This window comes from Myotis myotis, unplaced genomic scaffold, assembly GCF_014108235.1.
Source record: "Myotis myotis isolate mMyoMyo1 unplaced genomic scaffold, mMyoMyo1.p scaffold_m19_p_3, whole genome shotgun sequence".
In the NCBI taxonomy this organism is placed as follows: Eukaryota; Metazoa; Chordata; class Mammalia; order Chiroptera; family Vespertilionidae; genus Myotis; species Myotis myotis.
Genome location: NW_023416335.1, coordinates 148,709,979 through 148,854,157, shown reverse-complemented (window position 1 = coordinate 148,854,157; position 144,179 = coordinate 148,709,979). Strand labels below are relative to the sequence as shown.

The 144,179-nt window shown below is 43.2% G+C and overlaps 2 protein-coding genes and 1 pseudogene across 2 annotated transcripts in view; 1 reads left to right on the top strand and 2 right to left on the bottom strand.

Moving 5' to 3' along the window:
• LOC118650622 (EKC/KEOPS complex subunit LAGE3-like) overlaps nt 1-8,457 on the bottom strand; it is a 21,972-nt gene extending 13,515 nt beyond the window's left edge. The window contains exon 1 of the mRNA XM_036298978.1: nt 8,433-8,457. Coding sequence (XP_036154871.1) covers nt 8,433-8,457 — 25 coding nt within the window. The remainder of the gene's footprint in view (nt 1-8,432) is intronic.
• A 21,688-nt stretch (nt 8,458-30,145) lies between these two features.
• Nucleotides 30,146-31,270, bottom strand: LOC118650621 (annotated as a pseudogene).
• Nucleotides 31,271-31,420: 150 nt separating this feature from the next.
• Nucleotides 31,421-136,612, top strand: LOC118650620 (60S ribosomal protein L24-like). Its single transcript, XM_036298977.1, has 2 exons — nt 31,421-31,499; nt 136,137-136,612. The coding sequence occupies exons 1-2, from the start codon at nt 31,421-31,423 to the stop codon at nt 136,610-136,612; spliced, it is 555 nt and encodes a 184-aa protein (XP_036154870.1).
• Nucleotides 136,613-144,179: the final 7,567 nt, after the last annotated feature.

The window sequence follows — 144,179 nt, the reverse complement described above, 5'->3', positions numbered from 1 at the left end:
CTTTAGCTTCGTCTTCCCAGTAACAGGGCAGAGAATGGAAATCTGGTTAGTGTGACAGGTTTATGCAATCATCTGTCAGGTCAGAGCTGCATGGTCATTTTAGAAACTGAAGAAATTATCATCCTAGTTGTTTATTTGACCAGTGCTGTCTGCCAGCACTGTGCTAGCCAGTGGCCATACAACAGGTGATATGAAAAATATTTAACCACCTGTGATGGCAAGGCGCTGACCCAAACCGACAACATCTATAAACAGCTGGTACAGCCACCCTGGTACAAATGCACTGGATACCAGCCCGGAGCACAATAGTCAACAACTGTCTGAGGTCTCATGAAGCTGGCAGCTGGCCAAAGAAATGTGATGTGCACCCGTGTAATTTAAAATTTTCTAATAGGCACATGAAAGAGGAAAAAGAAAGTGGTGAAATTAATTTTAATAATATATTTTATTTACCCCAGTGCATCTAAACTGTTATTTCAACATGTAAGCAACATATGAATTATTTATGCAGTATATTACATTCTTTTTAAATACTCAGTTTTCAAAATCTAGTATGTATTTTTCCTATTAGTCATAGAAGAAATGGGCTTAGGAAACAAGCTATAGAGGCAAAGAAAGGGACCTTAGAGCTTAGACGTGAGGAAGGTAAAGGTGACTTGCCTGGGAGGGCAGGGATGGGGAAGGTGAAGGGAAAGGCGGGGGGCATGTTCCTGAGAGGGAGAGCACCTCAAAATCTGGTATGTAATTTAATCATTTATAGCACATCTGAATCCAGACCAGTCAGATTTTAAGTGCTCAGTAGGCACATGTGGTATTGGCTGCCATATTGAGCAGAACAGGCCTGGAAGGTGGGTGGAGAACAGAGGTCTAGCTCTCACTTTCTTAGAAGGAGACCTAAAGAAGAGTAAATGTCTTTTGAGGGTGAGGGTACAAAGATGCACTTGAGGGAGCATGCAGTGGGAGTGATATGTTAAAATCTTAAATGATTATGTTTTTTTACCCCTCTTTCCCCCAGCTTAAAATTATGTTTTCCTGCAGCCTTCCTGTCAGTATGACTCCCAGGAAAGTGATGAGAATAAATAATACTTTGGGGAGAAGGAAATAATGTGGGGCAAGTCCTTGCCAAAAAGGACAAAGGAGTAAAAGAAAATTCTTCTGATTTGAGAAAGAGAGAGATAGGCAGGAGGGAGGGGGAGATAGGAAGGCGGAGAATAAGATGCCAGTGTCCTTGCTTCGTCCTACTGCCTTAGGATTGGACCACGATGAGGAGGGAGCTGTGGGGACATCTGTGCAAGTGTTAAGAAACGTCGTGAAATTAGTGATCCACTCTCATGAGCATAGCATAGGGGAGGCTGCAAGCTTTCAGACATCCTGTATTTAAATTGGCACAATATCCAAAAAAGGAGAAGGGACAATAAATTGGAATGGGTGTGGGTATAATGGGGGAGAGAGAGAGAGAGAGAGAGAGAGAGAGAGAGAGAGAGAGAGAGAGAGAGAGAGAACAAGCAGGTGCTTTGAGGCTGTGGAGAACCACAGCCTAAAGGAGATCCCAGAGTCACTGTGTACCCTGGGAAAGGGGCCTGGAGATGCTCAAAGGCCAGAGACCCAACAGAGGCTTGGGATCAGAAAAAATAAGTGCAGAATTTGAGGACCTGCTAATCGGAGGCAAATGGTTGGAATCACAGACTGTACAGATGTCAGCTCAACGCCCAGTAAGGCCAGAAGGGACACAAGGGACCTCAAAGGACATTGTGGAGGATTAGACAAGACCACCCATTCTCCCGGCATCAGCAACAACTGAGAGAACATGCAAATAGCCAATGTTAAAGTGCGTTTGCATTGGTCAAGGCCCAGTCAAGGAAAAAGAACCATGACAGGTAGAGGGTATTTATTATTGTCACTGGTTAGAGAAGTGTTGGAAGAATTAAAAAGGGGGGAAGGTGAGATAGCCCTGAAATTAAAAAAGGCCGGAAGCCACCACCTCTCCTAGGCTTCACTAGGCCTTCAACCCAACTGCTCAGTACTTCTCTTAGCACTGGTGGGCACTCGGCAAGGAAAAGAGATTGGAGATATTTGAGAGCAGGGGTCCTCAAACTTTTTAAACAGGGGGCCAGTTCACTGTCCCTCAGACCGTTGGAGGGCCGGACTATAGTTTAAAAAAAAACTATGAACAAATTCCTATGCACACTGCACATATCTTATTTTGAAGTAAAAAAACAAAAGGGGAACAAATACAATATTTGTATTTGCATGTGGCCCGCGGGCCGTAGTTTGAGGACCCCTGTTTGAGAGTAAAGGAGTTTGATAAAAAGAAGAGAGAGTGAATGTAAGGTTTGGCCTAATTAAGTCAGGTGTGGCAATAGCAGCCAGTGGCAACCCCTTGGGAACAGCCGCCAAGCAGGTGTGGCCTTGGAGCTGCCTCAGCTTGCTTAGTCCTGGGGTGGCCCTGGCCCCCTGAGGTGCCGCTTCACCCCAGGAGCTGGGGACGCGGGCTCAGAGCTCTCCCTGTGTCAAGTGTGAAGGAGAACCAGCTGTGTTTATTCGCATGTCTAGGAGATCCAGCTCCCTGGGAGGCCATTCTTGCCATCAAACTGTGTGGGCGGGCTGGTATCAGGATTTCTGGAGGTGCTGTTGATGCTGCCAATTGCCATTCCTCCAAAACACTTTTCCCAGAGGGTATCAATGAGCCCTAATTGAGGCAGCGTGGGAGTGACGAGGCTTTGAGGAAAAGTTCTCACTGAGCTTCAAAGGAGTTAGTGCTTATTCTCGAGGAGTGATATTTCAAGAAGACCTGGTTCTGTTTTCCCCTGTTATCCCACCTAACTTCTTCTGAAGGGAAAATGAGTCTGAGTGAAGGTCTCTGGTACTTTTTGGAGAAATTTTCCATCATTTTATTTTCTGCTTTGCACTCTAAGAATTAAAAGAGAAAATCATTGACAAGAGAAAAGGAAGCAACAGTTTTTTTTTCAATCTTTAATTTCTTTATTGATTAAGGTATTACATATGTGGGAAGCAACAGTTTTATGCACGGCAATGTCACTGAAAAGGGACCAGCACTGAAGCGGGTCTGCCCTCGCACAGCCTGGAATGTGTGGGTTCTTGACTTTGTGCAAGAAAGATTTCATGATACAAGCCCAGGTGATTTTGAAAGTATGTGCACAAAAGCTGGGAACAGTGAAACTAAGGAAGGGCTTACAATGGAAGAGGCAAGATCATAGCAACAGGAGTGAGCCTAGGGTGAAGCTGCCTTGGCCCCTTAGAAAGAAAGTCACAGAGGCAGAGAAGTGAGCCAGCTGGGCTGCGTGGACTCAGCAAACAAGTTACAGAGGCAAAAGTGGGTGCCCCTGGAGACAGGTTCAGAGGGTTAGCCAAGGACAAGTTGCCGCTGCTCCTGGTTGCAAGTCTCCTGCAAACCCTTAGACCTTAGAAGAAAGAAAGCGAAGACAGGCATCTGAGGAGAGAAGGGTTGAGAGAAGGCACAGGCATGCTTACAGGAGAGCATGCACAGGTTCCTTTGTCTTCAGGGCTTTTATCTATTTTCTAAAAGGTGGGAATTTTAGGGCAGGTCTCAGGGAGGGATCTCCATAGAAAATTCATCAGCTTTCCAGGGATATCCCTTAATATGCTGATGCATCAAAACGAGCATAAAGGGTCAGAGTCATTCTCTGGTCAGTTTCACCTTCAAGGAATGTTACCCAAGAGGGACTGGGACTGAGGCAGGCTTGCCACTGCATGGCCTGGAATGTGTAAATCATTTGCTTCTTAGTCTTCTTGGTTAGGGAAGATAAGATCTTGCCATTTATTACCTGGGTGGAAATTGTTTGGCCATTTAACTATCTGTCTCAGTTTCCCCACTCTACTTGCCAAGGAATTTTCCTAGCTCTTATTATGCTGCCTCAAAAATAGAAATTCTTACAGCATTGATGTGAAAATACCATCTCCTAAACTGTAAAAGCTGAGGTCAACGTTTTATTTTAGGGAAAAATTGTAAGTAATTACTCAGAAATCATTCAGTCAATAGATTACCTAGGCCTTTTTATTTCATCCTTTCTCTGGTTATACTTTTCCTTTCCTCATTAAGATCTCTGCCAGTGTTGGAGCCATAATAATGAACTTGAGGGTGTGTGTGTATGCGGGCGGGGGGGGGGGGGAGGAGGGGCATGTATCGTGTCATGTTCTAGTATCTGTAAGACTGGTTGGCCTTCTTGCTTATTAGCATCTTTGATAAAATACTTGAGGTAAGATAGGTTGGAAAAGATGTCAAAAGGTACAATCCAGGAATTATTTGTGGATTTCACCATTCTGGGCCTATTCTCCGTCATCCATAAGCATCTCTTGTATCTATGATACAAACAATTCTCAGTTTCTATGAGTTAAATTACTGTTGCAGTTGGTAATCTAATAATTTCTTTCCTGAAGAAAAAATATTACTTTATCACAAAAAAGCTATTAAAGCTATTTAAAATGTTCTGTGAGATAAAACTCTGATTTTGGTTCTTCTAACTGACATTTCTAAGAGTTAAGAGTGATGGTGATGGGGGAATAAAAGGTATAGCCAAGAGGCTTCCAGAAGAAAAGTCCCCTAGAGCAGTGGTCAGCAAACTCATTAGTCAACAGAGCCAAATATCAACAGTACAACGATTGAAATTTCTTTTGAGAGCCAAATTTTTTAAACTTAAACTATATAGGTAGGTACATTGTTATTAACTTAATTAGGGTACTCCTAAGCTGCTGGCCTTTGCTAAAAATGTCCTCAATCTGATTGAGGTACGTTCCCTGAGGTCGACCCCTTCCAACTCTCCCATCCACACTCGTCTTGCATACTTGTTTTGTCTATCTTTTGTCACCTGCGCGATTGGCGGACGCGACTAGCACTAACCACTGCACATGAGACTGCTGACTGCCTGGCTCACTCAACTCGTGCATGAACCGAGCGCCTCCCCCGCGCTGCGTATCCTGCGGCCCCGCCTGCGCTGCCTCTCCTGTAGCCCAACCAACCGACACTCCCCACTTCTTCCAACGCCACTTCTTCAAAACAGACTTGCCCAGGCTGAAAACTGACTTCTGCGCATGGGCCACGAAGTTTCAATCGCACTGTAGTGCGTGCCCGCACGTGCTATTTTGTGGAAGAGCCACACTCAAGGGGCCAAAGAACCACATGTGGCTCACGAGCCGCGGTTTGCCGACCACGGTCCTAGAGTGTAGCAATCTTCTTCCCACGACGGAAGCCACACTGCGGAGTGGCCGCTTCGCCTGTTGTGCCGAAAGGCCTATCTGAGCAGCCTGTGACTTATAACAAGTTAAGGGGTGTGGGTGCTAAGTCTGTGATCGACCAAAGATGCCTCTCCCGCACAAAAGTTTTTTTCTGTTTGATTTGCTGCCTGAACATCTGCCAACTTTTTCTTCTTTTGAATCACACACTAGGCGTCCTTTTAAAAGGCACATATCTCTGAGTGTGTCAGACAGTCACTGCTAAATAAGAATTGATTTAACCAGATTGCTTTCCAGAGTCTAAGGCTTCTTGGAGATTAGAATACACATCAATGAAGGACAATATTTCTGGATCCTCTGTGGCATGCAGGAAAGCGTCCCAAGCTATGTGAAAGCAGCAGGAACAGCAAGGAAGGCGCTTGGCTTATTGGAAATTTTGCCCAGAACTTAGCCTGTTACCGATTTATCTTTTACTTCTGAAAAGGATATATCGCTGATTTGCAGAACCAGTAAAAACTTCACTGGGACTCTTATTTTATAGAAATTAAATGAATATTTATTAAATCACCATCATGGGCTGAAGATTGAGTAAGATGATGTTGGCATTTAACGAGCACCTGTTTATGAGTATTGCATACACTGTTTTCCTCATTAACCCCTTTTACAGGCGATGAACCTAAGCCCAGAGAAGTTAGCCAGATAGTGGCAGAGCTGGAATTCAAAACTAGTTCTGCACGTTGTCCATGAGCCTTGAACTTTCAGATACCGCATTCTAAATGTTTACTTGGACTCTGTCTAGAAGAGAACCAACATCGTGGCATACTGGGTTCTTTTTCTGGGAGTGGGTTTGGCCACAGGAACACATGTATGTCTATTTTTTGTTAAATATACTATCCAACAGCTTTTCACAAACCTTAAACCAATTTCCGCTCCCACCAGCAGTGTATGAGCATGTCAATTGCTCCACATCCTTGCAAGTATATGGTATTGTCAGTCTTCTCATTTCTATAGAGATAGAATTGACATATAACATTACATTAGCTTCACATGAAAACATAATGATTCAATACTTGTATGTATTATGAAATGATCACTATAATAAGCCTAGTTAACATCCATCACCATACATAGCTATATTTTTTAAAAATATATATTTTATTGATTTTTTACAGAGAGGAAGGGAGAGGGATAGAGAGTTAGAAACATCGATGAGAGAGAAACATCGATCAGCTGCCTCCTGCACACCCCCTACTGAGGATGTGCCCGTATCCAAGGTACATGCCCTTGACCGGAATCGAACCTGGGATCCTTCTGTCTGCAGGCCGATGCTCTATCCACTGAGCCAAACTGGTTAGGGCCATAGCTATACTTTCATTTCTGGGATCATCTTTCAGAGAATGCAAAACTTTAAAAAAAAACACTGAATCATTTCATGAAGGGGAAATATGCAAGGAGATCTGATGCCAGTTCTCATGTGTCTTCCTAGAGTAAAATTATCTTCTATAATAAGGTCAGGAAAAGTTTTTTGATGCAAATAACATGAACATGGGAGATGAGAAATTGCAGAAACATAGCCGATATACGTACATGTTGCTATTTAAAAATACTGAGTGACATTTTGTTAAAATATTTTTTTACAAGCAAATCTATACTAATAAAATACAAAGATGCTAATTGACTGTACCTTCGCTATGCCCATCAGCCAATCAGAAGACTATACAAATTAACCCAACAAAGATGGGCGTTAAATTTGCATACTGGAGGCAGGGCGGGACAACGCCATCCGCTGCCTGCCTTGCTGCCATCCGGCCCTCCCACGTGCAACCTGGGGTGGCCGGGTGGGACAGCAGTTATCCGCCGGCCTGCCCGGCCGCCATTCAGGCTTGCCGTGTGCGACCTGCCTCAGCGGGTTTCGCTCCCTTCTCTGTTTCACTCCAGCCGCAGGAAGCCCTATTCTTGCAGGAATCTTCCTGCAATGGGCCTCTAGTATATTTAATGAAGCTGTGATTCCATTAATTGGAATAGGAAGAACCAATATTTCAGAGCAAACCTGATAGAAGACTAACACATTCATGTAATTGAAGTAATTTTTTACTTTTGCCACGATAATTTTAGTGTACCAGTACACACAATAGGAATAGCCGCATTCCCTGCTAATCGGAGTGTGTAATCCTGAAAGGTGCATAGATCATGTAAATTAGAAATAAAGCTGATGATGTTGCGGTAATGGCCTTTGGTTCACTACTTTGGAATAAGATCATTGAGCCTGGGGAACAGAACCCTGAGCCCGGCTGGCTTCTGGCTCGGCTCTGCTAGCCCACAGCGGTAATTCACCCTCCAAGAACAGGGCAACTCTGCAGCAGGCAGGACAAGCGTGGCCCAGCCCAAGGCAAGACGGGGAGGGAGGGAGATGAAGGAGGGAGGTAGTGGTCATGCTGCGGAGTCCTTCTGCGTTCCCTTTTAGAGCTACACTCCCACCTCCTGGTGTTCTCTCTCACCAGTTGCCTATGTGGCCAAAGTCCTCAAGCAATCCGTGAGTTTGCAGATCACTGTCCCTTGGGGCGCCCCAGGCAGAACCTACTGCTAAACCCTCCCTCCTCTCTGCTGTTCCACCAAACGCTCTCACTCAGGCCTGCGGCTTCCCTGTGGTGAGGAGGAAAGACTGGACTGTGTCTAGAGCCACAGAGGAAGGGTAAGGAGTTTGTTGATATACTCAAAACACCCAGCCTGGGGAAGGGGAAGTGTGAGTAGGCAGAGATCCAGCTGTGCTTCACCCACTATGCCCTGCCCTTTGCTATATTTTAAATTAAATTTATTGGGGTGACATTGGTTAATAAAATTGCATAGGTTTCAAGTATACAATTCTATGAAATATCATCTGTATTTTGCATTGTGTGCCCACCACCCAAAGTCAAATCTTCCTCTATCACCATAGGTTTCACCCTCTCTACCCTTCCTAACCCCTGACCTCTTCCTGCCCTTTTCACTGCCTAGAGGCGCCATTGCTCCCACTGTGTGTGCTGTGGGGACTGGTTAGCTCAGAGGGGTCCTTTATGTAGTTCATCCGCCCAGAGGAAGTCTCCCTTTCTGCTCTGCGCAAAGGAGGGGTGGTGGCGCCACCTGCGTCATTACTGCAGTGGTGTAGACCTGTAAAGCTTTTGTTTCAAAGTTCCCTTATACACCTTCTCTCACTTGGAAATGACACAAGCTCAGTGACTTACAATGGATCAGACCATTTATGTCCATATTGCGGATGAGGAGGGTGACGTTCAGATGAAGCGACTAAACACTGAGCAACTCCAGCCAGGGCCTGTGGACAAGTCTTGGTATGGCCATTTGCTTTCCTTTCTCTTGGGTTAGTACCTAGGAATGGAATGGCTGGGTCATGGTATGCATGTTTAATTTAAATTTTATTAAACTACTAGAGGCCCAGTGCACAAAAATTTGTGCACTCGAGGGGGAGGGGGGCCCCTCAGCCCGGCCTGTGCCCTCTCCCAGTCTGGGACCCCTTGGGAGATACGACCTGCTGGCTTAGGCCTGCTCCCGGGTGGCAGAGGGCAGGCCCAATCCCTAGGTGCAGCCCCTGGTTGGGCTCAGAGCAGGGCCGATTGGGGAGTTGGGGCGCCGCCCCCTGTCATGCACAGAGCAGGGCAGATTGGGAGGTTGCGATGCCACCCTCAGTCACGCTCAGGGTAGGGCCGATTTGGGGGTTGGGGCACCGCCCCCTGTCACACTCAAGGCAGGGTGGATGGGGAGGTTGCGGCGCCACCCCCTGTCATGCACAGAGCAGGGCCAATCAGGGGGTTGGGGCTCTGCCCCCTGTCACGCACAGAGCAGGGCCCATCAGGGGGGTTGGGGCTCCGTACCCTGTCACGCACAGAGCAGGGTCAATCAGGGGGTTGGAGAGCCCCCCCCTGTCATGCACAGAGCAGGGCTGATCAGGGGTTTGAGGAGCTCCCCCTGTCACTCACAGAGTAGGGCTGATAGGGGAGTTGGGGCACCACCCCCTGTCACACTCAGGGCAGGGCGGATCAGGGGGTTGGGGCACCACCTTCTATCACCCACAGAGCAGGGCCGATCAGGGGGTTGGGGCGCCGCCACTGTCACACTCAGGGCAGGGCCGATGGGGAGGTTATGGCTCTACCCCAACACACACAGAGCAGGGCTGATCAGGTGGTTGGGCGCTGCCACTCTCACACTCAGGGCAGGGCCGATGGGGAGGTTATGGCTCTACCCTGTCACACACAGAGCAGAGCCCGTGGGGGGTGGGGGGGTTGGGGAGCCACACCCTGTCACACATAGAGCCGCAGGGCTGATCAGGGGGTTGGGGCACCTTCCCCTGTCACGAACAGAGCAGGGCGGATAGGGAGGTTTTGGCCCCGCCCCCTGTCACACACAGAGCCGCAGGGCGATCAGGGGGTTTGGGCGCTGCCCCCTGTCACGCTGATCCCAGTGCTGGGAAGACTCTCAGCTACACTGATCCCGGTGCTGGGAGGCCTCACGGCTCCGCTGATCCTGGTGCTGGGAGGCATATTACCCTTTTACTATATAGGATAGAGGCCTGGTGCATGGGTGGGGCTGGCTGGTTTGCCCTGAAGGGTGTCCTGGATCAGGGTGGGTGTCCCCACTGGGGTGCCTGGCCAGCCTGGGTGAGGGGATGATGGCTGTTTGCAGCTGGTCACACACCCCTCAGGGTGGGGGTCCTCACTGGACTGCCTGGCCAGTCTGAGTGAGGGGCTGAGGGAGGTTTTCAGACCGACTGAAGCTCCCAACTGCTCCTTTTTTTCTTTCTTTTTTTTTTTCCTGGGCCAGCTTTAGCTCTGGCTCCAGCTCTGAGGCCTCCGCTCCTGAAAGCAGGTATCTGGTTTGTTTGGGTTCTATAATTGAAACTCTGTATCATCTCCAGCTCTGAGATCCTGGGCTCGCTGAAAGCAGGTTTCTGGGGTTTTGTTTAGCTTCTATATTTGTTACTATGTTTCTTAAACTGCAAGCTCAGAGGCCAGCAAGGCAGGTGGGGAATGTTGGAGTCCTCAGTCACTGAAGCAAGCAAGCCTCATGTTAGTTTCAAGCTGCCTGGCTGCTGGCCGCCATCTTGGCTGGCAGTTAATTTGCATATCTTACTGATTAGCCAATGGGAAGGGTAGTGGTCGTACGCCAATTACCATGTTTCTCTTTTATTAGATAGAATTTTCCAAAGTGGTTGTACTATTTCATATTCCCACTGGCAGTGCATTCAGTTGATCCATTTCCTTGTCAATACTTAGTATGATCAATTAAAAATTTTTTTAACCATTCTAGTGGTTGTGTACTTGCATCTCATTGTGTTGTATTTTTTCTTTATCCTTACTCGAAGATATGCTTACTGATTTTTTTTTTTTAGAGAGAGAGGAAGGCAGAGAAAAAGAGAGGGAGGGAGAGAGAGAGAGACAGACAGGGAGAGAGAGAGAAACATTGATCACTTGCTTCTTGAATGCACTCTGACCTGGGATCAAATCCACAGCCTAGGTATGTGCCCTGACTGGTAATCAAACCTGCAACTCTTTGGTGCATGGCACGATACTCCAGCCAACTGAGCCACCCAGCCAGGGCTCATTGTGGTTTTATTGTCCATTTCCCTGACAATTAATGATGTTGAATATTTTTTCATGTGTTAATTTATCACCTACATATCTTCTATGATGAATTGTTTGTTTAAATCTTTTGCCCATTTTAAAAATTGGGTTATTTTCTTATTTTTGGTATTAAGAGTGTTTTGTATATTCTAGATACACATCCTTTGTCAGGTGTATGTTTTACAAACATTTTCTTCTTGTCTGTGGCTTCCTTTTTGGAAAGATGTTTTGAAGATGAAAAATAAAAATAATATGCCATGCACTGCACCTAGTAGAGTGCCTGGCATCATGATTATTATTATTAAAAATGTTCTTTGAAAAAAATTTTTTTTAAAAATATATTTTATTGATTTTTTACAGAGAGGAAGGGAGAGAGACAGAGAGTCAGAAACATCGATGAGAGAGAAACATCGATCAGCTGCCTCCTGCACACCCCCCCACTGGGGATGTGCCCACAACCCAGGTACATGCCCCTGACTGGAATCAAACCCGGGACCCCTCAGTCCGCAGGCCGACGCTCCATCCACTGAGCCAAACCGGTTTCAGCTGAAAAAAAATTTTTGTTTGAAGATGGTGTTCACTCTTTTTTTTCTTTCTTTGTGTGTGTGTGTGTATTACCAATGATAATAGAATCTGAAAACAATGCAAAGTCCAAAGTCTTGGGACTCTCAAATCACCATCGCATTCATTTTGCTTGTGCTGTATTTCCTGTTGGAGAATCAGAGCTAGCATTGAGCCTGGCCCCTGTCCTCAAAGAAATGGATAAGACAGTATAAATGGAACAGCAGTGAGATAGTCAGGCCAGCACTGCAAGGTTAGGAAAGTGTTATTCATGCACAAAATAGACAGCCTGATATGTGCCAGATGCTGTGCTATATGCTGGGGATAAAAGTGCAGATTATGTTTAAAAGGGGTTGAGAGTGGGAATTGAGAACAGACATTAAAATAAACAGCCATAAAATCTTTTACTGCATGTTACCTTCTAACCACTTCTATATGTTCCACCGTTCAATCTTGATTTTTTGGGGGTAGTATATCTCTAAAATGAAGTGCCAATTCTTATTGTATTCTAAAACTACATGTATTTTAGATAGTTCTAGCTTTTTGAATGAATGAGGAATTTATTGCACGCAACACCCTTGATTTCTTTCCCTAAAATTACCTTTTGTCTTTTATTATGTATCCTCTTTTCTTGGGAGAACACAAGTTGGATTTAGGCCTGTGATACTGAACAAGAGGCATAGCAATTGGAGATAAAGATATAGAATGCCAATTGTTTGCCTCAATGATTTTATAATAGCAGTGGCAGAATATTAATTTTGGCTTCTGTATTAGGTAATGCTAGGCACCATAATAAAAATACCCCCAAATGCACAGGCTCCTTTTTTTTTAGAGCCTGTTTCCTTATTACAATCTATATCTATATCTATATCTATATCTATATCTATATCTATATCTATATCTATATCTATATCTATATCTATATCTATATCTATATCTATATCTATATCTATCTATCTATCTATCTATCTATCTATCTATCTATCTATATGCCTAAGTGACCATTAAGACTGAAAGACTGGAATGAGTGGTCGACCAGTCGCTATGATGTGCACTGACCACTAGGGGGCAGATGCTTAATGCAGGAGCTGCCCCCTGATGGTCAGTGTGCTCCCACAGCCAACCTCCCCTGGTCCCTCCCCCCAGCCGACTGGTCCCCCCATAGGCTGTAATCACCGGTCAGGCCAAGGGACGCCACCCATGCAGGAATTTGTGCACCAGGCTTCTAGTATGATAATAACAATGAAACATTATTGTATCTTTGCCCTAGGACTCCTGTACAAAAATGATGTGTTTTGACACATATTACAAACTAAAGTACCAAACAACTGTCAGTAACAGCAGCAGGTACAACAGGGATGACAGTTACTACGACTCTTGTCAAATGGCAACAAATCACCCTTCTTCATCTCTGAGCCCAGGGATGTTGCCAGAATACAAAGGTGAGAAAGGAAATCTGATGATCGCATTCCTGTTTTTGATACAGCAGTGGTTCACCTCTTAAAGGAGTCTGACTGAGAAGATTAATGGTTCGGTTCAGGGAAAGCGTGGGGTAATGAAAAAAATTCTCTATTCATTGGACTCACTTTGTTTATGAAGGTGCCCTTGGGAACACTGTACTGGATGCTTGAAAATTTATTATCTCCTTTGTATTTATTCCTAGATAGTACTTAGGCTTATGGTTGTTTATATTTCTTCAGTGGCCTCTGAATAGATTTGTGTTTTTATCATCTGTGCCACTTCATAATTGCAACCACAAGCAATTTGTAAAAGAGTTTGCTGAGTGATCATCTAAGGTCTACAGCAATGGCTGTCATGCTTGGGGGCATAGGCTCACTGAGGGAACATGATAAAATTTCAGATTCTAGGGCCCACCATTAGATCTGGAATGGGGCTATTAATCCGGTATAGTTATTAAGCATTTCTGCTTGATTAGCCTTTTAATTACATACTTGTGGCCTCATGCACAAAATTCGTGCACAGGGGTTGGGGGTTTGTCCCTCAGCCCAGCCTGCACCCTCTCCAATCTGGGACCCCTCGGGGGATGTCTGACCAGCAGTCAGTCATCCCTCTCGCAATCCAGGACCGCTGGCTCCTAACCGCTCACCTGCCTGTCTGCTTGATCGCCCCTAACCAATCTGCCTGCTGGCCTGTTTGCCCCCAACTACCCCCCCTCCCCCGTTGGCCTGCTCGTCCCCAACTGGACCACCTGCTGGCCTGCTTGCCCCAAACTGCACCCCCCCGGCCTGATCACCCCCAACTGCCCTCCCCTCTTGGGCTGATCGCCCCTTACTGCCTCTGCCTCAGCCCCGCCACCATGGCTTTGTCCGGAAGGACATCCAGAAGGTCTCCCAGTTTAATTAGTATATTACCCTTAATTAGTATAGATAGAGGCTTGGTGCACACGTGGGGGCTGGCTGGTCTGCCCTGAAGGGGGGCCCAGATCAGGGTGGGGTTCCCTTGGGGGGCGGGGCTGGCCTGGGCGAGGGGCTTGGGGTGGTTTGCAGGCTGGCCACACCCCCATCGGGGTGGGGGTCCCCACTGGGGTCATGGCCAGCCTGAGCGAGGGGCTGAAGGCCATTTCCAGGTTGGCCATGCCCCCATGCGGTGAGGGTCCCTGCTGGGGTGTGTGGCCAGCCTGGGTGAGGGGCTGAGGACCGTTTTCAGACTGGCTACACCCTCTTCAGGTTGGGAGTCCCTGCTGGGGGGCATGGCTGCCCTGGGTGAGGGGCTGAGGGCCATTTGGGGGCAGTTTGCAGGCCGGCCAAGCCCCTGGCTTTGTCCAGAAGGTCTCCCAGTCTAATTAGCATATTACCCTTTTATTAGTATAGATCCTTGTATTCATTGTTAGTGGCTAAGCTAGAGATTTCAATATGCATTTCTGACTAATTATAAAACACCTTCCTTAGATTTTATCCAAACAGCTTACAATAGTTAACTTCACTTACTACCTCCTGCCCTTTGTAAGACATTATTATTGCTATTTTAACGCAATGAATATGATTTTTTAAAATATGTTTTTATTGATTTTTAGGGAGAGGAAGGGAGGGAGATAGAGAGATAGAAACATTGATGAAAGAGAAATATTGATCGGCTGCCTCCTGCATGCCCCCTACTGGGGATCAAACCTGCAGCCCAGGCATGTGGCCTGACTGGGAATCAAACCGTGACCTCTTGATTCATGGGTCAATGTTCAACCACTGATCTACACTGGCCGGGCAGTGAATATGATTTTATCTTTACTTCTTACTGCTCCCCATTACTTTATGTAGCACTAGCTTCTATTTGGGGTTGTTTCCCTATACCTTGTAGAACTTCCTTTAAGAGATCTAATAGTGTCAGGCTGCTGGTGACAAATTCTCTGAGCTTTTACTTACCTGGAAACAGCTTTATTTCACTCTAAATTTTTGAAGGATATGTTTACTGAGTATAGTATTTTAGATGGGCAGTTTTTATTTTAGCTATGTCTCCTTTCCCAACCACAACACATTAATGATGTTATTTCATTGTCTTTTGGTTTCCAATTTCCTTTGAAAATTCAGCTGTCAATATAATTGCTGCCTGCTTCCTTGGATGCTTTTTAAGATTTTTTTCCCCCTTGCTTTTATTTGGATTTCTAAACTTTAATCAAGATGGTCTTCTTTGGCCTGGCCCGTGTGGCTCAGCATTTGAGCATTGACTCAGGGAACAAGAGGTCGCCAGTTTGATTCCCAGTCAGGGCACATGCCTGGGTTGTGAGCTCAATCCCTAGTAAGAGGTATGCAGGGTGCAGGAGGCAGCTAATCAATGTTTCTATCTTTCTATCCCTCTCTCTTCCTCTCTCTAAAAAATCAATAAAAACATATTACACACACACACACACACACACACACACACACACACACACACACACAGTCTTTGTTTTTACCTTGCCTGCTGTTTACCTTTACCTGAATCTGTAGTTTAATGCCTTTGATCAGTTTTAGAAAATACAGAACTATTATCTCATCAGGCATTTTTTCTGCCCTAATTTATCTCTCCTCCTCTTGGAACTCCAAATACACACATAAACCGTTGACTGTTTTATATGTGTTTTTTTACACTCTATTCTGTTCTTGTCATTCTTTCTTTTCTCTCTGTGCTTTTGTTTGGATATAACATATTGACTTGTCTTTCAGTTCACCAATTTTGTATTCTGCTGTTTCCAGGCCTCTGATAATTACATCCAATTAGTTTTAAAGTTTAGATATTATGTATTTTTATTCTAAAATGTCCACTTCATTTTTGTAAAGAATTTTTTCTCTGTTAAATTTCCCCATGTTTTCATATATTTTGCCTATACTTTCCCATATTTTATTTAACATTTTAAACTTAGTTCATCTGAAGTATTTATCTACTTATTACAACATTTATAAACTCTAATTTCATAACATAATTTTTTTGTTATTACGATGGGAAGTCTGTAACCTGCTACATCCTACCTTACATTTCATAGTGCTAAAGCTGTTGGCTGAAGGCACACAATTTCAATCTCACCATAGTTTGTATCAGATAAAGAGCAATATATTTGCTTACAATATATATTTTGTTATTAATCTTCCACCGAGATTTGGGATTTAAATATGTTACTAGGTAATATATAAGAAGAGGAAGGAATGCTTCAAAACTCATTTGGTATCATTACCCTAATACCAAAATCATAAAAAGACACTATAAAAAAAGATAACTATAAGACAATATCCTGGATGAACATAGATACCAAAAAAAAAAAAATATGTAAGAAACTCATAAAGCATAACACCAAAAAACCCTACAAACAATTCAATTAAAGTATGGACAGAGGACCTGAATAGACATTTCTCAAAAGAGGACATCCAGATGACCAATAGATATGTGAGAAGATGCTTAACATCACTAATTATCAGAGAAATGCAAATCAAAACCACAATGATGTATTACCGCACATCTGTCAGAATGGCTATTATGAAAAAGACAGCAAATGACAAGTGTTGGTGAGAATATGGAGAAGAGGGAATCTTGTGCACTGTAAATTGGTGCAGCCACTATGGAAAACAATATGGAGATTTCTCAAAAAATTAAAAATAGAGTTTTAATATGACCCAGCAATTCTAATTCTGAGTATTTATTCAAAGAATACAAAAATACTAATTTAAAAAACATATGTACTCCTATGTTTATTGCAGCATTCTTTACAATAGCCAAGATATGAAGGCAACCTAGGTGTCCATTGATGGATGAATGGATAAAGTAGTATTTCATATATACAGGGTTGGCCAAAAGTAGGATTACAGTATGAGTACATAAAACAGAGTTTATTCTTGTATTATTATTTACTAACTAGAGGCCTGATACATGAATTTGTGCACACTGAAAGGAAATTAATTAGAAGAAATATTTTAATATCGCTATTTGCCCTTTCTCTATAATAGAAGTGTCAACCAAACTCATGACTGACAATGACAGATCAAAACACACGCATGATTGGTGCCAATGAGAGCTTTATATATATATATAACCTTGTTTAATTAGATCTGCTTTCTAATTTAGCTAAACTTTTTTCAGCCCAGTGAAGCATCCCAACTTCTCTTTCAGGTAATTGTCAGCAATACAGCCATAAATATCAACACGAAGCAGATTATTATTGTAGATCACGCAGGGAGAACAGAGGGTAAAATATTTAACTGCAGCAGTATTTGACTATATTCTGTGCAGTGAGAAAACCTGAAGTCATTTTCAGGGTCCACCATTTCTTACTTCTTTTCAGATGGGTCAAGTTTCTAAGCTTTCTAAATCTCTGTTTTCTGGCTAAAGAAAAGAAAATAGGATTCCATAGAGTCTCCTATCTACCTACTCCAGGACTTCTGTGAGGATCAAATGAGATGAGGCATGGGAAAACGTTTCACAGACATTTGGTTGAAGTGTAAAATGTTTGCACCTGGCTATAAAGCAAGTCGTGCTCCTGGGCTGAAGAAACTCCAAAGAGGCTAGTCGCTAGGGAGAGGAAGCTGGGCGTTGCTATGTGACGTCATTACCTGGAACCCACAACCACCGTTTCTGGGCTGGGCTGGGCTGTGGGCTGCATTTTATGCCATGGGGTCTCGGCAGCGTTGGCTGTAATTTGATGGACGGGACCTGTGTCCCACTTGGGGGAAGCTGAATGTTGCTTTGTGGGCACCAGGACTATGGTGCCATTTCTCTGTAAATGGCCAGTGTGCATCATGGCAGCTCCTGCATTGAGCGTCTGGCCCCTGGTGGTCAGTGTGTGTCATAGCAACTGGTCAGACAAACACAGCATATTAGCCTTTTGTACATATACTAGAGGCCCGATGAACAAAATTTGTGCTGGGGGGCGGTTGTCCCTCAGCCTGGCCTATTCCCTCTCACAGTCTGAGGTCCTTCTCGCAATCCGGGATCCCTTGTTACTGCTCACCTGCTCACTCCTAACCATCTGCCTGCTCGCCCCTTACAGCTTGGCTCGTAGCTCCTTAGCACTGCTGAGGAGGCAGGAGAGACTCCTGCCACCGTTGCTGCGCTCACCAGCTGTGAGCCCGGCTTCTGGATGAGTGCCACTCCCCCTGGGAGTGCACTGACCACCAAGGGGAAGCTCTTGCGTTGAGCGTCTGCACCCTTGTGGTCAGTTCACATCATAGTGACTGGTCATTCTGGTCATTCCAGTCATTCTGCTGTAATGGTCACTGGACTTTTATATATATAGACTAGAGGCCCAGTGCACAAAAATTTGTGCACTCGGGGGGTCCCTCAGCCTGGCCTATGCCCTCTTGCAGTGTGGGACTCCTGGGAGGATGTCCACCCCAGTGGGGACCCTCACCCCATGGAGGTTTGGCCAACCTGGGTGAGGGGCTGATGGCTGTTTTCAGGCTGGCCATACCCCCTTTAGGGTGGGGGGGTCCCCACTGGGGTTCCTGGCCAGTCTGGGTGAGGGGCTGAGGGCCAAGTTTTCAGGCTGGCCAAACACACTGGTGACATAAGCTCCCAGCCTCTCCTTTTTTTCCCCCTTTTTTTTAATTCTGGGATTTATTTACCTTCTATAATTGAAACTTTGTTGCCTTTAGCGGAGGCCTGTGGAAAGCTTGGCTTCCTCCATTGCCAGGGGCAACCCACTCCTGCTTGCTCCAGCTCTGTGGCCACAGCTGGCTGAAAGCAGGTATCTGGGGTTTGTTTACCTTCTATAATTGAAATTTTGTTGCTTTCAGTGGAGCTCAGAGCCAGGCGGGAAGCTTGGCTTCCTCCATCACTGGGGCAACCAAGCCTCCTGCTCACTCCAGTTCCATGTCTGCCGGCCACCATCTTGGTTGGGTTAATTTGCATATAGTCGCTCTGATTGACTGGTGGGCATGGCTTAAGGCATAGCGAAAGTATGGTCAGTTTGCATGTTTGTCTTTTATTAGTATAGGGTAGATTATTGCATTATTTAACCTTATGAACAACTGTAAACTTACTTTTGGCCAACCTTTATATATACACACAATAGACTATTACTCAGCCATAAAAAAGAATGAAATCTTACTCTGTGTGACAACAGGGATGGATCTAGAGGTTATTAGACTAAGTGAAATAAATGAGACAAAGAAAAATACCTATGATTTCACTTAATTTGTGGGGTCTAAAAAAAACAAAGCAGATGAACAAAACATAACATAAACAGACTCCTAGATTCTGAAAACAGGGTGGAAGGATGAGTGAAAAAGAAACAAAAATAAAGGAAAAAAAGACAGTACAATTTTGGCCATAAAAATGTATATACAGTTAAATAAAGCTGTATCCAATTCCAAAGGTATGATTTTTATGAGTGTTTTTATTTAAAAAAAAACAAGTTTGAGAAGTTACTCTATAGTAACTCGCTATTAGATTTTAAATTCAATTAGAAAAAGAAAGAAGGAAAGAAAAAGATCAACCTGAAAAATTAATCTGTTGATTTAATTTCTTTAATTAAAACTTTTTAAATCCATCTTTTACAAATTTATTGAGGTATAACTTACATTTACAAAATCGCACCATTTTATGCTCATATTTGACAAATGTGTACCATTCTTACAGTGAAAATATGGAACAATTCCTCAAATGTTCCCACCTTTTGCTATTACTCTTTTACAGACCTTCTCCAGCAACTGTGACTTAATTTCCTTCTTTTCTTACACAAGTTGCTGGTTCTCCTTTTTTAAAAAAATATATTTTTGTTGATTTCAGAGAGGAAGAGAGAGAGATAGAAACATCCATGAGGAGAGAGAATCATTGATCAGCTGCCTCCTGCACACCCCAGACTGGGGACCAAACCCACAACCGGGGCATGTGCTCTGACCAGGAGTTGAACTGTGACTTCCTGGTTCATAGGTCGATGCTCAACCACTGAGCTATGCCGGCGGGGCATTACTGTTTTTTGACTTAAGCATTTATACCGACCACCATTACTGCTTCTGAATATCCCCTTTCACTTTTACTTAACCCTCAAAGACTTTCCTGATTGAGTCCTCTGATCTGTTCCCTTGTTTTTGCCAGGAGCCCTATAAATTCATATGAGTGTACATAAAACTGTTTTAACTTGGGCACGTTGATATGTTTGCTCTGTGAAGCTGTTCTCTGGTTCATGTTTCTAGCCCTGCCCTGACTGACCTTCTTGGAGCCAGAGGCACTCCATTTCTTTGGAAACCCCCCAGAGTGCCCTTTACTGTATTTTGTTTAATAAGTGCTATTAATAGAAACCATTTGCAGAATGTAAATGAACTTCATTTTCCAAAGTCCTAGACTTACCCCAGGCAACCTATGTGGGTCTTATTTTGTGCTGAGTTCTGGGCATACACTGGCAGCTCACAGTGGCATTAGCTCATTCAACCTTTCAACATAATTTCATACCTGACTAGAATGAGATTGTCTTTTACAAAAGCATTGACCCATAGCAGTGGCAGCATCTGTCTATTAGTGTGTTGAACACTAAATTGGAATTTTAATGCTAATAATTAACTAGAATAATATCTCACTTGGACAGGAGCCATTTAATTCCCCTCCTGTGAGCTAAATATTATTTGAGTAGCTATCAAGGCCATGACGGTAAAAGAAAAATTTTGTTATTACAATAATTCAAGAAAGGTAAAAGAAGACATTCGGTTTTTATAAAAATGTTTCTTAAAAATAATGATCCTTCTGAAATAGTGTTAATGCAAAATGATCTTGCTACTGAAACACTACCCCCACTTCAAGCTGTGTTTAAGTGTTCACCACCCAAATTATTAGCAGTTTGTACTGCTAATACAGACTTGGGTGGGCTTTTACTAGGATTCAAGGAAAATCTAGAGAAACAAAATTTATACGTTTTATTTAAGCACAGTACTAGTAACTTTCTCTGATAACATTCTTTAGGAATGCTTGATATGTCTCCTCTGATTTCCCCTTCAGGTCAGGAGTAATCATAAATAAAGAGCCAAGCAAGTATGGAAATGCTGAAAAGAAAGAGAAGAAAGAAAGAGAGAATAAAGACCTGTGTAATTCTTTTTATTTCCTTTAAATAATTTTTATTTCTTGAAGTATTATAAAAAGTATTACATATGTCTCCTTTTTACCCCCCCCCCCCCGACATTCCCCCGGCCTCCCCTACCCCCTAGTGTCTTGTGTCCATTGGTTATTCTTATATGCATGCATATAAGTCCTTCGGTTGATCTCTTAAACCCCCCCACCCCCCAAGCCCTCCCCAGGCTTCCCACTGTAGTTTGACAGTCTGTTCAATGCTGCTCTGCCTCTGCATCTACCCCTGTTCATCAGTCTATACTGGTCCCCATTATCCGTTTCAACCTCACCAGGGCCGTCCCAACCTCACTGGGGCCGTCCCGACCTCACCGGGGCCGTTTCAACCTCACCGGGGCCGTCCCGACCTCACCGGGGCCGTCCCGACCTCACAGGGGCTGTCCCAACCTCACTGGGGCCATCTAGGCCTCACCGGGGCTGTCTCGGCCTCACTGGGGCTGTCCCAACCTCACCAGGGCCATTCCAACCTCACCGGAGCCGTTTTGGCCTCAGCCGGGGCCATCCTGACCTCACCGGGGCCGTTTCAACCTCACCAGAGCCGTCCTGACCTCACCAAGGCCATCTTATTTTTTTTTAAAGAAGGGGATTTAGCATGCAGAATTTCTTATGTTCATTTGACCAGAGCCTTTAAAAAAATGTTTTTATTGATTTTAGAGAGAGGGAAAGGAAGTGGGATAGAGAGATAGAAACATTGATGAGAGAGAAACATCAATCTGCTGCCTCCTGCACACCCCCTGCTGAGGATTGAGCCCACAATCCAGGCATGTGCCCTGACTAGGCCTCTTATTTCCTGAGTCAATGCTTAAATGCTGAGCCACATTGGCCGGGGAAGGTGTGTGTAATTTTTGACAAATATAATCAACTGATGGATAACCAAGAGTTGGTAGAGGTCAGGGTAGGACATGAAGCAGGACAACGATTTAAGAACATACTAATAAAGGGGGATATATAAATGGTGATGAAATGAGACTTGACTGGGTGGTGAACACACAATACAATATACAGATAATGTATCATACAATTGTACTTCTGAAACCTATATAATTTTATTAACCAATGTTCAAAACAATAAAAAAATGAAAAAAAAAGAACATAAAACTAGGGGCTTTCCCATGTGATATTTAATTCCTTTTATCTATCTATCTATCTACCTATCTATCTAATCTCATCATTATTTTGGAGATAAGAAATCAAGACTCAGTTTAGTAGCTGACTAGATCAAGGTCACCAACAACCAGAGCCAAAACCCATATTTTCTGACTCAAAGGTTCATGTAACTATAGCCCATACTTATGTTTACCTTCTTATTGTCACAGAATGGGGGCAAAGAAGCAAATATTGCTTCCTTTTTACTGCACTGCATTTTTGCCAACATACGTGGTAGATTATATCTACCCACTGAGATTCGGTAACCTTCCTTGTTTGATATTTCCATTTGTTTGACAAGTTTAGTTACGTGAAATGCCTCCTGGCTGATTCCAACAGAATGCCTTGGTCCTCTGAGAACAGGTGCCCTTTCTCCATTCAGTGGGCAGTGGCGGGAGCGGTCACCTGGCAGTGATCCCTGGCAGCCTGCCTCGTTGTGGCTACTGTTGGTTTTTAGGAGGCTGCCTTCCAGGGTAAGCACCCAGACTACAGGGCTCAACCCTGACTCCAGATGGACAGCGGTGGACTTTGTAGGTGACAGAAACCCGATTAATAAACTGAACATATGAAAACGGTTGCTAAGCTCTGGAAACGGGACCGGGTGGCGATGACAGAGACAAATGTGTTTTGTTTGGCCTCTGTGTGTTGGCTTTGCCCTGTACTAACAGCTTCCCTCTCACATTGCCACCGACTCTCTTTTATTTTTCAAGCAGTGTTATTTGAATTCATACAGTGAGAGATAGTTTTACAGGTGCGGGCATGTCAGGAATACAAAGTGGTAGAGGTGGAATGTATCTGGCCAATGAGATTTACTTTTTTGAAACAGATTATGTAAAGCAACTTATTTGGTAACCATTTCATTTTGATGATATAAACCTGTGGGTAAATATGAAATTAGAAGGTTCTGACAAAGATATGTTGCATATGTCCCATGAAGGCACGTGTCAGTCCTATTTAATACAATTGACCCTTAAACAACATAGGATTGAACTGTGTGGGGGTCCATTTATCACGAATTTTTTCCAATAAATACTGTAAATGTATATTCTCTTTCTTATGATTTTTCTTTTTTAAAAAATAATTTTATTGATTTTTTAGAGAGAGGAAGGGAGAGGGATAGAGAGTTAGAAACATCGATGAGAGAGAAGCATCGATCAGCTGCCTCCTGCACACCCCCTACTGGGGATGTGCCTGCAACCAAGGTACATGCCCTTGACTAGAATCGAACCTGGGACCCTTCAGTTCCCAGGCCGACGCTCTCTATCCAGTGAGCCAAACCAGCTAGGGCTGATTTTTCTTAATAACATTTTCTTTCTCCAGCTTACTTTATTGTGAGAATAGGGTAAATAATATATATAACATACACATATGTGTTAATCCACTGTTTATGTTACTGGTAAGGCCATCAGTCAGCTATTAGTATCTTAAGTTTTTGGGAAGTCAAAAGTTATACATGGATTAAAAAAAATTAATCAATTAATCTATTTTTAAATTACATTTATTGGGGTGACACTGGTTAACAAAATTATACAGGTTTCAAGGGCACAATTCTACAACACATCATCTGTATACAGTATTGTGTGCTCATCTCCCCAAGTGAAATCTCCTTCCATCACCATTTATCCCCCATACTCTTCTCCACCTCCTTCTGCCCTCCCTTCCCTCCCACAATCACCACACTGTTGTTTATGTCCATGAATTCTTTCTCTTTTTTTGTTTCTTTTTTGCTCAATCCCATCACTTCCTCCCCAAGGCCCTCCCCTCTGCCCCCACCCCTAGCCGTCAGCCTGCTCTCTATCTATGAGTCTGTCTCTATTTTGCTTGTTAGTTCATTTTGTTTATATGTGAATTTTTGACGGCATAGGGGTCAGTGCCCCTAACTCCTGCTCCTGTGTTGTTCAAGGGCAAACTGTAGTTGTAATAATAATAACCGTGAACATTTGTGGGTGCTCACCATATGTAAGGCACTGTGGTACACGTATTGTATGATTTTCTTATGATGCCATCTTTATAAGATAGATATTATTATACTCATTTAAAGGTAAAGACCCTGAAAGTTGGAGAGATTAAGTAATGCAAAGCCACAAAATGGCAGAGCTAGGACTGAAAGCTAGGTCTCTCCAACTTGGAAACCCATGCCCTCAGGCACCACATTATTTGCCTGCCCTTTCATAGTAGAAGGAGAGTGTAAGCCAAGGGCACCCCATGCCTGTGAGTTGTTTATTTTCATGTCCCGGGGCATTAGCAGAACCAGAAATGGACTCCAGATTTTAGAGTCTTGGTCCAGTGAAAGCTGATTGGCTGATTTTCTTCTTTGAAATCCATTTTGCTTTCCCCTGTTTCAGAGTAAGATATGAAGGAAAACATATACCATTAGAAATTATTATTTTAAACTCTACACAAAATGTAAACTGTACATTTGGTTACTTGATAGTCCACTCTGGTGACCAGAAATGCAGAATGTGGAAACCTGGGGCCACGCCCACGTCAGAACCATTTTGCCAGATGTCAACACCATGTCAACAGAGAGAGGGTAGCTCAGAGCCAAGAAGTCTACCAAAGGTGACTGATTTGATCACAGAGAGAAGTCTCAGTGGGAAGGCAGGCTCTGTTCAGTTCCAGAGCACGCCCATTTGTCTTCCTAGCAACCTTTCCTTCCCTCTCTCCTGGCTGCTCTGGGCGTGCAGGCCTGTGGCTTGCAAAGGCATCCGATGTTAGCATGAGTTTCAAGAAACCAAATCCTGTTAAATGGTGCTCCCATCAGGCAGCTCTTTCAAACTGCACTTAGAAACTGTGGTTGAGAGACATTTAAACAATTTTTTTTTTGTCATGACACTTGTTATAAATGGTTCCCAGGCTCTAAACAAAATGGTTGAAGAAAATAAACCATGGCTTCCTTAAGATCTACCATAACTATTTGTTGGCATTTCTGCCAGAATTCGCTCAATTTGCACTGCAAGGTTTTATAAAAAGTGATATTGTATCCATTCCTAGGACTTTTATAAGGCATTTGAAACTTTGCAACATTCCCCTTAGATACCTAAAGGTCACTTCTGAAATTGGGGTTCTTTCCTATAAAAGCTAGGCTTAATCTAGATTCAAAGGCATTTGACAGAATTTTAAAAAGTTTCTTTGCCGCTCCAGGCTGACTGGCTTTATGTTCAACGCACACTCATTTCCGCGGCACAGTGACTTCCCTGTACTCTAATAGTGTTCCTGAACTCTAATTGTGTGTAAATGACAGAGAAACTTCACACAAGGAGATGTGAAATCTGACTCTCATCCTATAATGAATATGGATTTCAATTTTAGAGTAAATATAGAATTTATGGATTCATCTCTACTAGTACATCTGAGTGAATACGACTGAAAATGTGAGGGATAGAATCAAAGATACCAAACAGGGCAGAGAATTTGAGAAACATGAGTTTCTCATTGGAAATGAGTACATTTGTCTTCCTATTGCTGCTGTAGCAAATTACCACTGTTATAGTGTCTTAAATTGACATTCATTAATTTTCTCCCAGTTTTGTAGGTTGGAATCTGGTATACTCATGTTAGGGTTGCACAGGCTAAAACTGAGGTGTCAGTAGGGCTGCATTCTTCTTTTTTAAAAAAATATTTTATTGATTTTTTTACAGAGAGGAAGGGAGAGGGATAGAGAGTTAGAAACATTGATCAGCTGCCTCCTGCATGCCCCCTACTGGGGATGTGCCCGCGACCAAGGTACGTGCCCTTGACCGAAATTGAACCTGGGACCCTTTAGTCCGCAGGTCAACGCTCTATCCACTGAGCCAAACCGGTTAAGTTGAGAAGTGCTTCTTACCGAGATACAATCCATCTCCAGTTTATAGATGGGAAAACTAAGGTTGAATAATTTTTAGTGTCATAGTCACATGCTAATAAATGGTGGAGCTGGCATTTAAACCCTAGTCTCAGTCTACACTGTGAGCACTGGGGCTCCAAGGTACGCTATCTCTGACTGAGGCCTGGACCCACCAGCAGTGCCCAGAAGTCATTTCTGAAAGCACTGAGGAAGCTGGGAAGAGACTTCCCACAGGGGTACCCTGGCCATTCTGACCCAAAGGACAAGTTCACCTGGAAGCCCATAGAGCAGGGTTATTCAGGTCTCTAACCATTCATTATAATAGCACCTCCCTCATTAAATAAGAACAGTAGTCAGATAAGTTCAAGACAAAAAATTATCGTAACAGACATCAAATGTTGGCTGTGTGGTAGGCATTATGATCAGAACTTTACATATATTTAATCCCTACAATGACCTATAAAGTAGGTGTTATTGTTCCCTTATTGCAGATGAGCAAAAAATAACACCTACTCAGAGAGGTTAAGTAATTTGCCCAAGGCACAGAAAAATTGTAGGAATGAGAAATACAGTGGGGCCTTGACTTACGAGTTTAATTCGTTCCATGATGGAGCTCGTAACTCAAATTACTCGTATGTCAAATCAAAAAGTGAACGAGTGAAACACATGATGCTGGGCTGATGTGGCGTTCACTGTGACATTCACTGCGCCAACTAGCGGTGGGGTATCTGAAGCTGTCTCGTAACCCGAATTTTAGCTCGCAACTCAAAGCAAAAAATCGGCCGAGAGACGGCTCGTATCTCGAAAAACTTGTTAGTCGGGACACTCGTAAGTCAAGGCCCCACTGTACCAAGTATCCTGCAAATGTTAATATAAGACAATGGGAATCAGGTGATCATCAAAGAGCTACTAAGGAAACTAGCAGTTGCTGGCAAATGAGTCATGCCTGGGCCTGTAAGCCTTGTGAATTCAGCCATGGTGACTTTGGGAAACTAAAAGTCCCTCCGATAGGAAGATGGGGGGAGAGGGCTTACGGAAACAAGAGTCACAAAGGACCTGAGGATAGGTGCTCCATAAAAAGAATTCAACAATAGTTCACAATAAAAATATGCTCATATTTATGGAATTCATCTCTCACATTTTATGAAATATTAATGACATTTTCTCAGAAAGACATGAGAAAGAAACACCTAGAAAGAAAAAAAAAACAAGTTTGCAACTTGTTGCCACAGATATATCTTTTAAAAAATCCATTTTAAAGCTTGCCAACTGACAGATGAAATTATCATGAAAAATGAGAGTGAGGTTGACAAGGACAAAGTGTAAAAGCTGCTAACCAACACTGTTCGGCTAGCCTCCCACTCATTCTCTCTTGGTAGTTCAATCGACACATCAACAGCATTTAAAAAAATTTAAAAAACCCTCACGAACAGACTATATTAATGCTAAATTTTTTTAAAAAAATTCTCACTGGAGGATATGTTTTTATTGATAGAGAATGAGAGAGAGAGAGAGAGAGAGAGAGAGAGAGAGAGAGAGAGAGAGAGAAATACCAATGTGACAGAAACATTGATCAGTTGCCTCCCGTACACACTCTGACCAGGCATGGAACCCACAACCTAGATATGTGCCCTGACTGGGAATTGAACCTGTAACCTTTTGGTGTGCAGGACGACAGTTCAACCAACTGAGCAACCTGGCCAGGGTTAATGCTAAATTTAAATTTTCACTACAGAAAATATATTAATGATAAAGGGTTAAGTGGACTTTAAAAAACCTCCAAAAGTAATGATTTATTAGAAGGGGGAGTTGATTAGCGACCAGCCTTTGGCATATAGGTCCCTTTCAAGATCTGAGTAAGATCAGGAGAACACTGAAGATCTGTATGAAGTAGGTGTTCTGGAGATTGGCAATTTGTAGCTCTTCTCTTTGATTGTAAGGTGGCAGAACCCCCATTGTTGGAATTGGACAGGTAGAGGGGCCTCCTGCCTGTTTTAGTATTTGCCCTTCTTGCACCTCTGTTTTACCTCTACAATTTCTCCAGAATGACATGCTTCATGCTTGCCTGTGTGACACAAAAGCCCCAGCAAGTGTGAAGCAATCTCAAGGCAGTCTTTTCAACTAGAAATTTGTGGTGAAATCAGAAAAAGGAAGTCTTTGGATTCTCATTATTATACTAGAGGCCTGGTGCACGAAATTCATGCATAGGAGGGGGTCCCTCAGCCCAGCCTGCACCCTCTCGCAATCCAGGACCTTTTGGGGGATGTCCGACTGCCGGTTTAAGCCCAATCCCGCTGGCTCCTAACTGCTCACCTGCCTGCCTGATCGCCCCTAACCACTTGCCCAGCTGCCGGATTATGCCCCTAAAACTCAAGCTTCTTTTTTTTTTAATTTTTAATTTTTATATTTCTTATTTATTTTTTATTTTAAAGGCCAAGCTTCTTGAGAACATGAGGCATTTAACATTATTCCATATTCCTTACAGAGAGCTAAGCATGGTAAACACAGCAAATACTTAATACCTATGGGCTTCTATACAAACACTTTCCAATCAGAAATGTTTTAATAGGCAGTCTCCAAAAACTTGAACTGGAAAACCTAAAAGTAGAGTGCTCAGATTTCAGGCATCAGGCGCTATTAGCAGGATTTCTAGCCCAATCAAACTCTAATTCTTAGCTCTCAATGGTCTGGACAAAAAGCCCTTCACTGTCTCCAAAGTTTCTTATTTGTCACTATCTCATTTTCCTTTTTTTAAAAAATTTTTTTAGTTCAAGGTTTTATATCCACATCAGTATCAATGTACCATATAAAACCCACCTGCGAGCCTAGCTGGTTTTTGGGACAAAACCAGGGTTCTTGTCCCAAAAGAGGAGAAAATGGGTTTACAGTCAAGGAAATAAAATCAGAACCTAACATGATCAAGGAGAAGCCTTGAGCCGAGACCGGTTTGGCTCAGTGGATAGAGCGTCGGCCTGCGGACTGAAAGGTCCCGGGTTCAATTCCGGTCAAGGGCATGTGCCTGGGTTGTGGGCACTTCCCCAGTGGGGGATGTGCAGTAGGCAGCTGATCGATGTTTCTCTCTCATCGATGTTTCTAACTCTCTATCTCTCTCTCTCTTCCTCTCTGTAAAAAATCAATAAAATATATTTTAAAAAAAAAAAAAAAAAAAAAAAAGGAGAAGCCTTGAAATTGCGTCGAGTGGAGGTGCTGTGGGCAGCGGTACATCTCTTCTGGCCCAGCAGTACCTGCAGCAGCCTCGGTTCCTGGGAAGCCTGGGGTTAGATAGAGCCCAGCTCTTGAGGTTATCTAATGTAATAAAGAGGGAATATGCAAGTTGACTGTCACACCGTCACAAAGATGGTGGTGCCCATGGCCACAAGATGGCGGCGCCCAGTCCCCTCAGCCCCGCCAGAGTCCCCCAGTCCTTTCAGCTCCGCTGGGGGGGGGGGGATTGGCAGGAGAGTGGTGTGGCCAGACCCACCCTCAGCCCCCCAGTTGCCCAGGGCCGCCTGAGGCTCAGGTAACCAGGGCCAGCCGAGGCTTGTGCTGCCGGCAGTGGCAGCAGCAGAAGTGTGATGGGGTGTTGCCTTCCCCTGATCGCCAGGTTGCCTCCTGCCCTTGAGGGCTCCCAGACTGTGAGAGGGGGCAGGCCTGGCTGAGGGACCCCCGTCCAGTGCATGAGTTTTCATGCACCAGGCCTCTAGTTTTTAATAATTTTGCTTTTGGGGGAGCAGGGCTTCTGGGCAGCAGTTCCATGTGAGGGTAACTGGTGTGGGTTTCACTTTAGGGTTTGGAGGGGAAGATGGGTTTGTGGGGTGGGACCTGCCTGGCCCCAAATATCACAGCTGAGGTTCTTGGAAGTGGCCCAGTGAAGTTCCTTCCTGCTCTGTCCTCAGGTGTATGGCTTAAAAATCAGGGCACCAGGCTGGGGCTAAGCACCTCAGGGGCCTTTGTAAACATGGCAGGTACAGGCAGGGGGAGCTTGGGGGAACTGAAGGAACTGGTGGGGGAAGCCAGAGCCAGGGGAGGGCAGTGCCCATGGGGAAAGGGGGCATGGGGTGGAGGAGGTATGCACCTTTAACAGAGACTTAGAGGTACAGAGACTAAGAGAGACAGAGAGGACAGAGATGGGGATAGAAAGAGAGACAGGAAGAGAAAGACTCAGAGAAAGCAAGAGAGAGAGTGAGAAAGAGAAAGATTCACAAAGAAGAGAGACAGATAGACAGAAAGATGGGGTCCTGCTCTGTATGAGTCAGCGGGCTGTGTGTGTGTGTGGGGGGGCAGGCCCAAGGCCTGGGGCTCCCACGGGATGTGCCAGTGTGAGGGTAAGTGCATCGTTGTGTTGCATGAGGGAGGCGTGCTGGTCATGCAGCACCAGCTCCTCCAGAGACCCGTACAGGTTGTAGGGCTCCGCAGAACCCAAGCCAGTGGCCCTGTGGTAGATGACACAGTGCTGGGCATCTCCATCCACCACCACAGAGCAGGCATAGCAGCCCCGCTGGCTGCTCTCAGGGATGAAGAAGGTACATCCCGCTTGCCGTTCAGCATTTCCTCAGCCTGCGTGTGGCTGATCTTCCCCACATACCAGGTTCCTTCCTCAAGGTGGGGGAGGTCATCCTCATCCTCCATCAGTGCGTACTGGTCTTCAGTCTCATTTTTGATTCCCAGCCACTCCTTGATTTTCTTCTGCCGGGCGCCTTTCTGGGTGAGCCATAGCAGGTACTGGTCTCCGATCGTGCGCAGCTGCATGAGGTCTGGCTTCAGGCTGTTCATGTGCTTCTGGATCTCCCGGTTGTCCAAGGTCTGTGTCCACAGCTCCTGTTCCAGCTTCATGCGGCTCTTGTGGATCTCGGCGGTGCGAGACTTGGGCCGTTCTGAGTTGAGCAGGATCCTCTGCATCTGTTTTTCATTGCCCTCTTGGCCCTCACGCCGGAAGCGCTCCAGACACTCCTTGCTGCACTTCTCTTGAGTCTGGCCCTGCTCTTTGACGATCTTATGGTTTCATTGAAGGCTTTGATTGCCGTGCGCTTCATCTGCAGTTCCTGGGAGGTGCGTGTGTACTCCTCATAGACCTGGTCGTACTCGTGGCTCCTGTCCTCCGCTTCAAACCAAGGTCACAAACGAAACCTTTAATTCTGATCTTCCTCGCTGCAAGGGAACAGCAAACCTCAACAGAGATAATTTCCTGCCAGAAGTCACATTGAGGACTACAGGGCTGACTATGTACATGCGCTAGAACAGGCTCACATTCTAGCGGTAGGCGCCAAGGCGTCCTCCACAATCCCACAATCCTCTGGTGGCCCAGCCGTCCTCCACAATCCCACAATCCTCTGGTGGTCCAGGCGTCCTCCACAATCCCACAATCCTCTGGTCGCATACTTCCGGCTTTTCTAGCTCCTCCTTAGGTGGTGTTGAGTGGCAACGTCCAAGGCCTCTAGTTGGAGAGGATTTTTCTGTTCTTTGAGGTTGCCAGCTGTTTACTATTTGGAATCAGTGATGTTTCGGGAGTCCTGCCGCTTCCATGACCATGCCGGTCCCAGGCGCGCTCATGAAACCACCGCCCATTCAGTCCACAGCTGGCGCCGTCCTGGTTCGAAATGAGAAAGGCACTGTGCTGAGCCATTTCCCAGTCGGGGCTTCCTCTTCCTTCCCCAGCACACTCCACACCTACTCCGGCCGGCTGACCACCCTAACCCCGTAGACGCTTAAGACCTTCCCCTCTATTTCTTCGACTTTCCCCCATCAAACTCGCACCCTATCGCGTTGCCTAGGGGTGCCCCTAACCGCTCCCTGGGAGGTGTGTGTGTGTGTGTGTGGGGGGGGGGGGGGGCGCGGGGGGGGGGGCCAGCCTGGGCGAGGGGCCTGGTGTTCTGGTCTCTGGTCCCTAAGGTAGCTGGCTTTTTAAATATGCTGGTATAGACATCATTACATAGTAATACTAGTGGCTACAATTTATTATTGAGTGTTATGCATGTGCGAGGCAGTGTACTCGGTCCTTTAATATATTATCTCATTTCATTCTCATGTGATAGATGAGAAACCAGAAGCCTAGAGAGGTTACAGGATGGGTCCGGGCTTGTGATGTTGGTGGGGGCTGGGATCCGAAGCTGGGCCCCACCGTGTAAGATCTAAGAACCCAGGCTCAGCCCTGGCCGGGTGGCTCAGTTAATTGGAGCGTTGTCTTATGCACTGAAAGGTTGAAAGGTTGAGGGTTTGATTCCGGTCAAGGGTGAGTACCTGGGTTGCAGGTTCGATCCCCAGTTCCGGTGGGGTGCCTATAAGGGGCAACCAATCAATGTGTCTCTTTCACATGGATGTTTCTCTCTCCTCTCTCTCTCCCCCTCCCTTCCACTCTCTCCAAAAATCAATGGAAAAAATATCCTTGGGTGAGGATTAAAACAAAACAAAATAAAAACACACACAAGAAAAACAACCCAGGCTCAGGGATCAAATGACTTGGGTTTACCACTTTTGCTTGTGTAACTAGGGGCAACACCTGTAAACAAGGAGTAAAACGTGGTAGCTACCTAGTTTATTCAGTAAGTTGCATGTAACCAATATGCAAAAGCCCACGTTCTTGACCAGTTCACCAAACTCCAAATGTGAAGCAAGAGCCTGTGCTGGGAGTGCAAAAGGAGATTGTATTTTACTTTTTTCTTTTACACAAAAATTAGTTAAGTTTGAGGTTTTAATTACATTTTGGTTTTAAAAAATGAACAAACTACCACAGAATTTTCTCTTAAGAAATTGTGTTTTAAATGTACATAAGTGATATATTAATACAACCTGTTGTAAAAACAACAAAACCAAACCATGAAACAGAAATGCTTACAATAAAAAAGCCGAAGTTCCTTTTTAATCCATTCTAACTCTACCTTTCCTCTATCCCAGAGACAACCACTGAGAGTCATTTTTTGTGTGTAACATTCTAGATTGTTTTGTGGGCATTTTTATATGTAGACAAATATGCATCTGTGTCTATTTTTTAACCACAGATGGAATAATATTTGACATAATATTTTTATTTTAATGGCTGCCCTACTAAGTGAAATGCAGACTCCCAATTATGGCAATGAAGACCCTTTATTGTCTGCTTGCCTCCTCTTCCCACATCAACATCCTGACAGGTGCCCTCTCTTCAGGAAAATTACCTGTTATATTCTGAATGAGATCTGGTCACCACTATTTTTATAGATTTGCTATTAATTCCTAGCCTGGAATACCCTCTCCTAGTTTTTCCATCTTTCCAATATTACTTCTCATAAAACTACTAGAAGAAAAAGTAGGCAAAAAACTCGTTGACAGTGGTCTTAGCAATATCTGTTTGGCTATGTCTCCTTGGGCAAGGGAAACAAAAGAAAAAATAAACAAATGGGACTACATCAAATTAAAAAGTTTTTGCACAGCAAAAGAAACCATCAACCGAATGAAAAGATAGCCTACTGGATGGGAAAAGATATTCACAAATGATATATCCAATAAAGGGCTAGCATCCAAAAATATAAGGAACTCATAAACCTTAATAGCAAAAACACACTGCAATCCAATTAAAATATGGGCAGAGGACATAGACATTTCTCCAAAAACAGATGGCAAACACATATGAAAAGATGCTTAACATTATTAATCATCAGGGAAATACAAATTAAAACCACAATGAGATATAACCTCACCCATGTCAGAAAGGCTATTATGAAAAAGTCAAATATCAAGTGTTTCTGAGGATGTGAAGAAAAGGGAGTCCTCGTGAACTGTTGGTGGGATTGTAAATTGGTGCAGCCGTCATGGAAAACAATCTGGAGAATCCTCAAAAAACTAAAAATAGAGCTATCATATGACCCAGCAATTAAACTTCCTCATATTTATCCAGAGAAAATGAATACAACAATTAAAAAAGACATATGTACCCCTATGTTCATTGCAGCTTTATTTACCGAAGTTAAGATACGGAAGCACCGTAGGTGCCCATCAATTGATGAATGGATGAAGAAGATGTGGTATATATATGCAATAGAATATTACTCAGGAATAAAAATGAATGAAACCTTGCTATTTGTGACAACATGCATGGACCTAGAGGGTATTATTCTAAGTTAATTAACTCATACGGACAAGATGAATGTCATATAATTTCATGTATATGTAAAAACTAAAAAACAAAACAAATGAACAGCAACAACAAACAAAACAAAACAAAAAACAGGTTCATAGAAACAGAGATCAAATTGATGGTTGCCAGAGGGGAGGGAGCTGGGGAGGATGGGTGAAAAGGTGAAGGGGAATGTAGTCGATAATGTGATCAGCTTGCACAGTGACAGATGGTTACTAGACTTATGGGGAGATCACAGCATAAGGTATATAAATATCGAATCACTCTATTGTACACCTGAAACTAATATAATGTTGTATGCCAACTCTACTAAAATCAATTTTAAAAAACCAAGTTAGGTGGTTACAGCAAAGAAATAGTGTGGTCAGTTATAAGATTACCATTTATGATTGAGAAGAAAAATGTTCATGAATTTCAGCCACTTTGTAAATAGAAACTGGGTCATATGACAAGATCCAGGGAAGCTCAGTTGGGACAAAGCTGAGCCATGTAACCATGGAAAACAGGTGAATTATTTATAATTTTTATTTATATTAAAGTATATTTAGTTTTTGAATGCCAGGCTAATTTACCAATTATGACAAATTGATGCTGATATTGAAAATTCAAATTTATTGGATGTATCACTGTTAGACTTTAGTGACTATGTTTGACTTAAAATAGATTTACTAAGGAAAACTTTCAAGCAAGTGTGCTTATACTCAGATATTTTTACCTAATAGTCACATTTTAATATTCCTTTAAATCTCATTACAGTAATCTTGCTGGGGTGCTGCTGAATTCTTTGGACTAGAATTTAGGTTTTAAATAAGTGGGTGGTAAGCTGATCTTTGGAGCTCCTTTCTTTATGGTAAAATTTTGAACCTGTGTGATTTTTAAATCAATTCCCCTCTTAATATACCGCTGAAGCCTTTTTCCTCTTTCTATTACTGTTTGCAGATTCAGTATATATAATTTTTTCAGTAACTAATATTTTTGCCTATATTATTTGATCATTAGAGGCTTGAGCATTAATTCCTAATTTTGTGAAGCGTTCTTTGTAAACTGGTATTCAATTATAGAAATAAATTAGTTATTGATGAATATAACCTTCATAACCAGAATGGTGTAGAAACACCCATAACTTTTTCTTTCTCCTTAGCATGTTTAAAAAGCATTAGAATAAATGACCAAGAGCTCACTAAATGTTTATGACTTTGGTTTATGCATGCAGCCTAATGGGATGAAAGGCTAATCTGTCAGTTGGCTCTCACTGCATTTAATTAGCTTGGACCACTTTATACTAGACTGGAAATACCTTATTTCCTTTTCTTTTTCCCAGGACAAAGTAAAATGAACAGTAACAGGAAATGGTTAACTTAAAATCAGGGTTGGTGTAAATGGAAAGAAAAACAAGCTTATTATAGAACACAAAGAGCATCGACAGCCAGCAGCCACTCTTGAAACAGGCCATTTCGACTTTGGGCCATGTTTTCTTCCTTGTGAAAGAAATGGCTGCTCTATTGTCTCTGTGCCATTGCATCAATAACGTCCCGAGTTACACAGCTGTTACAGAGAGAGGTGTATGGGGTTTAGGCAGCAAGATTCATGGGTTCATGTTTCTATATATAGGAAATAAATTCACATGCTTAAATCTAAGTTATGCAGCATTTCATATTTTTGAAATGCTTTGTAATCATTATTAGTTGTTCATGTTACAAATTTGACAACCAACATGTTGTATGAAGTGAAGATACATGGCTATAGATTATGTGGAATAGCAGTTTTTTTAATTGTAAAATTTCAGCTTTATTGAGCTATAATCTATATATACAGTATAAAAGCCTAAGCTACCGGTTGACCATTTGACCAGTCACTATGACGTGCACTGACCACCAGGGGGTAGAAGCTCAATGCAGGAGCTGCCCCCTGGTGGTTAGTGAGCTCCCACAGTGGGGCTGCCATTCAGCTGACCATCAGGTGCCAGATGCTGGGCTCATGGCTGGTGAGAGCAGCTATGGCGGTGCGAACCTCTCCCACCTCCGTGGCAGTGCTACTGAGTGGGGGGCTGGGGGAGTGCGGCGACAGGCACAGCAGGGCCGGGATGAGTGGGAACAGTGTGGCAGCCAGCCCAGGCTTGGGCTCTTCCCTGGCCACCTGCCGCTTCACACACTACTATATCCCTTGGGGGATGTAGGACTGCCAGTTTCCGACATCCCCCGAGGGGTCCCGGAGAGTGCAGGGAGTGCAGGCCAGGCTGAGGGACCCCACCAGTGCACGAATCTGTGCACCATGCCTCTAGCTGACACACAAAATTGTAAGATATTTGAAGTGTACATTGTGGTGATTTGATATATGTTTACATTGTGAAAGGATCCTTTTCCCCCCATTCAGTTAATTAACACATCCATTACCTCACATATTTACTAAAGGTCCAGCGCACGAAATTTGTGTGAGGGTACAGTCCCTAGGCCTGGCCTGGAATCAGGACCATCTTCCCCGGCTGCCCACAGCCGGCCCCGCCCTCACCCCCCACTGCCACCTGCCCCCGGTTCCCCTTTTGCTATCAGATGATCAGTGCCTGACAGCCAGGGGAAGGGACTGAGAGGTTGACTGTTACCGCCTGTTCGCAGGCCCCGCCCCTGCCACGGGTCGCCCTCTGTGTGTGGGGTGACTAGCAACCACTTTCTACTCTCTCTGTAAGTTTGACTCTCTCTCTTTTGTGGAACAGTTTTTTTTTAATGTCTTTTTTATTGATTTCAGAGAGGGCAGGAGAGGTAAAGAGAGATAGAATCATTAATGATGAGAGAGAAACATTGATCAGCTGCCTCCTGCATGCCTCCCACTGGGGATTGAGCCTGCAACCCGGGCATGTGCCCTGACTGGGAATCAAACCATGACCTCCTGCTTCATAGGTTGATGCTCAACCACTGAGCCATGCTGGCTGAGCTCTCTCTCTCTCTTTTTAAGGATTCCACACATAAGTGATACCATGTAGTATTTGCCTTTGTCTGACTTATTTCGCTTAGTGTAATATCCTCAAGTTCTGTCCATGTTGTCACAAATGGCAGTATTTCCTTCTTTCTCATGGTTGAATAATTCCATCGTGTGTGTGTGTGTGTGTGTGTGTGTGTGTGGTGTTTGTGTGCAAAATAATACAATAATAAATAATAATACAAGAATAAACTCTGTTTCATGTACTCACTTTAGTAGGTGTACTCATGTAAACCTACTTTTGCTCCACCCTATGTGTGTGTGTGTGTGTGTGTGTGTGTGTGTGTGTGTGTATGTGTATACATGCAGGCAGTCCTCGGGTTACGTTGGACTCAATGTATGTTGTTTTGTGGTTATGTCGCCATCTCCCATTTATTTATTAAAAAAAAAGTTCTGTCATTTTGACGTATGTACATATGTGCTTTATGTTTTTTATTATTTACTAGAGGCCCGGTGCACGAAATTCATGTGTGTGGGGGGGTGTCCCTCAGCCCGGCCTACACCCTCTCCAATCTGGGACCCCTTGGGGGATGTCTGCCTGCCGGCTTAGGCCCTGTTGCAATCCAGGATCCCTTGCTTCTTACCGCTTGGCTTGCTGCTCCTTAGCGACAGCCTCCTTATCGCTCGGCTCATTGCTTCTTAATGCTCCTTACAGCTTCTGGCTGAGCAGTGCTCCTCCTGTGGGAGCACACTGATCAGCAGGGAGCAGCTCCTGAGTTGAGCGTCTGTCCATTGGTGGTCAGTACACATCACAGCGACCAGTCGTTCTGGTCATTCTGCCATAATGGTCGCTTAGGCTTTTATTATATAGATTTACCACAAGTAAAGGTCAGGAATTGTTATCTTTCTTTTAAATGTTTTTTACTGTTTCACTTAATTACTGCTGTGTATGTGCTCCATGTGAGTGATGTAGGTGCTTATGTAGGTGGGTTTTGACTTATGGCAATATGTTGTGCTGTAGGTACGGATCTCTGATGTAACCCGAGGACCTACTGTATACACACACACACACACACACACTTTAGGGACCTAGTGCATGAATTTGTGCACCTTGAAAGGAACTGTGGGCTGAGCGAGGCTGCAGTAGGCACAGGGAAGGGTCTCAGCCCATCCTCCGTGCCCCTGCCCAGCCCCTCCTACTGCGGCCCCTGGTCCCCTGTTTGCCACAGCCCCACTCCTGTTGCCGCTGCTCCCACGCACTGATGGCACCAGCCCTGTTTGCACCCGCTGAGGGTGTGGAGTGATTGGGGCTGGTGCCAGCAGTGAGTGTGAGTGGGGCTGGCGTCGTCAGCGTGTGCGAGTGCCCCGATCCCCCTTCAGGAGTAGGGGGAGGTGGAGAAGCCCTCAGGGGCAATCAGGGCTGGCAGCCACTGCTCACACCCGCTGATGGTGCCGAGCTATCGGGGCCGGCGCTGGGCACTAGCAGTGGGTGTGAGCAGTGGCCCCAGTGCCAGCAGTGGGTGCAAGTAGGGTCGGCACCAGCAGCAGGTGCGAGTGCCAGGCGGGACCATAGAGTGTGGGAGCAAAGAATTTTCTGTAACCAACAGAGGCTCGCCCCGATGACAGCGATTGGTGCCTTGCCTTGGTCTGGTACCCCCACTCACCTGCTCTACCATCCCGCTGTGGCTGATGCCCGCCATGTTCCGCGCACACCCCCTGGTGGTCAGCGCATGTCATAGCAACTGGCTGTTCGGTTGTTTGGTTGTTCTGCTGTTCAGTCTATTTGCATATTAGCCTTTTATTATATAGGATACATATATATTCGTGCACTGGGGGGTTGGGCGGTGGGGAGCCCTCAGCCTGGCCTGTGCCCTGTCCCAGTCTGGGAGCCCTCTGGGGATGTCCGACTGAGGGCTTAGGCCTGCAGTCAGACATCCTTAGTGCTGCCGCGGAGGCAGCTGTTAGCCCAGCTTCTAGCTGAGCGGTGCTCCCCCTGTGGGAGCGCACTGACCACCAGGGGGCAGCTCCTGCGTTGAGTGTCTACTCACTGGTGGTCAGTGCTCATCAGAGACACCAGTTGTTCCGCTGTTCAGTCGATTTGCATATTACCCTTTTATTATATAGGATATGCCACATCTTCTTTATTCATTCATCTGTTGATGGACACAGGTTTCTTCCATATCTTGGCTATTGTGAATAATGTGGTATTTCTGTTTTTAACACATTGTATGCGGGAAACGTATTTATACGTTTTACTTATACATTTTTACGTTGACTGGTAGTAGAGCGCGGGACACGTATTAATATGTTTTTTTATAGACTAGCGGTAGAATGCGGGTAAAGTATAAATACATAAACTAAAGTTATTGTAATTTTACTGAACGTTGCCATTTATGCAAAAAATTAGCAAAAATGGCCCGTGCCACCTGTTAGCGCGCGATAAAAACTACCCGCAAACAATGTGTTAAGAGGAGAAACCCCATGACTGTGACGTTTGATAGGAATTATATATTCATTAACTGGTATATCAAATTATGTAATAAAAATTACTTCTATCTTGGGCTGCAAAGGCTGCAGCAGATTACATGTTTTTTTTTTTTTGACCCAGATGTAAACACTTGCTTTCCAGCATTTTCTGCTTTAAAAGAGACAGCTTGATGTTGTAGACATCTGTGTTTTAATTCCAGGTTAGCAACTAGCTGCTTGTGTCAGTTTAAGAAAGAAATTTAACCACTCCTGAATTCACTTTTCTCAGCTATACAATGAGAGGTTCTGTCCAGATTAGTGGCCTGCAAACTGTCCTGAGTGAAGAGTCAGCACTTCCATGTCCGACATTGATCCCCAGGAGCTCTTGGGGGCCAGGGCAAGAACCAGGAGAGGAGCAGGCCCCAGAACAATGGGTCATGGTCTCTAAGACCTTGCCAAGACAAACTCTACTCCTATTTATTTGTTGGCCTCTTTGGAGGAAAGAAATTCCTCTGCTTAAAAAAAAGGGTTGAGCCTGGCCAGCATGCTCAGTGGTTGAGTGGTTTGATTCTTGGTCAGGGCACATGCCTGGGCTGCGGGCTCACTCCCCAGTGTGGGGTGTGCAGGAGGCAGCCAATCAGTGATTCTCTCTCATCATTGATGTTTCTATCTCTCTCTCCCTCTCCCTTCCTCTCTGAAATAAATATATTAAAAAAAAAAAGGGATGAGTGTTAGCCGGTTTGGCTCAGTGGATAGAACATCAGCCTGTGGACTGAAGGGTCGCCTGTTAGATTTCGGTCAAGAGGACATACCTTGGTTGCAGGCTTGATCTGAGGCCCTGGATGGGATGTGTGTGGGAGGCAACCAATTGATGTCTCTCTCTCACATAGATGTTTCTCTTTCTCTGTCTTTCCCCCTCCCTTACACCTTCTTTAAAAATCAATAGGAAAATATCCTCAAGTGAGGATTAACGACAACAAGAAAAGGGTCGAGAAAACTCGCTCCTAAGATGATAGCTAGGGTTCCTTCCAGTCTTTTAATTCTATACTTTAAAACAATAGAAATAACAACACAAATAATAAATGCATATAATTTAAAGGATAAATGTACTTTTTTGTCTGTATCTTGGAGTTTTATATATGACTGTGATTAATGGTGCATTCTGCAGATGGGGGCTTGCAGTTTGATAGTGAAATCAACATTCTCATGGCTAATTGCTGCATGAGATATTTATCTCTGTGAATCTAATGAAGCCAAACAGGCTATACTTGATGCGATTCACATTGAATTTGGGGCATATAAACATTCTCTCCATTAAAAATGTTCCTATCTTGAATCTGTTTCACTATATAATTTAATTGGGAACACTTGGTTTCGTTACAATTACTAATACATCATACTTCCTTAGCCTGAGAGATTTAAAAATTTTGAAATTTTCTTAGAGATATTTTAAGGCATTGTTTTAAAAAACAAAGTTTATAGAAGTGGTGAGAGTGGAGGTGAAAATGTAACAAAAGGAAATTTAAAATATACCTGTGTCCACAGAGTTGCCTGGCGGTTTTTTCAGTGTGAGTATAAAGATCACGGGGCACCAAGCAGGTTTGCAGGAGCGAGTTGGAGCATCACGTCTCTGGTTTAGAAATCTGTAGTGCTGTGACCTAGATATGGAGCAGAGGGACGCCAAAGGGGACAGGGGAGAGAGACAGGGGAGTCCTGCTGCATTTCCCTGTGGTTTCACATCCCTGCATCTGCCCCTGCCTTTTCACACTGCAGGACTCCTGGGGTCCCAAAGTCTGCTTGAACTTAGCTGCCTGGATTTCTATGGGAGGTGGCAAGGCAGCCTGTGTATTTTTGTCATCACGCCATCCCCTGTGTTCTCACTCTCCTCCAATAAACCTTGTCCCTTTAACCTATTACTACTCTGCCCCCAAGAAATCTGCCCCTAGATGGAGAAGAAATCTCAGGGTCAGGATTTTCTGTGCTTGAGCTTAGACGCGCCTCTGCAGCCAATAGTCAGAAAATGTCATTGCTGTTAAACAGGGGACAATAAATCCCCAAGCCACCCAGTAATGCAGTCTCCCTCAACATGGGGAAAGGTCAAGCTCGAGCTGTACATAAATTCTTGTCACACAGCAGCATGTCTCTCCAGGTGAGATAGCAAATCTTCACGGAGATAAATAGCCACACATACCATCATTCTCTTCCTATGGTCCTGGGCTTCCTTAGCTGATTTTCTATAGCTGATCTTGCACAAAGCTTGCACAAAGCTTAGAGTGTAAAGATCTCCCAGACATACAGCCTGGATGAAACAGGATGGGGTTGGGCTCCAGAGGGTTCTATACTCTGTATGCCATAAATAAAAGGTATAAAGTATAGGCTCTAGTACTCTTGAAGGGGAGAAATTTTGATTTACAGTCTGTCTGTATTAAAGAAAGATAGGACATAGTTGATTCTTTCTTTGGTATATAAAATTCCATGGAAACTTTGACAACAAATCGTTAGAATACTGTAAATGAAAAAAGCTCCAACACATTGCAACACATAACATTTAGTTTTCTTTATCTTAATAATCCAGAGGTTAGTACTTGGAGCCAAACACCACAAGTCTCAATTTTTTAAAAATATATTTTTTATTGATTTCAGAGAGGAAGGGAGAGGGAAAGATAGAAACATCAATGATAGGAGAGAGTCATTGATTGGCTGCCTCCTGCATGCCTCACACTGGAGTTCCAGCCTGCAACCTAGGCATGTGCCCTGACTGGTAATTAAACTGTGATGTCCTGGTTCATAGGTCGATGCCCAACCCCTGAGCCATGCCGGCTGAGCTAAAGTCTCAATTTTAATTCTTCAGACAGTTGATCAACATTTATGAAGCTACCACACTGTAAAGATACAAAGATGAATGAAGAACTCACAGCCAGGCTGTGGGGGAAAAGACTCACAAACAAATTATTAATATACTAGAGGCCTGTTGCAGGAAGATTCCTGCAAGAATAGGGCTTCCTATGGCTGGAGCGAAACAGAGAAGGGAGCGAAACTGCTGAGGCCAGCTTTGCTTCCATTTCTGCCACCTGGCTTGTTTCACCCCTGCCTCCCTCCGCCGCCCAGCTTGTTTTGCTCCCGCTTCCACCGCCCAGCTTGTTTTCGGCCATCTGGCTTGCTTCGCTCCCAGCGGGTATATGCAAATTAACTGCCATCTTTGTTGGTGGTTAATTTGCATATCATGCTGACTAGCCAATGGGAGGAGTAGCGAAGGTACGGTCAATTACCATGTTTGGCTATTATTAGATAGGACAGTACTCTAAGAGCGATAACCAAGGTTTCCCGAAAGTTCAATGGGAACTCAGAGGAGGGAGCCACTAAGTGGGAATTTTGGGAAGGCTTTCCCAAGGAAGTGTTACCTGATCACATTCTTGGAAAATGAGTAGTTGTCCTTTGGGTAGAAAAGGAAGGAGAAGTACATGCAGTTAGAGAAAAGGCTGTGTACAAAGACCCAGATATGTGAAAGAGCATGACATTTATGAGTAACTGTGAAGATTTCAATATGGTGAGAGCCTAAGGCGGATGATGGGAAAGACTAGGAGATGCTACTTGAAAGGTTGGCACGGTTCAGGTCAAGGCCAAAGACATGCATACCAAAGACAAAGTTCAGTTCATCCAGCAGATTTCTTCTTGTCTCTGAAGACAAGTGTAAGGAAGATCAGGACTCTTTCTATGCCCATGACATGCCCCTATCTTTGCAAAATAAAGTCTTGTCCCAGATAGCCCCATGAGCTGTAGTACTTCGTTCAAGTCTTCTGGCTTTGAACCCTAATCACAAAGGATTCCTCAAATGGCTGTGCATTTTAGAGGAAGCCCTTGTCTTTAACCTTCTCTGCCTTTGTCCTTTGACAGAAGTTAAGAATGACAGTTTTCAGAATATAGGGCCAGGCCCTTTGGATGGTTCAAGAGCCACTGGAAGAAAGGAAGTCATTGGGGAGGCTATTCAAACTTCCCTTTGTTTCATATTATGGCAACATTATTTTGTGTTTTGGGAGAGCAATTGATTTTCAGAATCTAAACTGAAAAAAATGTTATTGCTCAGCGTTAGGCATTTGTTTTCTAACTCTAATAAATAAATGCAAAGAGGAGAAGGTCACTAGGGAGTGGGCACTCTGAGTTATGCTGACAGAGCACTGCCACGCCAGAACCTGAGATCTCACCACTAGAAGCAGGCTCATTCCTAATTCCCTGGTTTCACACCGAAACCCGAGTTCAGATAAATTACAGTCAGCTGTCTGAACTAAAGTGTTTGCAGTGTCTCAGGAGAACTGCCAGAATTATCACTGAAAGGACACACACACATAAAGGACAATAGCTGTCTTTTTTCTTTTTAAAAAAGAGGTTCTGTTATACATAAAATGGATTGAAGAGGCTGGCATGGATTTCTCAGAATCACTTCCTCACCCCTTGGATATTTTCATCTGAATGCAGGAATGCATTCATTTAATCTATCAACAGATACAGATTGAGTTCTTTCTGTGTCATAAATGTTAGGAATATAGTATGAACAAGATTGGTCTCACACCCTATGGAATTGTAGTCTAATTGTATGTACACTAATAGAAGAGAAACATGCAAATTGGTGTTACTCCACTATGCCCACCAGCCAATCAGAGCGACCATGCAAATTAACCCAACAAATATGTCGGTTAATTTGCATACGCAGGTGCGGAGCGAAGACTGAAGGCTCCAGCCAGAGTGAAGACTGAAGACTGAAGAGGCTTGGCTTCTCCGCTGCGGCCGGACCAAAGGCCTGGGTCCTAGGTGCCGGAGGAAAACTGGTGCCCGCAGCCAGGGGAAGGAAGGCCTATTGTGCGGATCTTTGTCCAACAGGCTTCTAGTTTAACTATATAAACACAAGAGTCATAGGTTAAAGATTGGTAGATAGTAAATAAATGTGTTGTGAGAAGGAATAACTAAGTTGGTGGTGCTCAGGGAAGGTCTCTGAGGAAGTTATGTATAAGTGGATACCTGAAGGTAAGAAGAAAAAACAGGGAGGAGCATTCCAGGCAGGCAGGGTAGTACATGCAAAGGCCCTGAGGCAGGAAAGAACTTGGGTTGTTTGAGGAACAGAAAGAAGCAGAGAGAGCAAGGGCAGGAGTGTAATGAGAAGAGACTGTAGAGTAGGAGGGGTGACGTGTCAGGCATCCAAAGCCATGTTTAGTTTGCTGGTAAGACTCTCAGGACTCAGCATATAGAATCATCATGGCTATGGTTTATTACAACAAAGGAATTCAAAACAAAATTGGCAAAGAGAAATGTCACATAGGATGAAGTCTGGGGGAAACCAGGCACACACTTCTGAGAGTCCTCTCCCAGTGAAATCGCACAAGATGTGCCTGATTTGCCTGGCAGGTGTGGCTCTGTGGTTGAACATCAACCCATGAACCAAGAGGTCACTGGTTCCATTCCTGGTAAGGGAACATACCTGGGTTGTGGGCTTGAACCCTGGTAGGGGGCATGCAGAAGGCAGCCAATCGATGTTTCTCTCTCATTGATGTTTGTATCACTCTATCTCTCTTCCTTCCTTTCCCTCTAAAATAAAATAAATAAAAACATATTAAAAAAACAAAAGATGTGTGTGATTTCTCCAGTAATGAGTTGTGACCAGGGAAGCTCATTAGGGATTTAGTGCCCAGGGTTTTTATTGGGGACTGGTCATATATGCACATGTTCCATAGCATACACTAAAATTTCAGGCTCTTAGGAAGAAAATAGGTGTTCAGCCATGGCCGGTTTGACTCAATGATTAGAGTGTGGACCCATGGACCAAGAGGTTGTGGATTCAATTCCCGGTCAAGGTCACATACCTGGGTTGCAGATTTGATCCCCAGCCCTGGTTGAAGGTGTACAGGAGGCAACCAATCAATGTGTCTCTCTCACATCAATGTTTCTCTCTCTTCTCTCTCTCCCCATACCTCCCTCCCTTCCACTCTATCTAAAAGCAATGGAAAAATGTCCTTGGGTGAGGATTTAAACAAATGAAAAGTAAATAGGTGTAAATCGGTGTTTGCACAAACAGTGAATGACTAACACAGTGATCAGTTCTGGGAATGAAATCCGAGTTCCCGAGTGTCTGCCAAAGGGCAGCCTTGTAAGCAGGCCCTCTAAGAGGAGGCAGTCTCAGGCCTGCTGTGCTGCTCTTTCCAGCACAGCTAGGCTTGCTCCAGGCAAAGGCACCTGGGGAAGCTTTTATGTGCTTTCTGTAGTACCCTTGTGGCTGGCCCATGACAACCCTGCCCCAGTCCGTCAGCACACTGACTGGGATACCTGGAGAGAAGCGCAGACAGAATGGCATTGGCCAGGCTGCAGGATATCAGGAAAGCAGGTCAGGGCTTACATCTGTGTGATAGTCAGGCTTCATGTGGCCCTAGATGACACATGGGTCATCCATTGGCCCTTGAAACTTGATTAATCTTCACAAATAGAATGGGCTCTAACTCTTCTAGATGCCCGTGGGACCTTCAAGGGTAGATGACCCTCATCCCACAGTGTATCATATTACAGCTACTCTGGAGACAGTATATTGTCCATCTCCAGTATATAGCTATGCTAGTATAAAGCCTGGTTGCCTCCCCGTGGCCCCCTAGTAAAGAGGGAAAACTTTGTTTGGTGGAAAAGCTTCCAAATCTGGATAATAGAGCTGCAGAGGCTCAAACAAACAAACAACTCCCCCCCCCCCCCCACACACATATACACATACACACGCACACACAAAAAAAACCTTGACTGGCTAGAAAGGGCTGGTTTAGTTGGGGATGTTAGACTAAGGTAAGGGGATTGAGAGAGAGAAAGAAAAACTCAACCCCTTGCTAGAATTGGGATAGGAGGAAAGAGATTTGAAAGAAGCAGATGCTATAAAGAGTGGGACTATGAGGACAGGATCCCTTTGACAGTGCTATAATGTCTGGTATGTTCTCTTCTGAAATATTTCAGCACATTTATAATCAATTATTTTCAATAATAAAAGTTTTCTTTGATGTCATCTGGTGTGGAAGAACAACCTAATTCTGAAACATGAAGTGGTTTGGATTTATTGCGTTCCTGACTTTGTTGTGTTTCCATTAGCTTCTGGAGGATAGGAAAGGTAAAGCCTTTCCATATACTTTGCATGTAGTGGGTAATAATAACAACGATTTGAACTAAAGAATGAACACATGCATACATTAATTTAAAAAAAAGTATAGTAATTTTTTTTAAATGTACCCAGCAATCATGATCTACATCATGCCAGAAAAAAACAAACAAAACCCACCAAAAAATCCATAAAAGAAAAAACAAAAGTTTTTCCTGGGAGGAGCAATAAGTTATATCAGATGCCAAACAACAACCTATTTTTTGTTTAAATCCTCACCCGAGGATATATTTTTCATTAATTTCCAGAGAGAGTAGAAGGGAAGGAAGGAGGAGGGGGGAGAGAAACATTGACGTGGGAGGGACACATTGATTGGTTGCCTCTCAAACATGCCCCAATGGGGGCAGGGGAACTTGCAACTGAGGTACATGTCCTTGATCTGGAATTGAACCCATGACCCTTCAGTCTGTGGGCCGACGCTCTAATCACTGAACAACTGACCAGAGCTCAACTCACAATCTAGATGGGCAAGAGCTGTAGACAGGCTAACATTTTAAGCACAACACTGAAGCATTTCAAACAACATAGCGATGAGACTTTGAACAACTCTAAAAGGGACAGCTCTAATCCATTATCAAAACCCAGTTGGATATTTTTGAGCGAAGTAACAAAAACTTGTCTAAAGCAAAGTCAAGACAAATTGGCAAACATAAACTTTAGCAGCAGCCAAAGAAACGGTCTAAAAAAGACACTAAAAAATGATTTTAGAATGTTCACACCATTTTGTTATGAGCTGGTGTCAACATTTTATTTCACACTTGCTGCAAGCAAATCAATCTCACGGATCAATTCAAAGATGTACTTTCGGTAAGAATGTCTTCTAGGAAAAGAGACTGGCTAGACAACCTCCGTTTGATCAGATATAATAAACAGCAAGGTCTGGTTAAGTACCAGTTGACCCCTGACAGACAGGCAGCTGAGAGGGTGGGTAGAAGTTCCCAGAACAGCTTGCAAGCTCATTAAAGTTTGTCTGAAAATTGCTTCAGCATTCTTATTCAGGAATAGTAAAATTTTCCCCAAAAGGTTGTACATATCTAATGAAATGATATTGTCCCAGATCATGTTTGGGGCATTTTTTTCCTCATTAATAAAGAAAATAGTTGACTTTTCCAGTCGTATCAGTACTCACAGTCACATAGTGCATATTGATCTTTAAATATAAAGGAAGCTGTCATGTGTCCTCTGAACTGTTACAGTTGGAAAATGAATGACTTCAATAATCACGGGGGGCCATGGAACATCTCTTGTCTCAATATGCCATTATCACGTGTAAGTAAGCATATTAGGCAGATCTCTTGGTGTAAGTTACATCTTGAACTGGCTTAAAATTAACAAAACTAATTACAAGGAAGACAGGAGAATGCAGCGGGGCCTTGGAAAGGTTGCATTAGGGTGTAGAACCTGTTGGGGATCCAGCGTCTCCCTCTGGTCTGCTTGGCTTCTTTCTGTGCATCTGCAGCATTCTTTCTGGGGGAACAGCTTTTCCTGTGCCAAATCCAGTGGAAGATGCCAGCTAGCAGCTTCTGAGCTCACAAGGTCTAGCTATATCGAAGGACTAACTCTTTTTCTTGCTCCCAATTCCAGATATCTAAGGCTTCTCTGACTTGCTCAGTGTGGAACATTCCAGTTTCACTAAACTGAGACCAGGGCATTGGGTTATGTCATACAAAAATGTCTGCTGGGTGTCCTCCATATTAGATTGTGAAATTCTTGGAGGAGAAATTGTTATAAGCAAGGCTGATATATATAAAAGTATATGATATTAGGCTTGATCAAAAACAGATTATTAAATAATAAAGTTCAATATAGTAAGAAACCTATAACTACTGATCAGCTTCAGAGAACAAAAGTTTAATCTTAGCTCTAAAGGTACCACCATGGCTTCCAAAACTGGCCAATCACCAGAAACAGATGGCTTTAAAAATGGATTTCCTGGCTCGCTCTCAGGAGATTCTGATCCAGTTAAGTATAGACTCTGCATAGATCTTTTTCCTTTTGCCCGGCCAGTGTGCTCAGTGGTTTAGCATCTCTCTATGAACCAGGAGGACATGGTTGGATTTCCAGGCAGGAAACATGCCTGGGTTGCTGGCTTGATCCCCAGTAGGGGGTGTGCAGGAGGCAGCCAATCAGTGATTCTCTTTTATTATTGATGTTTCTATCTCTCCCTCTCCCTTTCCCTCTCTGAAACCAATGAAAAAAAACATTAAATTTTTTTCCTCTTGATTCTGATAATCCAGCAGATTTGGGGACCACTGATCTATTGTATACTTTGGCCTCTATATAGCAAAGAAATCTTATTTAAAGGTTTTTTAAGGAAAGACATTCATAATCTGAATTTTTTCTTCTTATTTTTTGAGACTGGAAGAATGTTTCTGAGAGTCAAAACTTTTTCTTTATAAGCAAATAAAATGTTCTGCCTACAGTTGAAGCATACAAGGCATGTTTTATCTTGTATGTATTCTATACTTATTCTTTCCTAGTTTCTATCCAAATCTTTCTAGACCTTTTACATTTATAATTCTGGAACTACAATCACTGGAGTTCCATCATAGATGCATTATTCAACTTCAACTCTATATACCTGGACATTTCTTTAAAAATGTGCTGAAATTCTGCCAGACTACTGTCCGTTTTTCCTCTTCAGGGACCGAGACCATCCCAGCAGTAACGCCAATCTTGCTGGCTAGTTCTAGCTTGGGTTTGGTCTGGAGGATGTGCTAGACTATGCTAGGACATTCTCTGGAGCAACTAAAAGAAAATGTAGTTTGAGGGGTGAATGCAATTTCAGGGAACCAAGTGCAGAATGAGAGAACCAATAGTATCAGGTATTGGATAGAGCAGGTAGGTTAGAGGCAGCAGCTGAGAAGAGAGGATGAGAGCTAGCATCATCAAAATAGGCTGAGGTATGGCCAGGCAGGATGGTCCAGCACTGGGCAAGGACTAAATAGATTTATTGGGGTGCCCTCTCACTGAGTCTGTGTGAAGTGGTGGGCAGGTTGGCCTGCATACAGGTAAGGACATGGCATTGGGACAGATGCTGGTTGTTAAAAACTCACTATTTGATTGCTCACTTTATGCTCAAACTTGATTGATTTCCTGTATCTTTACTGATTTCAGAACCAATTTTCTATTCTATAACACACTCTATTATAACTTCCCTTAGACCAGAGGTTCTCAACCTGTGGGTCGCGACCCTTTGGGGGTCAAACGACCCTTTCACAGGGGTCGCCTAAATACATCTTGCATATCAGATATTTACATTACGATTCATAGCAGTAGCAAAATTACAGTTATGAAGTAGCAACGAAAATAATTTTATGGCTGGGGGTCACCACAACATGAGGAACTGTATTAAAGGGTCGCGGCATTAGGAAGGTTGAGAACCACTGCCTTAGACCTTTCTAGTTTATTCTTTCAGTATCTTCAGTGTAGCATGTTACTCAGTCATGGTGTGTGTCATGCAATAGTGGAGAGGCTCAGTAATATTAAATGACTTGATTATAAAATGTTTTCTTTCTTTTCCAGGAAGTACAGAGGCACAAATAAATACTGGGTGTATAAATAAGAGGGGAGAGAAAATGGGACTATAAATAAAAACCTTTTTTTAACAGTATCTCTTTGGAGTACTACATTGAATTTATTTTTGATCCTCACTGAAGGATATGTCTTTATTGTTTTTTTTTTTTTTTTTTTTTTAAGAGGGAGAATGAGAGAGAGATAGATGTGAGAGAGAAACATGATCAGTTGCCTCCCATATGATCCCTAAGTGGGGATCTAACCTGCAATGTAGGGATGTGCCCTGACCGGGGATCGAATCCGCAAACTTTTGGTGAACATGATGACACTCTAACCAATCTAGCCACCTGGCCAGGGTTGCATTGAATTTTGGAGCACCATGCCTTATGGATAGTGGTATATTGGAATAGGTTTTGTAGGAAAATGATGGAGGAATTAAAAAAAATTGAAGAGACAGGGCCTATATCTAATAGGTTAAGAAATTGGAAATGGTTGACCTACAAGTTGAGCAGCCTGAGGGGTGAGGTCATATGGAAGCATAATCTGCTGGAAGATAGTGTTGAGGGTGGTCTTTGCAAAGATATGACATATCTTGAAGCATCAATTTAATCAAGTATGGGGGATATTATTTTCATGTGAGTCAGCTCTAGCAATATTATGCAGTGCAAACTTCTCACAAACTGTTAATAGAAAACATAGATTAAAAGCATTTTTATGTTTTTGTCTGAGACACTATGGTTTACTTTTCTGAGCTCTGGACAGATGTGCTTAATTTCTTCAGCCATCAGAAGGCATTCCCACAATGGATATAGACAACAGGGGGGTGAGGGCATGAATGGAGGGATAGTTGGTAATGTGGGGATAAGGACACATATGTAATAACTTAATCAATAAAAAAAAATTTAAAAAAAGCATTCTCATTTCCAATGACTATAAGGAGGATGGTGACTAATTTTCTATCGGCCTGAGAGAACTGGAACTATAGTCTGCATAGAGGATTTTAACTTAAATACAAAGATGATTTTCATTGGTGATTGTAAATAAGTCAGATCATCAAAATGAATTTAGAAACAGTGAGTGTGTACCCCTTCCCTTAAAGAAAAACTTTACATGGAGAGGAACTGATACGTTGCCCTACAAAACCTTCGGATGGGTTTCTGTCTGAGGTAGAGTCCTAGGTGGGTGTGTGCTCCGTTTTTGGATGAGCCTTCTTCGCTGAAGTGGAATTATGGCTAACAGACCTCTTCCTGAGGGTCTCAGAGGACAGGATCAAGGCAGATTTGTCCAGAATGTTGTTATATTTAGACCTATCTGGAAGCAAAGACTCCTTGAGGACTTTCATATCAAATTCTGATTCCAATTACGAAAGAATACTACAGATTTAAGTGAAAAGTAAATGTCACACTCCTTAGTCTCACCTTCCAAAAATAAGTACTCTTTTCTTACATATCCTTCCATAAATTTTGTATGCACAAATAAGGACACACACACACACACACACACACGGGCACACAATCATATTATTTACATTTCTGCAGCTTGCTTCTCTTATTTAAAATGTCTGGGACATTTACCTCACAATTTCCTACTTCCTTCTTCCTGATAGCTACAGACAGCTGCAACGTATTCCATCCCAGGGCTGTGCCATTGATGACTTAAATAATCCCATATTACAGGACATTTAGATTGCATGGCAGATGCCGCAGTTGCTTATGAGTATCCATTGCCACGTTCTTCTGATGAAAATAACTCTGATTTTGTTCAAGACAACAATGTCTTCAACTAAAACTATTAGCATCCTCAGAATCCCTTTTGGGTAGGGTGGCACGTTACATAGTTTCAACCAAATGAAATTACAGCATCCCATTGTATATTCATCCTAATTTATCCAGCCAGTCAGAGGAAGACTGCTGGGTTTGGACTTAGAGGTTGTTTTCAAATTATTGCTATTATAAATAAAGCTTCAGTCACTGTCCATTTTCTTGATTATTTTCTTAGACAAAAGAATTGACTGTGGGGTAGAATTTTGAGCAGCAGCCAGTGGGTAGAGGAGGTGTGTGGGGCGGGAACTGCCGTCTCTTTGGCTTGTGTATTCCACAGGCCTGGATTTTATTGCTAATACAAGTTGACTCCGTGGTACGTTGTGCATTGCAAACATAATTCTTATAGTTTATTATGTCTCCATTTCCTTTATGACATCTCCCAGGCTCCCTCCCTGCCTGTCCGTATCTGGCATCTTGTGGCCAGAGGTCAGCTTCCTGTTGGTGTCTTTGATAGTCTGGATGTTATTGCCACTTGCATTCCGCTGGGCTTTGCCTGATGATTTCAGCGTGACTCAGTCAGAGAAGAGGAGTGCGTGAAGTTAGTCCCTCATGGTAAGCCAGTTCGTCCAGACCTCAGGCAAAGTTATTTCTGTTGCATCTTGAGATCCATCTTGAAAATAATTGAGGTCATGCATCACAGGCAGACAAAACACAATTCAGAAATATTTCTAAGCAATTTCACTTAAAAAAAATTTTTTTTGCAATTTTACTTTATTGAAAACATAGGGTGTCCCCAAAATGTATATAATCACTTTGACTAACTATAAAGGCAGTGTTTGTTAAAATACATTTCATTTTCAAAACTGAGCTATTAGCTTTAAAGTGTGTACATTTTTTGGCGGCACCTGTATATTGCAGCATAGGTATGGGCAGGGGTGATAACGAAGATGCTTAACCATCAGAAGATGTGGATGTCACTTGTCAAAATGGGCACTGGCACTAAACAAAGGGCACGCTGCACTGGTGTGTGCCGATTGAGTGTCAGCTGGAGACAGGAAATGGAATTCTTTTTATCCCCAGGAGCTAAATTAGCAATTCCTGCCAGCTGGACTTATTTTCAATAGGTTATTATCTCTTTCAACCAGTCTGTGAGAACAAATCTTCCTAAAATCCCTCTTTAAAATATTTCCTTGATTAAATCATCAATGGGTATTTATTTTAAAGGTCCCAAAATTCTAACTTGGATGTAGTAGTGAGAACTCTTTGGGTTGCAAATGACAGATCCCAGATCAGACTATATTCAACACAAAGGGAAGCTGGAGGTTTACATTATTAGGAAGTCTAGGAGGAAAGACTTCCGGCATGTTTGGATTCAGGCTCATTGGTGTTGTTGACTAATAATGATCTCTGTTCCTCTTTGCATACTGACCTCCTCCTCTTCTTTGGCAGACAGTCTTCTTCTAAACTGGTGGACAGGGCCAGTCTCACGGATATGAAACCTCTGCACTCACAAAGGTCTCTGAGCATAGATAGTGAGCAAGTCCAGCCCGCACTAAGCTGAGCTAGACCTCAATCAGCAGAACCTCCCAGCTGCTATGAACAATAATAAATGCTTATTGTGTTTGAGTTTGGAGGTGGTTTGTTATGTAGTATTGTTATGGCAACAGATAAATTCAGGTGACATGGTTACTCTTCTAATGCTCTACCATACATTGTGAGCTTTTGAAAAGCACACACCATACAGTATTTATCTTTCTGTTCCTCATTGGTATCTGGCATAGTGCCTTGCATTTATCCCTTGGCAAATAAACATTTGTTGGGGGAAAATTTACCCTCCAGCTATTTCTTTATTACTCTGCTTTTTGTCTTAGTGAAATGTCCTAAGTGGTTTTCCTACAGTGGTGGGCTTCATCTCCATTTCATTGAGTTTCTGATCCCACCTCTGCACTGAGACTGCTCTTTTTTTTTTTTTTTAAATATGTTTTATTGATTTTCTACAGAGAGGAAGGGAGAGGGACAGAGAGTTAGAAACATCAATGAGAGAGAAACATCAATCAGCTGCCTCCTGCACGCCCCCCATTGGGGATGTGCCCGCAACCAAGGTACATGCCCTTGACCGGAATCGAACCTGGCACCCTTGAGTCCGCAGGCGGACGCTCTTTCCACTGAGCCAAACCGGTTCTGGCGAGACTGCTCTTTAATTCCTCACCAGTGCCCTCTGTGCTGGTCACATGTCTTCCCTGACCTTACCTGGCGTCTCCACAGCTTTAGGTACAGCTGGCTACTCGCACTTTCTTCTTCCGGCTTTTGTGGCGCCACACTTGCCTAGGTTTTCTCCTACGTTGCCAGCTGCTTCTTTGCAGGCTTTTTTTTGATGGCTCTTCCCTTTTCTTGTTCTAAACAATGGACTACCCCAGGGTCTTTGATCTTGAACCTCTTTTTTACTTTTCTTCTGCCCTCCTCTCCCTTTTTGACCTCCTCTATCCTCATGGCATCAAATACTGTTTTATATTGATAACCCATGGACTTCTCCAAGTCTGTCTGCTCACCTGACATCTCCATTTGGGTGTCCAAATGATATCTCAAACATAACATGACTAAACAACTTTTATTGTTTGCTGACCTCCTCTCTCTGCTCCTACTCCATAAACCCCATTTCTGTAAATGGCACTACCACAGCACCTGGTGCTCAAGACAAAAATCTATGTATTATTCTTGTTTTTTTCTATTTTCCTTACATTTACATCAATCCCACAGCAAAGCCCACCAACTTGGCTTCAAAATCTATCCTGAGTTCTTCTACTTCTCTCTAACTTCACTACCCCCCTAACCCAAGACACCATTTCTTTCCTCTAGGGCTATAACTTTTCTATATTGGTTTTTCGTTCTTGTCTCCTTATAATCCATTCTTCCAATGGCAATCAGAACACAATATTAGGAATGTAGGTCAGATTATGGTTGTTATTCTCCTGACTTTAAACACCTCCCTTGTCTGACTTCCTGTAACACTTAGAATAAAATCAGAAGTTCTTATGCCTTCTTGAGAAGCCCTCATCACATGACCCTTACTTCCTTCTCTGTGTTCATCTCTTAGCATCTTCACATCACCCACAAAGCTTTAGCCACACTAAGCCTCTTTCTGCTTCCTGTAATTTGTTTCTACTGTAGGTCCTTTGCATCACATTTTTCTCTGTCTGGAATGTGTTTGTTCTTCCTTGATCTTTGCATGTGTGTTTCTTATCATTCAGATCAACTTTAATTCATCTTCTCAGAGGCCTTTCTTAGACCACCCAATCTAATTTACTACCGAGTCACTCTCTGAGGTCATCATCTTTGCCTCACTTTTTATCACCCTTTGATGATGTTTTTGACCTTGTCTATTTTTACTTTTATATTCCAGTGTCTAGGACATTTTCTCAAACATGGTGGGCTCTCCCTAAGTATTTGTTAAATGAAAATGAGAAAAAAATGTTGAATGAGTAGTGTGAGAATCTGAATATTTTTCTTTCATTAAAAATGGTATTAATGACCCAAACCTGAAAGCAGCACTCTGACAATCTTCCACATAATTCATCCTCTCGAAAACAAGCTCTAACCTTGATTATGGGTCTTTTATTCTTAATGACAATGAGTTGCTGAAAAAAAAAAAAAGAAATGGAGGAGGTATAGATTCTAATTAAGTTCTCTACTAACTTTGGATGAGTAATTGGTATTGTATAAATATAACATTCTCATAAATGAAATAATTACTGTAGTTGGCAGCCAACCAACATTCATATAATTATCAACCTCTTCTCTCTTTTTCTTTTCATCACCATTTTAGGATAGATGTGGTAGAATTATAAAAGAAGAAAAATTATCCAAGTAAATATGATATGTATTGCACTATACTAAGGACTATATATATTAGTGGTGGGCACATATCCTGCCTCCCTAGTAGCAGCTAATAGGCTAAGAAAAAACTCTGTTGTTATGAAGCATAAAGCAGTTTATGACTAAAAAAAATAAACACCTGACAAATGCCATAATTAAATAGAATTACAATAGTACCCCTTATCTGCAGGGGATATGTTCCAAGACCCCCAATGGATGCCTGAAACCATGGATATAGTACTGAATCGAAATATATGCTGTTTTTCCCCTACACATATATACCTTTTCACTTAAAGGAAGCACTTTCCTGCTTTTCTTTGGCATGTCCAAGTTGCCAGCATCGCTACTCTTGCACTTTGGGGTCTTTATTAAGTAAAATAAGGTTTATTTGGACGCAAGCACTGTGATATCTCAACAGTTGATCTGGTAAACCAGACAGCTATGGACTAATAAGCAGGAAGCATATACAGCATGGATGCGCTGGACAAAGGGATCCCACTCATGTCCTGGGCGGGATGGAGCAGGAAGGCATGACATTTAATCACGCTACTGAGGACAGCATGCAATTTCGAACTTATGAATTATTGATAGAATTTTCCATTCAATATTTTCAGACTGTAGTTGACTTCCAGTAACTAAAACTGTAGAAATTTAAACCGTGGGTCAGGGGGGACTACTGTACACTGCTATCAAGCAAAAGTGTGTGTGTGATAGTCGTTGGCATTTGCTTGAGTCACAGTCCACTAGTAGGCTTTCCAATGATATCGTGCCTCACTTTTCTCCTGTATGACAGGAACCCTTGGGAAGGCAGGAGGACCCTTAGAAATGTATCCCTGTTGGAAAATTAAATGCATCTCAGTGGATGTGTGCACATTACTCAAAGGAAGACATAAATTAGACACACTATTGACTGAAGGACAAAAGAACCACTAGTTATATTCTATAATCAAATACCTGTTACGGGCAGTTGAAGAAACTGGACATGACAGTAACCCTGCGGCGTTGCCCTCTTGGTGAGCTTCTTGTGTGAAGACTTTGCAAAATATGATTGAGATGGATGACATCACTCTTTGTCTTTCCAGGATAGCTGGGTCTTCAGATAAGGAAGAAAAATGTTTGACTGTAATTGTGTATATCACCAGTAGTCTTTTGAAAAAGCAAGTGTGATTTAATTAACATATAATTTTATTTTTTCTTCCTCGGCCCCATGATTTTTCTACTGACTCTTAGGTAATAAACAGGTCTATCCAGTGTCATTTTAAGCTGGAAATACAGTCTCAGTGCAGAAACAGAGTGTGTTCAGCTCAGGATTTCTGAACTGGACTTCATGTCAAATATTCGCTCCTCCCCCAGTTTTGTCTTCTTTTTTTTTTGGCGGGGGGGGGGGGGGGAGCCGGGGGGCGGCTGGAAGCCTGCTGGGAGGAAAGAGTGGTTGCTGCTGCTTCGTTATTTCTCCTCCTCTGGCTTTTCTCTCTCCCACCCTGGCTTGCTGGCCAGTTTCTAGCTTTTCCAGAGCAGGAGTAGGGGGCAGAAGGAGACTTGAGCAGTGAGGAAGGTTTTCTATAAGCTGGCGCTGTATTCTGCAGGCCGGATGAGATGTTCAAGTAGACGCGCCCTTCACAGACTTCTCCATAGCTGGGCTCTGCTCTGCTCGCCTCCTTTGCTCCGGGCTGCTGTGTCTAGAGCTCGTTGGTGAAGCGTGGCTGTGGCCCACATCCAGTGCTGGCACCTGTTTCTGTTAATAAAATTTTAGCAGAACACGGCCGTACCCATTTGTTTACGGCCTGTTTATGGCTGTTTTTGAGCCATAGCCAGTGAGTTGAGTAGTTGTGATACAGAGTCTGCAGCCCTCAAAGTCTAAAATATTTACTCTCTGGTTCTTTTTAGAAAAAGTTTGCTGACTGCCTTGTCTAGAATTTATATAGTCATTTTGGACTCCCTTAAGAACAAGTAGACATCCAACTTTCCCCTTAAACTTCTTTTTTAAAAAATTATTTATTTATTCCTTACCTGAGAAGATGCTTAGAAAGAGGAAGAGAGAGAGAGAGAGAGAGAGAGAGAGAGAGAGAGAGAGAGAGAGAGAGAGAAACATCAATGTTGGAGAGAAACATTGATCGCTTGCTGTCTGTACATGTCCCAACTGGGGATTGAGCCCACAACCCAGACGTGTCCTGACTGGGAATCAAACTGGAAACCCTTCAGTACACAGGATGATGCTCAATCAACTGAGTCACTCGGCCAGGTTCCCTTCAAATTCTTATTGCTCGGCTCCTTGCAGCTCTCTGGGAAGTCCTGACCCTACATAGGCTTCCTCCTGTTGCTCGTGTCTGTCTAAGGGAAATGTTTATGCGTCCCTTCTCTTCCACTGCAGAAGGACACATGACTGTTCCTAGGCTTCTGCCATACTCAGGTTGGAGCCTTGCAGGCAGAGCAGGGTCTGCAGACTCAGTATGGCAATAGTTCTCTACAGGAAAATCTCTTCATAAAGCCCTCGTCCTTGCATTCCTTTAATCTGAATGAGAATATAAATAACACGAAGTGGTTTTAAATATTTCCTTTATAAATTCTGTACACTTACACTGACAACACCCAAAACTATAATATGGGATACTATATCTATAAAATGGGAACCTCAGCTGAAACTTTGGTTAAGATGCTAATAAATATAATAATCTATGTCACTTGGTAAGTAGATATTTACCTGTTTAGTTAGATTAAGACAATTTGATAAAATGGTTTTACAGCCTTCAAATGTTTTTCTGTTATGGGTTAGACCCGTGGTTGGCAAACTGCGGCTCGCGAGCCACATGCGGCTCTTTGGCCCCTTGAGTGTGGCTCTTCCTAAGCCTTAGGAGCACCCTAATTAAGTTAATAGCAATGTACCTACCTATATAGTTTAAGTTTAAAAAATTTGGCTCTCAAAAGAAATTTCAGTCGTTGTACTGTTGATATTTGGCTCTGTTGACTAATGAGTTTGCCGACCACTGGGTTAGACTATCTACCATTTGGGAATAATTTCTGTGGGGTTTTATTCCAGTGTAGCAGGCTGTTAAAAAGCATAGGCTCCATGTCATAAATTTACATGAAAGCAAAATTAGCAAAATGTTTCCAAGTTCCAAACCATTTTCAAATTAATTCATAATCTTAACATCCCTTAAAAAATTTCAGTGTAGCATATGATACAAAGTAATTTTCTAAAAAAAAAAAAGCATTTTAAATATTTTGAAGTTAATTTTAAATGTCATAATTTTCAAATATATGAAGTTAAATTTTATTTTTAATTCTAATATATTCAATCTATGACAAGTGACAGCTATTTCACTTCCTTTTAATTATATAAAATATGTTTAAAATATATTTTAAAGTGAATTATGTTTGCTTGAGAATTAATCATTAAATTACAACATGGAAATAGATTTTTCTCCCCTAAAATCTGATGCTCAGAATCAACATTTGAGCTATAAATATTAACTGGTTAATTTTAAAATGAGTTTTTCTCCCACCTTAATTATCTGATAAGACAGAAAGTCTTAGGCTGCTATTTATAAATAACACATTGCAGCTATGTAAGATCTTCCTTGCCATTAAATTAAAAGTCAAATTTGGTGTAAAAGTTGCTGTATATTTTAGCATTGATTTTTTAAAAAAATGCACTAGAATCATCTTGATGTAATATATAACATTTTGATCAGATGAATATAATCTATAAATTTGATAAAAATAATCTTATGATAAATTTGCTGAATTAATATAGAATAACACAAAATTACAGCTCCATATTGATTTTAATTTCAATGCTCTTTGTCATTAACCAGTAGCCCACTATGGGTAAAAGAGAAACAATACGTGACAAAGAATAAATACCCCGAGAACTGTGAGGAGGCCAAATCCACCTGTCTGCTGACAAAGCACCTTCAGTGGTGGAGCCTTGAGCTCACTTATATGATCTTAACAAGTAAACATGAACTTAGTCAACACATTTGGAGCCTTTTGATTGTCTTTTTGCTTTTAAGGTTAAAAAAAAATCAATGACTTATTCTAGTGATTGATTTTTTTTTTTTATAATGGAAATTTATATATAGACCATTCTGCCTTCAACTTTATGAACTTGGGAAAAATTTTATGAGCCCCAGGTTGGGGGTTCCCCTTCTGACAAAGGGGATAGGAGGTCAGTAGCAGTCTGGGTCAGGGAGGCTGGGAGGTGCTGGTAGAGGGGCTGGGGGTACTGATGTCACGATGCGATATGTGCATGTGTCCCCTGGGGTGTGGTCCAGAGGCTGGAGGATGGGAAGAGTTACAACAATATAGCAAATTTTTCTGAAACACCTTTTTTACCTCCTGAAGGGAAAAAAAATTATTAAGAAATACAAATATATTGTAAAATAGAAAGCAACATTTCAGGGTAGAAATGTGACATCCCAGTTCTCCTACAGGAGCACTTTCGTGGAAAAGGGAGACTCTCTGAGGAAGAGGTTTGGGAGGAGGAACGCATCTGGGTCCAAAATGCATCCATTTTACTTCCTAGTCACATCGCCTGACCCACTAGACCTCAGGCTCCGCATCTGTAAATGGGCATTGCCTCATTTTTCTCCAGGAAATGCCCCCTGCTCCCTTCCGATCCAATTTTAGGTTTCAGGGCTGGTGTTAGTAAGTCCAGGGGTGAACCAGGAAGTTTCCACTTGACTGTGGAGTGACGGCAGTGCCAGGGAGTGAGTTGGGCTGAGCACTGAGAAAACATTGATGAAGAAAAAGGGAAACTCAGCTAAATGGAGGGTTCCAGAGGCCAGCACACGGATCCGAACACTCATACATATGCAAAGCTACAGCACAGACTGTACATGTGAGGGGTTGGGCATGTGAGGGGTTGGGCTCCACTGCCTGGAGCCAGCCCATCCTGCGGCTGTTATCCTAGGCCTCTGGGAAGCAGGAGGGAATCGGGCTGTTCCTAAAGCAGATGATGCACAGTAGCAGACCAGGGGCCAGATCAAGCCCATGTACGTTGGCCACAGAGTTACTTGTTTGTTTGTTTTTATAACTGACTCATTCGTCTTTATTTGAAAATATAAAGTTTGCCATGAAAATCAGATTTCGTCATTGTCCCTGTGATTCCCTTCTGTCTCCCCACTACTTTTAGTTGTGTTCTACTGTTTCACCTGACTCACTTCACGTATTTATCTTACCTGGCTGGTCCCAAAGGCATTTAATTTTTGATCCTTAGTTTAAAAAAAAAGTAAAAGAATGGACAGAGCTAAGAATCTCTTAGGGTTGCTGTAAAGATTGCCCTAGATAATATACAAAATGCCTGGGCAACGCTTGGTAAGTGCTAAGTGTTCAATAAACCCAGGATCCCATCCTCTCTCCTCTGCTTACCGTTTGCCCCTATTTCAGGGCTGTCAGGAAGCCTTAGGCTTGCACAGAAAAAGGAGAGGTTTCTGTCCTTAAGCATAGACCACTTGGCACCTTACAGGAGAGGCAGGCATTGTCCTTGTGTCTGGCTGTCAGAGTGAACTGCTGGAGTCACTCACAATGATAAAGTACTTCTTGGTGGGGGGTCTGGATCCTAGCGACCTGGGATATGACCCAGTGGAGTGTGTTTATGCCAGGTAAGCTGTTCAAACAAATCCACATTCAGTCGGACAGCCACCTTGAGGCTGTCCACCTTCAGAGGGACCAGAAGGACACATGTTAAGTGGAAACACAAACATCCAGGTCTCACAATCCACTTTCTGGTTCTGTCGCTGGATTTTGCTCTTTGTTTGAGCCAGAGAAATGAAGGGAGATCACCCTGAGCTCTGTGCTTGCTATCAAACATGAAATCATACCTGTAATTGATCTGCCAGAGGGATCGGTTTCAACCCCCACCGAAGGCACCCTGAGGACAAAGAAGCCCAGCTAGAGGCTCAGCAGGTGTGGGGGATGTTTCCTTTCAGTGTGAAATGTGGTGGTGAAGGGGAGTTTTTAAAATTAAGAAACAGTGACAATTGTCTCTGAATATTTTTATACCTCCAGAATTTTTCAGATTACTAAAACAATAGAACATCATAAATGGGAAGTGTATACAGTACTAATATTACTTATTCCTCAAAACAATATAAAGGAACATCTGTCAGTCAGATCTTCACATATCTCAATTTAAAAAGTTTGTAAATGCAAAAATTTCCTCATCATGATGCGATTCTGCTTACTTGATTATTTCTGTTCCTAGACAATTCCTACCTAAATTTAATTCAATTTTCTTGGGATATCTAAAAACATGGTAGAACTAGTAATTAAAATTTTAACATAGTTCTAGCACATAATACCTTCTGTAATATCACATACTCGCATTATCAGTGGTTCTCAAACTGTACCGTACATAAGGACCACCAGAAGCAGTGGTGTACATATAACTGTCCAATAACTAGCCGAACCGGTTTGGCTCAGTGGATAGAGCGTCGGCCTGCGGACTCAAGGGTCCCGGGTTCGATTCCGGTCAAGGGCATGTACCCTGGTTGCGGGCACATCCCCAGTGGGGGGCGTGCAGGAAGCAGCTGATCGATCTCTCTCATCGATGTTTCTAACTCTCTATCCCTCTCCCTTCTTCTCTGTAAAAAAACAATAAAATATATTAAAAAAAAATTAAAAAAAAAACCCTGTCCAATAACTAGTAATCTGGGGGAGGAAGAAAACCATGAACTGTATGTAGCATTTGCCAATTTTCATGGTGTAAATACTTCCACCATGGCAAATTTCAGTCTACCAAAGGGAAGTCCCTGGTATCACAAATTGCTAAAATTCCTAGAAGGTGGTACTTACCAGCTCCAGTACACGAGGAGCTGTGAAAACTATTTCTGGGCTCTATCTCCAAAGATTCTGATTCACTACGTCTGGGGTGGGGATGGAGAATTTGCCTTTTCAAGGAACAATCTGCGTGTACCAGGTGAATGATGCTTAGAGCAGCATTTCCCAAATATGTTTGATGGAGCCCTTGTTTGGTAAATGTTAATAATTGTTTTAGAGGGGAAAAAAAGATTTCAGTGGTTAAATGTTGAAACATGCTAGAGCCAGGAAAGGCAGTAGGTTTTCCTAAAGTGCAGGTGTGTCAGGTTCTGAGGTGCCCTCTGCAAGGTGACAGATCAACGAGAGGGCATCGGTACAGGATTTCAGAAACTGATTTGACCCTTGGACCTTTTTTCCAGGCATATTGTTTTGGGGGATAATATTAGTATTATATACACTTCCCATTTATGGAAGTAGAGTTGGATCTCCGAGTCATGGGATTTTGTAAACAAATTCATTTTCACAGTACTAAGCTTGGGGTAGAACCTTGTATTGTAGATTTTTCAGAAGAAAGTTAAAACTCAGTGAGTAGCAAAAGGGAAGTCCTTTATCTAAGTCTAACTTTTGCAGTCTCTCTCAATATCAAAGAAAGAGTAGGGAACAGGGTTCCTTCATATTCTTGAGGCTTGTGGCCTAGAATAGGAGTTCTCAACCTGTGGGTCGCGACCCCTTTGTGGGTCGAACGACCCTTTCACAGGGGTCGCCTAAGACCATTGGAAAACACATTTATAATTACATAATGTTTTTGTGATTAATCACTATGCTTTAATTATGTTCAATTTGTAACAATGAAATTGGGGGTCACCACAACATGAGGAACTGTATTAAAGGGTCACGGCATTAGGAAGGTTGAGAACCACTGGCCTAGAAGAATTTGAATCGAGTCCCCAAATTTTAGAGCCAAGAGAAGCTTTAGAAATTCCAATCAGAGATTTTCAGAGATAGAAGACATGGAAGAAGTGATCTAGTTAATTCTCTTTTTTAACAAATGAGGAACGAAGAGCCCAGAAAGATGAGTACTTTCTCACTGCTGGGCTAAGACTTGGATGCCATCCATTGCTCTTTTCACTATATTGAAAATTTCTTCTCTTTCCTGGAAAAAGTTCAAGATTCTAGCTGCCTCTGAGGCCTGTGTGAGCTAACAGTTAGGCCCCCAAGTCCAAATGCCCTACTCAAAATTGTTTTGGAATAATCCTCTTAAATTAAGCTGAATATCTGCATCCTTTGAAATGCTGATTAGTCAGGGGTGTTTGATGCTGATAACCCACCAGGGAGGAAATTGCGCTCTGACTGAGGTCCAGAAGCTGCTAGAGTCAAGCTGTCAGAGTCAGACCAGCCACCAGCTCTGTTTCTTTCCATTTTATCAGCAAAACAGCTGGGAACAAAGGCGCGGAGGGAGAGCTATGTGAGGACACACAGCACTGCAGAAAACTGGCATGTGCCCAGCTCTGTTCCTTTAAAGGCAATAATATTTTCTGATGTTGCCTAATTAGAGTAAAATATAAATGCCACACAGCACACTGGGGAGGTGTGACAGTAGAAGGTTATAGATCCCAGTTACTAAAGACAAAACATACTCTTTCAAACAACACGGTCCACTTCTCATTTTACATCCATTATGCCGTTGAAATGCAGTCTGAAAGGGTCCGGTGGAGTTCATGAAATAGAATCATTTTCACCTTCCCTCCCTCTCACCTCCCCTGCCATTCTCCCACCCTCATAGATAAGCCACGGGTGACCCAGTAAGTACTAAGAATGATATTGAGATGACAGCTAAAATCAATAAGGCTCACCCTTTTCCCTTATTCATTAGACACATTTATTGAGCACCAATTATGTGCCAGGGACTGTGCTAGGCCAGGAGGGCAAAACAATGAGCAGCAACAAGCCTGGTGGCTCCCATGAAGCTAGGCATCTGTATGGGAGACAGATGATAAGAAAAACAAAATCACAAAAATGTATGTAAAATCACCAGTGGTGATAGATGCTTTGAAAGGAAGGTGCCTGGTGCTGTGAGAATGGGTAGCATGGCAATGTGACCTAGACCAGTGCTGCTCTAACTCTCTGTGCTGAAGGACCAGGTTCCCCTCCAACCTCTCAGGGCCTGATACTAGTGCTATCTATAGCTGGTGCCTCAGGCGACTAACCATGTGATTGAGACAACACCTGGCTAGACTTTACATTGTTCAACAAGATTAGTCTACTAATCTTGTGCGTGGATGTCATGGTAATATTAAATACTATAAAGGTTTCTAAATGCTTATTTCTCAGCTAGAGGCCCGGTACATGAAATTCGTGCATTGGAGTGTGTGTGTGGGGGGTGCGGTCCCTCAGCCTGGCCTGTACCCTCTCCAATCCAGAACCCCTCAGGGGATGTCCGACTGCTGATTTAGGCCCATCCTGCAGGTATCCCTCTTGCAATCAGACTGCTGGCTCCTAACTGCTTGCCTGCCTGCCTGCCTGATTGCCCCTAACTGCCTCTGCCTGCTGGCCTGATGCCCCTAACTGCTCCCCTGCTGGCCAGATCACCCCTAACTGCCCTCCCCCGTTGGCCTGATCGCCTCTAACTGCCTCTGCCTCAGTCCTGCCACTGTGGTTTTGTCCGAAAGATGTCTAGTCTAATTAGCATATTACCCTTTTATTAGTATAGATTTGTGTACTTATCTCATTGACAGCAGCTTGTGGACTGGCACTGTTTGGTGGATTATACTTTGAGTAGCTCTGACCTGGAATGTCAAATCATGGAAGCCTTCCTGTGTCAGGGATCATGCCCAGAAAACAAGGGTGGTTTCTGTCGCAGTTGAGAATTTGATGCCTTCCTGGAATTCAGTGTTCCCTAGGAAATCGATAGTGAATGTCAACTCCATATAGTTGTGATTCGATGATACTAAAAGAAACTGTCTTTCTCCAGAAAGGCATTTTCTCCCCTTGCGTTTTGAGGAAGTTGACTGCTAGGAGGTCAAATGTCTGACTTTTTAAGTAAACCGGAATTTAGGCCATCGAAGCCACAGTCTGTATAAATAAGCACATAAGCAATGCATAGCACCTGCTTCTCAGAGCTGCCAGTCTGCAGGTTCACAATTCTTATCTGAAACCCTGGTGGCAAGATGTGTTTCAGAATTCAGACCTTTTGGATTTTAGCAAAGCAATACAAACCATACACCGTGTGTTATGCATCACCGGGCAGAATCTGGGGCCGCACCTCATAATGAAATGCATTAATATTTCTGCAGCAAATCCATGAATATTCATAAGCTAAAGGGATAAAGACTAAACAGATTATCTCAGGAGTTCCAGTGAGGATTTGTAGCCAGTGATTTAGGTCAGCTCAGGTTGTACTGTCAAAAAAGTTGTGAAAACAAACTTTCACATTTATAAAGTTTTCTGTTTTGAAAAAACAGATAAGGCAATATGAAGCTGCTCAAATATCTGTTACTGTAGATTTTAGTCAGTAGTGCTCCATAACAGAGTATTTTAAAGAAAGAGCTGCAGTAATGAAAATTAAGTAAGGCAAATGAAAGTTGGAGAGTATTATAAAACATGTAATACTGGCTTATTCTGTCTGTTACAATAGATAACATCAGGTGGAATGCTTTGTCCAGAATTTGTGCTAGGTGCTTTTCATTGATTATATCATCTATTATACTTAACCCTATGAGGATGGTATCATTATGACCTCTTTTTCTAGATGAGGAAATGAGGACTGAGAGTTTAAGTTGCCCAAAGTCATCAAGTTAATAAATAATAGAGCTGGAAGTAGAACCCAGGTCTGTCTGACTCCAATGAGTTTTGGGTCCTTAGTCATGATGCTAAGGTTGTGGGCAATGCTTTTATTGGTTGCGCTTGTATATGTAGTTAATTAGGGAACTAGCTAATGTAATAAGCTATCCTGAATATAATTAGATTATTTCTGCATTCTTCAGTTTTTAACATTTTGGTCAATTCATTGATCCAAAGTGAGCTATCCCCATTACATTTTATTACCACATTCAAATAATGTATGTTGAACTTGTGGAAATGATTTATTGTGTTATTTATACTATTATTCTCAAAACTAGTTGTGGATTAAAATTTCTTGTAAAAATGTGATTTATTGAGGGCTCCTAATGAAGTGAACAGCTATTGCCCAAATATATAATAACCATTGAGTTCAATTTAAGTGAGAAGGCAATTATTGGGTTCCTAATATAAATGCATTTCATTAATGAGCTGTTAGCTTGTGCTAGAGTTACAAAAATGAGTGAAGTCCTTGCTCTAAGCATTTATCTTTGTGGAAAAGACAGACGGTGGACATGTGATTATATGAAAATGTGGGAAGAGCCACATCAGGGATATGAAGCCAGGAACTGAGAGGGGAGGAGCCATAGAGAAGAGACTGTCACCATAGGGCCATGACATACACCTGCACATAGACATTCCCTCAGTGGGCTGTTCATAGTCTAAATTGTTGCACTAAAAAGTAGTAACAAAACACTTTCTCTGTGTGTGTGTGCGTGTGTTGTGTGTGTCAAACCCAGGCTTGATTGTGCAGTGAGGGAAATCATTTGCATGCTCTTTATTTAGAGTTATGTTTACATTTCCAAAATGCATGCCTTGATCAAATTACCACTTTCAACTTTATGTCTGTGATATTACCTTCTCTCTCCCTCTCCCCCGCTCCACTCCAGCCCCACTGGACTCTCCAGACATGCTTTCACCCCCGGGGCTTTTGAACATGCTGTTCCCTTTGCTGGAATGGTCTTTTCCCAGGTAACTACGTGGCTCTGATCCAACCGTCACCTTCTCAGTGCAGCCTGACCTGACCACTCGCATCACCTACCATTCTGGTGCTCCTTCTTTGCACTGGTTTCTTCACTGCACGCATGCTGAGATATATTCTGTACTTCTTATGTTTGTTTGTTAGTTACCTATACTAATAAAAGCCTAGGTGGCGTCGCACTCTAACATCATCACAAGATGACCTTCACCGGATGGCTGCCACAAGATGCCGCCAGGCCAGCAGGGGAGGGCAGTTGGGGGTGATCGGGCTGGCAGGGGAGCAGGTAGGCATCCATCAGGCCGGCAGGGGAACGGTTAGGGGGCGATCAGGCTGGCAGGCAGAGCGGTTAGGGGCAACCAGGCAGGCAGGCGAGTGCTTAGGAGCCAGCGGTCCTGGATTGTGAGAGGGATGTCTGACTGCTGGTTTAGGCCCAATCCCGCAGGGCAGTCGGACATCCCCAGAGGGGTCCCAGATTAGAGAGGGTGCAGGTCGGGCTGAGGGACACTCTCCCCCATCCCATGCACGAATTTCATGCACCGGGCCTCTAGTATGCATATAACCATAAATAATAGCTCTTTGAGGGCAGAGTTTTGGTTTAACTCATTGCTGCATCCCTGGGTTTGGGACAGCATCTGACTGTAGCAAATGCTCACTCAATATTTGCTGAACGAATGAATACATTTTTGAATGAGTGAATGAATGAAAGAATGAATGGTTATCCTGACCATTGCTATTAAACTATTGGTGTTAGCTAAGAGTTCATTAGAGTTATCCTCTGTTAATACGAAAGAAGGTCCAAAGAATACAGACATTTGATTATCCTTGCGTATTTTTCTCCAGGAAAATTCCTCAGTCAACATAGTCATGGAGGGCCTGCTCTCAACAATGCACAGGTTTTATTTACACTGAAAAAAACAATGAGCTTTGACAACAAGACAAGATTCAGGACTCTGTGTATGTTGGAAATCAAAGTATGGAAGCCATGTATTTCCAGGAGGTATATCCAGGAGCAAGATCACAGCCCATGGAAATATCTTACAGATAGGATTGGTTTGGTGACTGTACCTCAAGCTAGGATATGACTCTCAGCCTCACAGAGTGGATGCCCTAGAGTTCAGGAGTTTGGGGGAAGCTAACTCAATGCTACCAAATTCAGAGGAGATTGAAGAAAGTGCCAGGATGTGAGACATGAAGCTCAGAATGAGAAATGGACCTGTTACAGGGAATAGAACTCTCTCCCATGTGTCTTGAACATTTCTCTCCTTGTTGGCAGATGGACACAGGAATTCAAATGACATTCAGAAGCCTTGTTGGTGAGATGGCGTCTGCTGATGTGACTGCGCAGGCACTTCCGGTTTACTAGTGAGATGGTCCAGTCCCGCACTGGGGAGTTATCTGCCACAGAGCCAGGGTACGCCTCTCTCACTCTCCAGCTTCCCTGGGCTGACCAGCTGCCAAAAGTAACATTGTTTTCTTTTGATACATCAGTTCCTTCAACAACGCACATCCATGTCTTGCTCTGACCTGTGAGTGGCTTTATCTCATTAAAGTAACTGTATATTTCCTAACATTTCCATTGATTTGGTTATTTAACACTGAGAGAGCAACCTTATTTATTTATTTTTAAAAAATTGATTTTAGAGAGGAAGGGAGAGGCAGAGAGAAAGAAAAACATCAATGTGAAAGGGAAGCATCCATTGGCTGCTTCCTGTACATACTCCTACTAGGATGGAACCTGCATTCTGGGTATGTGCCCTGACTGGAAATTGAACCAGTGACCTTTCAGGTCATGGGACGATGCTCAACCAATTGAACCACACTGGCCGGGGCAGCAACCTTATTTTTAATTTCTTAGCGAGTACCTCACCTGTGGCTTTCAAGTATCCTCTGTGGTTCCTAATTAATCAAAATGACATCATTGTCACCTTTGCCTCCCCAGTATCTTCTTATACCAGGCAATGGGTCTGGGAAATAACAGACTTCTTCCGAGAGGACTGTACCTGTAACAAACAGCAGAGGCTGGCTTCTAGGATACATGCATGTTTGGGCAGCTTGTTTGGTTATCTAGAATGTGCGCTTTCCGTGTAATGATTGCCGGACACTGAATCGATGCCAGTGCCCCGTTTGTCTTGACACTTCACTGAAGAGACATCTAGTGGGGCCGAGGCAGAAAATCGTCAGTCTGGATTCTGCATCAGGAGGGCTGGAAGTTTCAGTGCCAAGAGGGACCTCTAGTGTTCTATGAAAACTCGAACTCATTAATGCTGAAGATCCTTTAGATGCCATTTCCTGCTTTCCATGTGTCCAACAAGAGTGTGCTTTTAGTCACAGTTTACCATTCCAGCTATGAAATCGAGAGGCATAGGTTATTCAGGGTTTCTGTCTAGGGATTTTTGGGTTGATGAATTTAAATAACCTCTCTGCACAGGAAACGTTTTCAATGGAGCTCTGACACGCTGTGCCACAGGCTATACAGGCATCAGGTCTCATTCACTGAGCACCTACTACAACCCCCGCCCTCAGTGGCACTGGCTCACACCACAGAGGACTGCCTTTTAAAATCATCAACATTGCTATTTTTCTCCTTGTTTTTCAGATGAAGAATCTGAGACTTAGGGAGGTAGATAACCAAGTGTAGGTAACTATTAAATAACAGAGCCTGACTTTGACTTCACAGCTCTCTGATTCCAAAGCCTCTGTTCTTTATTTTTTTTTAACTAAATCTTTTTTCTTAAACAGCTTTATTGATATATAATTCACATGCTATATAATTCACCTATTTAAAGTGTACAATTCAATGACTCTTGTTATATTTACAGTTAAACAACCATCACCAAAATCACATTTAGAACATTTTCATCACCCCCCTCCAAAACTCCTTTCCCCTTAGCTTTCACCCCCTAAGCAATCAGTTTTTTTAAACCCCTTTATTGAGGTTTGATTGATATATAAAAAAATTATACATATGTGATATGTACAACTTGATGAGTCTGGGGATAAGTATAGACACATAAAACCATCCTCACTTTCAAGGCTGTGAACATATCCATCACCTCCCAAACTTTCCTCCTGCCCTTTATTATTACTACCACCATTATTATTATTGTAGTAAGAACACTTAACATAGGATTTACCCTCTTAGCAACTTTTAAGTATGCAATACGGTATTGTGGGCTATAGGCACTCTGCTCTGGAGTAGATATCCAGAATTTACCTATCATGCAAAACTAAAACTTCTTAACCTTTGGCCAGCACCTCCCCATTCCTCCCACCTGTCCCCCAGCCCCTAGCAACCACCATTGTGTTCTCCGAGTCTATGAGTACGACCATTTTATATTACGCATGTGAGGTCATAGCAGTATTTGTCTTTCTGTGTCTGATCAAAGCCTCTGTTCTTAAACATTACACTTTTCAGCATAAATATGACATAGTCTATAAGGTCGCATTTCTCTCAGCCTCTCTTTTCCTTCCTTCGTCCATGCTTTTCTCCTCCTTCCCTTCCTCCTCTGCTCTTTCCCTTCTTTCCTTTCCCCCCTCCTTCCAGCCCTCTCTTTATTCTTCTAAGCTGGCAAATGTATTCATTTTTCCATCAGAAGCTTGGTGACATTTGCAGAGGGAGTGGATTTGTTTTTTTTTTCAGGGCTGTGCTTATAATGGCATTTTTTAGACAACCCATGGGAATTGGCATGTTTTGTCTCAACACTGTTGAATAGTCTCCCACATGAAATCAAAGCAGATCTTTCACATGTCACTGCTGGGTAATGGCTTTTCTTGGGCGGTGTCCAATCCAGAAAACTGATGCTGTTTGAGTCTCCCGATGAAAGCTGTTATTTGGCTTTTTCCAGCTCTTAAATTATCCTGTCTTAGACTCTCCACCTCAGCTGAAGAGGTCAATCTGTTTTAAAGAACAGGTACCATTTGCTGAAACCAAGGCATCAAGGTTGATCAAGTTATTTGTTAGAAGTTGAGCATTCAAAACCTTTTATCTTATTACAGTGCCTGGAACCTCATGGCTTATCTAACCATGAACACTTTTGTCTTTGAGGCTTTTACATTTTGTTTTGTTCTGTATTTAAACTAGACTAAGGAGGAAATTTATCAGGCTTTTCAGGGAAAATATGTGAAATATTATTTGTGGGGAGGTTGCAGTCCAGGTAGTTGAGGAGACACTGCACACAGATGTTGCCCTTAGTGTGTTAGCAGCTCTTCTGTCTGCCCAGCATCCTTCTCTTGGGAAATTCCTCTCCATGCCTGGTGGTCTGTCACTAACATGGTGATTTCCCTAGCACTGGGCATTTCAGCCAGACTGCACAATCACACGCCATTCTCCCCAATGTAGTGAGGTGTCCTGTGACATCTAATTCAAGCCAAGCCATTCAGAGTCATTTCAGAGGCACTGATGTGGGGCTGGCAGAAAGTGGGTCCCTCCTCCTGCAGTCTGTGAGAGCAAAGAGCCTCTTAGTTCAGAAGCTGCAGAGATAATCTGTGCTGCCACGTGGAGAAAACTTGCTTAAGGAAGAGGAAGCCATACCTGAAAATGGAGACGGAGCAGTTGCATTTTAATGACATAATCTGATGTCCTTGATCCAGTCATACCTGAACTCAAAATCTACTCCATCTTGACTTCTGAATTGTGAGAAACAATCAATTGTCATTTGACTCAAATTAACCTGAGTTGTATATTTATCACTTGAAACTGAAAGGATCCTGACTAATACGACAACACATGTAGAAATTTCTGGTCCAGCAATCAGGAAGTGAAGAAATAGGATTCATTTACCCTCCATGTTGGTACTATTCCAGGGAGGATCTCACGAGGCCAGTAAATGGTCTCCTAGTATCAACTGTGAATGAATGAAAATTTCTCTTTGTTCCTGATTTTCTGCCAACACCAAATCCATATGGAGCAACTGAAAGTTACTTACTCAGCCTCTGATTCTTTTCCATCCACCTGGGGTAGGCCAAGCCTATATAACTAAGGACACAGCTATTCTGAACACAATTTTTATATTAGTGAGATTTAACTCTTCAAAATTGAGTTGCACTGCACTGGTTCTCAGACCATTTAGCACCAAGAACACCTTTTATTTCTTTTCTGTGTGAAAGATTTTGCTTACTAAAATAATTGAGATTTGTTTTTACTATATAGAATAATTCAATACATGAAAAGCAATCAATCAGAACAGTTTGCCATTTCTACTGAACTGATACAATTCCTGCTATGAATGGCAGTCTTGCGTATAACATTAGAGTTTCTGTTAGGATTTTTGCAATGTTGTAGATATTGTACGTATATCCTAAATATCACACATTAAAAACACATATGCCCTTATCTGTTAGATCTCTAATTGGGAACATCTGGCCCATTAAATTTTGGCGTCGTGTTCAGTGCTAGGAAGATGCAAAAGCATGGACCCTATCCTCATGGAAGTCATAGTTCAGTTTCACTCATTTCTTCACCAAAATTTTATTGACTGCTTCTCAGGCAAAATCCCTTGAGTGACAAAGATAAAGGAGACATGACCTCTGCTCTCAAGGAATTTACAGCTTGAATGACGGGAAGTGCAAGTAATGCAGCTCTCAGGCCACTAGGACTAAATGCTGTCATAGATAACCGTGTCTCGCGCACAGCAGATCAGTGAGGACCCAGGCGCGCTGCCACAGCCCTGGCCGGCCTGCGGTTTCAGGCCCCCGGCTCCTGAGAGCGTGGAGGTAAACAGACACTCCTGCCTACCCAGTGATCACCACTACGCAGCAGCAGGATGGTTGCTGGTGTGCCATGAGCACCAGGATGTCACAGCAGGAGGCATGGTTTGTTACAGACTGCTTTTCAAGTCACACAAGTTAATTTTGCTGGATTAGGGGAATGATGTGGTTGGGGTATACGAAGCTTGGTAGGGCCCCACTGGAGACTCCCCCTAATTTTGTGGGATCTTACTCTGGATAGATAAATACCAATGCCACCAATCTGGCTGAGTCTCCTGTGAGTTATGGGGACACTAAGAAGCCACATCCACCAAACTCTCCCTGTTCTCCTATTTCCAGATGGGCCTTGCTCAGTTGTAATTTCTAATCGTGTTCAATTGTAATTTGGGATGAATGCGAAGCACAAAGAGGAACCCCCATTTCACACTGGGGAGGGTTCGGGGAGGCTGCCTGGAGAAATGACGGTCACACCATGGAGCCCTCACAGTTCCCTTCAGAAAGGTGAGGGAGAACACCGGATTATCCTGGCAGGGAAAGCCTCAGGCCAGGAGTGTGAAACAGCAGTGGTTTTTTGGGGGGCAAGGAGACAACAAATGTTTGCAGAATTAGAAATAAGGTTATATCTTAAAGTATATTGGGAGATGCTGAAGGATTTGCATCAGGGAATAAGGTCAGAGCTGTGTTTGGAAGCTTACTGAGGCATTGTGTGGAGGAAGGGTGTGTGTGTGATGGTTAGAAGACCAGAGATGACAGTGGTCACATAGTCGGAGAAGAGGCAGCAATGCCTGGAATAGAGATTTAGAGGGAAAATTTAGAGAGGGTGGATGTAGAGTTCTGAGTCCTGGGAGGTCTGAGCAGGAGAGCGAAGACAGCTTTTCTGGAAGTGTGCTGTGGAGTCAGCCTCACTGGGTGGTGGTAAAGGAAAATGATTCAGACGCTCGTCATAGACTGAAAGGAAGGCTTCATTCAAGACACACTACTGCAGTGGGGGCTTTGAGGAGGGGAGATGGAGCTCCATGCCACACACAAGGAAAAGTGGGTGTTTATAACCGAGGAGCAGGGTGGAGGTCGGCGGATGGGAAATTATTGAGAAATAGCAAGGCTAGGGGGAGGCGGGCTAAACCCATGATAGTATTCTTGCTGAAGGCAGGCCAGGGTGATCAGATACGGAGGGTGAGGTATGAGGAATTTGACCAGATAGATACAGAGGGTGGGAGATTTTTGCTAAACTGATGCAGCAGGATTCTTGCTAAGAAGAAAAAGGCCCAGTCAGAGAGGGGACTCAGAGTAGTCTGACTCATGTTTGGTCAAAGGAGAGTGTCCTTGTCCATGGTAATAACTAAAAATGATTATGAGAGACCCTCAGAGCCCTCACAGTCCCCAGGACCTCATTGCCTCACCTCTGGGTTGGCTCAGCCAGGTGTCAGAGTTTTCCCTCATCTGCTCACCTGTGAACTCCCAGAGGCCACACATGGAGGCCAGGTGGGATGGGGCTCGGAGAGGGGTGACCCAGGCTCACTTAGCTGGTCACCGCTGGCCTTTGCAGGAGCAGCTCAGGAGACAGGAGGAAGCACAAGCAGATTACAAGGAAAGACTCCTGGCAGGACCTGAGGCGGAAGGCAGTGAGGTGGATGTTTAGAAGCAATTCTTTACAACTGTCTGCCAGAGACTGTGGTCGAACAATTTACACGCCGTTACTGTGGGACTTTGTATGGTCATCCTGCCATTGCACGTGTGGAAGTCCTAAGAGAGCAAACATCCTCTCTCAGCAATTTAGGGTCTGCAGCTGGGTATCTCAAGTAGCGCTCCCAGAATCTTTAAAACCCAGACTTCAAAGGGCATCACTTTCAGAGTAAAAGGTGAACACGAGGTGAATGTGGCTCCCTCACTAAAAATCACGTCCTCGTCAAAATCACGCTGACTTCCAGGCCTGCAGATTCACTGCCACCCCTAAAGCTCATGGGAAAATGTCCTCTGTACATAAAGGAAGAAATCATGCCCTGGCAGCTGTATCCTGAGTAATCGCTTTTGAGATAGAACTGTTTTTCCAGTTGTTCAGGCTACATGTGAATTTCACCAGCTGCTTTTCTGATGATTATTAGAATATTTTGGTAATGGCACCTGCTGCAGAAAAGGTAGCGATGCTGCCTAATCTTTCTTTAATGAGAGAGATTTTCGCAAAAGGGGAGATGACACTTATTTAATGTAATCCAGATGCCTTCTCCCTGGGTGTTCCCCAATTCTGCCAGCCTTGTTGATCATCACCCCAACCATTAGTAATCCAGTAAAAACGGCTTGAGACCCTCTCACACACACGGACAGGGAAACCCAACACATCTTTCTATCCATTCACTTTGGAAATTCTCAGGGGCAGGGGTGGGATGGGGTAGCTCTTCTATTACATTTTCAATCTCACTTCTAGCTGGCCTCCTGTAGTTTTTCTTTTCTCAGGCTTGAACACAGTCGCTTTTTCCTTTGATGCCACTTACAGAAAGCATTTGCATATAGTCCGTTTTAACAAATGGTTTGAGAAAACAGAGGGACTGCATTGCTGCAAAGCACAGCAAATTCTTCAGAACTAAATATGATGTCTCCATCGATTCTGAAATTGAGACGTCCTGCAGCTCAGCTCCTCCCCCCAATGTGAGAATTTCTCCGGCGTTCTCTTCTCCGGGCCTCCAGGTTACATTCCTCTGGACCATCTCCTTCCAGCCTTCTGTCTTTACCTACCTATTTCTTCTACCAACTTATCCTGTCCCTACCGCCTCAGTCTGCCCTTGGGAACTTACTTTTTTCCTTGTATTATGATGCAGAGGAATGTACTTTCCTCTGGCTTACTGCTCTTCCTTCTGAATAATATCTCAAAGCCTACTTTTTCACAACCAAACAGCTATTCAAGGCATTTTGCTAAGCAAAAGACACTTCCTTCTTAAGACAAATTTCATCAACAGATTTTAAAATAAAATGTTATTTCCTTGCTATATTATGTCATATCCAGAGTTCAGGAACTTACTTATCAACATTACTTTTATAGTATTGTCAAAAGAAGGCTAGATTTTGAAAATCACTGAATAAGGAGACATTAGACTCAATATGGACAGATTTTAAATTCATGTGTTTTTTTCCATCCTAGCTGGTAATTTTTGCATATTGCCTCCTGAGGAAGTGATCCTTTCTCATAAGCAACCTTATCATTCTCTTCTTTAGATTTTTCTTTTTTTGTAAGATAAGCCTTTATTCCCAGGACACTGTGATTTAGCTGCTGATGTATACTAAAATTAAAATAATAAACCTGAGACTACATCTGATACGTGCAATGAAGAGAGGAGTTTGGAACGAGGTGAAATGCTTGCTTATCATTTTTGTTATAGCCAGAAATTCACACCTGGAAACCAAATCTAGGAACAGAGTACAAGACGAAGTTGTCTCTGGCTGTGCAGCCTACTGGTTTGTTCTTGGCGCCCCTGTTATCTCTCGAGACCACAAAGCTCTTCCTTTGGACCCAACGCAGGGAGTAAGCTGGTCAGTCTCCACAGCTGTAATGTTAACAGGAATTCCATAAATCATTGAAAAGCAGTTTGCATTTTCTACCTGATCATTTCATCCTGCCTCAGATCACATTTATGAGAGCATGTCTTTTTCTTGTCTGTAAAGTTTGCTAAGAAGTTCCCAGACCTATTTGGTATAGCGGCCTATCACCATGGAAGCTCCAACTAGGTACATGTTTGGTCTTCCAAAATGGGCTTGATCCCAGAATGATTTTATGGAGGTGTATGCAGGGCATGTCAGCTCTATCATGAGGCACCAACTGATCTGGAAGTCTCATGATCACCATGCAGCTTCATGTAATGATGTCATTAGATGGAAGGGGTCCCTCCAGGGTGCACGAGTTTGGATCAGGTCACCAGTGGATTGCTCTAGCCTTACTCTCCAGCCCACCACCATAGGGCCATACCTAAGGTATACATCTGTTCAGCATTACATTTCTTATCCAGCTGTCTCCAGGTTTTACCAGGTATGGATATAAATTTTAATGTCTCTGAGATCCTTCCATCTTCATAAATAGGAACTCAGCATCCTGAAATTATTCCTAGTCCTCTGTGCAAGTTTCTCATGAGGGTTCTATAAGTGCCACAGAGAAGTCATTCGGTGCCTCCCATGCTTCTTCTCTCTCTATTCAAGCTCCCACTTTATTCATCACCTGTATGTCAGCTGTTTTATCACAGTGAAGAGAGTAAATGTAGCAGGAGTACCTCTGTGCTGGGAATTATTACATAGGCTAGACACATATTAGGTCATTTATCCTTACAGCCATACTATCAGATAGGTCCTGTTAGGATTCCCATTTTCCAGATGAGAAAACTAAGGTTCAGAGAAGGGCCAGGAAGGAACTGGTGGAACCCACAGTCCTTGCCTTTTATCAATTTGTTCTTTGCATGTTATAGTCATGCTAGTGTTGACTTTAAACTCTACAGGTGAGAACACAGGCCCTGACATGAGTCAGACCTGGGTTCGAGTCCCAGCTTAGCCACTTACTCACTGTGTAACTTTGACAAGTTACTTAACTTCTTCGACCCTCAATATCCTCATCTGTAAGTGAGGATAAGATTAGTACTTTCCTCATCAGATTATTGTAGATATTACATAAAATAGTACACGTAAGAGCATGAAGTGGAGTCCTTGGCATGTTGTGAGCAGGTTAGCTCTGAACACAATAGCAGGAACCCTTTTTCATACTAATGCCCTTTTCTAGATGAGCAAATTGAGGCTTGAAGAACTGAAGAACTTGCCCAAGTTTAAACGGTATTAGAAGCAGAAGTTATGTTTGTGAAACTCCGCACTAGGATGCCAAGGTCTGTGCTCTTTCCAGCCTTCCCGCATCCAGCTCTCTTGTACCGCTGACCGAGAGCCCCAGCAAAGCTGAAGGCCACATAGAAGGTGCTCTGTGGGATGTGGTTTTGACCAAGAAAAAGTCTCCACCCTGATCTTCTATGCAATTACCTGTGATAAGAGCCACGTGTGAGAAGGTCCAAATGAGTGGAATAAATGACGAGTGACTAGATTACTGAGCTGAGTGAGGCCATGTGACTGTGAGCAGAAATCACTTCTGGGTAGTCTCAAACCTTTGGCTGAGTGCCTAAATCTTCATTTCACCCCTTGCTGGGGAACTCTTGTTTTTCTCTAAACCCAAGAGTCCAACTCCACGAGTAACATAATATCATGTAAATGAGGGTTATCTTGGAAGGCAGGCTGCTTGTCATACTATAGTTGCTTTGTTGCTTAATGAAAAACACATGCTTCCTGGTATTTTTAGACTAGTTAATATTAGCAGGTCAGCAGCAGTTTTATTTAGATATTGCAATTCCAGCTGTGCTTCTTTCAGTTACTTTGAGAAAATTCAGAATTTCTACCAGGCTATAAGCTTTCAGGAGAGGGGAAAATCAAAAGAAAACGACCAGCATTTCCCCCTGGCTGGTCTGGTTTCCACGGGGAATGTATGCTTGCTTCCCTGAGTCCTTGTGAAAGAAAGACATGTGGACCCAGGGACTTGCTTTCAAATAACAAGGTGGGATAAATGAGTTGAGTTTGTCCTGGGGGCAAGAGAAGAGAGCAGGAAAGAGGAAAAAGGGAGGGAAAGGGGATGTCTAACTACCTTGCTGAGTTCTTGACATTTACTGGCATGGTATGGGTTTTTATAGTTGTTTGTTTTCATCCTTTTGAGAAAGGAACGTTTTGAGAAAGGAATTCCATTTTGAGTCCTCCTTGGAGTCATTTGAAATCTCAAAATTTGCTTCCTTCAGAGAAAGGTTTTATTTCTTGGGAAAGGTCCTTAAATTACTTTCCTCCCCAAATGTATCACTTCTTCCCCACCCAACAGTAAATACTCTCTGTGGCTAGAAAAATAAAAATGTACTTTTCTCTCTCTAGAGAGGAATTGCCACAGGACTTTGACTTGGAATGTAATGATGTCATTAGGAGCCATGATCTCAATCCTTAGGGTCTTTATGGACTAAGGAGTGGTTGATGGGCACGCTCTCCTCTGCCCAGCAGACTGGAGGCAAAAGGGGTAAAAGAAAGGAAAGATCAGAGTCCTTCAAGATAATCTTAAGGACAAAGACCTTTCTGTGAAGGATCAGATCAGTTTGTGCCAGGCCCACACAAGCAACAGCCCAAGCGCTCTGTTTGTAGAGGGCAGGGCTGATGAAGTGTTGCTTTGGCACATGTTTTTTTGGTAACGAACGTCTTGTGAATGCATTGAGTCCCACAGCTATACCCAGGAAACGGCTGAATTTTCCCTAGTGCAACCACCTTAACATCGTATGCTCTCCGTCTCCTTACCCTGTCCTGTCCCCTTCTGTGGTCTGGCCATGTTCAAGTTAAAAAAAAAAAAAAAGTCTTACTTGATAATTTTGGCTCTTTAAGTATTAAAAGACCCAATAGAGTCTATAAAGAAACTGACCTCAGATCTAATTAAAAAGTTTTCCCCATTTCACAGCCTAGGTCTAACCCTTGGCTGGGGGGTCCCTAAATGGGGAAGGAGGGTCTTGTTCACTGTTCTTTCCAACTCACCCCCCCCCCCCTCAGGTTGCTCTGATAACTTTAGTTTCTCCAGGGTTGGGGAGTGAGGCCACCTGGAAAGAGGAACAAATAGTCCTTTCATGTAGTTGGCGCTCTTTGTGATTCTCTCTTGGCTGCGACTGCCAAGGGGTTGGGCCTTTTGTTACACTTTCTCATGATGTGCGTTTATCTGTGGGTCCTTTGCATTGGGACTTTTGCTCTGTACCAATGGAAAAAATACAACAATTAATAAATAAGAATGTAAGAATAATAATGTCAGTTCCCGATATGGGTAATACACTCTTCAGTGACCCACGTACTTTCTCCTTTCACTCCAACTCCCATCCCAGCGGTTGTATCTGAAGCCTCTTACTGCTGAGATCTGGCTGGCCACCTTGAAGGTGGGGTCTTTTAAAGATGTTTCACCATGGACAACATTCCATGGTGTCCATAGGCTCACGAGGACTCATACACTCATGCTCCACCACGCTGAGAACCAGGCTGCTCCTCCTGCTGCCTGTCTTCACCTGCTTTCTCGGGCAGCTTCAGGCCAGCTTCTGCCTTCACAAATTGTCTGCGCCTGAGGCACTCTGTGGTCTCTGTTGAACGAAGTCCCCAAGCCTTCAAGGACACATGTCAGGCTCTCCTGTGGCAACAGGAGAATAGCCAAGTGATCTCGATTCTTATGAATTCCCTTCAACAGCTCCCTTTGGTAATTTCAAGCCTCAAGAACCCAGATTAAGAAGAAGAATATTATCAGAACCCCCAAAGCACCCCTCATGCTCCTTCCTAGTCTCTATAGACTTCTAGCAGCATGGAACAATCTCCTCTTACATAGCCTGGAGGCGAAAGGTCAGTTTGGCCACCTTTTAGTGAGTTTTGAGCAGGTCCCTGTAGGATTGAGGAGGGAAGTGCTTGCCATTTATTGTTTTTATTGCAGACAACAGGAAACGTTCCATTTGCACCCAATGGAAATCTGTAAATTCAAAGTTCATGAGGAGTGACCTTTCTGTGCTGGTTTTACTTTGAGACTCCCTCATGAGTCATTCAGAAAAATATTTCCAGATTGTACTATCTCTGAGAATTTGTATTTGTTTCTCAGAATGTCTGTATGTCTGCTTCAACAATTACTTGCTAGGTAAACATAAAAAGTAATAGGTCTATATTGGTGGGAAACAATATATAGCTGGAGCTAAAATTTATTTTGCACTTTTTTGCTATGCTCTGTTATATATGTGTTTTAACTCTTACAATTTTGCTATTTGTAAAACCTCACTGTTATTATCACCATATTACAGATAAGGGGGCTGAAGTTCAGAGACGTTAAGGAACACTGTGGTGAGCTGGCACAGCCAAGGCATACTCAGCCCCAGGGCACCTTATGTGCCATGCCAGCTCAGCCACATTCAGTGACCCTGAGAGGGGGTGGTGAAGGATGGAGAAAAGACAGACTAGAGAATAAAAGCTGGGTCTGGGTGGGACGCTGCTCCCGGATGGAGAGACAGCACCACGGACTACAAGCTGTGTCTTTATTTTATAGCCAGAGTCCACGAGGCAAAGTAAGGGTGTGGTCAAGATGTTTACAACATTCTCATGGGTTTCGATCCTACTCAACTACATGCACCTGAACTCTATCAAGCCCACATCACTCAGACACGTGAGGCCACGTGTTTGGACCATAGGTTCAAGTTTACAACTATAGCTCTTGGCTATAATTGTGCTGGGAAGGCTCTGCCCTCGAAGCTGGGACTTGCACGTGGCAATAGGAGGACTGTGCCCTCTCATTAGTCTGAGGCTTGAACCTGTCCAAACACTGTAGCCGCTCTCCACAGAACACATCCAAGGTCACAGAGCTGGGAAAATCAGAGCCATGTTTAAACCCTGGCTTCAGAGTTCCTGTTTGTCACCACACCACTCTTCTACTCCAGGACCTGGCTTCCCCGAGGACTCAGGGTGTCTCCCATTGGTGACTTCCTCATAAAGCTCTTCTGACTTTCCTTAGGTTGAATTGCCCAGACTTAGGGAAATTTATACTGGGAAGGTGTTGGCTCCAGGTCAAGACCATGTCTTCTGGGTAGTGAGTTTGATTTTCCAAGTTTGATGTCACTACTCTACTGAATGGGAATAAGAAGGAATTTGGAGAAGAGAGAGCCTCTTTGGGAATAGTCTTGTGCCCATGATGGGAACTCCATGAGAAAAATCTTCCTTTTTGATATTTCTTCCTTAGGCCATGGGAAGGATCATAAGCAGTGTCCAGATTTAAGTTTTGTAAGGGGAAAGTGTGTTGTAGTTTCCTTGAATTACCCTAGTTGTTTAGACAAGCCCACTCCACTACTTTGTGGTGACACAGTGTGGAATGAAAGGTTCGGACACTTGATTGAAGTGTGGTCAGTCCCCCATCAACCTCTTGTCTGAGCACACAGGACAGGTGAAGTGCCCATTGAAGGGGATTGTCAGGGACTTCCTAATGGTGACCAAAGGTGAGGGGAAGGAGCCCATGGCGGAGTGAGAGGGAGAACAAGATGCTCAGGAGCTAGTTCTAAGTAGAGAAGTGATGTGAAATGAATTTCCCCTTCCATGTTCTTAGAAAATCTGACTTGTATGAAGGGAGGAAAAGGAAAGGATACTTGGGTTAGAGCTTTCTTCAGTAAAGACCAGTATGACTTGGTCACATGATTTTGAAGACAGCAAGGCAGAGTGAATCTTGAGTAACCCACTGAATGAGATTTGGCAGGAACAGGATTGAGGGGCTGCTGGATTAGTGAGGGCAGGAGGAGGTCAGGCGTCAAGCTTTGTTTGGGATCCTGTCTGGAGTGATATAGTGAATGGCAGATGGTGCTCAGTAGAAAAGCCAGTGGAAAAGGTGTTGGGTAAAGGGGGGTGGTGTGGCCATGAGGACAACTGCAAGTGTTGGCACAGCAACTTGGGAAAATATCCTGGAGAATGCTCTGCTATGTCTCACTTCTCATGCAGTAACTTTCATCTGAGGAGCAGGCAAATAACAAGAGTGTAACAGTTACCAGTCTTCATTTACCTTACAAATACAGGGCAGGCAAAAGTGGGTTTACAGTTGTGAGTACACAAGCAGAGTTTATTCTTGTTTTATTTTCTATTAATTATTGTACTATTTTCTAAATGAACGACTGTGAGCCTATTTTTGCCCCACCCTGTATGTATTCGATGCTTCATATGTGTCTGACCTTGCACTAGGCCCTGGAGATACCGTGCCACAGGCCAGGGCTGATTTGGTAAATCCACATGGTGGTGTGGTGAGAGCATTAATGGGATATGCACAGGAGCTCTGGGCTGGTAGGAGGGCCCACAACCTAGACTTTAACTGTGGGAATTCTCCCTAAGGAAAGTGGCATCTGTAGGGAGGCCCCTAGGATGAGTCAATGTCAGCCTGGAAAATGGGGATGGGTGAGGGAATTGCTTCAGGCAGATGAATCTTGACTTGAGTAAGAACCAGAGGCAAAAGGGAGATTTGAGTGGCCTGATATGACTAGAGAGGACTGTGCCAAAGGAAGTGGCTGGAACTAAGGCAAGAGTTATGGACAGATGATGATGGGTTTTATAAGTACCCCATGCGGTAGTGCTGTCATCATTTTACAGCTGAGGCCAGTGAGCTCAGGGGGTTAGTGATTTGCTCCGAATCACACAGTGCAAGTGGAAGACCTGGAACCGGATCTAATGTCTGCCTCATACCAAAGATAGAGCTTTTCCTTTGTTACTCCTAGGTCTCTTTTTTTTATTTTGGGAAGGTTTAATTAAAATTTGTACCCCAATAAATAATGTGTCCATCTCCAATAGACTCCTCTGTTCTATTTTGACCAGAAGTCATTGCAACCTCTCAGGATTAAACAAATTGAAATGTATTAAAAAATATTCTTTCCTGATCCTGATGGAGGCAGCAAATCACCAAGAACTGGGCTAGTTGTTCAGGCCAAAAGTTGCTGTGAGGAAAAGCTTGGAAGAGCCAGGCTGCATTTGTATTCCAAGTGAGAGAGTTCAGAGAGAAAAATGCACGGCAGTTTCGTTCATAACATTTTTAAAAGGACTAGTCTGTCCATGACCTTCATTGATTAGGGTCAGGAACTCGACATGATAATGCTGAATATACCCAAAGAATCCATGTTTGCTCATTGGTTCATGCTTCTGACTTCGTTTTTCTAGCTCTAACCTCTTTGGACTTAGCCCTGGAGAAATGCAAGTTGGTTTGAAGCTCTTTGTGTGTGTTTGTTTGTGTTGTTGTTGGGTTTTTTTGCTATATAGTAATATTTTTTTGGTTTCTTTTATTTTACTATTGTTTTTAAATTGAATTTATTGGGGTGACATTGGTTAACACATTACACAGGTTTCAAGTATACAATTCTATAATACATCATCTGTATATTGTATTGTGTGTTCACCACCCCAAGTCAAGTCTCCTTCCATCGCCATTTATCCTCCCTTTATCTTATTCTACCACCCCCCTTCCCTCTGGCAATGATCATACTGTTGTCTATGTCCCCGAGTCTTAGTCTTTTTTTTTTCTTTGCTTATTCCCTTCACCCTCACCCAGCCCCGCAACCATCTCCCCTCTGACGTCTGTTAGTCTGTTCTCTATATCCATGAGTCTGTCTCTACTTTGTTAATTTATTTGATCATTAGGTTCCACATATAAGTGAAATCACATGGTACTTGTCTCTCTCTGACTGGCTTAGTTTACTTAGCATGATACTCTCCAGGTCCATCCGTGCTGTCGCAAAAGGTAAGATTTCCTTCTTTTTCATGGCCTAGTAGTATTCAATTGTGTAAATGTACCACAGCCTTTTTATCCACTCATGTATTGATGGGCACTTGGGCTGCTTAGTATTCCCTCTCTTCCCAGTTTGAGCTAAACATAATTGTGTCATTTAACCACTGATAAATGAAAAATAAAGTTCATCAAAAACCATCACTGTTGTCACAGCTCAAAAGAATTTATAGTACCTACATCTGGATGGCTGTCTGCTTAATGACAATCTATCCATTTCATCATAGGGCTTTGGACTTGAGTCACTCTATATCTCCCTCTCTGGGGCATGGCAGACCCTGGCTTATCTTGGACAAATTGAGAAATAAGCAAAGAATGCCTTTGGGGCTGTCCACCTTCCTTTTGTTCCTCTTCCCTTGGGTCTTCACACCCAACAGTGCCTTCACTGTTTCTCTCTCTTCTTTCATCAAAATGATGACCAAGAATCCCAAGCTTAGTCATTGGAAGAGAGGAAGGAGTAATGAAGGTGATGATAACAGCTTATACTTAAATGTGCATACTATGTGCAAGATCTATGATACTAAGAGTTTTACCTTCTTTGACACATGAGTTACCATGATAACTCTATGCACTAGAGAATCTCATTATTTCTCTGTGTCACAGGGAGATCAGTTTATGTGCCCAAGGTCATGCCATCAGAACGTAGTAGAGCATGGTTTGAGCACAGGAAGCCTGGTCTTGTCCATGTGCTTAGACATTATACGAGGAGAGTGGGAATGATTCATTGACCAAGATGCTGTAGGCACTGTGCTAGTTAGTGTAACACATTTTATTTAACACTCCTAACTAGCTTTTGATATAAGGTTTTAAACCCCAATTTATAGAAAGGAAGAGAGAGAATGTAAGTGACTTGCCAAGATTTCATAAGTAGTAAGTGATGAAGCAGCGATTGGAGCCATTGTCCGAGTGATTGCAAGTTCCATGTTCTGTCCACTACAGCATCCCAGGGTCCAGGCCATCAATCACAGGGTAAATGTCAGTCTCCTCATATTTTGTACTTTAAATAGTATCTGAGTATTAATAGTAGCAGAGTATTAAGTTCGGTTACTGAAGCTATGATCATTTTTGGGGGGGACTTTGGGTAGCGATTAGGAGGCAGGAAACACATTTTATTTGGGAGTGGGGAGAGCAGGCACTGAGACTTTCTTGGATATAAAAGTTACAGGTTGCAAGCTGGTGAGCACGTAGACATCCTAGCATGCCAGCCTCACCTACGAGCTTTTCCCCTTTAGATGATCTACCTATTGTATTTGACTGTCTTCATCCCAATAATTCACAGCCTCCCCAAAGCGGCCATGTCTGGAACTAAACTCACCTTTTTTTATTCACCTCAGGCTTAACAGTGTCACCTAATCTAGAAACACCCCTTCTCCTTCACCTGTCACATTTAATAGGTTCCCTGAGTTCTATAGGTTCTGCCATTTACAGACATTTCTGGTCTCTTCTCTTATACCTCATCACTCATCCTTCCTGTCTTTTCTAGCTCATTCATCATCATTCATCTAAATTATCATAGTTGTCTCCCAAGGACCTTCTCACTCCTAGTTTCTCTCTTCTCTAATGTACCATCCTTGCTGCCCCTGGTGTAATTGCTCCAAGATGGAAATCTGATCATGTTACTTCCTTGCTCAAAATCTGTCAGTAGTAGGCCCCAAGCACTTATGTAATATTTCCTCAAACTTCAGGCTATGGTCTTCAGTAATGTACTATTGGGTTTGATGGGAATCTGTTGGACATTTAAAAAAATTTAAATAGATACATCTTTTAGGTCATTTAATGACCATTTGCAACCTGGAGCCAAGTAGTCCTAGTTTTATTGAGACAAGAATAGAGATAAACTTGACACATAGACGAGGGAGAGTACCAGCCATGTGACATCATCACAGTGTCTTTCAATGGCAGTCATGCTAGTTTGACGAGAAAGAGGGATGGGAGAGTTGAGGTGTTATTTAACACATGGTCACCTAAGCAGGCTGAATTTAAAATAATGCGCATGATTTTAGTGAGTGCCATATTCACATGCCATTAGCCATTTTGTTTCAGTTAAACAACATCCATTGAATTAAACGAATTTTGTTGATTTGCATTGTATTGGGTTTTACTTTGTGAATTTTTTGATTTTATTATTGAATAGGGTGTCCCAAAATTCACGAAAGATTTGCAATTGAATAGAATTGCAAGTCTTGCGTGAATTTTGGGACACCCTATATAAGGGTTATAAACACTGGGAAGTTATACCTGGTTTATGTTTGTATATATTTAAATAATGTGATCACTTCTTGTCTTTTGACTAAGATCTAGTGTAAATAACGCTGTACTAAAAATACCTTGTCAATACTAAGAATATTTAGTCATCTTTTTCTTTTAATATTGATCCATACACTTTTCCATACCCAGGTTCAGGAAATACTGGGATATAGGATTGAGTGCAAGCTCCTTAGTGCAGCACCTGAGACCCTTTGAGTCTGGTCTCTGTCACCCTTTAGCCTCATTATTGCCCCTCCCTCCTATGCCTGCTCCTTACTTGACTAGAGCTCTTTGGCAGTAGGGACGATTTCTTATTCATATTTGTACCTACATGCCTAACAATGAAGGAATGTTTGTAGAACAAGCCAATGAAGGAATGAACAAGTGATGGAAGGCAAGAAAAAAAGGAAGGAGGCTGTTCCACACACCTAATGGCCAACCCCTAACATTACTGTAAATAGTAAGTTTCCTTGTTTGATTCCAGGTTGGGATACCTTCCAGATTCTTCTCAGCAACAATCTTACTGAATAAGTCATTACAGGGAGGAAAGGAGGGAGAGAGGGAGCAAAAGGAAGAGGGGGAGAGAGAGATTCAGAAGTAACACCCACAGGGGAAGGGCAGATACAGCCTTTACCCCATGGGACATTGTCATCTCCCCACGGTCTTTTCAACTTGGAATTTCTCAGAAGATCAAAGAGAGACCAGTAGTCCCATGTCAGGAAATACTGACATACAGGATCGAGTGCATTTCAACTGCTCCCCTCTTTTTAGCTTCAAAAAGAAGAATAATTCATTTAAACCAACTTTTATGTGTATTTTATGTTTAGTCCAAGAAGTATTTGCTTCAAATATTTGTGCATGGGAATGTGAGTTCAGATCAGCTGATGATCAAGATCTGACGACAGGCTGCAGTGGGGCAATTAACTTAGCAAACAAAGCTGTGATCTCCAAGGTCGCTGTCAGTTTCAAAGTTCTGTGTTCATATTTACTGCATGACAATCAACTGTAGCAGGTTTGGCTGTAACACCATTCTCATAAGGAGGATTAGGGTGTACTGTGCAGCCAGTCTCATCTGCGAAAGCGGAACTTTCTCCTTTTCTTTTTTCCTTCCTTCCTTCCTTCCTTCCTTCCTTCCTTCCTTCCTTCCTTCCTTCCTTCCTTCCATCCATCCAGTAATTGCTTCACATGTCAGGCACTCTGCTAAGTCTGTCTAGCTATCCAGTCTGATCAGACACAGCAAAATTATGAAATAGGTTCTTTTATCTGCATAAAGTTTTACATAGAGATAAGTTAGCTGTGACCAAAGAGGGTGTCAGCCTTGGTTCTTCTCCTAGAAATTTGCCTTTTGACACTGCATTTGGCGACAAGGAAACTTGGGTCCTCCCAGCTCTGTGTCTAATGCAAGTCACTCATCTCTTTTGACCTTAGATTCTTCCTTTATAAAATGATGATGGAGTAACATCTGTTCTTTTTTGACAGGAAGTGCAGTGATGTATGTAAAATAACATTGTCAGCTTATAAGATATAAACAAATGTATGGGAGGGTTAGCGTTCTTAGCATGACTTTCCCCCACCCCTCTCATCAAAACATTGCATCCTCTATAAATGAAAGTCATTATGTAAATAACGTATTAGTTTCACACTGGCCAGAGGCCATGGTGGACACCCTCAATTACCCTATTGCACAAAGGTACGCAGAGAGAGCCAGGCAAGAGCGAGGATGTCTCAGGACAGAGGCAGGCTACCGCCGCTGCTGGGAGGACAGGTGCGAAGGGCATGCGCTGTGTATGGAGGGGGTCACAACGAGGAAGCCCCATTTAAAAAAATATTTTTATTGAATTTTAGAGAAAAAGGAAGAGGGAGAGAGAGAGAAACGTTAATGGGAGAGTGAAACATCAACTGGCTGCTTCCCACACGCCCCCTACATGCGTCTCGGCCAGAAATCGAACCAGCAATCTTTCCACACACAGGACAACACCCAACCTACTGAGCCACACCGGTCAGGGCTGAAAGCTCCATTTTTGTTTGGGATTCTGAGCTGCAAGGATAAATGGAACAACCAAATAAGAGCTGCCTAAGCTGGCTGGTGTTCTCTCCCTGAGCACTTTCCCTGGACAGCAGTTGTTCAAAAGAACTGAACAAGTTTCTAGAGATTTTTGGTTAATTATATTTTCTCACTGCTCCCAAATGGTAAGACAAAGCCATCCTCTGCCTCCTGGGAGCTGTATGTAAACACCCTGCTTTAAATCACAGTGACAACTTGGTTAGCTTATTTGTTATGTACTTACTGCCTCCCCTCCCCACCTTCAGCTTCGCAGCTGCTTTCTGGTGTGCCCACCCACATGCAGAAACACGTTATTGGGGAGGAAATGTTAGTGCTTCAACATGGGAATAAAAAGCTTTTCCTACGACATAAATATCCACTTTGTTCGCTGCTTCCCTATCTTTAGGAAATGCACATGTCTTCTCCCAGGGAAGAGACCTACCCCACTAGTAATGGGAAGCACCTTTCCCACTGCCATTTTAAACCTCATATTCAGGCTACTCATTCATTCATTCCTCACAGAGTAACTGAGGACTTCCTGTGTTCCAGACACTGTTCTAAGTGCTTGTAATAAAGCAGTGAACAAAAGAGATAGGGTTGCTGCTTTTATGGAGCTTATACATGGGGTGAGAGTACACAGTCAATAATAACAAACAGCTAGTGTACGAGACAGCTTCAGATAGTGAATACATAGAGTGACTGGATAGAGAATGACCAGCTGAGGAAGCGCATTTGAGTTGACTGACACGAGGATGGGGATCTGCCGGGGGTGGATCTGGGACTGAGTATTCTATGTTAAGGGAACACCCCGTGTGAGGGTGAAAAAGGCTCATCTCACTCGCTGAGAAGCCAGTGTGTGCTTTGCTGATGTGGAGAACAGCTGGGGGTCTAGACTCCCAGGCCGGGTTTTCTGCTCTCTAAATTGTCACTGATGGGTGCCCACAGGTTTAAGAACACAAGCTATCTGCTTCTCTGCTGAGCTCCCCTCTTTTGCAGGGTTCTCTCCAGCAAATAAATAAATAAATAAGTAAATAAGTAAATAAATAAATAAATAATAACAGATTGCATAGCTGGTTTCAAGTCACTGCCTTTCCTCGTCACCCCTATTTCTAGCTAAGCCTGTGAAACCTGTGCTGAGATCTGTGTCTACAATGCTCACTGAAGCCAACCTCCGCACACAATCATTCCCCTTGGCTGCTACTAATAATAGAAATCGTGACCTTTAGTCTACAGACAGACCTCCTCCTGGGAATTTATGAGACTGATGAAATGTCCATTTAAGCAGGCCACCTGCGTCTGTGTGAACAGACCAGCCTCCCGGTTTGCAACGGTGGATTTAATCAAAGAGGAGTGGGGGAAACTCTCTACAAATCAGTGCCATGGGAGCAGGCTTCAGCTATGTGGCAATCCTTCTTGCAAGGTACCACCTCAGGGTGCACTTTGTACCAGTTCCCCCAGATGCCTAAAGGAAATTGCCCAGTGATGTGGCCCCTTTCTATCCTTTTCCCATTAACATGCCCACCTACCCTGGGAGCATTTGACATACACAGCACTCACTTTCCCCACATAATTAGATTAAAAGGTGTAAGGAACAGAATAAAATATGCAAGTCATATTAAACAAAGTGGGTGTTGCAAATACAGGAGATTTCTCGGCCTCCTGAACTCCAGAGGCTTGTTCAGCCCACAGACCAGTACCGTCATGGTTCTTGCTGCCTCCTGGCCTAAACCTGTCCCTGAAGTCCACCCACTGGGCTGACCCTGATCCTCTGTAAGTTCTGTGCCAGGCCCATCCCTATTACACTTTGCTGCTCATTTTTTCTTCAGGGCTGATCTTAGATCATGCATTCACTCACATTTATGAAATTTATTAAGCTTCTACTACAAGCCTGCAGTGGGCTAAGCTTAGGGGATACCAGTCAGTCGATTCGCCATCATGGACAAGCTAAGCATGGCTCTGGCCCATGTCAAGCATGATGTAAACAAATAGGCAAGAGTGATATGGGGTGACAAGTACTTTGATAGAAATAACCCAGGAGGTATGGGAGCATAGAGGAGAGAAAGGAGGAAAGCTACTACTTTGAAGAGTAGAAAAAATCTCTCTGCCTCTGCTAGTCTCATTTTCTAGGCATTTCCTTGGCCTTTTCTACCCTTTCCTGTGTCTGGAGAGCCACAGACCACAAATTGTCAGTACCCATCTGGCCTGCTCTCAGCCACAGAGCCAGTCAGAAGTCATCATCTTCTTATCTTTCCTATTGGGCACGTCCCTGCTCTGCATCGTTTTGCCAAATGAAGCCTCACTCCCAGCCTCCTGTGCCCACCCTACAGCATCCCACCAGCGGTTTCCCATTTATAGGAACACAGGGCTACTGTCTCAGTGGCACGAGGATGTAAGGTCATTTTCCCAGGAGTTGTGATGCCTCCTGCTCCTTGTGACATATCTAGGTTAAGGGCTTAGGAGGAGAGTTTTGTGGCTGTGGGGAAAACTCTCTCTGAGCACTAACGAGCCTATACAGGAATAAAACCGACTCCCAGGCTCCATTAGACCTGAGCTCTAACTAGACCGTACAGGGTAGAACAATGTTAAATCAACGACTCAAATGCAGAGATTGGCATCCACTTCCAAGCCCACGACCTGGTATACCTGCTAGAATTTTAATGATGTAAGCTGTAATCCTCAGCACCCATTACAAGTTGACTGACTACACCGAGCAGGAAAAAAGCATTAAAAAAATATTTTTGATAGTTCTGGGGAGGGGATGAAATGTTTCAAGATGCACAGTGTTTGTTTCTGTGCCAACCACCACAGCTCTTCTCTTATTCTTTGTGATTCTTACCCAGCCTGTGTCAAAAGCAATGAACTAGGAGTCACACCTGTGTTGTATTCTAGGGGACCCACGTCCTTTTACAGAATCATTATGTTGCTAAGTCACCCAGTGGTCAACCATTGGCTTGAGACTGAAAATTTATCAGGTTTTGGTGTTATTTCTTCTTCCACACAGATCTCAGGCAAGCTCCCTGTCCCTCTTTGACTCAGGCCTCATCTGATAAGCAAACACAATAGAATTGGCTGAACGAAAATCTCAGGTAAGGGCCCCAGGGGACCCAGCGCCTGGCCCAGGTGCCTCTTCCTCCATAGCAGTGCTGAGAGTGTCCTCAAAGAATCTCTGGCCTCAAAATTCTCCCACTTGTCTCTCTAGAGCTCAGAATTGTTCTTATTTTATAGATAATTGTTATTTTTTCATATTTCCCAAATAACATGCTCCTTATAGGACAGTAGACAATAAATAAAAACCAAAACATAAAATCAAAATAATCCATAATTCTGCCCTGACTGGTGTTGCAAAGGGTCATAGGTTTGATTCCTGGTCAAGGGCACATACCTGGGTTGCAGGTTCAATCCCTGGCCCTGGTTGGGGCTTGTGTGGGAGGCAACCAATTGATATGTCTCTCTCACATGGATGCTTCTCTGTCTCTCTCTCTCCCCTTCCATCCCTCTTAAAAAATCTTGCAATGTCCCACCCCAGGGTGCACTTTGTACCAGTTCCTCCTCTCTTAAAAAATCAAAAGAAAAAATATCCTCAGATGAGGATTAACAAAAAACAAAATAAAAAATCCATAATTCCAACATTCTTAGATTGCAAACATGCTTGTTGATATGCATTCTCTGGACTCTTCAGTACGCATGGTACATGCATTGTAGTGAGTGAGGGCGTGTGTGCTAATAAGGTTTGAATGTCTGACTACTACTATACATGTTGCTTGATGATTTATTATTTTCTCTGTTAATTCCTCATTATGGACTTTTATTACATGTTCTATATTATTTTAATGGATGTAATTCATTATATACAGAAATTTAATTAAACATCTCAATGTGGGATATTTAGAATTTCCAATTTTCATAAGTCTATGATAAACATTTCTCACAGAAAGGTCTTTGCAAAGACTGTCTAAATGTTTATCTTTGGGAACATTTGTTTGGGTCAAGGCCAATTTGGATGTCTTAGTCCATTCAGGCTGCTATAACAAACAGCATAGTTTGGGTGGCTTATAAACAACAGACACTTATTTCTCACAGTTCTGGAGGCCAAACATTTTATATGGGGGTGCCAGCATGGTTGGATCTGGTGAGAACCATTTTCTGAGTCACAGACTGTCAACTTCTCTTTGAACTTTGCATCATAGAGAGCAGAGAGCAGTAGCCTCTCTCGTGACTCTTATAAGGGCACTTATCCAATTCATGATCGCCTTTAATCCTAATACCTCCCAAAGGCCCCTGAATATCATCACATTATGGGCAGTTTAGACATGAATTTTGGGAGGACACAAACATTCAGTCTGTAATATTGGGCAACCTACAACAACCGACAGGTTCATAGAATCATAGATTTCTCTTTGAGAGGAAACAGTGATGCTCTGTTTGCTGAAATATAAATTAATAATAATATAACTTAATTCAATGTTTCCTTCCTCTCTTGACTACCCCTGTCAGTCTATTCATGCTTGAACAGCTCCAGAGATGGGTACTCACTATGTTTATATAGCTCCTTATAACCCACAAATGGTTTCACAGACATTATTTTATTTTAGACCAAGAATAACCTATGGAGTAGAACTGATAACTGGTTTGTTTTATTTTTTTTCTTTTCTAGATGAGATGATATTGAATCCCAGCCACTCATCTTACACAGTTCTAACTCCCTTGTTCTAATTCTTTGGTTGTGTATAGACAGAGCAAATCTATTCCTTTGTTCACCAGTGAGGCCTTCCTGACTGCCTTTCAGGAGGTAAGATAAATAAGTTTTGAACTGGGACAGAGGGAGTATGACTAAGGCCATGAGATCCAGAGCATGAAGAGATGGCCTGCGGTGTAGCCCAGTGGGGCTGCTTATGTGTGAGGTGAAGTTGTGTCTAGAGCAGCGGTTCTCAACCTGTGGGTCGCAACCCCTTTGGCGGTCAAACGACCCTTTCACAGGGGTCGCCTAAGACCATCCTGCATATCAGATATTTACATTACGATTCATAACAGTAGCAACATTACAGTTATGAAGTAGCAATGAAAATAATTTTATGGTTGGGTCACAACAAGAGGAACTGTATTTAAAGGGCCAGAAGGTTGAGAACCACTGGTCTAGAGGAAGGAGAGAAATGGGAATGAGGGTGAAGGGCCTCTGGAAATATACCTGGCAGTGCCAGTTGTCATTGTTTGGTTGGTGGCAGGCCTATTTCTGACTTTAGGCTCGACACAGATCATTGTGATAAATGTACTTTCATTTCATCTTTTAAAAAAATTGATTTTAGAGAGAGGAGGGAGGGAGAGGGAGGGTGGGTGTGGGGGAGAGACATTGATTGTCTCTCGCACATGTCCAGAATGGGGATGGAACCGGCATCCCGGGTATATGCCCTGACTGGGAATCAAACCTGCCACCTTTTTGTGTGGGAGGCAACTGAGCAACACTGGCCAGGGCTCATTTCATCTTATTGTGCTCATTTCATCTTACTGTATTCTTATTATTAAAGTATTAAGAAAATGAACACACAAAGATAGATCACTCTGGAGTGAAGTTAATCTAGAAGTATTTATTTCCCTATTGTTTTTAATGTTTTGCCCAGTTTTCCTTCATTTGAAGTTGCTTCTCTGATGTTGGAGAGAGAACATTTGCTTGATGACCTCAACCAGAAAGCTATCAAAGAAGCAGCATTTTCCCGACACTGTAGAGGGCAAAGCAAAGGGCAGCCAACTGTCTGGGAAACTGCTTAGGTTGAAGGAATAGTGGGGCGGGCGCCCTCTTGTGGAACTCTGCTTATTGTCTAATCTGCCTGGCAACCGACTTTTGTAGAGCTTTAAACCAATGGCTAATTATTCCCCTTGGTGAATTTGTGTTTGTGGGTATTCTTAGAAGACAATTCCGAGTACAATTCCTGGATGTTTTTAAAATGCATCAAGAATTTATAAACTCAAATCAAAGTGAGTCCAAAAGGTTGCATTATTATTTTAGAGAGCCAGATTGATTGTGAATTGTCTCCAAACTGGCATGCTGGGTAATTATGGTATTTTCATATTTTGGTATAAAACCTTACAAAATATGGTTTTGCAATTAGATTTTTTTAAAACTGCCTTTCCCACCTGAGTAGGATTTAAGCAAAGCCCAGGTAGTTTGGGGCTATTTTTAGTTCTGATTAATTATTAGGCCAAGATAATACCAAGTTCAGCAGCTTATTTGGAGGAGACACGACAGCTGGGCTCTCAGGACAGCCCCAGGCCAGAGCCGACATCTTTACAACAAAATGGTTGGTGTTCTCCCCACCTCCGGGGAGAGTGCAGGGTGGCACCTTCTGTGACACTGGTGTCAGCCTTGCCAGCCCAGAGCTAGCGAGTGAGGAGGAACTGCTGATTCAGGGGCCTGCAGACATGGTTGATCTCACCACAGTGAAAACAGGTCACTAATGACACGTGGCGAGAAGCCAACAAACTGCGGCCAGGAGCTCTGAACTGTCTGCTGGTGGCAAGACCCATTTTACTAGAACTCCAGAAAGCAAGCGATCTGCTTGAATTTGTTTAGAACAGCCTCAGGCTTGCAACTCACAAGCTCAGATTCTGATCTTTCCCCTGCTGGCCTTTATTTTTTTAACCATTCAAGTTGTTTATTGTTTCAGTTTATCCAGTTTCCATTCCCACGCACTGAAATAACTCTGCAGCTCCTGCTTCTTTTTTTTTTGAGCAGTCCAGCTGGTAGGATTCTTTTCCCCGCAACCATGTCCCCTCCCCCTCCCCCGTGCCCCAAGTGGCAGGGAGCAGAAGGGAGACAAGACCAGGGTGACATGACCCACTCTGATTCCTTATATGTTGACACTGAGATGGTTCTGATCAGCCTGGTCCCGTGGTCGGCAAACTGCGGCTCGCAAGCCACATGCAGCTCTTTGGCCCCTTGAGTGTGGCTCTTCCTAAGCCTTAGGAGTACCCTAATCAAGTTAATAACATTGTACCTACCTATATAGTTTAAGTTTAAAAAATTTGGCTCTCAAAAGAAATTTCAGTCATTGTACTGTTGGTATTTGGCTCTGTTGACTAATGAGTTTGCCGACCACTGACCTAGTCCATACCACACTGAGCTTCATGGAGCCACCCATCTTTGACTCCAGAAAGTGCCTGGCATTACCATTGTGTGATAAAATAGTATTTTACTTCATTTTGGACAGTGTGGCTCCAGATTGGCATTTCCTATCATTCTCAGTAATTCCCTAAGAAGAGAAGGGGCATTGTGGAGAGGAAGGCTGGGAATTACTAATGGGTCCTCCCTACAGGCCTGGGGGATTTCAGTGCAGAGCTTAGACCAGAGATTCCCTAATGAAAATGAACGTCTGCATCTCTCACAAGGCCTGGTAAAACCCTTCTTGAGTGGATCTGGAAGAGGGCCCAGGATTGCGCATTTCCAAGCAGTTCACAGGTAACCACATTTTGAGAAGCAATGGCTTAGGCAGGTCAACAGTGGCCTCAGCACTGTCTCCACAGAAGCAATTTCCATGTACCAGAGCTTCTTCCACTAGACTGTGAGCAGCCGAAGGGCAGGGACAATGTCTCACTCATCTTTGAATCTCCAGACTCCAGCATTAGTGCCTGACATAGTGGAATTACTCCTTAAATGGTTGTTGAATTAATTAGTTAATGACTGAATCCCATCAGCCGATGTTAAAACAGAAGCGGGTTTTTCTGAAGGCCTGGGATGACCTTAAATGGGATATTGGTCTCACTGAATGCAAATGATCCAATCACTGAAATTACTATTAAAAAACACAATGGAGTAAGAAGAAATTAGACAACGTCTTCTTCTCAGCCCTGCCCAGGTTGAACATGAAGAGTTGGGGTTTAGGGAGAGGCCGGGCAGAGGAAAGATGGGCCCATCACATTTAACAAGGTGTTTTACCCCTAATTTGTAGTAAGGGCCAGAACCCTTCCACAACTATTAAGCAGGAGGCCTGACAGCGTCCCTCCAAAGCTCGCCCTTTCCTCCCTGCACTGAATCTCACAGGGCAGGGTAGGAAATGGTGCTTATAACAGAGAAGGGTTTTCCGTGTGCTTTGTGTTTTAGGGACCGTCACACATGCTGGAAATAATTGTGTAGCTCCTGGAGATTAGCTCCCAGGACTCCCCAAATTTAGATGGGAACCAAGGGGAAAGGGGGTTTAAGTCTGGTTTGGCCACAATCACCATCCCCCATGACCTTATTCTAGCTGCCCCAGCTTGTCCTCCCTCATGCCCTACCTCACAATTTGCCTCTATCAATGCCATCATGCTGTGTGTGTTCTAGCATAGAGCATGCTGCCCTCCTGCTTCTAGATTCCAACCATCCCAAGTCTGGATAACTTGAATTTATTTATGACTTCACTTAGCAGCCACCTCTTACAGGAAGCCACTTTAAGTGTCTTTCTTCAGTGTTTTCATAATACTCTATGGATACCTCTATCACTCAGTTATTTATTCATTCAATATTACCTACTAGAGGCCCGGTGTATGAAATTCATGTGCTTTTGGGGTGGTCCCTCAGCCTGGCCTGCGTGTTCTCCTCGGGCTGCGTGTTCTCCTTGGGAGCCCTCGGGAGATGTCCAACTGACAGCTTAGGCCTGCTCCCCATGTCATCAGACATCCTTAGCGCTGCCGTGGACGTGGGAGAGGCTCCTGCCAGTGCTGCTGTGCTCACCAGCCGTGAGCCTGGCTTCTGGCTGAGCAGCGCTCCGGCTGTGGGAGCACACTAACCACCAGGGGGCAGCTTCTGCATTGAGCGTCTGCTCCCTGGGGGTCAGTGCACATCATAGCAACTGGTAGTTCTGCTGTTTGGTCGATTTGCACATTAGCCTTTTATTATATAGGATTGAGTTCCTGCTATGTGCTAGTCACTGGAGGTACAAAGGTGAATGTGACATGCCTCTCTCTTGTCCTTAAGCAGCTCATGGTCTATGAGGGGATACAAACATAGAAACAAGTAACTATAATGCAAAGAGCGAAGTCCTAAGTAAGCACTAGGTGCTATGGAAGTACACAGAAAGGGCACTTGACCTTGACTTGAAGTATCAAGGAGGGTTTTCTAGATGAAGAAACAACCTAGAAAAGGTCAAAACGGATGAGCAGAATTTAGCCAAAGAGATGGGAGAAGAGTGAGTGTGCCAAGAGAGGAAAAGATTTGCAAATCATATAGACATCTGTTTATGATTGGCTATAGACCATGGATTTGGGGGCTGAGATTATGTTTTATTCGTTAGTCTAGCCCTAACTCATGTACCTGGCACACAGTAGACATCCAAGGAAATATTTATGAATGAGTGAATGAATGAATGAACCTCAGCTGAGACGGCTGGGGAAGGTAGCAATTAATAACCACAGAAGGTGAGGATTCTTAGAAAATGAGTATTTGTTGGCTGATTGGCTCTCTATTTTACTTTTTTGCTCACTCCTTCCTGTGTGTGTATCAATGGGTTAGCAGACATGAAAATTGCATGGGCTTAATCTTACCATTGCGACAGCATGGATGGACCTAGATGGTGTTATGCTAAGTAAAGTAAGTCAGACAGAGAAAGAAAAATGTCATATGATTTCACTTATATGTGGAATCTAAAGAACAAAATAAGCAAGTAAATGTACAGAAACAGACTCGTAGGTGCAGAGAATGGACTGATGGTTGCCAGAGGGGAGGGGGTTGGGGAATTAAGAATACAAATTGGTAATTACAAAATAGTCATGGGGATGTAAAGTACAGCACAGGGAATATAGCCAATGATATTATAATAATTATGTAAAAAAGCTGCATGGGCTCAATGTGCAGGTGCATTTTATGTCCTGAGTATGATTGTTGATACAGTTTCCATGTAGCAGCTAAATGATCTAAACCAGTGCTTTCAAACAAATGTGCAATTTTTCAAAAGAAGATTGATGCAAACAAGGTTAGCACTGATAGTACATTTTAACACTGCTTGAAATCTAGAAAAATCAAAATGTGTTTTCAGAAACAGGCCTCTTTATTTTTTCATGATTAGACAAATGCTGATTTTTATCGGTGGTGTTGCTATTGTCAGTTGCCTCCCAAGGTGTGTTCTGCCATTAATGGAGCAGCAAGGTGTGTCCACAGGCCCACACACCTGCCTACTCATTGTCAGTGAGCTCTGAATTTCTGAATCACCTTGGGAAAATGGGAAATGACTAACTCAAAGCAACGAGGTGATTTACACTTTCCGAATGAATAATAATGATTGCAGTGCTAATGCCTAAGAAATTTGCAGAGGAGTTCATGAAAGAAGTGAAGAGCGCTCCTGTGTTCTCACAAACTGCTTTAGTCCCAGGAGCCCTGCCTGAAAGAGCTGGGGAGTCAAAGGAGGCAAGCAGCAGCTAGGGGGAGAATTTGCATGACTTGGTTGGAAAGTCCTTGTGCTGCTCCTTAGCGGCGTGACTTTGTGGCTTGACACCTATCTGCGGACAGATGCTCAGCAAAGGGTCCTGGCTTACCATGCATGGCTCACCAGGGTTCTTTGCAACTATGGGTGCCTGTAGAATCATCTGCAGAACTTTGAAATATAGCTTCACCCCAGGAGTTTGGTTTAATTGGTGTGGGATAGAACCCAGGCATCAGTATTTCTTTAAAGTTCTAGGTGATTCTTTTTAAAAGCCAGGATTGTGACTAATTGAGCAATTTTTTAACCGGTGTGCTGCAAGAATTTTTAAAACAGGCAATACCTGACTATTTAGTCAGGGGCGCTGACCTCTTTTCCCTTAGATTGTCAAATAAAAATTCACAATAGCCAACACAACTATAGCTGTCTGGTGTGAATAAAGCAAAATTATACTTTTTGGGGGGTCAGAATGGCAAAAATATATATATTTTGGTGTGCTGCAGAATTTCAGTAGTCAGTTTACGTGTGCCATGAGATGAAAAGGTTGAAAATCACTGATCTAGTAGATTAGGAGAGCCTCATGCCAGCTTGGGAGTGGCTCCTTGATTTCAAGTTGTTCTTTTCCAGGATCTCTCAGGGACAGGGACATGGAAGGGAGAAAAAGCAGAGGAGTAATTAAGAGTTTGGTATGATCCTTTAAAACCCCAGGTTGCAGAAGCTTTAGGAAACATGGGTTATGTGCCCTGTGATTAGTATTATTAGCCTTGGAATCAAAAGGAGGATATGAGAAATGAAGAGTCATGATGGGACAATGGGTTTTAAGGAAGATACTTCTAGGAGGTCTTGAAACATGTTTGGCAAGAAACTCTCTGATCAGTGAAATTAGAGGGAAATGGAAGGTAAGTACTGGGGCAGGGGGGTGGGAACTGGGAAACTAGATTTCAGGGAATTAACAGTTATAGTATCTACCTGAAGAACAATGGAGGCCTCTCAGTGACTTCTGGGAGAAAGCAAGAAGAGTTCCAGAGAGAGTGCTCATGGGTATGAATGGTAACATAAGTTTTAAGATTTTTGTTTAGATAACTAAATATATTTTCAAAATTTATTATTTTAAGCATCACCAAAATTGTTAGGGTGAAACTTGTAAGCAGAACACTCCACCGAGGTCTGCCCCCTAGTTACAGATTCCCAGAAGGTGTAAAACTCTTTGACATTTATATATTCCATCCAAAGCTCTTCAAGGCTCTCAGATCATACTAGAGTACTCTTGGGGGTAGGTGTCATTGGAGAACATTCCAGTAACCATTTTAATACCACACCATTAAGTAGCTCTAATTTGTGCCAGTCTTGATGCCCAATTCAAATCCACATAAAGAAAACCTGGGTCTATTCCAGCAGGAGGTCCTGGGTTTCTTTCCTTGACCACCACCTATTCTGAGCTTCCCTTTGGTTCCTTCCTGTTGGAGCAGTTACATTTACTAAGCCACAGAGCTGAGAACCACAGTTGGCTCTATCTTGGAAAGCCCCAAGCTCTCTGGCATAAAGGATGCTATACCCTATAAACTCTGGGATCCTATGACTCTGCCTCCTTCAAGAGATTCCGCATCCTGCGGGTGAAGCTGCAAGACAGAACATCAGTCCTGCAAATAGAATCAACCAATGTCACCACCTACTACTGCCTTGACACATCTTACTTGGCATTGGTGAGCCCATATCTGGGTAGAAATTTGATTGCACAGTCCTGTGGCTGGAACTCCTGAAGGCTGGCTGGAGAGTCTTCACTATGCCCTCCTGTCAGGAGACAGTGTTTGCCTTCAGGCCAAAATTGTCTTCAGACACCAGGTACCCGAGGCTTCCTACCAGCCTCTCCCCTGCACATCTGGCCCCTTCCATTTTTTATTCTTGCACCATCTCAGAGGTGTGTTCTAGTGATGATCGAAGGGGTATCCTTCTGACTCTCCCCAAGTCCCTTCTTCCCTCCACCAGTTCTGGAGCTTCCTGGAATAGCTTCGGCTGGCAGTAACAAGTAGCTCTAGCAAATGAGTAACCTGCATCTCCAATTGGTGGGTCTAATGCATGAATCTCGTTTTCAAAAAATTTTACATACAGAAACGTTGACATATTGAAGCAGGGGGTCCCTCGGGGGTGAGGACGATGGAGCCCCAACGCGCTAGGGCGTCTGCATGTACGACTCTGGAGACCAGGTTCAGTGACGCAGATCCATTTTATTGTGGAACTACAGGGATATATATATATATATATATATATATATATATATATATAGCATGAGGGGACCAATCAGAGGGAGACATGTTGCTACAGGCGACCAATGGCTGAAAGGCTGGGGTACTGTGCACGTGGCTGGGTCGTAGTTTGCCCACGGCTGCTCTAGGAGTTCGTTCAGGCGGGCGTTGCTGCTTCCTGGTGTGCCGAGGAAGCGTGTCATGGTGGAGTGTGCTCACACCATTGCATCAGCCGCAGCACTGAGACATACTTCCCGAGCTCTACGTACACATATGAATTTTCAAAAGCTAATATTCCTGTGTTACCAGCACCCAGATCAAAAAGTACAATACTCTCAGAAGCACTATTCATGTGTCTTTCTGGTCACTCTAGACTTCCAGCAGCATGGATTAGTTTTACCTGTTTATAATTTTGCTAGAGGCCTGGTGCATGAATTCGTGCATGGGTGGGGTCCCTGGCCTGGCTGGTGGTCGAGGCCTATGTGGGGGCTGGCTGGCAGCAGGGAGGTGCTGTGAGAAGTTGGCCGGCTCCCCCCCACCCTCCCGTTTGGGGCCATGAGGGGGGGCAGCCGGCTGGGGGGAGGGACCATGGGAGGTTGGCTAGTTGCGGGAGGTTGGCTGTGGGAGTGCACTGACCACCAGGGGGCAGCTCCTGTGTTGAGCATCTGCCCCCTGGTGGTCAGTGTGCATCATAGTGACTGGTCGACTGGTTGTTCTGGTTGTTCGGTTGTAATGGTTGCTTAGGCTTTTATGTATATAGATATAAAGGGAAGCATACACTATAACTCTTTTATGTCTGACTTTTTGCTCAACATTATATTAGTGCAATTCATCCATATCATGTGGGGTTGTAGATTATACATTTCACGTACTGTGTAGTTTTTTACTATGTGAACATTCCATATTTTCAAAAATCCATTTTACCATTTTTTTGGGGAGCTCCAGATTTTGGCCATTACAAATAGTAGTGCTATAAGTGCTGTGTTACCTGTCTTCTGAGTGGACATATGTAGGCATTTCTGTTGGATCTATGTAGGTGTGGACATGCTGGGTCATAGTGATGCATTTGCTCTATATTCCTGCCTTCCCAACCTCATCATACTCAGTATTTTCTGTACATTCATTTTAGCCATCCTGGTATATTACTGTGGTTTTAAATGACATTTCATTCTGTGGTAGCCTCAGGTTAGGGCATCTAATGAAAGAAGTCACTGTAGACATATGCTTGCTTTCACTTTAAAGAGATGCAGCCTTTTTCCCCACTTTAGAAACAACTTGTTTACAGAGCCAAGCTTGAAAATCCAAAATCTTTCAGGCAGCTACATGCTAATGGAACGTTATCATTAACAGACCTAGTCACATCCCAAAGGATCATGCAAGTGACATTGTCTACAAGTACGCTCATTTGGTTGTTCACCGACAAACAGTTGTGGAGACCTATCTATGCTGGGTACTGTTCCAGAGGTTGAGAACATATTAGAGAACAAACAGAATATAGATCCTCGGGCAGTTCATATCCTGGGGTGGGGAGACAATAAAGAAAAAGTAAGTAAAATAGCTTGTCAGACAGTGGTTAGTGTTATGGAGAACAACAAAGCAAGAAAGTGTAGAGTGTTGGCACAGATTTAAATAGAATGTTCAGGGATGGCCTTACCAACAGTGACTTGAGAACAAGCAATGTGGGTGCTGGGGATGAACATTCCTGGGAGATCAGTATGTGCAAATTCCCTGAGGTGGGAGCACATTTGAGGAGCAGCAAAGAGGCTGTTGGGAACAGGGAGAACAAGATATAATGGCGTGCAAAGAAGGAGCAGGTACTGCAATTCTGAGTACCCTGACTTTTCCTCAGCTCTGAGAGGAATGTCCTCAAAGCTGCTATGATACCACCTCTCTGAAGCCTCTCAGTATCACATCCTCCTTTCATCTGTGACCACTTGGATCTCCTCCCTGACCCTCACATGGATCAGGTTAGTGTCCTTCTCCCTCATGTCTTTCTTGTCTAGTTATTTAGAGGGCATTTTGGTGATACTACAGAAAGTAGAGGGCCTGGATGGAGTTTGAGGATATTATTTTTTCTGTGATACAGTGAATAATGCTAGGGTTCAAATATTCCTGAGAGAATCCCCAGGTGATAAACCCCACAGGGCCTGGGCAGCATATGATTACCAACAGACACCGTAACACCCAAAATCAAACAAAATCAAAAGTTGTGAAATCTGTATTTCCCATCTGCATCATAGAAAACCAAACCCTACCTGCAAGGTCCCTAACCCAGACCAAGTGTCTCTTGGGGCAACTTTAAGAGGGGATCCAATATGTGCTGTTGATTCAGGCAAACATATCTGTAACTTTTCTGAAAGGGATTAGGGAAGAAGGGGTCTTGATTTCAGAATATACTAAGCAAAAGAGAAAAATCCAGAAAAGGAAAGTAATAGTACATAAAGCAGGAAGTGTTCATAGATAAATGGTATTGGAAAAATCTGGCTAACCACTGAGGAAAAAAGTAGACTTTTACTCTATAGCCAAAACCAAAATTAATTACCATAAAAATACTAGAAGAAAATATGAGTGATTTTTTTTTACAGCATATATATGGAGACTTTCTACATCATCCAGGAAATAACCTACCATCATCATCATTGGACACCTGTGTAAACACAATATTAGTACTTTACCTATATTAAGTTATTTAATACTCACATCAACATATAGGTTTTAATATTAAATTTTTCCGTTTTCCAGATGATAAAATTGAGGCACAAAGAAGTTAAGTAATTTTCCCAACAAGTGGTGGTGCCAAGATTCAAACCAAACAAGTATAATTTCAGAGTCCATAATTCTAAATTATTAAAGTGCAAAGGAAAATACTGAGATATTTAAATACATGAATTAACAACTATATTAAAAATAATGTAAAAGACAAATGGTATTGGGAAAAAATCATGTCACATAAGTAACAGAAAAAACATTAATAGCCTTTACAGAACAACTTTTCAAATGTTATTTCCGAGAACACCAGTGTCCTGAACACTAATGGGTATTCTGGAAAAACAAAAAAGTTTTGATGGTCAATTAAGTTTAGGAAATAATCTGACCATGAAAGTCTTTTTCTTCCCCTCAGCACACCTATTAATATCTCAAAAAGCAATACAGTTTTCTGAAATACAGTCTAAGAAATGTTATCTTTTTATGTAATGAGTTTCTACAGATCAGAAAGGAAAATAAACACCCGATAGAAAAATGGACACAAGAGAGAACAGACAATTCAAAAATAAAGAAGTACTTTATTAGCTTGAAAGAGTATTCAAGCTTGTTATTAGTTAAAGAAAGAGAAAACAATATGGAGGTATCAGTTTTCCCCTTTCAAGTGGACAAAATATTAAAAAGGCTTATGCTTAGTGTTTGTGAGAGTTTGAGGGAAAAATGCATTTGTAGAAGTTGTCAGATTGTGAGGTTGTCAATGAGCACAAGCTTTATGGATTGAGGGGCAGTCCTATATAATAAAGAGCTAATATGCAAATGGTTGTCATGCCATCATGTCGTAATGGCTCAGATGCTCAACACTGGGGAGAGAGGAATGAGGACCAGTCAGGCACAAATGAGCTCATGTGAGAGGAATGGGGACCAGCCAGGCTGTGGCCCAGGAGAGGGACAAGCCACCCTCCCTGCAGTCCCGAGCGCCAGCGCCTGCGCCTGTGGCCTGAGGGACAAGCTACCCATCCCATGGTCCCGGGCACCTGCGGCTGCTGCCCGGGCAATGCTGCCCGCCCACGGTCCCCTGCGGCTATAGCCAGCCTGGGCAAAGCCGGCCCAGGTCCTGGGTGTCTGCTGCCAGCCAGAGGGAGGGAACCCTGGGTCTTGGGTGCAGGGCGAGGCAGAGGTGGTTAGGGGCAATCAGGCCAGCAAGGGAGCAGTTAGGGGCGATCACGTAGGCAGAGGTGGTTAGGGGGCGATCAGGCAGGCAGGCAGAGGGGTTACAGGTGATCAGGCAGGCAGGCAGGTGAGCAGTTATGAGCCAGTGGTCCTGGATTGTGAGAGGCAGTCGGACATCCCCCGAAGGGTCCTGGATTCGAGAGGGTGCAGGCTGGGATGAGGGATCCTCCTCCCCTTGTGCACGAATTTCATGCCCTGGGCCTCTAGTTTGACAATAAGTATCAAAGGCCTTAAAAATAGATGACTTGATCTAGAAAAATATATTCATAGGAATTTATTACAACGAAATAATTGGACAAGTAGGCAAGTATAGGGTTTATTGCAGCGTCATTTCTATTAGCAAAATTGTCCATCAATGTAAGTTAAAGCACATTTACACACTGCAATACTGCACATCTGAAAAACAGTGTTTTTGATCTATTTTTCTCCCATGGAACAATATCTAAAATACATGCAGAAAAAAATCAGCTTACTAAATAATTTGTAATTATTTTTTTGTGAAAAGAAAGTAAAAAAGACTAAAATCATATACATTAAAGTGTTAATGGTGGTTAGTTTTCTCTAGTGGGATTTGGGATACTTTTTTTCACCCTTTATTCCCTTTTTATATTGATTAGTTGTTACTATGGAAATAAAAATGGTTACTACCATTTTGAAACATGACATTTTTATTACTTTGGAATAGTGAGTCACAGATTTGAAAAATAAGAGGATTTCATTCTTCAACAAATATTAAGTTCTTTATTATGCTAGTAAACTCAGCCTCAGTCTGATAAGCTAAACTCAAAGAGATGGTAAGTAGGACTCATGAGGCAGAAGGAAAAGAAGCTTAAAAAAAACCTGGCGTCTGCAGAAATAATAGATCTTTATAGAAGGGATGTAGAGAAAAGGGGGAATTAAACTTCACTTGGTTTAACTGCTGTGTTGAATCATTGGCTTGTCAGGGAAAAACCTGGACAGCTGATGGTTCTCCTTGAATCAGGTAGAAAATCAAGGGAATGCCAAACAGTGCTTGACAAATGACCCGGAGAGCCACCCTCTAGCAGTTTCTGAAGAGACTCGAAGCTCCTTGTTCCTGAATTTGTGGAACAGAATCTGGGCCAACCCCTTCCCTTTCTGACTAGCCCAAAATGAACTCCTTATGCGAAATCTGGACCAGTTCCAACACACCCAGTGCTCAAGGTTGTCAGCCAGCTGTTGGAAGCTAACGCTGACTAATTTTCTTTTCTCTTAAATGGAGGAAATTTGTTGCTTTACATATGCAGGGGTCAATGAATTGAAGGACCTAATTTGCATATATCCTCAACCTTCTAAAATTAGCCTTAAGACCTGGTCAGTCTCTTTATCCATTCATTCTGCTGCACTACACTGTTGAGATGGGAAGGGGTCACAGGGAGAACTGCCCTCTTCAATTATGATATGTAATGGGAATCCCCCAGACAATTCTCATGGTAAGGAGAGGACTTGAATACTAATGAAGAACCTCTCTCCTTTTTGACTCTCTCACCATTGGCAAAGCTCTCTAAAAGCCCTCTGGGCTCCTGAAGGAGATGTCTGGGGAACGGAGCAGGGACCAGCTCACTATGGGGACAAGCTGGAAGGACCACCATGCTCGTAAGAGAAGGTTAAGACCCAAGGCTGCTGGTCTTTGACTAGTTCCTTAAAATATTCTTTTTCTGTTTTTAGCATGATTTATTTATTTTTTAAATATATGTTTTTAATTGATTTCAGAGAGGAAGGGAGAGGGGGAGAGAGAGAGATGGAAATATCAATGATGAGAGAGAATCCCTGATCGACTGCCTCCTGCATACTCCCTACTGGGGATCGAGCCCACAACCCAGGCATGTGCCCTGACCAGGAACTGAAGCGTGACCTCCTGGTTCATAGGTCGACCCTCAACCACTGAGCCACACCAGTTGGGTGGAATATTCTTTTTTTACTCTTAAGCTCTCATTTGAGTGACCGAAGGGACACTTTCTTCTATAAATTTGTATTAAATTAATATATTAGCCAACTTAGGAGCTGGATCTTAGTAGGTTGATTTTTATTTTACTTAGTGGAGAAACTTTCAAGTTCCAATGGAAGCTGTAGTTTTCTCTATATATTTTTAAAAATAGAATCCATTCTAAAAAAAGATATATTTTAAGAAGTAGAACATTTGGAGACATGTATTATCCTCATTCTCTATCATCCAGTCTTAAGAGGTAGTGTATTCTAGTGGCTAATTAAAGTCAGACGCACTGGAGTCTCTGTTTCTTCATCCATAAGGTAATATCTGCTCCATTGGGTTGCTGTAAAGATGAAATGAAATAATGTTTGGAAGTACACAGGGCTAACTTGGCACAGAACTATTAATGGAGGCCAGCAATAAGTACCACCAACACTCGGGGCATAATCCACTTAGCAAGCATCTCCAAAGAATCCTTAGGTATTTAGAAAGGTTGGCATCAGAAACTGAAAAATTTCAAAATATTCTGTCTTTCTAGAAACACCACTGTTTGCTGTGTTATGGGGCAAATTCCCCCACGCCAACCCTTGGTCCATTCAGGTACTATGCTGGGGCTGGGTTTTCCCCTTCACCACTCCCACCTTCTGAGGGTCAAGCTTTATAAGTGTTGTTGGACTATTGACAAAGGGGCCGTCCACAGGGGGCAGTTCAGATGGGCTCAGCAATTTCTCACATCATGGGGGATCATCTGGGGAAGGATGTGGGAACGTGACATGGGAGGCCCCTGCCCAACTCAAACAGAAAAACAAGTGAGAGGAAAAGGCAAATGTGCCCTTGGCTTGAGCCAACCAGGCCCCCAACAGGCCTCCTGGTACTGGTCACCTGCAAATCCTTGTCTGAGCTTAAACTCTCTGATCTGCCTTGAGTGGAAATAAAAAATTTGGAAATAACCTTTCCTGTCTCAGCCTTCCAGTCATAACAACTCTGATTTTTCTGCAGGCAAAGTAGATACATCTGCCCACTAGGGGAAAGGTCAGGAAGTGCTGGAAAGCAAGGAAACACAATGATTAATATTTCAAGATCTTATCTTCCACACTTGCAACGAAAGCCTTTTCTTAATTCTATGTAGTGTTGGAAATACAAGGAAAATAGAGATCATTGGGGGGGGGGGGGGGCAGGGGGGTGTTGTGCCTTCCTAGGAATTTCTCTGGATGGAGGATATTACATTAGAAAGCCAAAGAGCTCCTGTGAGGGCCTGAGGTGGGTGGGGGGAGAGAAGTGATCACAGAGCACTCTTGCTCTCTCCATGTGCTCAGTGCCCCCGGCATTATTTCATGCTCTGCTCTTCTGCTTTCCTTCTTCTCCCTCCCCAAGCCCTGAAGAACCAGGAAATCTCAAAGGCCAAGACAGGGTCTGTTTTGAGCAAGACTATGTTTGTTAGCTGACTCCACAACTCTCTCCTTCTAGAGGCAGGGTGAGCAAGCTGAGGGGTGGTTAAGAACTGCTATACTTTAAGGCTGGGCCTGTCTCCATATTTCCTCTCTGATTCATGGATTAAAGTGGAATTTTCCAGGAAGGCTGGATCTGGGAGGAATCCTTCTCTTGGGTCTACAAGGTCTCTTTATGCAGCAGGAAAATCCCACTCTGTGAGCATTTGTGGGCAGTCCACTAACCGTCAGACCTAAATTAAAGAGAGCAATAGCATTCCCAGCAGAAAGGACCCCCGATGGCAATGTGGTTTTCACACTGACAAAAGTCACAGGCTTTTTTGATGAAGTGTACAGAGGGACTTGAGTTCTCCATTTTTATTGAATAATAATATTATTACTATCAAAGGAATTTTGGAGTATGATTTTTTCTAAGCAAGTCAATTAACCTCTTTTTTTGAATTTAAATTTTTTTTTATTACAGTTTTCTTACAATATTATTTTATATTAGTTTCAGGTGTATATAGAGCTTTTAGACAATCATACACTCTACAAAGTATTCCCCTTGATATTTCCAGTAGCCACCTGGCACCAAACATAATTATTAAAATGTTACTGACTATATTCTCTATGCTGTACTTTACATCTCTGTGACTATTTTGTAGCATCTAATTTGTACATACTCATTTATTTATTTATTTATTTTTGTAAATCCTTACCCAAGGATATTTTATTACATTGATTTTAAGAGAGAATGGAAAAGAGGGAGGAAGGGTGGAGAGAGAGAGAAACATCGACGTGAGAGAGACACAGAGATTGGATGCCTCCTGCATATGCCCCAACCGGGGCTGGGGATCGAACCCACAACAGAGATATGTGCCCTTGACCAGGAGTCGAACCCATGACCCTTCAGTCCATGGGCTGACACTCTAACCACTGAGAAAAACCGGCCAGGGCCAATTTGTACTTCTTAATCCCTTCACCTTTTTCACACAGTCCCCCACCCTCTCCCCTCTGTCAGCCATCAGTCTCTTCTCTGTACTTACAGGTCTGTTTCTACTTTGGTCCTTTATTTTGTTCTTTAGATTCCACATATAAGTGAAACCGCATGGTACTTGTCTTTTTCTCTCTGACACGTTGCACTTAGCATAATATCCTCGAGGTTAATCTATGCTGTTGTAAATGGTAAGATTTCATTCTTTTTTATAGCCAACTAATATTCCACTGTATATATGTACCGAAACATTTTTATCCACTCATCTATTAATAGGCACTTATGTTGCTTTTGCATCTTGACTATTGTAAATAATGCTGTGATGAACATAGGGGTGCATATGTTTTTTCAAATTACTGTTTTGAGTTTCTTTGACTATATGCCCAGAAGTGGAATTGTTGGATCATAAGGCAGTTTCACTTTTAATTTTTTGAGGAACTTCCATACTGTTTTCTATGTCACTTAACCTCTCAGTTTCCCATCTAATAAATGAAGGACTGTATAATTTTTTACATACTTTCTAGCATTTTCACTATTCTTTTAAGAAATATTCTCAATTGGTTAAAAACTTGATGTTGGGTGTTACAGGCATAATTTTTCCAGTTAACTGAATTTTAACTGTTATGGTATTTCTTGTTCATTTACTAGATAATGGTGAATGTATCTCTTAAAGGTTAGACCTACTTGAATAGCTTTTTGAGTGTCTGACATTTACAAGAAAATCTGAGAGAGTTAATCTCCAAAATGCTGCCACAGGGACAAAATACTAAGAGAGACTTGAAGATCAGAACCCAGTAATGATGACTGAATTTAATGTCTTCATTACTTAGGAACAGAGTAGAAGGGCTTAAAAGAGAACATGGTATGTGTGTTTGTGGGGGAGGAGGAGTGGGGGGTGGCAGGTATGAGATTTATGAGTACCTTTGAGTAACCAAGACTTTTTAAACTATGGGGAGTGAGTGAGCCTGAGACTGAGATGACAAGGCATCATTTTCATTTCCCAGCCACTCCTACAGGCTATTTCTGTAGACGTGCAATCACTGTGGTTGGAGTAGAAGTGGGAGGGTACAGGATGCTTTGGTATCTTTGAAGTAAATACTTAAAAAACAAAAACATTCCTGAAAGGGAGGCCATTATTTATTTTGCTTGGCTGTTCTTCCCATTCAGCAAAACCTGCCAAGAGAATCTACTACCCAGTTTCTTCAGGTCACTCAGAGTCAAAGGCCAGATTGGAGATAAAACCGTAGGTCTCAGTTTGCAGAGGTTTATGGGCCTCCTCTGTCTGCTATTCTTCCAGTGTGGCTCGGGTGGGCCTAATCAAAACATACCAGTCAGAGGGCAGACTGTATTCAGAAAGCACCTAGTCACACACAGCAGCAGACACATTAGGACACCTTGGAAGCAAGATATGCTCATAGGTCCTATGGTGTTGATGTTGAGGGGGACCTATTGTTCCAGTTAATATCTCTGAGGCTTTTGGATACTAGGGAATCTGCTGTTAGTTTTCTTCCATATATGTATACAAAGATTTCTTTCTTTATCCTGGAGTACCCTAAAGAATAACAACTCAGTGCCCATTCTCACCTCAGACTTACCTTGATTTCAGACACACAAAAAAGAATTTTTTATATTCCATACTAGGGTTTAACCTGAAGTTGACTTTCATAGCAAAACTTCACCATGTTCTTCACACCAATTCACCAATCATTGGCCTTTTGTTGGCCTATGGGAATCACTTTATATTATCCCCATGTAATAGTTCTCTGTCTTTATTGCTGAAATCCAAGCTTGTCTCCCTGCATGGCTTTGATGATTTTCCTACTAATATTTGTCAAAGTAAAAGAAAGATAAGTATTTAGGAAATTTAATACAACACCATGACAACTCTTTTAAAGTTTTTGATAGGAGTAATTGGTCAGCTATATCCCAATCATCACCATTATCATCATCAAAAATAATAAATACCTCTAGATTGTACAACATAAATTGTATTTTTCTTGCAGGACATTTTCAATCTAGTATACAACTATTCACAACTATATTTAGCTAAGTTAAATAAATAAACTAGTATCAAACAATCATAAGAATTAAATGCTGTCACTGAGGCATGGGGTATTGGAATAACGGGGTGCACTTCTATCTCTACGCATGTGAGTGTCAACTGCAGAGTTTTTTAGATTATGATTACCAAGTGGTTAGAATGACTTTGAACTTAACCCTCATCTTGAGAGACTGCTATAAACATAGCTTATAATATATGAATCTTGTAACCACAAACCAAAAACCTATAATCAATACACAAAAAATACAGAAAATGGAACCCAAACAAATAACCAAAGAAAGTCGTCAATGTACATGAGAAGACAGCAAGAAAAGAAAGAAACAGAGAAGAACTACAAAAACAAACAGAAAATAATAAAGTGGCAATAAGTACACACTATCCGTAATTACTTTAAATGGACTAAATATACCAAAAGACATAAGGTGGCTGAATGAATAAAAGACAAGACCCATGCATATGCTGCCTACAAGAGACCCCCTTCAGACTGAAAGACACACACAGACTAAAAGGGAAGGGATGAAAAAAGATGTATCTTGCAAATGGAAATGAAAAGGAAGTTGTCTTAGTAATATTTATATAACACAAAATAGATTTTAACAAAGACTGCATCATGAGATTATAGACTATAGTAATCAAAATCGTATGGTACTAGCACAAAAACAGACACATAGATCAGTGGAACAAAATAGAGACCCCAGGAATAAACTCATGCTTGTATGGTCAATTACTTTACAACAAAGGAAGCAAGAATATACAGTGGGAAAAAGACAGTCTCTTCAAAAAATGGTGCTGGGAAAACTGGGAAGATACATTAAAAATAAAAACTAGGCCATTTCCTTATGCCGTATATAAAAATAAATTCAAACGGATTAAAGACTTAAATGTAAAACCTGAGAGGATAAAACTCCTAGAAAAAAAACATAGGCAGTAAACTCTCTGACATTGGTTTTAGCAATCTATAATAATAAATGGCCTGGGGGAAGCCAGCCCGGGTCTGGGTGCCTGCCAGTGGCGGAGGAGGGAAGCCCAGATCCCGGGTGCCAGAGGGAAGCCGGTGCAGGCAGCCGGGGGAAGGAAGACCTACTCTTGCACGAATTTTCGTGCATCGGGCCTCTAGTATATACTAGTACATATTTTGGTTGTGTCTCCTTGGGCAACGAAAGGAAAAATAAACAAATGAGACCATATCAAACTAAAAAACTGTTGCACAAAGAAGGAAACGATCAGTAGGAAGAAGAGGCAACGTATTGAATGGGAGAAGATATTTGCAAATGATATATCTGATAAGGGGTTAATATCCAAAATAAATACATACAACTCAACATAAAAAAACAACAATCAATTAAAAATTGGGTTGAAGACCTGAATAGACAGTTCTCCAAAGAAGATATACAGATGGCCAACAGGCATATGAAAAGATGCTCAACAACTAATCATCAGAGAAATGCAAATCAAAACTACAATGAGATATCATCTCACACCTGTCAGAATGGCTATTATGAAAAAGAACTAATAACAGGTATTGGTGAGGATGCTAGGAAAGGAAACCCTTGTGCACTGTTGAGATTGTAAATGAGTGCAGCCAGTATGGAACACAATAAGGAGTTCCCTTAAAAAATTTTAAAATAGAATTATAATATGACCCAGCAATTCCACTTCTGGATATATATCTCCCCCTCCTCAAAGAAAACAAAAACAATAACTAAAAAAGATATATGCACCATTTGTTCATTGCTGAACTGTTTACAATAGTCAAAATATGGAAGCTACTTAAGTGTCCATTGATAATGGATAAAGAAGATGTGGTGCATACCTACCATGGAATTTTACTCAGCCATAAAATAAATGAAATCTTGTGATTTGTGACAAAATGGGTGGACCTAGAGAATATTATGTTAAGTGAAAGAAGTCAGACAGACGAAAACCATATGATTTCACTTGTATGTGGAGTCTAAAAAGCAAAACAGATGAACAACCAAAAACAAAACAAAAACAAACTCAGGGATACAGAGAACAAACTGATGGCTACCAGAGGGGAGAGGAATTGAGGGGATGGGTGAAAAAGGTGAAGGGGATTAAGAAATACAAACTTTTAGTTATAAAATAATGTACAGGATAGGGAATAAATAGTATTGTAATAACTATGTGTGGTGACAGATGGTTACTAGTCTTATTGTGGTGATCACTTTGTAAGGTATATAAATGTGTAATCACTATGTTGCACACCTGAAACTAATATAATATTGTATGTCAACTATAATTAAAAATAACTGAATACCTCCCCAAACTTAAAGATTACCAAATGCAAGCAGTAAAAAGTTAGTCCCTAAAAAGAAAAATAATGATCACTGCCAATTTAGAGAGATGGCATAAACCCCTCCTATTAAAATTCAAGTTTCAAGGTATTGATTCTGGTCTAATAGTGTTGTCTCTTATGGATCCCTTTTTGCCCTTAAAATCAGATTGAGGTCCATTAAAACCAGGTTACAATGAGCTGGCATTTTTATTGAATTCCTTCCCATAGGAACAATGTGTCCAAGCAGCCATCTGCACAATTTAAGGCAGGTTATCCTTCCAACAAGCCCACATCTACCTCCTCCCAGAGGACAAGAGCTCAATAGACCCATCTCTTGAAGATCCAGTGAGCATCTGGAATAAGGCGTATGATACAAGCTCAACTAAGCACACTGCAAATGGATTTAAACAGGCCACTTGTTAGAATAGAATTTTCTCAGATTATCAAATGTGTGTTTGCTGCCCATTGGTGCTTGGAATTATTGATTGGCTCCTGGGGTCACATGTAGGCATTTATCCCAGGGCTTAACAAGCAACACACAATTCTGTATTCTTTCTCTATCTGTAGACTTTCTATCACTTGGCATAGAAATCATGTAGAAGAGAAACTCTAACTCACAGACCAAAAAATCATAGCAAGGTTTTTTTTTTTTTTAAATTAATATTTTAATATCAGGAAGGAAAGAGGAAATTCCTGAATCTGAGTGCCAGAGTTTAAAAAAGTGAATGAGTCTAATTTTAGTGGTTTAATCCAATCATGGGGACTTAAAACTAAGTACTTGTCATAAGTGCCTGAAAAATGAGAGAAAAGCAAAGTATTTTTCCTACATGGAGAACTGAAGGTAAATCTATTTAATGTAGGAAACATACCTTATTTTCTTCCTGAATCAGATTAATCACCCATCTCTCTCCTCTGTGCTGACAGTGGTTTATCAATTTAAATTTTATTTCGGAGCCGGGCAGCCACCCTCCATGATATCTGCCAGATGGCTAAAAGGGTATTCATTGTGCTCTTAATTTTTACTTGATAATCTATTTTGTGTTCATGAATTTCCATGAAATTTTTTTATCTTTTCTTGTGTGTGTGGTAGCAATGATGAGACTATCAGACAATTGCTGTCATTTTTTTATAAGTATATTAGATCATCCACAAGAGTCTGATGTAGTGTACACAAGTAGCTACACCTATATAGGTAAATGTCATAAAACAACTGTATTTTCAATTCTTTTCTTCAAGCTAACAAGTTCCATTTGCTTTCTTCCTGTTATGATGAAGGGTTTCTGGGTCTCCTGTGTGCCTGGGCCTGTGTGGGGTTGGCACCTGAGACCAAACAGTGGCACAGCTGATGGAAAGCAAGCACAATTTTGGCACAAGGGGAGGTATTTTCAGCATCTGTCAGCTCTTTCTTCTGTCTCCTCTTTGCCTCCTTGCGCTTGGGATTGACACTGTTGTCTGTTTTCTACCCACAGGGAGGCAAGAGTGTAAAAAGCACTTGAAGGCTCAGAGGGGGTTTTTCTGCAGAGGTAGCAGTAATTTTAATTAAGAAGGGGAAGTTTTTGAAATGGGTCAGTTTCTTAAGGACTGCTATTGGCAACTTGCCTAGAAACTGGTCTTTCCTGCTCCACATCATGGGGCAGCCCCTCCTGGGAAGCAGAACTGAAACAATAAGACAGAAAAGGAAGGCCAGGATGGTGGCTGGAGTTATCGGAGCCTGGGGACATTGCTCAGCAGTCAGTGAGGTTATTGACTTGACAGTTAATTGGGCAAGTTTGTGGTCTTAAAGGACCTGAAGACCTTAGACTCATTTTAAGGGGGCGGCTGTCAAACCACAATTACTACCTTGAGAAATGGATGCAAAAAGGAGCAGAGTTAGTAAGGAGCACAGATTAGCATGGCTTAGGGTTGCAAGGGATAAACTGAGCCAGGTGAAGCTAAATGACAGATATCAAGCACCAAGTGTTTGAGATTGTTTAAAAAGTTATTGGTTTTCCTAACTAGCCAGAGATGTTTCTCCAACCTAGCCATAAAACGCAGGCAGGGTTAGGCAAATAGGAAGGCTCAGAGAGAGATGGGAAACTATAGCAGCAGCAGCAACAGCGAAATCAGGTAGCACAGAAACGGAAATTATTGCAGGATCAGTGTGAGAAAAGCCTACAGCAATGTCATTCTGGAGGCAGGATGAGTGTGAGTCCCAAGGGGCGGCTGAGACCCAAAGGCCAGCACACTGTATATGATTCCACATGAGCATTCTTAGGTGACAGCAACTCTGGTGTGAAACATTTGTGATTGTTTTGTGCATGTCTGTTTAACACAACTGTAGTTCCAAGACGACAAGCACATTATCTGTCTCACTGTGCCCACTTTCGGAGCCCCCTGGGGGCACCCCTAAAAGATCACACTGCTTCCTCGCTGCAAATGATCTCGGAGCCTTTCAGAGTGATCAGGCGGGCGTGGGAGGGGAGATCTGTTTGCAGTCTCGGCCTTGATTCTGGTCTTCTAGATGTGTTTTTTTTAGAGTGACAAATAAGAAAGCTCTGTTCAGGGTTGTTAAAATAGAAACTCCTGAACTGGGTGTCAGGTCCCTAGGTTCCTGGACAAAGCCTGGCAGTACCCCACCCCTGGATAAAGTTACAGCTGATGACCAACTGACCAACAAGTTTCGTCCCTGGGTTGTCTGTTACCTAGGCCTACAGAAATGTCATCCAATTAGGACTGTCCTGGCTGGAGTGAGTGGGTATCACCTTTTAGTAAAAACTCAGTGTGTGAGAGAAAGAGATAGGGAAAGGGATAGAGGTGGGGAGAGGAAAGAGTTAGGGAGAGGGGCAGAGGGGAGAGAGGGTAAAGAGAGAGGGAGGGAGAATATAGAAAGGGGGAGAAGGCGAGAGGGAAGGGAGAGGCTCTGAATATAGGGAATGGATGAGATACAAAGAAGTTTTTTCAGTCCATTACAACTCTAATTTCTGCCTCCTTGGTTTCTGCTATTTCACCTCAAAACTAACTCCTCTTCTTTGGAGGATGTAATTGAATGCAGTGCCAGCCCAGCCATGGCTGACTTTGGATCCAGGCCCCACAAGCTTCTTTTGGGTGCTCAGTGACAGTGGAAATGTACAGAGCTCTTTTGTGTATGTGCCTGTGCTCTTTTGAAAATTCTGTCTTAAGTTACTTCTGTGAGCAGAGTGGCAATAGAAGATACTCTCCAGTAAGCTTGTGGCTGCAGACACACAGCAGGGCTGTGTCCCACCATGTCTCAAGATGGGATTTTTATCTATGGAACACTATCCCCTTTTATTTCGTCCACTTCTCCCTGATATTTCCCTTTTTCTTTTTGTTCTCTCAACAGACCATAATATGGCTCAGAAAGCTATGTTATTTATCAAAATGCACTAAGATATTTTTTTCCTTTATAAATTTAAAAGTTGAAAATTACAGCTTATTATTTGGTAGGCCTAATATATTATATTTTCCATTCTCCTATCCTATCTAATAAAAGAGAAACATGGTAATTAGCGTACGTCCACTACCCTTCCCATTGGCTAATCAGGGCGATATGAAAATTAACTGCCAGCCAAGATGGCGGCCGGCAGCCAGGCAGCTTAAAGCGAATATAAATGAGGCTTGCTTGCTTCAGTGATGGAGGAAACCAACGTTCCCCGCCTGCCTTGTTGGCCTCTGAGCTTGCAATTTGAAACATTGTTACAAATATAGAAGCTAAACAAAACCCCAGAAATCTGCTTTCAGCGAGCCTGGATCTCAGAGCTGGAGTTGATACAGTATTTCGATTAGGGAACACAAACAAACCAGATACCTGCTTTAAGCAGCAGAGGCCTCAGAGCTGGAGTCAGAGCTAAAGCTGGCCCAGAATAAAAAGAAAAGAAAAAAAGGAGCACTTGGGAGCTTCAGCTTCAGTCACCCGCCAGCCTGAAACAGCCCTCAGCCCCTCACCCACACTGGCCAGGCACCCCAGTGGGGACCTCCACCCTGAAGGGTGTGTGACCAGCTGCAAACAGCCATCATCCCCTTACCCAGGCTGGCCAGGAACCCCAGTGGGGACCCCCACCCTGATCCAGGACACCCTTCAGGGCAAACCAGCCGGGCCCCACCCATGCTCCAGGCCTCTATCCTATATAGTAAAAGGGTAATATGCCTCCCAGCACTGGGATCAGTGTGACAGGGGGCAGCACCCAAAACCCCTGATCACCCTGTGGCTCTGTGTGTGACAGGGGGCGGGGCCACAACCTCCCTCTCCGCCCTGCTCTGTTCATGACAGGGGAAGGCGCCCCAACCCCCTGATCAGCCCTGCTCAGTGGTTGATAGGGAGGAGCTCCCCAACCCCCTGATCGCCCTGCGGCTCTGTGTGTAACAGGGTGCAGCACCCCAACCCCCTGATTGGCCCTGCTCTGTGTGTGACAGGGTGCGGCGCCCCAACACCTCCCCCCCCACGAGCCCTGCTCTGTGTGTGAGACAGTGGGCGGCGCCCCAGCCCCCTGGTCGGCCCTGCTCTGTGCCTAATAGGGGGGAGCTCCCCAACCCCCTGATCGCCCTGCGGCTCTGTGTGCTACAGGGGGCAGGGCCACAACCTCCCTATCTGCCCTGCTCTGTTCGTGACAGGGGAAGAGTGCCCCAACCCCCTGATCAGCCCTGCTCTGTGCCTGATAGGGGGGAGCTCCCCAACCCCCTGATCACCCTGTGGCTCTGTGTGTGACAGCGTGTGGTGCCCCAACACCCCCCCCCCCCCACGGGCCCTGCTCTGTGTGTGACGGGGTAGAGCCATAACCTCCCCATCGGCCCTGCCCTGAGTGTGAGAGTGGCAGCGCCCAACCACCTGATCGGTCCTGCTCTGTGGGTGATAGAGGGTGGTGCCCCAACCCCCTCTCCCCCCACAGGCCCTGCTCTGTGTGTGATGGGGTAGAGCCATAACCTCCCTATTTGCCCTGCCCTGAGTGTGACAGTGGCGGTGCCCCAACCCCCTGATCGGCCCTGCTCTGTGGGTGATAGAGGGTGGCGCCCCAACCCCCTGATCCGCCCTGCTCTGTGAGTGACAGGGGGGAGTTCCCCAACCCCCTGATTGACTCTGCTCTGTGCGTGACTGGGTACGGAGCCCCAACCCCCCTAATGGGCCCTGCTCTGTGAGTGACAGGGGGCAGCGCCCCAACTCCCTGATTGACCCTGCTCTGTGCGTGACAGGGGGTGGCACCGCAACCTCCCCAGCGACCCTTTCTTGAGTGTGACAGGGGTCGGTGCCCCAACCCCTCAATTGCCCTACCCTGAGCGTGACTGAGGGTGGCATCACACCCTCCCAATCCGCCCTGCTCTGTGCATGACGGGGCGGTGCCCCAACTCCCCAATCGGCCCTGCTCCGAGCCTGACCAGGGGCTGCACCTAGGGATTGGGCCTGCCCTCTGCCACCTGGGAGAAGGCCTAAGCCAGCAGGTTGTTATCTCCCGAGGGGTCCCAGACTGTGAGAGGGCACAGGCTGGGCTTCCCCCTCCCTCCTGAGTGCACAAATTTTTGTGCACCGGGCCTCTAGTTCTAATATATAAAGAGCCAGGGTCTGTCACGACCTAAATGTCCAGTTGGACAACTGAACACCAGGCTAGGGTCCCAGCCGGTGCAGCGGGAATCAGTCCTGGGTTCCAGCCGCCCGTGGCGTGGTGGTGGGAGTGAGCTGTGGGAATGGAGCCATGTTGCTATTGGACTGGCCTCTGGGTCCTTCCCCCTGCACGCAGGCTCTGGGGAACCAGAGCCATGCTGTGATCTGGGAACCTTGGTCCCTCCTTCCACCCGCAGGCTCTGGGTAACCGGAGCCATGCTGCAATTGGACTGGCTCTTGGTCCCTCCCCACCGGCCTGCAGGCCTGGAGAACCAGAGCCATGCTGCAATGGACTGGACCCTACCCGAGGGGTCCCGGATTGTGAGAGCATTCAGGCTGAGCTGAGAGACCCCCCCCCCCCCAAGTGCACAAATTTTCGTGCACCAGGATTCTAGTGAGTCAATAAAAACCCCCAATCTCTAGCTAAATTGAGAGCAAATTTACCAAATTACATACTAGGAAGAGTTAATTAGTTGTTTTTGGTTTTTTTGTTTTTTTTTTTAAGTTTCTTGTATCTTTGCTTTTTGGGTCAAGCAAATTGAAATACTGATCCTTATATAAATTCGAGCAACGTGTTCAAAGTGCAGTCCATGACTTATTTACATGCCTCAGTATCAGTCTCATTAGCCACCCCCTTGCACACTCCTAAAAATAACTGAGGTCAGGACTCCATTGTTGAGCAGGAAAGAGCACTCTAGCAACATAGGGAAGAAACAAGTTTTCTATTTGTGCAAAGGTCTCCCAGGTTAACACAATAGCTATAACTACCATTTAAAAGCAAATAGTATATGTCAGGCATCATCGTCAGTGTAAGAGTGTGTATTTTTATTTCCTGCAACAGCTTCATAGAAATATTTTTCCTAACTTTATAGGTAAGAAAATTAAACCTCTAAGAAGTTATTTAACTTGCTAAAGTCCATGAAGCTAGAAAATGGCTAAGAATGCATGCTCCCAGAATCCCCTTGTTAAATGGACATGAATCAATTTGGCTCTTGATCAATAGATCTTATTAACGACTCACTTGCCCCCTCCCAGTTTATAAAGCACTATCACATACACTGTTTCCTCTCATTCACACCTCAGAACAGTTCTGTGAGTAGCTCATTATAATGCCACTCCACAGATGAATAAATTGAGGGCCAAAGTAGTGAAAATAGGACACCAAGTCAATCCTACGGACATTTGTGAATGTACTCTAGCTAAAGACCAATATACGATTTCAGAAGAGTAAGTTAAATGAGCAGGCTCCTCTCCAGAGAATTCTGATTGATCAGATAGGAACAAAATAAAAATAAATAACTTCCTCAACATTTGGACCCCAAAATAAATAATTTCCTCAACATTTGGACTGAAGGAGGACAGCAAGGGCCAGGATTGCTGTTTTTACAACCTGGATCAGTGCACAGTGGAGGCTGGTGTGTGTGTGTGTGTGTGTGTGTGTGTGTGTGTGTGTGTGTGTGTTTGTTTACCTGTGCACCTGATATTACTTCCCTGGCAGCCAAGGGTGCCTGAAGAGTGCTGAGGTTTTCCTTATCCTACCAGGGCTTGGAAAGGCAATTATCTCAGTGGGTTATAGCCTGCCCTGGAGTGTGTTGTCTTAGCTTATACCCTACAGAGAGGCCCAAAGGGATCCTCCTTTTAAGGGGCCAGCTTGGACCTTCCCAAGAACTGCCAGGCATTTAAGATACAGCCTTCACATTACCTACCTTACACACACTGCCCACCAAATCCTTCCAATTGTATCCCCAAAGCCTTCACACTCTTTCAACTCAAACATGTTGCCTGCCCACATTCAAACTGCATTGTGACAAAATTGATGTCTCTTTTTATAATTCAGGACCTGAGGGCTACAGCTACCTTAGAGAACTGCCTGGTGGCCAAAGAGAGAAATCTCTGTTTTAAAACGGCTTTTGCCAGGGGTTTTTCTCTGGGGACCATTCTATACAATAAAAGCCTAATATGCAAATCAACCAAATTGAGGAATGACCAGTTGCTATGACATGCACTGACCACCAGGAGGTAGACACTCAACACAAGAGCTGCCCCCAGTCTGCAGGCCCCAGGCCAGCCAAGGTGGGTGCCAGCTGGGGCCCCTTGATCGCCCCGCTGGTCGTCCACCAGAGGAAGCTGACTGGTGGTGGCAATGGGGGCGGGGCTGGTGAGTGGGTGGCACCAGGCCAGCCAAGGCGGGTGCCAGCAGGGGCCCCCTGATCGCCCTGCTGGTCATCCCACAGATTGGTCCCCATCACCGGCCAGGCCTAGGGACCCTACCCGTGCATGAATTTTGTGCACCAGGCCTCTAGTTATCAATAAAGCTGAAGAAAGAGGCCACACCCACCCTAGCCATTGGCAATAATGTGTATTGAGTATTATTACCTTGGGGTATTTTTGATTCCTTTGGGTATTACTGATTCTAGGAGACTTTTTCAAACCTCTGGGCCATATGGTTCAGCTCCTCTCTATAATGTCACAAGAACTCACTGACGTAATAGGAAATATCCACAAATCTGCATTTATGTCCAGAGCTAAAAGGGGTAAGTAATATTGCTTCTGACTGTGCTCAAATGAAATAATTATCTATGTTTACAATTTCTTTCCCAGCATCTGTCCCTTCCCTGTTATACTAGACCAGTGGTCGGCAAACTGTGGCTCGCGAGACACATGCGGCTTTTTGGCCCTTGAGTGTGGCTCTTCCACAAAATACCGACTTCTGCGCATGGGCCACAAAGTTTCAATCACACTGTACATGCACACCTGCACATGGTATTTTGTGGAAGAGCCACACTCAAGGGGTCAAAGAGCCACATGTGGCTCGCGAGCCACAGTTTGCCGACCACTGTACTATACCATTGTTTAGGAAATTGGCTTCTTGCAATGATTCTTGAAGCCAGAGCTATTGTCTGTGCTGCCTCTTCAAATTATTTTTCTATTGGACACTGCCCACCCGGGGTTGGAAGAGGAACAGGGTGTGTCTGTTCTTGTGTAATTGTTAGTACCGTCTGTGTCAGCACGGCTGCGAGTCAGCTTGCTTGTCACATGTCACCAAGCCTCACTGGGCAACCACTGGAATAATGGCCACTTAATCCAGCTACAGAGAAGCTGGAACCCTCGGGGAGCCGAGTGCCGCTCTTCTTTATGGAGAGGCTCTACCTGGAACTAGGCAATTACATCCCAAGTCAGCTTTTACCCAAATACACTCTGTTTAAAAAGAAGAAGAAAGGCGCCCTTGAAGGGTTAACACCCGGAACAGTTGGAAACTTGTTAAGAGAGTTTTTTTTCTTCCTAACACATTTTAGAGTTTAGGAAAACCTAGAAATGAAATGCCTAAAAAAAGCTAGTTCCTCTCCCTCTGTATTTCTAAATCATTTTGTATCTTTAAAAAAATCTGTGTGTGTAATCTTCAGGGAGGAAGGCAAAGAATATATATGCTGTCGCTGACTTCCTATTTTTAAATATAGTATTTTAATACCAACAAGTCAAACTTGCTATTTTGAAATTATGTAGCAACGATGCTGCACTTTAAAATAATGCAATTCTGAGCCCCCTTTCCATCCTTCCTAAAGTGTAGGGCCTTCAGAATCCCATCAGGGACTAGTGTTTTCTGGAGGCTGAATTCAAGTGTACCATTGCCCTATCTGTGTGCAGTAAGTAGAATTTGCTTAACAATCATATACTAAAACTCATTTTCAGGATGATTGCAACACTTACTTAAAAAAAGGACTTTCATCACATTTTAAACTATTTTAACATTTTTGTTTGAAGGCAAACAATTAGTGGACAGATTACAAAGCAGTAGCTCAGCTATGACAGATAATTTTTATGGATTACTTGAAAGCATCAAAATGTTTTCAAAATTCTGTAGTTTCTCACTAACTTACAATAGGCTTCCTTTCATTTATTTCAAATGGGTGAGATTTTACTGACGACTGAAAATGGGATACTCCTGGGAGGATTTCCGAATGGGGTACATACTTGGCTAACTATGTGGGTTAGTCAGATGGCAGAGCAGACATGGACCCTGCATTGAAGTTCTCATTTATTTGTAAGTGTAAATGTTTTTCATTTTTATTCTAAAAAATTTTTTAGCACCTTTAGGCACTGTGTTACACGCTGAAGATAACAGAAAACAAAACATACACAATGCCTAGGCTTGTTCTCATAGAACTTATAGTCAAATGGGAATAGAGAAGTTATCATCCAATACATGCTTTGATGGACTGAATTGTGTTCCCCTGAATTTTGTGCTGAAGTCCTAACCCTCAATGTGACTGTATTGAGATAGAGCCTTTAGTGAGGTAATTAAAGATAAGTGAGGTTATAAAGGTAGGGACCTAATCCGATAGGACTGGTGCCCTTATAGGAAGAGACAGCAGAGTGTTCTGGGTATGTGCACAGACAATAGGCCATGCGAGGACACAGCAAGAAGGCAGCCATCTGTGAGCCAAGGAGAGAGGCTTCTACGATGGTACTTGGATATTGGACTTCCAGCCTTCCAGAACTGTGAAAAAAATAAACTTCTGTTGTTTGAGCCTCCCAGTCCTCAGTACTCTGCTATGGCAGCCCAAGCTGACTAATATGATAGGGAAGTGCAGGGTTCTTTGGAGGCATATGGATGAAGCCCCTCTGCCAAATCTGAAGAAACAGTGGTTGGAGAGGGGTGATGGAGGAGGAGTGTTTTGGTGGCGGTTGCAGTGTAGGTGAAACCACGAGGCAAAGAGAGTATGGCCTGGAGATGTGAGACAGAGGAAAAGCAAGTTCAGTAACCTGGAGCCTAGAGGGTGAGGGTGCTGGTTCTGGAACAGATGAAACTCTGCAAGTGCATGACTTATCAGAGCTAGTCAACACAACCCAGCTATTCTTCTCTCTTGAGATCTCTTCTTTCCCCTTTGGGCTTCCATAATACCACATTCTCTTGGTTTTCTCTACTTTGTTGGTTACTCTGAGTCCCCTTTGCCTCTTCTTTCCCCTGCTCAACCTTTAAATATTAGAGTTTCCCAAGATTCAGTCCTTGACCTTTTTCTCTGCTCTTTTACATTGCTTCCAAATGTGATTTTTATCCAGTTACATGGCTTTAAATAGACTCTATATGTCTTGGCCTCCAAATCTCTATCTGCTATGACCTCTTCCTCAAATGTAGATTTACATGTTCATTTGATTCCTTGATATCTATCTTTAGTTGTTCAATAGATAACTCAAACATAATACTCAATTAGATAGAATGCTACTGGCTTGTAAAAGGTACTTATACATTGAAGTCTGCTTTCTTTTCTCTCTTCAATGCCCACAGTTACCTTGAGAATGAACCAGGCTAGTCTTCAAGAAAATGAGGGACCACGTGGACCATATGCCCAGTTAACATCAGTTGTGTAAAACCCAAATCATCAGAACTGCCCAGCCAATCTGTAGAGTCATAATAAATAACAAATGCTAGTTATTTTAAGTCACTAGTGGAAGGGGTGGTTTATTATATAACAACTAGTGGCCCGGTGCATGAAATTCATGCATGGGAGGGAGGGGGTTCCCTCAGCCCAGCCTGCACCCTCTCCAATCCGGGACCCCTTGGGGGATGTATGACCGCCGGTTTAGGCCCGATCCCTGTGGACATCTCTCTCGCAATCTGGGACCACTGGCTTCTAACCGCTCACATGCCTGCCTGGTCGCCCCTAACTGCCTGTGCCTGCCTGCCTGCCTGCCTGATCACCCCTAACTGCCCTCCCCTGCTGGCCTGATCTCACCCCAAATGGCCCTCCCCTGCTGGCCTGATTGCCCCTAATTGCCTCTGCCTCAGTCCCCATCACCATGGCTTTGTCCAGAAGGAAGTCGGGCATCCAGAAGATGGCTGGTCAACCCAGTCTAATTAGTATATTACCCTTTTATTAGTATAGATAGATTATATAGGATAGGATTGCTTAAATGGAGGAGAAAAGCCTTTTTCAGCAGGAGGAGATGCTCTTGGCAGACAAAAATACATAATCCCTATATCTGGACTGATAGCCAGCCATATGCCCTATACTGCCAAAGTGGTCATTAACCCCTAGAATGCTGGGGAGTGCAATCGTGCTCCTCCTGTCTTTCACCAAAAGTGCCGGGAGTGCTATCGCGCTCCTCCTGCAGTGTCACTATTAGATGCTAGTAGTTCACTCTTTATTGACAGATGGCACCTAAGTGCAGAAAACAAATGTAGTAAAGGTTTCCTTAAGTTTTTGAATATGTAACTTCATTTACTTGCGATTCATAATTTTTTTCCTAAACTGCTGTAAAATCAGCAAAAATGCCTTGGCAATTTTAGCATAGTTCCTAGGATATTGGTTGGCACTCAAAGGGTTAAAAAATTGAACCGCTTTCTTACGCCTTACACCAAACAACTGTTGCCCTTAAAGCCCCTCCTCAGCCCCCACCTTAGGTTCTGCCTTGGCAGTTCACCCAGAGTAGGTTCTGATTGGTCAGTTTCTATGCCAGTCAGTATCAAAGGCTCCTCCTCCTAGGCAGCCATTGGTTCCTCGCAGTTCACCCAGAGTAGGTTCTGATTGGTCAGTTTCTATGCCAGTCAGCATCTCCGGGATTATCAACGGGCCTGATCAGAGAGGCAGGGCTGATCAGCAGCCCCAGCGGAGGCCCGGAGGGAAACAGAGGTGCGGCTGCTGGCCAGGACCCGAGAGAAAGAGAGAGGCAAGGGCTGATCAACAGCTGCCATGGAGGCTACAGATCAGACCCTGCTTCTCTCTCCAGGCCTCTCTTTGGGCCTGATCTGCAGCCCTCTCCGTAGTCAGTGCTGGGTTGTGGTGCCTGTAGCAGCGGCAACCCAGCACTGACTGCAGGACTGACTTCCGGTTGGTCTAGCCTTCAGTCATTTTGGATGTTATGGACCCTGGATTTTATATATTAGAATAGCTCACTCATATGTGTGGAAAATTCCTAACCTTTTTTAATATAGAAGACTAGAGGTCTGGTGCAAGAATTGGTCTGGCCGGTGGTTGAGGCCGATTGGAGTGGTCTTTATTGGGGCCATCTCTATTGGGGCCATCTGTCCCAGTCCTGATTGGGTCCAATTGGGGACAGCTGGTTGGGGGAGGGACTGTGGTAGGTTGGCTGGCCGTGGGAGGTTGGCTGTGGGAGCACACTGATCACCGGGGGCAGCTCCTGCATTGAGCATCTGCCCCCTGGTGGTCAGTGCACGTCATAGCGACCAGTCAACTAGTCATTTGGTCGACTGGTCGTAATGGTTGCTTAGGTTTTTATATATACTAGAAGCCCGGTGCACAAAATTCATGCATGGGTGTGGAAGGGGGTGTCCCTCAGCCAGACCTGCACCCTCTCGCAATCCGGAACCAATGGCTCCTAACTGCTTACCTGCTGCCTGCCTGCCTGATTGCTCCTAACCACTCTGCATGCCTGCCTGATCGCCCTAACCACCTCTGCTTCGACCCCCACCACCGCGGCTTCATCCAGAAGGTCGTCTGGAAGGACGTCCGGAATGACATCCCAAAGGTCATTTGGCTGTCCAGTCTAATTAGCATATTACACTTTTATTATTATAGATAGACGAGGGGACACCTGAAGAGAGGAACTTGTGGGAGTAGGGGATTCCCAACTACATCTTCCAGGTCTGTCAATTTTCATTGCTGGATTTCTTGAGATGGATAATTTCTAAATTGGGCATGCTTCCCATAAAACATGCTATTATGGCTCTCCCTGAGTAAGATGGTTCTTCTGGGTTAGCTCTGCTAATAGAGCATCATCCTTTGATACAAAAAAATGTGTGATTGTAAACTTTCCATCTCTATGTATGGAAGGCTATGGTAGGGCCTTGCTGGAAGAAGGCTGGTTACTGGACTGAGAAATGTGGAAGCTATTAAAGGAGGCAGCACAAGGCTGTTCCATTAACAAAGGATCCTTAAATGGTAGCAACAGTACATGGACTGGTCCCTGTTAAGATGAATTTCCAGCAATTTCTTTGGCGATAACTCTTCCCTTCTCTTCTGAGAGGTCATGGCCAGCCTCTGGCCAGAGTTTCACATAATGGCTGCTCACTCTTTCCAGGCTACAGTGATGTCATTCATTTGCCAAAGGATTTTCATCAACCCCTAATTGCCTGCTAATCTTTACCCTCTGTTTCTTCCCCTATGCCATTGAATATGTTATAAAAATGCATTTTAACACCTAGCTTAGTATCCTTCATTGTTTCTTTGTAGGAAGTCTGGTGCCATCACTTGGATGTCTCTTGACAGACATAGATGTCAGAGGGGCCCCAAGAAGAAAACAACACACATTACCACACGCTTGATTCAGCTCTCATTGGTCCAGAGTGGCTGCAGCATGGTGTCCTCACTGACAGAAGGATCTACCAGGCTGGCTCTCAGGGCATGAAAGGATATGGTAGTTCTCAGAGCATGGGAACAATGTAATGCACTGCTTAATGATGGAGATAAATTGTTCTGAGAAATGTGTCTTTAGGTGATTTCATTGTTATGTGATCACAGAGTGGACTTACAGAAACCTGGATGGTATAGCCTACTACAGCCTAGACTATATGGTATAGCCCAGTGGTCAGCAAACTGCGGCTCGGCAAACCGCGGCTCGCGAGCCACATGAGGCTCTTTGGCCCCTGCAGTGTGGCTCTTCCACAAAATACCGACTTCTGCGCATGGGCCACGAAGTTTCAATTGCACTGTACGTGCGCGCCCACACGTGGTGTTTTGTGGAAGAGCCACACTGCAGGGGCCAAAGAGCGCATGTGGCTCGTGAGCTGCGGTTTGCTGACCATGGGTATAGCCTGTTGCTCTGAAGCTACAAGGTTACACAGCATGTTATTGCTGTATAACAACACAAGATTCAGTCAACCACAGGAGAAAAGGATGCAATCCAGAGATGCGCAAAACAGGAGAGGCATGAGGCCACTGCTGGTGTAACAAGGCATGCTGTTTTACAGCAAACTTTTATTTTATTTTTTAAAATATATTTTTATTGATTTCAGATAGGAAGAGAGAGGGAGAGAGAGAATCATTGATTGGCTGCCTCCTGCAACCCCCTACTGGGGATCGAGCCCGCAACCCTGGGCATGTGCCCTTGAACAGAATTGAACCTGGGACCCATTGGTCCGCAGGCCGATGCTCTGTCCACTGAGCCAAATCAGCTAGGGCCAAATTTTCTTTTTATAAGTAGAAAGAGTACACTCTACATGACGATGAAAAGTATCTCTATTACAAAAACCCCGTGGCTATGACACCGTCACACCTTAACGACCAAAGGCACCTGCTGAACGTCATATGATTTCTTCATGGGAACAAGTAAGTGTTGTTCTGTTCAGTTCTCATTTTCCAACGAAGGTCAATTTAAGTGCTTCTGAGAAGGAAAGGTTAGGGCAGGAAACTATTCTTATCTCCGTCCACAACTGTCTTCAAGGTGGGAGGGGCTGCGTGCGCAGCGAGGCGCACGAGGTGGGCGGGGACTTGACACTGGGTCCTGCGGTGTCCCGGGTCTGGGTCTCACACGATTTTGCGTGGTGGGCCTCTAGTCTATAATAATAAAAGTGTAATATGCTAATTAGACTGGATGTCCTTCTGGGCGTCTTTCTGGACGACCTTCTGGATGAAGACAGGGCTGCAAGGGAAGCCTGGGTCCCGGGTACTTGCCAGTGGCTGGAGGGACACCCAGGTCCCGGGTGCCAGAGGGAAGCTGGTGCTGGCAGCCAGGGGAAGGAAGGCCTATTCTTGCATGAATTTCGTGCATTGGGCCTCTAGTAGTATAGTAAATACGTAAACCAGTAACATAGTCTTTGTAGGGGACTAGCTCAGAGATGCGGTATGTTTCCAGTAGCAAAGGCATCTGGGAAATGTTGGAATCTCTGTTTAACCCTCTGTGACTGTAATTCTCTTTGGCCTGAGGCTTGGCTGACTACCTAGAAAACCAAATGCCCCCCAAAGATAAATGCCATGCCCCAGGAAGGAGGTTAATGAAAGTATAGAGTGTGGAAAACTGCCCAGTATTATCTGTTAATTTAGAAATGCATTGTTCTTTCTGTGGTCTCTGTGTCTACCCACCATGTGGTTTTACTATTAACTCCCTGGGAGGGTGTAGATTTCTTCCCAGCCAGCACTGGGAACAAGCAGCTGCTTTGCCCATGTATGTACGTTTCTCCCATTAGAGCTCTTATGGATTTGAATAAGGCTTAGTGTAAGTTCTTCTAAATTAACCTTGAATTTAGACTTTTGGGGCTTTCTCCCAACAGTCATTTATTAGCATTATCGAGTGTTATGTGCTGTACATGACTGTAAGGGCTACTTTTATATGACAGGCAATGCAGTAGGTGTGTTTACACCAGCATCACCACAAACATGTGAGCAATGTGTTGCTCTACAATGGTAGGGCACTGCCATAAAGACACCAGATGATAGGAATTTTCCAGCTTCATTATAATTTTACGGGATAACCATTGTATATGCAGTTCATTGTTGACCCAAATGTCATTATGCTACACATGACTGTATTTTATGAGGTAATTATTTCAAAGTGCAGCACTACTATAACAAATGTAGCTCACTGGCGAACTACATAGACTTTGGAATCAGACCGCCATGCAAATTGGTGTTTGTAATTCATTGGTGCTGTCTTTGTGGGCCAGTTCCGTAACCCCTCTACACCACTATGCAATGAAGACAACATCCACCTCCTAGAAATATTGCAAGGATTAAGTGAGATATAGCATGAAAATTCCCCAGCACAGTACTCATGCCTACTAAACACTAAGTAAGTGTAGGCGATGATAATAGTGATGACTTAAGATGTTCCCCAAAATATAGTCTACCCGATAGTAGTGTACTTGAAAATGTAATAGGTATGCTATGAAAAAAAGTTTTGGAGTGACAGAGAACATCAATATACTAAAGGCTCTGTGGGGTCGTGCAGCAAAGAAATCAGTTGGATTTTGTTTAACTTAGCTTTTCTCAAATTTATTTGAAGACAATCTGTTTTTTTTAAGCTCTTGGAATACCTATTACATTTGTGGGTCACTAGTGTCCCCCAGAACACTATTTGGACTATGCTGGATTATGAAAGAACTTTCAGTTGGGTGACTAGTTAAAAATCTTTCACCAGAAAGCAAAACAAGAGTTAAATATAAAGAAGATTAAGTGTAAAACCTGGCCTCGGTGAATACTGGCCCAGGGTTGCAGTTGGCTCTCGGCCGCTTGTAGTCTGGAGCAGTGTGGACCAGCGTCTCGGCCATCTGCTGTGAAGGGCAGCACGCAGTGCGGCAGGGCAGGCTTTTAAATTCTGACTCAGAATTTACTGTTCCAACTTCTGGCCTCACTTTGAAACGGCAGCTACCCAGAGCCCTCAGTGGCAGCTCAGCCCCAGAAGGAAAGCCCGGAGCTCTGTGCTGTCCTTGCTAAGAGCACCCAGGCCAAACCCTGGCTTTCCTTTTCAGCCAGGAATGGCCGCACATGTTTCATACTTTTGTTTATTTGAGTTTGTTTTGTAGGAAACCACATGAAGTATAAACCATGTTGGCCTATGCTGGTCTCAGTGTAGGAGAAGCCTCACAGAGTGATGCTTTTGAAATGAAAAATTATAACTCATCAAAGAATATATGATTGATTCCAAAAGCAAGACACCAAGGCTCTAATGGCCAACTCTTGTGAACAACAGGTGGCTATTCATGCTAGGGACTTTTTATTTTTCCAGGTGGAAGTTTACAGAGAGTTACAGAAAGTAGATAGGAGATCCGAAAGACAGAGTAAAAAGAAATATCCTTTTTTAAATAAGGAAAACGAAGTGTGTGTGTGTGTGTGTATCTATATATCTATGTATCTATATATCTATATATCTATATATATTTAAGCATACTATTGAATTGATGTTTAGCATAATATTGAGTTGATATAATGCTAATATTGAGTCAGTGAAAAGGAATTTACAAGGAAGGAGACACCAAATTACGTTTGTGATAAGATAGTCTGTATATTTTGCCACTAGGAACACAATTAGTCTCAGGCTTTATGCATCATCACATGACACAGAGAAACATGGAATTCTCACAGTTCACTTATGAACTGAGCAAGATTAAAAGTACAATACCAAGTTTTAACACAGATCACAAAGACAGACCCTTCCCCCAAAACAATGAAAACCAAAACGCTTCAGACACAGCCAACATTGACTTAGGGATACACATTTAAAATGAAGTGCAATACTAAGAAATTAAACCCAGCAGCCTCTGAAGAGAAAACTACAATGTGACCAAGTAAGGTTTACCATAGGAATGCAAGGAATGGTGTATTAATAGGAAATCTATAAATAAAACATTTCAAAAAGTCAGGAGAGAAAAATTACATAATCATCATAGCAGATGGTACCCATTAATGATTTAAAATATAGTAACGTGGGAATAGAGAATAGCTCCTTAGTAGTAGTTAGTAGAGATACTTAATGAAGACAGCAGAGCTTTTCCATTAGAATTAGAAAAAGGATAAGGATGTCTGGTATTACTTTTATTATTTGCCTAAAAGTTTTAGCCATTGAAATAAGATAGGAAACAAATAACAGTGTGATAGTTAATTTTGTGTGTCAACTTGGCTAAGCTGGTGCTGAGATATTTGGTCAAGCGCCAGTTTTGATATTGCTATGAAAGATATTTTAGATGTGATTAACATTTACACCAGTAATATATGTTAAAAGTAAGCAGATTACGCCTCATACTCACCTAATCAGTAGAAGGCTTTAAGAGAAGACTATGGTCCTGGAAGGAGAAAGAATTCTGTCTCTAGACTGTCTTTGAACTTGAAACTACAACAATTCTTCCCTGGGTTTCAGCCTGGTAGCCGGCCCTACAGATTTCAGATTTGCCAGACCCCACAATGTGTGAGCCAATTCCTTAAAATAAGTCTCTGTATCTAATATATACACACATTCTGTTGGTTCTGTTTCTCTGAAGAACCCTAATGCAAATAACAACGGCAAACGCCTACTGAAGGCTTCTATGTGCCGGGCAATGTATGTATTTTGTCATTTCATCCTCACAGTAGTTTTAAAAGGCAGGGTGATTTTTCTTCCTATTAGAAACTAATCAGAATTAAGTTATCTAAGAACTCATAGTGATGTCCTGTGCTAATTAAAGGAAATGTAAAAACCTACATTTCCTGCCCTTTTACTTTTAGGCAGATGACTCCAACCAACTCTTTATGGGTAAGATATCAGTGCTCTGAGACCATGCATTGATAGTAGAATCAATCTTACTGTCCTGGCAGTAGCCAATGAAATGGAACACAGGCTGGGAAGCAACAGTAGTCAGGAGCCATTGCAGGGATTTGGCTTGCACTTGACTTGTACTCTCAACAATCCCGTATTAGTTTGCTGTGGCCGCTGTAACACATTATCATAGACTCAGTGGCTCAGACAACACAAATGTGTTATCTCCCAGTTCTGGAGGCCAGAAGTCTAAAATCAAGGTGTCAGCAGGGCAGCATTCCCTTCAGAAACTCTAGGGGAGAATCCATCTCCTTGACTTCCCAGCTCCCAGAGGCCACCTGCATTTTTTGGTTCCTGGCCCTTTGCTCCATCTTCACAGTTAGCAGCACAGCATCTCCACATTTCTCTCTTTCTGACCTCTGCTTACATAGCTCATTGCCTTCTCTCTCTTATTTTGAGCCTTTTGTACCTTTTTTATAAGGACCTTTGGAATTACTTTGGGCCCACTGTAATAATCTTCCTATCTCAAGATCTTTAATTTAATCACATTTGCAAATTCCCTTTTGCCCTGAGAGTAACATATTCCCAAATTCCGTGGGTTAGAATGTGGGCATCTTTGGGGAGGGGGGTGTTATGCTGTCTATCTTTCTTACAAAGGTAGGTGAGAGATCCCATCATATCCTTCGTCTGCAGAATTGTCCCTCCTAACACATTGTTTGCGGGTAGTTTTTATCGCGCGCTAACAGGTGGTGCGGGCCATTTTTGCTAATTTTTTGCGCAAATGGCAACGTTCAGTAAAATTACGATAACTTTAGTTTATGTATTTATACGTTACCCGCATTCTACCGCTAGTCTATAAAAAACGTATGAATACGTGTCCTGCGCTCTACTACACTGGCAGAACGTATAAATACGTTTCCCGCATACAATGTGTTCTAATAGAACAAAGAGAAACTGGCCTCTCAGCTCCTTATTGTCATGAAACACTGAAGGGAACAGTGTTTTCCTGTTCCTAGTTCTCTAGCGAGAAGCCCATTGCACAACTCAGCTTTAGGGCAGCTGTCCCAAAGGATAGGAGGAATTTCTTTGCAACATCGACACTGCCTTCTAACCATCCCATAGACACGTAACATAAGAGGCTCTTATGAAACCAGAGAAAAACTTGGATTCATATTTTTCTCATCTTGTTGTTTGGCAAGGCTATTCCAAATATAAAAACAAACACCAAATTCATAGGGAACAAGATTAATAGCGATGACTTCCTTAAAGTTCAAAACCTATATAGGTGTTTTTTTGTTTTTTTTTAAAAAACAAAACAGAAACAGAGACTTTCAGTTTCTGGTTCCACATCTAAGAGGTCGCCACTCTGTCCAAACAAGTAAAAACTTGAATAAACTGAAAAATCAACAACTTGTCTTGTATCCCTAAGAGAGGGGAGGACACAGACACAGGGGAAACCGCGGCCGCCAAGACTGCAAACAGCCAGGCTAACACAGGGAGGCAGAACTTACAGGAACACGTGGGAGCCAGTGCCAGGGCAGGAACACTTAAACTGGAACCAAAGACACGCTGGAGGCTCCTCAGTGTGGACACCTCTGAGAGGTAGAACCCTGGGACTCTGTCACGGGAGCCCCCACAGTTCTGTGAGATTTACCTCCAGGAGCTCAACCAAGCTGTCACAGTAAATAAGGGAGAAGAAGCTCCTGCTTCCAGCAGGGTGAGGAGACAGCCATTTTGAAAGACCCAAGCACTCAGTTCTTAATAAGACCTGACCTCAGGGAGACTAATTGCCTAGGGCCTCACCTGCTGGGTATTTCCAGAGCCTAACTGGCCTGGGGGAAGGGAAACACTGAATGTTAGCTCCATCTGGCCATCCTGTCCTACCTGAGGGGGAGAGAAACTAAGAAGCACTTGTGAAGCTCCAGACGCACAGGCTCCCTGAGACGGAGGCCTCACCCCAGGGCTGCAGAGCCCTCCCTCCCCCGCACAGCTACCTTGCTACAGGCCTGCTTACAGCAGTTCAATCGACCTGGTCCATCATGCTCACTAGCAAGAAAAACTCACAAGACATACCACAAGGCAAAAAGTACAACTTGAAGCGACAGAGCAAACATCAGAACCAGACAAGGCAGGGATGTTCGAATTACCAGACAGGGGATTTAGAACAACTGTGATTAATATGTGAGGAGCTCTAATGGATAGAGTAGACAGCTTGTAAGAAGAGAGGGGCAATGTAAGCAGAGAGGGAAATGCTAAGAAAGAACGAAAAAGAACCAAAAAACAGGGTAACAGAAATGAAGAATGACTTCGATGGGCTTATTAGTAGACTGGCCTCAGCTGAGGAAAGAATCTTTGAGCTTGAGACAATTTGAGGTAAATAGAAACCTCCCCAACTTAAAAGCCAAGAGAACAAAGACTGGAAAAAACACACACTCATAATATTCAAGGACTATGAGACAACTACAAAAGATGTTACAAACTCATAATGGGAATAACAGAAAGAAAAGAGGGAAAGGAGCAGAAGAAGTACAGTGGGGCCTTGACTTAAGAGTGTCCCGACTAATGAGTTTTTCGAGATACGAGCCGTCTCTCAGCCAATATTTTGCTTTGAGTTGCGAGCTAAAATTCAGATTACGAGCCAGCTTCAGATACCCCACCGCTAGTTGGCGCAGCGAACGTCACAGTGAATGCCACAACATCAGCCCAGCATCACGTTTCATTGTAATGGTGAAAATTATTCATATTTCATATGAATAATTTGAGTTACGAGCTCCATCATGGAACGAATTAAACTCGTAAGTCAAGGCCCCACTGTATTTGAAACAAGTCACTAACAATTGCCCCCAAATAAAGTCAGACACAAAACACAGATTCAAGAAGCTCAAAGAACACCAAATAATATAGATGCAAAAAACCCCAAACAAAATACCCCAAACTGGCACCTATGCATATCATTTTCAAATTACAAAAGATGAAAGATAAAGAAAAACAATCTTGAAAATAGCCAGAGGAAAACAACGCCTTACCTATAGCAAAGATAAGAATTATATCCAGCCGAAACCGGTTTGGCTCAGTGGATAGAGCGTCGGCCTGCGGACTGAAAGGTCCCAGGTTCGATTCCGGTCAAGGGCATGTACCTGGGTTGCGGGCACATCCCCAGTGGGAGATGTGCAGGAGGCAGCTGATCGATGTTTCTAACTCTCTGTTCCTCTCCCTTTCTCTCTGTAAAAAATCAATAAAATATATTTAAAAAAAAAAAAGAATTATATCCAACTACTCCTCAGAAACTGTGCAAACAAGAAGAGTGTGGAGTGAAATAAAATGTTAAGAGAAAAACCTTCACACTAACCTAGAATTCTGTACCCTGTGACATTATCCATCAAAAGTGACAGAGTCTCCTTCTCTTCACCATCTTTTCTGCTCCCTGGTGGCCACAGCTGTGAAGGCCAAGCTGTGCAGTTTCAGTGGGTACAAGATCTACCCCGGACACAGGAGGTGCTACACCAGGAACAACGGGAAGGGTTTCCAGTTTCTTAATGCAAAATGCAAGTCGGCATTCCTTTCCAAGAGGAATCCTGGGCAGGTAAACTGGACTGTCCTCTACAGAAGGGAGCACAAAAAGGGACAGTTGGAAGAACTTCAAAAGAAAAGAACCCACTGTGCAGTCAAATTCCAGAGGGCCATCACTGGTGCATCTCCTGCTGATATAACAGCCAAGAGGAACCAGAAACCTGAAGTTAGGAAAGCTCAACGAGAACAAGCTCTCAGGGCTGTCAAGGAAGCAAGAAATTTGAAGCAAACATCTGAAAAGGCAGCAATGGCTGCTGCTAAGGCTCCCACAAAGGCAGCACCTAAGCAGAAGATGGTGAAGCCTGTGGAGGCTTTTGTTCCCTGTGTTGATGGAAAATGCTAAGTTGGCAGATGAGATTCTTAAATAAAGACCTGACTATAACTGAAAAAATTAAAAAAAAAACAGTGACAGAGAATTAAACACTTTCTCAGACAGATAAAACTTGTGGGAATTTATTACCAGTAGAAATAAATGTGAAAAGAAATTCTTTAGAGAGAAGGAAAATAATATAGGTCAGAAACTTGGATCTGAATAAGGAAAGAAAGAACGTCAAAGAAGGAATAAGTAAAGGTAAAATTAAAAAACATTCATTTTTCTTATTTTTAATTGCTCTAACAGATAACAGTTTGTTCAGAACAATAACAACAACGTATTCAATTATGTATGCACTAGAGGCCCAGTACACAAAATTTGTGCATGGGCTGGGGTCCTTCAGCTCGGCCTGTACCCTCTCCAATCTGGGACCCCTTGGGGGATATCCGACTGCCTGTTTAGGCCTGATCCTGCAGGGACATCCCTCTTGCAATCCAGGACTGCTGATTCCTAACTTCTCACCTGCCTGCCTGCCTGATTGCCCCTAACTGCTCACCTGCCTGCCTGCCTGGTTGCCTCTAACTGTTCTCCTCTGCCGGCCTGATCACTCCTAATCTTCCCCCCCCCCCCCACTCCCATGGCTTTGTCCAGAAGGATGTCCGGTCTAATTAGCATATTGCCCTTTTTATTAGTATAGATATTTTATATATCTACACTTATGCATGCTTATATATAAGTGAAATGAACGACAGCAAAGATATAAGGGATGGCAGGGAGGAATTTGGATTATTTTTTTACAAGTACTCTATATTACCTGTGAAGTGGTATAGCATTATTTGAAAATGGAGTTGGATTAGTTGTAAGTCATACTGCAAATTCTAAGGCAACCACTAAAAAAGGAGAAAATATAAATATAACTGATATCCTAAGGAGGGAAAATGGAATCATATATAAAGTTCAGTTAAAAACACAGAAGGCAGAAAAAGAGAAGACAAAGATAGAAACAAAGAACAAGGGAACAAGTAGAAAACAGTAACAAATATGGTAGAGCCCACTATATTGATAATCACTTTGAATATCAATGGTCTAAATGCAACAATTAAAAGAAAGATTGTCAGAGTAGATCAGAAATCAAGTCCACTATATGTTTCCCACTCTAAATGTAGACACATATATATTAAAAGTAAGTGGATGAAGAAAAATATATACCAGGATAACACTAATCATAAGAAAGCAAGAATAGCTATATTAATTTCTTTTTTAAATTAATTTATTTTTTAAAAAATATTTTTATTGATTTCAGAGAAAGGAAGGGAGAGGGAGAGAGAGATAGAAATATCAATGATGAGAGAGAATCATTGATCGGCTGCCTCCTGCACACCCACTACTGGGGACCAAGTCCACAACGCAGGCATGTGTCCTGACCAGGAATCAAGTCATGACCTCCTGGTTCATAGGTTGATGCTCAACTAATGAGTCATGCTGGCCCAGCTAGCTATATTAATTTCAGAGAGTATATTTCAAAGCAAGGAAATTTATCAATGATGAAGAAGGGAATTACATAATGATGAAGGGTCAGTTCTCTAAGAAGACAACAATCCTTAATGTGCATGTGCCTAAAAAAATGTGTTAAACTATGTGAAGCCAAACCTGCAAGGAGAGATAGATGAATCCATATCCATAGTTGAAGACTCCAGCACCCCACTACCAGAAGTGGACAGATCCAGCAGGCAGAAAACCAGTAAGACTTAGTTGGACTCAACAGCACCATCAATCAACTGGATTTAATAGACATCTATTGACTACTTCATCAAACAGCAGCACAATACACATTTTTCTCAAACTCACACAGAACATTCACCAAGATAGATGACATTCTGGTCCATTAAATGCACCTCAACAAATTTCAAAAAGTCTAAATATGCAATGCCTGGTCTCAAATCCCAATGGAATTAAACTAGAAATCAATAACAGAAAGATAACCATAAAATCCCCAAGTATGTGGGTATTCAACAACATACTTCTAAATAACACAGGCTGAAAAATAAAACAAAGTTAAAAGACAAACAATAAACTAGAAAAATACATTTGCAAAATGTATAGCAAGGGGTTAATATATTCAATATATAAAAGAGTTACAAATTAACAGGAGGAAAAGACAAATACTCAAGAGGCAAAATGGGCAAAGGAAATAGACACAACACAATAAGATATCTACATGTGAAAATGCTTAAGCTCATTGGTATAAAGGGAAGTTAGACTAGAATAACTTGACAAATATAAAAATAACTAATTCTAGAAAATATGTGTGCACCCTCTTGTTTGCTGGTAAGAGTGTGTATGGTACAACATTTCCATTACACTGGTAATATGTATTAAAGCTTAAAAATTGTACACACTCAATGACCCAGAAATTCCATTTATAGGAATTTATCTGAAGGAAACCAGGATTACAAAAATTGGGCTGCAAAAATTTTCCACATGGTTCATTTTATATGTATCTATCTATCTATCTATCTATCTATAAAACCCTAATATGCAAATAGACCGAATGGCAGAACAACTGGTCGCTATGATGTGCACTGACCACCAGTGGGCACACACAGAACATGGCAGGTGTCAGCAGCAGGTGGCAGAGCATGGAACATGGCGGGCATTGGCCACAGCGGGATGGTGGAGCAGATGAGCGGGGGAGCCAAATCAAGGTGGGGCACTGGTCACTGTCATCAGGGTGAACCTCTATTGGTTACTGAAAATACTTTGCTCCCATGTGCTGCGATCCCACCCAGCATTCGCACCCGCTGCCGGCTCCTGGTGCCGGCCCCGATTGCTCAGGGCCGTCAGCTGGTGCAAGCAGCAGCTGCCAGCCCCAATTGCCCCTGAGGGCTTCTACACCTTCCCCTACTCCTGAGGGGCAATCAGGGCAGCAGCCACTGCTCACACCTGCTGACCGCGCTGGCCCCAATTGCTCCGTGGCATCAGTGGGTGTGTGTGGGGAAGCGCTGTCAGTGTGTGGGAGCAGCACCAGTGGTAGCAGGGCTACCAGCAGACAGGGAACTGGGGGCTGTGGCGGGAGGAGCTGGGCAGAGGCATGGAGGATGGACTGAGACCTGCCCCCGTGCCCACTGCAGCCTCATGGCCCACAGTTCCTTTCAAGGTGCATGAATTTGTGCACTGGATGTGTGTGTGTGTGTGTGTGTGTGTGTATTCTAAATATGAAAGGAAACAATCTGAATATCTGAAGAAAAGATTGGTTTACCAGCTTATAATCTTCCACAAAATAGAATGTAATTCAGTCATTTAAAATGAGAATTTTATCCATTCAATCTTATTTATTATCAGAGTATGTTTATTGTTTTCTCTCACTAAAAAAACAAGGGTAGGGAGAGAGAAACCAAGATGGTGGCATAGGTAAACACCAGAAATTGCTGCCTCCCACAACAACTACAAAAATACAACTAAAAGACAAAATGGACATCATCCAGAACTACAGGAAAGCTGGCTGAGTGGAAATTCTACAACTAGAAGGAAAGAGAAAAGCACACTGAGACTCAGAAGAGGTGCGGAACTAAAGTGCAGAGGTACGGAGGCGCACGTGGCAAGGGCTGGCAACTGAGGACGTGGCTGTCTTTTTGAATCAGGAGGGAGTCACAAGCCCCTGACTGCTCTGAACTCCAGTTCTGGGAAGTCTCTGGGGACCCAAACTCATACGGGGAGAAACTGGACTGTCTGGCAGCGGGCAGAACTCGGAACTCGAGGGCGGCTTTGTCTCAGAGGTGCTTGCAGCGATTACCAGGACACTGAGATGCTGGGCCTCTTAGGGCAGGGCTGAGGATCAACCATAGCTGTTTGCTCCACCCTGTTGATTACCTGAGACCCCGCCCCACCCAAGCTGTAGCAGAGGCTTTTGCATATGAATGCCCTGGCCCTTTGCAATCTGAAAATTACCTAACAAACTGCAGCTGGGCCAGACAGACCCAGAACTTCCAAGAGAAGGCCCAAGGCCCCACAGCAGCTTGCATTGCTTCACAGCTGGACCTCATCTGGCCACCTCCAAACCCCAGACAAGGAAGGGGAATCTGCAGATCTCTTTGCAGCTCCTGCTGAGTAGCCTCAGGCAGAGGCTAAATTAGCACCTCCTTAGATCCAAGAGCAAGTGTACCCAGTGGTCAGAGTGGGACCATCCAGATTACAACTCCTCAGATCCATAAGGGACACACTCAGGGGGCAGACTCCGTGAGCACCAAAGCCCCACTGAAGCAAGTCTTGCCCCATAAGGGTGTCTTCAGCATAGAAGTTCTCCCACCATAGACACAGCCAATAGGCCTGGAGGTCAATTCTTCCCAGTGATACCTACAACAATCAAGGCTTAACTACAACAAGACTGTGCACATAGCCCACAAAGGGGTGCACCAAGAGTGTCCACCTCAGGTAATTGGGGAGGCTGAGCCACTGGGCCCTATAGGACACCTAGCACACAAAGCCACTCTACCAACACAGGGAAGCATAAAAAATGCAGAGACAAAGAAACAGATCACAAATGACAGAAATGTAGGAAAGCAAACTACTGGATATAGAGTTCAAAACCACGGTTATAAGGTTTTTCAAGAATTTTCTAGAAACCGCTGATAAATTTAGTGAGATCCTGGAGGATATGAAAAAGGACCAACTAGAAATTAAGCATACACTGACTGAAATATAGAATAATATACAGAGATCCAACAGCAGACAAGAGGATCCCAAGAATCAAGTCAAAGATTTGAAATACGAAGAAGCAAAAAATACCCAACCAGAAAAGCAAAAAGAAAAAGAATCCAAAAATATGAAGATAGTGTAAGGAGCCTCTGGGACAACTTCAAGCGTACCAACATCCAAATTATAGGGGTGCCAGAAGAAGAGAGATCAAGATATTGAAAACCTATTTCAAGAAATAATGACAGAAAACTTTCCTACCTGGTGAAAGAAATAGACTTACAAGTCTAGGAAGCACAGAGAACCCCAAACAAAAGGAATCCAAAGAGGACCACACCAAGACACATCATAATTAAAATGCCAAGAGCAAAAGACAAAAAGAGAATCTTAAAACCAGCAAGAGAAAAACAGTCAGTTACCTACAAGGGAGTACCCATACGACTGTCAGCTGATTTCTCAACAGAAACTTTGCAGGCCAGAAGGGAGTGGCAAGAAATATTCAAAGTGATGAATAGCAAGAACCTACAACCAAGATTACTTTATCCAGAAAAGCTATCATTCAGAATTGAAAGTCAGATAAAGAGCTTCACAGATAAGAAAAAGCTAAAGGAGTTCATCACCACCAAACCAGTATTATATGAAATGCTGAAAGGTATTCTTTAAGAAGAGGAAGAAGAAAAAGGTAAAGATAGAAATTATGAACAGCAAATACATTTCTATCAACAAGTGAATCTAAAAATCAAGTGAATAAAAACTCTGATGAACAGAGTAAACTGGTGAATAGAATAGAACCAGGGGCATAGAAAGGGAGTGGACTGACAATTCTTGGGGGGAAAAGGGTGTGGGGGTGCAGGAAGAGACTGGACAAAAATCATACACCTATGGATGAGGACAGTGGGAGGGGTAAGGACAGAGGGTGAGGTGGGAACTGGGTGGAGGAGAGCTATGGGGGGGAGAAAAGAGGAACAACTGTAATAATCTGAACAATAAAGATTTAATTTAAAAAATAAAAAAATAAAAGTAAAAAATGTTTCTAAATAAAAAAAAACAAGGTCAGGGACTCTAACTGCTGTGCACTTAGTGACTAGAAGAGTGCATGGCATGCTTCTCGTTTTTTATATTGACCTTGGAGCGAGAGAGTGAGATTAGAGAGATTTGTTATTCCATTTATTTATGCATTCGTTGGTTGCTTCTTGTATGCGTCTTGTTGTCTGGGAATCAAACCCACAATCTTGGAGTATTGGGATAATGCTCTAATCAACTGAGATGCTTGGCCAGAGCTAAAATATGTTTTCAAATAATAGAACAGCATATGAAACACTCACAATTTAAAAATAAAATAATCAAGATAAAAAAATTTATGGAGAGTATGATGTGAAAACAAAGCAACAAAAAGATTAGAAGAAAACACATCAAATGTTTATACAGGTTATCTCTGGATGATGAGATTAAAGGTGATTTAATATTTTTCCTTGTACACTTTACAGTTTCCAAACTCACCATAATGACCATGTATTAATTTTATAATTAGAACATTTTTAATAAATTGTAAAACGTGTAATAGTGTATTTTGTCAAATTCACATCTGTTCTTCATAGTTTCTTTTAGAACTGGCTACTCAAAGCGAGGTCTGTGGACTTATAGAGCTATCCTGGAAACTTATTTCAGACACAGAATCTCTGCTTCACCCCACTACTATATCAGAAGCTGAATACTTACATAACTGGTATACACATTAACACCTGAGAAGCACTGTGTTAGGGCACTCCCAACTGATCATTGCATTACTGCTCTGGGTTGGCTAATTACTGTCAAGATGTAGCATTTGGCATTCTGCACACAAAGAATAATAACACTTCAAATATCTTTCTGGTATAAAAATAACTTCTGCATATTTTTAGTGGTTTAGATGTCAATGATTCAGAAATACCTGGGTGAAATTTGCCTTTGGACTGGCCTCTGTCCCAGCGCTTGCTGCTGGCTGGTTTACCCTCCGATTCAGCAGCTGCTCAGGGCCCTCACTGCCCTCTTCCATTCACCTCATTGACTCCATTCACTCATCCCTGCCTGAACTACCTAAGTCAGCTTTTGCTCACCTGCTGAGTCATGCTTATCTGTATGTTCATGTTCCAAATAGTAAAATATTCTGTCACTCGGAGATTGCCCAAACAGAGATTTATGGGGTCAGATAGACAACAGTTGCTTTGGTAGAGATTGATTTATTTCAATCATTGAACATTTACCAGGTATTTGATTAATAGGACAGTCCATGACCTTGAAGCCCTCTTGATGAATGGTGGGGATGGTAGGGGAGGAGGAGCATCATTTAGAAAGACCATGCAGTGAGCTGGCAGGATATGTACCTCTGAGAAGAGATGGGAATGGAGGGTTAATGGTGTCTGGGGAAAGTCAGGAAGGATGTGGGGAGGAGGTGACATTCTCCGTGATCCCCATTCCCCCAAATGAAGTGACTCCTATAGTAGATACATGCCTGGACTGTGCACATATTACTTTTTAAATTGTCATCTTCCCTGGTGGACTGATAATTCAATGACAGCACACAATGTGGGTGCTTAAGCCATATTTGCTGAATAAAGGGATATGTTCTGAATCTTAGAGGGAGAGTTCGACTTGGCCATGACAATGGTGGTTTCCCCCGGGCAGAGAAAGTAGAATGCAAGAGGAATAGAACAGTACAGCATACTAGAAAGATCATTGGCATACCTTCCCCAAACAGTGTATAGGTGGATCAGGGAGACAGTTCCTTTTTAAAAAAAATATATATTTTTTGATTTCAGAGAGGAAGGGAGAGGGAGAGAGAGAGATAGAAACATCAATGATGAAAGAGAATCATTGATTGGCTACCTCCTGCACGCCCCTACTGGGGATCCAGCCCACAACCCTG

What these genes read in the sequence shown, in the direction of transcription:
- LOC118650620 (XM_036298977.1), top strand. Translation starts at nt 31,421, where the DNA reads ATGCCGGTCCCAGGCGCGCTCATGAAACCACCGCCCATTCAGTCCACA. An exon ending in CCTGGTTCGAAATGAGAAAG is followed by an intron (nt 31,500 to 136,136) that starts GCACTGTGCTGA and finishes TGGTGGCCACAG; the next exon opens with CTGTGAAGGCCAAGCTGTGC.